Source organism: Malania oleifera, chromosome 2 (assembly GCF_029873635.1).
Source record: "Malania oleifera isolate guangnan ecotype guangnan chromosome 2, ASM2987363v1, whole genome shotgun sequence".
Classification (NCBI taxonomy): Eukaryota; Viridiplantae; Streptophyta; class Magnoliopsida; order Santalales; family Ximeniaceae; genus Malania; species Malania oleifera.
In genome coordinates, this window is record NC_080418.1 from 72488006 (window position 1) to 72632184 (window position 144179).

General features: G+C 36.6%; 1 non-coding gene across 1 annotated transcript; it reads right to left on the minus strand.

Moving 5' to 3' along the window:
* Positions 1-50353: 50353 nt before the first annotated feature.
* TRNAG-GCC (transfer RNA glycine (anticodon GCC)) lies at positions 50354-50424 on the minus strand. Its single transcript has one exon. It is a non-coding gene; the product is annotated as a tRNA-Gly (tRNA).
* Positions 50425-144179: the final 93755 nt, after the last annotated feature.

The following is a 144179-nucleotide window of genomic DNA, read 5'->3' on the forward strand; positions in this document are numbered from 1 at the left end:
GTCGACTAGGCCATTTTGAACTGGCTGGTTCAATTGACCAGACCGCTAGGATTTCTCCCGAGGACTCTCCAATCGACTAGGTAGTTGGAGAACAAAAGTGCTGGGTCGATGAGATGGTCAAAATGTTGACCAGGGAGGGTTTCGGTCGACCAAGTCTTTTTGAACTACCTGGTTCGGTCGACTAGGTGGTCAAACTTTTGACCCAGTGAGGTTTCGGTCGACTAGGCCAAAATGAACTGACTGTGCTGGTCGACTGAAAGTGCACTATGTGTGCATTTCGGTCCAATCTTGAAGCATACAAACCCTAATGAAGTGAACATATATGTAAATATGTGTGTCCTAGGGTCACTTGAGGTCCAATTTGAAGACACCAAAAAAGTCCGGTGTCAGTCAACCGAAAACCCTAAGGTCTTTCTAAGGTCATTTCTTATTCATGGTTCGTTTGAGCTTACGTATTATCATACATGTGATGTGTGTGAGCTTATTACAAACCAGATACCTACTTACTATTATAGACCAATTAAATATATTACAATGCTGAATTATAAATTGTTCTTCAGGCCTTGCTTGCTTTGTGCACATCTTGATCTTAACAGTCTTAGTTCTTGCACAAAAACTCAAACACTCATTGGATACAATGAGTATTTGTCATAATCAAAATCAGGCGTGACCAATAAGGCCAACACTCTAAGCTTGAAGTTTTCATATAAGTCTTTGCTTTGAATCCACTTTGACTTGAGCTTGAGTCATCTTTAGGCTTCCACATACTTTGATCATTTTGGTCCATTAGAGCTTTCTTTGGATTACTTTGAAGATGAGTGTGCTTTGTAGTACTTAGTGATCTTGAACTTGCATTTCTTTTGATCTTTTGAACTTTCGCATTCATGCTTTCTTGAAATATCATCACTTAAACACAAAATGTTAAATCAACCTTTATTTGTTATCATCAAAACGATATTCGAAAGCCATGTTCAGTCCAACACGAGGTTCACCTTATTTCCAGCCTACGTCCTCTCCTTAGGCAAGACCACCTAAGCATTCCACTAGAAAGTTCCTTTGCGAGCGAAAAAAACTGTTTACAATCCCTCCTTTAGGGTAGAGCCCCCTCTCCAAGAGATACCCCACGCTTGGTTACAATGATCCAATAAACAAATATAGCTCAGCTAATATACTTCAAAACAAATATCAAAGAGAAACTAAATTGAAGCTCAAGAATTATTTCACCGGAATTCTTCTCTTGATATGAATCAGTAACTTAGTGGTTTGATCTCAAATAAGATTAATTAAAGAGTCAATATATCTCAACAATTCTCAGTATGAATGTGTAAGCAAGAGAGCTTTGAGAGAGAAAGAACCATATGGTTTGAAAATAGAATTTCAATTCTTGGCACTGATTTGATTTGATAAATCATGTATTTATAGGCTCAAAAAGTGTTTAATTCGTGTTACCCAAGTTACTTGGAGTGTTTCCCAAGTTTATACGAACTTTAGGGCACAAGCAATATAAATTTGAATTTTTAAAAATTTTAAAAATTATAACCGTTAACAGTGATCAGGCGCCTAAGGCTTCAGGGTTAGTCACCTGAGCCTTCTAAACATAGTGTAATTTTTTAACTTGAAACAGGGTCAAGCGCCTAAGGTTGCAAGGGTCAGTCACCTGGACCTACACTACTTGTTCAGAATTTGTTCAGGAAAATATTCAAGCGCCTTAGGTCAAAAGTTCAATCTCCTAAACAATTATAAAATCTATTTTTTTTAGTTTAGTTTCAAAATCTCTTAGCCATCTTGCTTTGTAACTTTAGAAAGCTTTTTCCGAAGTTTTCAAAATAAGGTTTCTAAGTCCATATCAACCCCTAATGAACTTCAAAGTATTTCAAAATGATATTTATAATAAAGTACTTACATAAGTCATCGTAAAGACTTAAAACACTCTAAGTTTGAAGTTTTCATATATATATATATATCTTTGCTTTGAATCCTCTTAGACTTGAGCTTGAATTTTCTTTAAGCTTCCACATGTTTTGAACATCTTGGTCCTCTTGGGCTTTCTTTTGATCACTATGTTGGTGGAGTTGGCTTTATGGTCCTTGTGATCTTGAACTTTCATTTCTTTGGATCCTTTTGAACTTTGTCATACAAGGTTTCTTGAAATATCATCACTTAAACAACAACTTTGTTAAATTAACCTTTATTTGTTATCATGAAAGCAAGATTCGAAAGCCATGTTAGGCCAACAGTCTTCCCCTTTTTGATGATGACAAATGAGGAGCAAGGATGAGAGAACCTTGATAAGGTTCCCCCTTACAATAAGCATGCTTTTTAACAAATATGAAAAATAATGATTTCAAATAAAAGAAAATTCAAAACTCAATAAGTCACAATCAAGTTTATTGCATTATAGCTCATGTCAACATATATGCTTATGATCTCATTCTTTCTTATTATGCTTATTTTTGCTTTTACTCCCCCATGCTATGTCTTATGCCAAGATTATGTGTTTTACATATTTGTCATGTTCTCATTTTTCATGGTTGCTCTCTAAGATACTCTTTTCTCATGTTTGCTCTCCAAAATATCTCTCACCCTTTGACATCAATCAAAAAGAAATGAGGAGCATTGTCACAAAGAGTCTTAGGATAGCACATAAAAAGCATAATCTTATAGTCATTACACAAAGTCATAAGGAAGGGAGTTACAAGCCAAAGTCAAAGAAAAGAACAAGAAAACAAAAACAACAGAAAGACTAAGCTAATACGTAGATAAGACTTTCATATAACACCAAATAAATCAAGCATTAGCGGCATCATCATCATCATCATCAACTTTAGCTTCTTCATCACCCTCCTCATTTCCTTCCTCAGATTCTTCATCAAATGAAGCATCACTTCGAGGGGCAGAACTAGTATCCATGGGGTCAACACTACGAGATGAGCTAGCCCTATACTACTCTATACGAGTTAGGTGTTGATCAAGTGACGATTAAGTAGTGTGGAGTGAGGATACATTCTCTTGAAGGGATTGAAGATCTAATCGCATTTCTCTGCTAGAAGTAGACAATTCATTATGGAAGGGGATAAAGCAACAAGGAGTATCAGCTAGATGTCCTTGGTCCTGATATTGAGGTGGAGGAGGTACAGCTGCTCGCCTTTGAGGTTGTCCTCCTTTCAAAAACCAACCCTGATCACGCTTCTCATATCCCATTTGCTTGAGGATTTTGGAATTGAAAAGGTTATACCTAGTACACTTGATGAACAATTCAAGAGGAGTAGTAATGTTGAGTTGAGCAAAGATAAGGTTTAGAACTCCACCATAAGGAAGAGTGACTCGAGTAGCTTCCAATTTAGCCCACATCCATTTCAAAATTAGGCTAGAGAGATCAATTTTCTTCCCTTTTAGTAGACACCATAACACAAAGCAATCTACATAAGAGGTGATCACATGAACCGGCCTTTAGTAGAATGTTGTTTGTGATGATTTTTTGAAGTATTTGAGCTCGAAGATTCACCTATATATACATAGGAGGATGGCCAAAGTAAACGGGTTCCTCTATCATAATCAATGGAAAAAATTCTTTGGGTATGAAACCTTACTCTAGAATCCATGTTTGAGCAAAAGTTAAATTCAACCGGAGTAATATGCAAAATAGGAGCTAAGGTTTGTAGAGTTAATATGATCTTCTTTCCTCTAACCTCGGTGGTTAGGACATTTTCTCCATGGATCGTATTTACATAAAAAAATTTTATTAAGTTGGGATACAATCCTTTGGATTGATAAGCTACAAAATTCTTCCAACCGATATTCCTAAACATAGGTAGGATTTTCAGAAATTATGAATCAAAGAAGGTGGTATCTATGACCTTACCAAAAATTGGTTCTATAGAACGAAGATGAGATTGATATCGAAGCTTTGATTGAGGAGTGACAAGCCATTGTTTGATATTATTATCATCTCTCCTAGAAGAAGATCCTTAATTTGCTGTATTTTTTGTGCGAGGCATCTTTGATGTTTGGAGGATGAAACAAATTAGCTAAGTGAAACCCTATAATTCATGGGAAAAGGAGTAGGAGAGTGATTGGGAGGCTTTTATTTGAAAGATTTGGAGCTAGGAATCAAGGGAGACCAAGAGTTGGAGCTTTGGGTGAGTGATCGAGCAAGGTCCAGTAGTCTAGAGTCTGAAAAGTTAGGGTATTCGTGCTTAAAAATATATAGAACCCGCGAGTTCAGGCGCCTAAAGATTTGGCTTAGTCACTTGATGATTTATAGAAATTAAATTTCAGTAGGCAGTAGCGCCTCAGTCGCCTGAGGTTTGATGGTTCAGGTGCCTGAGCCTCCAAAATACACTACTCGGTCGCCTAAGCTTCCAAGCTCAGTCACCTGACCCCCTTAATTTTTTAAATTTCTCTTTTTACTTAACATGAAATATTCCTAAATCACTTCCCTACTATGTAACAACCCAAGTTCTCTTCTAATTGATATAAATCTTTCTTCGGGAATAAGTTTTATGAAAATATTTGCCCATTGGTCATTTATATTTATAAATTCAAGTAATATGTCTTCTTTTGATTTATCATATCATCAGGCTCCAAATATCTTTTCAATCTAGCTTTTGAGTCATATGGTTTCCTTGATCTTTGAAAATAAGTACAATCCAAGCTTTCTTGATTAGGCCAACAATACCATTTTTGTATTTGTTTTAATGTTATAGTCTGTCAATAAGCTCATGATCTCTTCTTTAAGTTTTATTCATTTAAACTAGTTCAATATTCTTGTATCAAATTGGATTAAGTGATTTTCGTATTTTCTAAAAAGTGAATAACTAATCCTAATATCTTCGGAGTCCTTTTTATCTAGGTACTCATACTTTCTTGGTCCATATGATTTACCAAGAGATATTTCTTTTATTCTCCCAACACTTCTTGTTTTCACACCCGTTCTCTTTAATGGACATTCAAACTTAATGTGTCCTTTATTCTTACATAGAAAACATGTGGTATGTGTGTATGTGTTTGAAGAGGTGCTAGCATAATCTTTGGAGGCTTTTGTAAAGTACCCCATGTAGAGGCTCTTTTTCCTTGTATTCTCAACTCCATTAAATCCTATGCCTTCTTTATTCAAGGACATTCTTTGTGCGTCAATCATTTTATCAAAGTTCTCCTTTCCTTTAGTAAAATTATAGATGATTTTGGCTTGGAAATCAATTTTACTTTTAAGATCACAGATTTCTAAGTCTTGTGTGTTTTTACTATTTTCTAGTAGCTTTACTTGGTCTTGAGACATCTTACTGATTTTGTTCTCTAGTTTAGAAATATATTGATCTTTCTCATTATCAATGGAAGTTTGGGATCTTAGATCTTCTAATTCTTTTATCACCTTTTCATTCTTACTTTCTAATCTCTTAATTTTTAAATATTTTTTCTCTTTCATTACAACTTCATTCTTATTTTTCAATGATGTGTATCTTTTAGTCATTTTAACTAGAATCTTATAAACCTTGAATAGTTCACTTTGTAATTCTTCATAAGATAGCATACTCTCATCATTTCATTCATTAGATGAATCATCATTATAATCTTTTGAACCTTGATTAGTTCACTTTGTAGTTCTTCATAAGGTGGCACTTGAATTTACTTGCATCATTTTATAGTCATTATCAGTCAAGTCTCGTTCTTCTTTAGGAACTTCTTTACCATCTACTTTAGTCGGAACATAGTCACCATGTGTGACAACTTTCCATGCTTTCCAAACCATAGTTTGAATATATATTCTCATTCTTTGTTTCCAAAACGTATAGTTTAAACCACATAAACTAGGCGGTCTTGTTGAGGATTGAGCTTCAACAAAAGTGGATACACCTAGGTGTGCCATTTAGACCTTTATATAGCTTCTAATTAAGATTTTCTATAACCCGCTCTAATACCAATTGAAAACTAAGGTGTACTCCCAAGAAGGGGGTGAACTGGGTTTTAAAATTTTCTTTTAACTCCTTTTATGGATTCACAACTTATTGCAAGTTAAGCACTCAAATAAGGATGATTTGAATTACAAACTCAACTAAAAATAATATTCACTCTTAAAACTTTAAGAATGAGTAAATTGATCTTGTAGTAATGTCAATTAACACTGAACCAAAGACTTTGATTCAAACGACACAAACCAATGATTCAAAATGTAATACTCTCAGCTTTTGAATAATTCAATCAATCAATCAAAACACAAGATTCTTAACTGATTGTAAGAGTTGCAACACTTCTTTATTTCAGCGTTTGTAAAAACTCAGTTTAGAGTTTAAATAAAGCCCTATATAAATGAATATTTGTGCAGTTCTTTTAACCAAGACTTCTGCAAATGTTTAATCAACGTACTCCCTTTAAGGTTTCAGCAAAAGATTAATCAATGAACTTTCTTAAATTAAAATTTTTCTCAGTCTCAATTTTCAACTACCTGCACTTAGAAACACAATTTATATATACTAAAAATTTAAAGAGTAACGGTTAAGAGTGAGACCAAGTTTTTTACGAGATTTGACTTATACCTAGCCTACATCCTCGACTTAGGCAAGACCACCTAAGGATTCCACTAGAACATTCCCTTTTGGGTGAAACAAACCAATTACAAAGCCTTCTTTAGGGTAAAGCCCCCTCTTCAAGCGACACCCCACACTCAATTACAACGATCCAATAAACCTAAACTGTCAAAGAAAATAAGAAAGATTTCTTTTGTACAGGAGATGCTCTCAAATAGAGCTGGTTAGTAAAAATATAGCTCAGCTAATATACTTCAAAACAAATATCAAAGAGAAACTGAATTGAAGCTCAAGAATTATTTCACCGGAATTCTTCTCTTAATATGAATCAGTAATTCAGCAGTTTGAGCTCAGAGAAGATTAATCAGAGACTCAGTATATCTCAGCAATTCTCAATATGAATGTGTAAGCAAGAGAGCTTTGAGAGAGAAAGAGCAATATGGCTTGAAAAAAAATTTTCAATTCTTGGTTCTGATTTGATTTGATAAATCATGTATTTATAAGCTCAAAAAGTGTTTAATTCATGTTGCCCAAGTTACTTGGAGTGTTTCCCAAGTTTATACAAAGTTTAGGGCACAAGCAATATAAATTTGAATTTTTAAAAATTTTAAAAATTAAAGTCGATAACAGTGGTCAAGCGCCTAAGGCTTCGGGGTCAGTCGCCTAAGCCTTTTGAACATGATGTAATTTTTTAACATGAAACAGGGTCACGCGCCTAAGGTTACAAGGGTCAATCGCCTGAATAGTTATAAAATCTTTTTTTATTTTTAATTTAGTTTCAAACACTCTTAGTCATCTAGGTTTGTTACTTTAAAAATATTTTTTTGTGGTTTTCAAAATAAGGTCTCTAAGTCCATATCAACCCCTAATGAGTTTCAAAGCATTTCAAAATGATATTTATAATAAAATACTTACATAAGTCATCCTAAAGACTTAAACACTCTAAGCTTGAAGTCTTAATATATGTATTTGCTTTGAATCCTCTTACACTTGAGCTTGAGTCTTCTTTAAGCTTCCACATGTTTTGAACATCTTGGTCCTCTTGAGCTTTCTTTTGATCACTATGTTGATGGAGTTAGCTTTATGGTCCTTGTGATCTTTAACTTTCCTTTCTTTTGATCCTTTTGAACGTTGTCATACAAGGTTTCCTAAAATATCATCACTTAAACAACAACTTTTTAAAATTAACCTTTATTTGTTATCATCAAAACAAGATTCGAAAGCCATGTTAGGCCAACAATCCTGCACCAAAAAATGTAACCGTGTGCAACAAGTAGCCATTTCATTAATTGTTGACTTGTTTGATCTATTAAGCCATGCCAAATATTTCACCAAACTTGGCTTGCAATTAGGCTACCATTAGGTGAAGATAGTAGATGGTGATGAGTCAAAAACTATTTTCATGACACTATATAGGATGTATAAAATTTTGGTGAAGCCCTTTCGGTTGATAAATGTGTTTGTGACCTTTTGCACACTCATGAATCAAGTCTTATGATATTTCAAGTTCGTCGACAAACCAGCCTCCTCGTTGACGAAGTATCTTCATAGGTTCGTTGACGAATCACTTAAACTCGTCGACGAATGCCAACCTATAAATAGTGGAAACCCTCATTTCAACATCATTCTCTCTCTCTCTCTCTCTCTCTCTCTCTCTCTCTCTCTCTCTCTCTCTCTCTCTCTCTCTCTCTCTCTCTCTCTCTCTCTTCGATTCCGGCTTCATTATAGCCCGAATTGACAATCGAGAACCGCCATGAGTTTCCTGGAAAGATTCTATGCAACTTAGGTAGAGCAGATTTTTAGTTTGGAGTTCTTGGGCACCATCCCAAAACCAGGGTAAGGGGGCTATTTTAGAGTTTTAAATTTAATTTGGAGTATATAGAGCTTAGCGAGTATTAAATGTAAATATTGTGAAGGTTGCGTTAAATAACTTGGAGGAAAATGTGATTTTTAAAATTTTGAGCTATGGATGTCAAGGAGCATATGTTTTAGGGTGTTAGTAGACCTCTTAGTAAGCCAGGTAAGGGAATAAATTATAGTAGTCTTTTCTGAAAATTATTGGTTGGGAAATATAAGAAATGGAATATGATATTTTACCTGAAATTTATTATGATATGATTATTAGATGAAAATTGTGTGGCATATGACGTATACCAAAATGTATTTTAAATTGAGTGGAATGTTTTATATTGAAAATATGAGATTATGAAATGTGAATTGAGATATGAGATTTGAAATGTAGAAAATGATAAAAAGTGATTTGTATTGTAAAGTATCTTACGAGAAATGAAGAAATATGAAATGTGAAAATGTTTTATAACGTGAAATGAGATATGTATATGTTATTATGAGATGAAATGAGTATTGATTTGATGAAATATCATTAAAATGATGAAATGAATTGAGAATGCTGAGAATGAAATATTGCAATGTTAATGTTGCTGTACGAATGATGAAATATGAATACTGATATGAGAATGTGAATATTGCAATGTGATTACTACAATATGGGTATTGAAATGTGAATATTGCAACGTGAATAGTTCAATATGAATGTGAATTGGGAATACTAGAAATGTGAAAATTTGCATTGTGAAATACTCAATTGTGAAATATCGAAATGTGGAAATGAAACCCTAATGGATGGATGTGTTATTGAATTGAGCACAGTACCATTGCTAGTGGTGATTAGTGCAACCACACAGGCTCGTGGAACGTATGGCGTGATAGTTCGAATGAGTCAGTGTGAAGGGTTGTTTTGCCCCCTAAGTCTGGATCAGGGTATATGGCAGGCCATTCGTACTGCAGACGAGTATATGGTATGTTTATTTCAATCTAACCAAGTAGGCCAACCGCGGTTAGGTCCAGCCTTCGAACCGCACAACCTCGACCATGGGGGGAAGCATGGCGTGGAGTATGGAGAGTGACCTCGACCATGGGGTGAAGCATGGCATAGAAAATATACTCAGGGCAGCCATAAGTTACAGATGCAGATGTATTGGTTACCGAGGACACTCATGAGCTAGATATGAAATAGAAATGAAATTGGAATGGATGTGAAAATAAAAATGGAAATGAGAATGGAAAAGAGAAATGAAATAGCATGAGTTAATAATATAAATAATGAAAGTGAAGTAAAACACTCCGCCAGAGTGCTTACCGAGTAAGGTGAGTGCCCTAATAAGTATCAGTTGTAGCCGAACCTAAGTTAATCGGGCAAGGATACAAACGATGTCAGCGCAGAGGGGAGCCACGTATATGGGTGGTAATTCTCTCCTATTCTCGGGAACTTCATTGGTAAATATGGGTTATGTGTGTAACGCCTCAACCTGGGTCTGCCAGGGAGTACTGCGTCTCTCCTCTTCCACCTAGACTAGACAATAGTGGGGCCTTATTGGATTAATGACTGACCCCACAAACCAGCACGTGTCCTTTTCAGTGTGTTTTTGTCCTCACTCACACACTTCCTGAGAAGACTTCCCAGGTGGTCACCCATCCCAAGATTGCTCCAAGCCAAGCACGCTTAACCATGGAGTTCTTATAGAAAAGCTACCAAAAAGAAAGGTACACCTTGTTGATATGGGTAGTAACATCTAATCTTTAAGTCTTTCATCCATGAGGTATCACATTCTCCCTCACTTATAGAACGCAACGTCCTCGTTGCGAACCCACATTTCCAAACCCAAGCGATGCGAATCTCATCACACTTCCGACTGGGTGTTGACTCTGATACCATTTGTAACGCCCCAACCTGGGTCTGCTAGGGAGCACTACGTCTCTCCTCCTCCATCTGGCCCAGACAACAGTGGGGCGGGCCTTATCAGATTAATGACTAACCCCACAAACCAACACGTGTTTTTTTCAGTGTGTTTTTGTCCTCACTCACACATTCCTGAGAAGACTTCCCAGGTGGTCACCCATCCCAAGATTGCTCCAAGCCAAGCACACTTAACTATGGAGTTCTTATGGGAAAGCTCTCGAAAAGAAAGGTGCACTTTGTTGATATGGGTAGTAACATCTAATCTTTAAGTCTTAGTAAATATTTAAGTTTTATGTCTTTATGTTTTGAGGCTATTGAATAAGGAATGATTGTGAAAATACTGAATTATTTTGGGAGTTATATAGATTTATGGAAATGCAGGTGATTGATAATTTATTATGGATTATAGTTAGAATTAGTAAACTCTGGTATGATGTTATATGGAGATTATGATTATATTTTCCGCTGCTTATGTTATGGAATATGATTTATGAGGATATGATCAGGTATAACGCATCGGACCCGGGTTTAAGGGTTCGGGGCGTTACAGTGTGTGTATGGATTTGGAAATGAAATTAAAAGCTTATGAAAGCTTGTATTTTATATCTATATGATTATGAATGTGAAATGGTATATTTTCTCAAAAGATATTATCAATGAATATATGTTATCATAAAATGAAACTCATACTACCACACACTGTAGATAATTTATTCCGTCTTGCTAAGATGTGTCTCACCCAATCATTTAAATATTTCAGGAAATCGAGATAGACCAGGTGATAGAGCTCCGAGATAGAGGGGAGCTGATACCGTTAGAAGACAAAGTGCGTATAAAGATCCAAAAATTATAATAATTAAATAATAGAGAGGAAGGAAAATTTAAAAGGGGATTAAAGCAAGGTTCATCGACGAATGCCCTGGTTTTTTCGACGAACTCCCATGTAGTGTTCTTAGACGAGTTTCAGTGTTCGTCGATGAAGAGATACTGATAAGGCTATTTCAGGCCCCTCGGTTCGTCGACGAGCTCTTTACCTTCGTCAACGAACTCCCTTCTTTGGTTCATTAACAAGTACACATGGCTCATCGACGAGGCCACGTGTCAAGTCACCTATAAATATGCCAAAATCAAGTTTCAGCAAGGAAATCAAATCCTCTTTCCTTTCTCTCTCTAGAAAAACATCAGCTCTAACTTCTTTCTAGATTTTCGGCTCTATTTCTCTCGATTCAACAATTTGAAGTTACCGCGATGATCCTAGGGAGATTCTTACAACTTAGTCGGAGAAGAATTTCGATTTGAGAAGTTTGAGAACCATCCCAAAATTAGGGTAAGTGCGTTATTTAAACTTTATTTGGTTAGTAGACTTTTCTGAGCCCAAATTCTGTATTAAACATTGTTATACTCATGTTTAGGATGATTAAAATAGGGTGTTACGATTTCAGTGTTTGGGGTTCCAAACAGTTCAGGCATGGATTGAGAAGCCCCGTGGGTATCATCTTAGGAACCCAAGTAAGTGATAAGTAGTTCATAGTTTAGAAATGTGGGTATGATAATTATTCTAGATAATCAGTTGATTGACAGGGACATATGTATGTGTGTGTGTATATATATATATATATATATATATATATATATATATATATATAATTACGAGCGTCGTATGCATGAGATAGAGAAATAATAAATAGAACTCAGATATTCAGGTAAGGGGAAATATGTCATGCCAGATAATTTAGAGATTTTATCATAATAGCACAACATTTGAATATGAGGTACTGAGTATGGTTTTTAAACTAAATAAAGTATGGAAATTATACAATACTACAGTTTATATTTATAGAGTTTTATTTAACTATGTGGCGTGAGAAAAATACTGGAATATTTACAGAATTTTATACATATTTTATAGACTTATGATCATATAGTTTTTGTAGAGTTATGAAATACAGTTTTATTTATAGAACTACGACTATACAAAGTTTTATAGAATTACAGTTTACATGGATATACAGAATTGCAATGTAAAGTATTTCATAGAACCATGTTTATACAGCATTATACATAACCATGTAATATAGTATTTTATAGAAACATGTTTATACAAAATTTTTTACAGTACCATGATTATACAGAATGTTTTACAGTACCATGATTATACAAAATTCCTTATAGAACCATGATATACAGAGCATAGAACCATGATTGTACAGAAATATAGATTATACAAAAATACAGATTATACAGAATTATAGAAATTTACAACGTCATGGTTAATACAGATGATATAAAATCATGGTAAAATAGAGATCTTATATAGAAACAGTATTATATAGTATCAGACCCTGATGGAACAGAGCAATTTACAGAGCATGGTACCGTAGCTGTATAGTATAAACAGTGCAACCATACGTCTCAGATTGAGTATGGTACGGCCAACTGTGTCGCAGTCAGAGTAGAGGACTCCCTGGCATCCGGACCAGGTGGAGTGGGGCCTTTCATGCTAGAGGCATATACAAATGCATATAGTTAGGATGACATTGGAGGGCCAATCAATGTCTAGCCTCACCTACGAGCTGCACAACCCAGTCTTGAGGGGTTAAATCATGACATACAGCCATCGAGGGGAGGTTTTCAAAGTTATGTATGTATTATAGCATTCATTGAAAACAAAGATTACTTATTATAAATATAACTATGATTGAATAGATAACTCAAAAAATAATGAAACAGATGTGGATTGTTATACTGATACTTTTTACATGATATCCTATTTACAGTTTTAATTAAAGAGTATAATTTATGTACAGACTCATATGCCACACACTGGTAATAACATGTTTTCTCCTTACTGAGAGGTGTCTCACCTCAGCATTATAATTATTTGAGGTATCCTAGAGAGGCGGGCAGGGCCGGCTCAGAGGTAGAGGAGGTGGCTGAGTCCGCATAGTTTTGGGGTAAGTCTTGGGCTAGATAGTAGAGCCCATAATATTTTGGGATTTTTGGAAATGATGTATACCTGTGTATGTATATACAGGTGGGTCTGTAGAACTCTAGTATTGTGTATTTTGGGTTATGTATTGGATGTTATGTTTTTCCATTGCATAAGTAAAATATAGGGATTGCACAGGTTACCATGGCGCCTACTCTAGGCCTTGAAGATGACAGATGTTTGTTTACAGGGTATCAGAGATTATGTTATATAAATTAACAGATAAAAAAAATATATGGATAGAAATTTTGGGTCATTACAATTTGGTATCAAAGCCTAGGTTGCAAGGTTCTATAGACTTTGGTTTGCAGCAGAAAACAATACCAGAGTATAAGAATAGATCAGGAATTTGGTGAGTCAAAGTTGGGGAAAGATGATGAGTATTTATGATTTTGTTCCATGATCGAGAAGCAGAATTTCTATAGTGGTTTTTGTGTCTTTCCTGGGGTGACAATTTTAGGAAAGTCATAGTAAACTATTATTGGGTTGTATTTCTTAATTACTAAACTAGATCTTAAAATGAGAATAAGGACGATAGATTAATTAATAGTATAATATTTCAATTAGATAAATATGTTAGTTATATTATATAGATAGGGTCCTTAGAATATGTTTATTTTCCTTTTCAGGACGGACCCTGGAGGTAGTAGCGCCCATGCCAGTGTGGATGATGGGGCAAGCCCCTCTAGTGCAGGTGGTGGGGATTTAGAAGCAGCCTTGCATAGTGTGGTTTAGCAGGTTATGGCTAAGATTGGACGAAGTTCTAGAAAGCATGGAGGCCCATCGACAGACTAGGGCTATACCATTGAGAAGTTTATTAAAATGAATCCTCCGGCATTCTCAGGAGGAGCAGATCCTATAGTGGCCAAAAACTAGATGTAGAAGATCGAGAAAATTCTGATGGTACTCCACTGTACAGATGAGCAAAGGGTTCTCTATGCTACCTATAAACTGATAAGGGAGGCCGAGAGGTAGTGCACGGCCATGAGATTATTGGAGGAACAGAGACCCATACCAGTGCTTATGACCTAGAGTCGATTTAGGGAGGTATTCTTCGACACATACTTTCCTGCTACCGTCATAGAGGCTAAGGTGGTAGCTGAATTTGACTCAAGGAAATCTCACAGTTCAACAGTGTGAGGCGAAGTTTGTTAAGCTATCACATTTTTCCCTCTACATCATCCCAAATGAGGTGAAAAAAATGAAGATGTTTGAGAGGGGCTTGAGGCAATAAATTCATAAATAGGTGGCAATTTTAAAGCTACAAGACTTCTTTGAACTTGTTGATAGGGCCACGATAGCGGAAGAGAATGAGCAAAAAGATGTGGGAGCACCAAGCCAGAAGAAGAGGCCTAGGCCTCCAGGTTTCTAGGCAGGGTCCAGCTGGAGTCCATGGAGAGGAAATACACATGGTAGGGCTCAGAGACAGGGGATAGGAGATCATGGGCAACAGGCCCAGTAGGCATACACTCTTTTCCCTATATGCAGTAGGAGACATACGAGAGTATGCCTGTTGGGGAACAATGTTTTCTATAGATGTGGTAGACCGAGACACATAGCACAGGAGCGTCATTGGCCACTGAATAGAGCACCAGCCTCTAGAGAGATTCAAAGATATAATAAGGCACAGAGAGGTGGCGGCCAGCAAAGTAACACAGCTCCAGCGAGGGTGTATGCGTTGACGTCGAGAGATGCTAACGCTTTTGGAGACGTGATTATAGGTACACTTACTACTTTACCATATAAAGCCATTGTTTTGTTTGATACAGGTGTCACTCATTCTTTTGTATCGTGAGGATGTGCTAAGTTATCTGGGGTCGACGCACAACTGTTAGATGTTGAGTTATCAGGTGCCACACCGACTGGGTCAACAGTGGGGTGTAGGAGGGTACTTAAAAACTTCCCAATGGGCATTCAGAAGAAAGTGTTACAAGCTGATCTTGTGGCATTAGATCTACAAGGGTTCGGCATGATATTAGGTATGGACTAGCTGGTAGCTAATTACGCCGGCATTGATTGTCATGAGAAAGAAGTGATTTTCAAACCCCCGGGTGAGCAAGAATTGAAATTCATGGGATCACGTGTACGCGCCCCGCCACAGTTAGTTTCAGCTATTCAGGTGAGGAAGCTACTTCAGGGTGGTTGTCAGGAGTATGTAGCTTATGTAAAGGAGGCGCTAGAGGGAGAATTAAAGCTTGCTGATATTCTGGTAGTCAGAGAGTTTCCAAATATGTTTCCAAAAGAATTACCTAGTTTACCACAAGATCGAGATATAGAATTTACAGTAGATTTACTACTAGGGTCAGCACGAATATCTAAAGTACCCTAGATAATGGCCCTATCTGAATTGAAAGAATTGAAAGACCAGTTGTAGGAGTTAATGGATAAAGGATTTATCAGGCCTAGGGTGTTGCCTTGGGGAGCACCGGTCCTTTTTGTAAAGAAGAACGATGGGACTATGAGAATGTGCATAGATTATAGAGAGGTAAACTAATTGACATTCAAGAATAAATATCCTCTTCCCAGAGTAGATGATTTATTTGATCAGCTCCAGGGGACCCAAGTCTATTCCAAATTGACCTTCTGTCGGGTTACCACTAGGTGAAAGTTAGAGCAGAGGACATTTCGAAGATAGCATTCCAAACCAAATATGGGCATTACGAGTTCCTATTAATGTCGTTTGGATTGACTAATGCACCAGTAGTGTTTATGGATTTAATGACTTGGGTATTCCATCAGTATTTGGACCAGTTTGTTATAGTATTTATTGATGATATACTGGTATACTCAAAAAAATTTTAGGAGCACAAGGTTCATCCGAGGCTGGTATTGCAAGTATTTAGGGAAAAGAATTTTTTTGCTAAATTCAAGAAATGTGAATTTTGGTTAAGGCAGATCACTTTCCTCAAGCATGTGATCTCTAGGGATGGCATATCAATTGACCTAAGCAAGATAGAAGTAGTGGCGACTTGGGTGAGACCGGGGAATGTTCAAGAGGTTAGAAGCTTCCTGGGTCTAGCAGGGTATTACCGATGTTTTGTAGAAGGTTTTTCTAGATTGTCAAGTCCACTGACATGACTTACAAGGAAAATGTGAGGTTTGAATGGACCGATGATTGTAAGCGGAGCTTCAAGGAGTTAAAGCGGCAGTTGGTCACAGCACCAATATTAGTTATACCATCAAGAGACGATGGGTTTGTTATATACAATGATGCATCCCAGAAATGACTTGGGGTGCGTGTTGATACAGCATGGAAAGGTTATTGCCTATGCATCTTGGTAGTTTAAAGAATAAGAAAAGAACTACCCAGTACATGATTTAAAGTTAGCTACAGTAGTGTACGCTCTAAAGATCTGGAGGCACAATCTTTATGGGGGAAGATCTGAGATCTTCACTAATCATAGAAGCTTGAAATATTTCTTCACCCGAAAAGAATTGAATATGATACATAGAAGGTGGCTAGAGCTTATTAAAGATTATGATTGCACTATCAGCTACCACCCAAGGAAAGAAAATGTGGTAGCCGATGCTTTAAGTCGAAAATCAGTGGGTGCAACATTGTTAGCAGAGGAAATTCAATATCTGATTATGATGGACTTAGAGAGGCTAGGTATGGAGTTGATAGAAGGTGATCATCAGGCATTCATTTCCAATCTAATGTTATAGCCTATTTTGCAAGAAAGAATTAAAGCTTCCCAGAAGAATGAAGTAGAATTGGTAGAGCTGATAGAGAAAGTGCAGGACAAATAGGGGGAGGAGTTCAGTATTTCATAGAATGGAGCCCTGAGGGTCTGTACCAGACTGTGCGTGCCTACAGATGCAAAGATTAGGAGAGCTATTTCAAAGGAGGCGCACGGATCCCTATGCACAATTCATCTTGGTAGTACTAAAATGTACCGAGATCTCCAGGAATCATTCTAATGGAGCAACATGGAGAGAGAAATAGTTGAATTCGTGGAGCAGTGTTTGACGTGCCAGCAGGTAAAGGCTAAGCATCAGAAGCCAGCGAGACAGTTGTAGCCACTTCACATCCCTGAGTGAAAGTGAGACCACATATCTATGGACTTCGTTTCAGGGTTACCGCCGGCGCTACACAGACAGAATGCCATTTGGGTGATTGTAGACCGGCTGACGAAGACGGCCCACTTTCTCTCTATTAAAGTTATCTACCCTATGAATAGACTAGTAGGGATATACATTTAGGAGATAGTTCGACCACATGGAGTGTTAGTGTCTATAGTTTCATACCAAGACCCACGTTTCACATCACGATTTTGGAGGAGCTTACAGGAGGCTCTCGGTTCTTACTTATCATTTAGCATGGCATTCTATCATCAGACCGATGGGCAGATAGAGAGGACGATCCAGAAACTTGAGGATATGCTACGAGCATGTATGCTGGATTCCAAGGGTAGTTGGACCCAGTATATGCTACTGGTTGAGTTTGCATATAATAATAGTTATCAGGCCAGCATCGGCATGGCACCTTATGAGGCATTATATGGTAGGAGATGTCGATCTCCAATATACTGGGATGAAATGGGCGAGGGGCGAGTTTTGGGACCAGAGTTGGTGCAACAAGCGTACGATAAAGTTTAACTTATTAAAGACAAAATCAAGGCAGCTTAGAGTTGGCAGAAAAGCTACGCAGATAGTCACCGCCAAAAGTTGGAGTTCAATATGGAAGATTGGGTGTCTTTTAAAGTAGCGCCGCTGAGAGGGGCTATAAGATTTGGGAAGAAGGGTAAGCTGTGCCATAGGTTTATGGGCTCATTCGAGATACTTGAGAGAGTGGGTCCAGTTGCCTACCGGCTAGCTCTACCACTAGCTTTATCTAGAATACACAACTTATTTCATGTTTCCATGTTAAGGAAATACGTCTCAAATCCCTCTCACATGATCAACTACGAGGAGATAGAGCTCAAAGACACACTAGCATATGAGGAGATGCTAGTACAGATCTTAGATAGAAAAGAACAAGATTTGCATACTAAAAGAATACCATTAGTAAAAGTTCTATGGAGAAATCATGTGGTAGAGGAAGCATTGTGGGAGCTTGAGGAAGAAATACGACAGAAATACTAACATTTGTTCAATGAGGATTAGCAATAGATAGAGAGGAGCAGTAATAATTCAGGTAAAGTAGATAGAGTTTGGTTTTATTTTATACAAAGCAGGAAGATGTATGTATAAGTGGTATTTTAGGTTATACGATAGATAGATAGTGTTTTTGGTTTTCAGAGAATTTTCCTTTTATAAGTATACTTGTAATCTTCCAGAACCCTAAATGTAATCACGGTATTCCTCTTCCATAATTGAGGATAATTAATAAAATAAGTAGCAAGTTTTCTTCAGAAGGTGGTGTATAGCACAGATAGCAAATTTTGACGATGAAATTTTATAAGGAGGGGAGAATGTAAAACTTGAAAATTATAATAATTAAATAATATAGATGAAGGAAAATTTAAAAGGGGATTAAAGCAGGGTTCGTCGACGAATGCCCTGGTTTCGTCGGCGAACTCCCATGTAGTGTTCGTGGACGAGTTTCAACGTTCGTCGATGAAAAGATACCGAGGGAGGTATTTCAGACCCATCAGTTCATCGATGAGCTCTTCGCCATCGTTGACAAACTCACTTCTTTGGTTCATCGACGAGTACACGTGTCAAGTCACCTATAAATATGCAAAAATCGAGTTTTAGTGAGGAAATAAAATCCTCTTTCCTTTCTCCCCTTAAAAAAACGTCTGCTCTAACTTCTCTCTATTTTTTCAGCTTCGTTTCTCCCCAGTTCAATGATCAAAAGTTACCATGATGATCCTACGGAGATTCTCTACAACTTAGCAGAAGCAAAATTTCAATTTGAAAAGTTTGGAAACCATCCCAAAATCAGGGTAAGTGAGTAATTTAAACTTTATTTGGTTAGTAGGCTTTTTTGAGCCCAAATTCTATATTAAGTATTATTATACTGGTGTTTGGGATGATTAAACTAGGGTCTTACAATTTCAAGGTTTAGGGTTCTAATCACTTCAGGCATGGATTGTGAAGCCCCGTGGGTATCATTTTAGGAACCTAGGTAAATGATAAATAGTTTATAGTTTAGAAATGTGGGTATGATAATTATTCTAGATATTCAGTTGATTGACAGGGAGATATATATATATATATATATATATATATATATATATATATATATAATTTTAGGATTTGGAATTACGAGCACCGTAGGCGTGAGATAGAGATATAATAAATAGAACTCAGATATTTAAGTAAGGGGAAATATGTTATGCCAGATAATTTAGAGATTTTATCAGTATAGCACAGCATTTGAATATGAGGTACAAAGTATGGTTTTTAAACTAAATAAAAAATGGAAATTATATAGTACTAAAGTTTATATTTATAGAGTTTTATTTAATTGTATGGCATGAGAAAAATACTGGAATATTTACAGAATTTTATACATATTTTACAGATTTGTGATTATATAGTTTTTGCAAAGTTATGAAATACAATTTTATTTACAGTACTACAGCTATACAGAGTTTTATAGAATTACATTTTACATGGTTATACAGAATTGCAATATACAGTATTTTATATAACCATGTTTATACAACATTATACAAAACCATGTAATATAGTATTTTATAGAAACATGTTTATATAGAATGTTTTACAGTACCATGATTATACAGAATGTTTTACAATACCATGATTATACAGAATGCTTTATAGAACCATGATATACATAACATAGAACCATGACATACAGAAATACAGATTATACAGAATTACAAAGATTTACAGCATTATGGTTAATACAGATGATACAGAATCATGGTAAAATAGTTAGATCTTATATAGAAACAATATTATATAGTATCCCTTATGAAACAGAGCAATTTACAGGGCACGGTACCGTAGCTGAACAGTATAGACAGTGCAACCATATGTCTCAGATAGAGTATGGTACAGCCGATTGTGTCACAAGTAGAATAGAAGACTCCCTAGCATCCGGACCAGGTGGAGTGGGGTCTTTCGTGCTAGTGGCATATACAGATGCATATAGTTAGGTTGACATTGGATGGCCAACTAGTGTCTAGCCCCGCCTACGGGCCACACAACCCAGTCTTGAAGGGTTAAATCATGATATACAACCATCGAGGGGAGGTTTTTAGAGTTATGTATGTATAATAGCATTCACAGAAAACAGAGATTACTTATTATAGATAGAACTACGATTGAATAGATAACTCATAAAATAATGTATTTTAAATGACACAAATGTGGATTGTTATACCGATACTTTTTACATGATATCCTATTTATAGTTTTAATTAAAGAGTATAATTTATGTACAGTCTCATATGCCACACATTGGTAAAAATGTGTCTTCTCAGGGATTGCATAGGTTACCACAATGCCTACTCTGGGCCGTGAAGATGGAATATGTTTGTTTACAAGGTATCAGATATTACGTTATATAGTTTAATAGATAAATAAAAAATGGATAGAAATTTTGGGTCGTTACAATGAGTGTTTTGAGCTAGGGATGGAGGATTCCCCTAGGGTATTTTGTGTTTCTTTTTGGTAATGTATTAGACATGTATTTATGGATGGATTAGTATTTTGGTATTTGTATTCACTGTGGTATATATAATGACTTCCGCTGTTAGGTTTGTGTATGTGAGAATGATTGTGTATATGGTACCCACTTCGGGTCGGGTTATGTATAAATGGTATCAGAGGTGTTGATGTGGTCGATATGTGACTATATGTTTATTATTTATATAAGAAAAAAAAATGGTATGAAAAATGGGGGTGTCACAGTTTGGTATTAGAGCCTAAGTTGCTAAGTTCTACATACTTTAGTAAACAGAGGAATACAATACCAGAGTATAGGAATTGATATAGGCAAGATATAAGTTAGTTATTGTTAGAGGACTAAATTGGAATTTAGGGTTCTGTCTTGTGAGGTGGAGGCAAAAGTTATGTGGTTGTTTCTATGTTTTTTTCTGGGGTGAAGATTTCTGGAAAACTATGGATACTATCGCCGATTGTTGTTTCTAAGTGGTAGGATTTAATCTTAAATGGGAATTGAGAATGTTAAGAGAAATGTTTGTAGCATAATATCTTGTTGGTTTTAGTATATCGGGTGTATTAATGAGTTATGATGATAGAGTTCTAAAATAGTTTTATTCCATTTGTAGGATGGATCCAGGGACTAGTAATGCATATGTTGGGGGTGATGATGCAGGGCCTTCCAGTATGGGTGGTGGAGATCCTAATGTTATACTACGTAACATCGCCCAACAGGTGATGACAAAGATGGCTAGAGGTTTAGGGGAGCATAGTTGCACGATTGAACAGTTCATGCGTATGAGACCCCCATCATTCTCTGGAGGAGCTGATCCATTTGTGGCTGAGAACTGAGTCCAAGATATAAAGGAAACACTGGAAGTTCTCCCGTGTATAGATGAGCAGAAAGTATTGTTTGCGGCATTTAAGTTGATAGGGTAGGCAAAGCACTAGTGGAGATCAGCGTGATTGTTAGAGGAGCAGAGGCCTGAACCTGTAGCGGTGTAATGGAGCCACTTCAGGGAGATATTTTTTGAGACATACTTCCCCACTATAGTCAAGAGTGCAAAGGCAATAGAGTTTCTGCACTTGACGCAAGGACCAATGACAATACAGCAGTATGCAACTAGATTCATTGAGCTGTCTCGGTTTGCTCCGTATTTAGTACTGGGTGAGGAAAGGAAAGCAAGGAAGTTTAAGGAGGGCTTGAGATAGAGTCTATTTAAGCAGGTTATAGGCTTCCAAGCTCAGACATTTGCAGAGGTCATGGATAGAGTTGCAGTGATTGAGAGTGGTCTCTAGAGAGGCACTGCAACACAAAGCTAGAGAAAGAGGCTCGTGCCTTTAGATTTTCAGGCAGGGTCCAACCAAGGGCCTTGGAGGAGGCAGGATAGCAGAGGAGGATGGAGACGAGGAGTGGAAGATCGGGCAATATTGGGTAGGTAGATGCCCTCTTCTTGTCCCATATGCTACAGGAAACACCCGGGAGAGTGCCAAGTCAGGGAAGTGATATGTTATCAGTGCCATCAGCCTGGGCATATGGCGAGAGAGACTATCGAGCACCGCTAGTTATTGTGCCTGTTCCTAGACCATTCAGAGGAGTTCAATAGGCACCTTGAGGTGGACAGCAAAGGAATACCGCCCCAGCACAGGTTTATGTGCTGACGTCGGGGGATGCTGAGGCGGAAGGAGATGTTGTGACAGGTACAGTTTCAAGTCTATCATTTATAGCTACTGCTTTGTTTGATTCAAAAGGACTCATTCTTTTATCACCCAAGAGTTTGTTAAATTTTATGGGTTTGAAACACAGCAATTGGGTGTCAATTTGTCAATGGCTACGCCGACAAAAGCTATGGCGATATGTGAGAAGGTACTCGAGAACTATCTAGTATGCATTCAAAGGAGGTCTTTATTAGCTAATCTAGTGGTCTTGGATATGCATGGGTTTAAGGTGATGTTGGGGATGGACTGGCTAGTTGCCCACTATGCTAGTATTGACTGTAATCAGAGAGAGGTAGTGTTCAAACCTCCAGGGAGACAGGAGTATAGATTTGTAGGGTCTTGTGTGCGCACCACACCACAGTTGTTATTCGCCATTCAGGAAAAGTGATTTTTATTAGAGGGTTGTTATGGATTTATGGCCTATGTGAAAGAGATATCGGAAAGAGAGTTGAGGTTAGAGGACATCCCGATAGTAAGGGATTTTCTCGATATATTTTCCAAGGATTTTTCAGGACAACCTCCTAATTGTGAGGTAGAATTTGTTATTGATCTAGTACCGGGAATAGCGCCGATTTCGAAAGCACCGTACATAATGGCACTAGAAAAATTAAAAAAATTGAAGGATCAGTTGCAGGAACTGTTAGATAAGGGATTTATTCAGCCCAGTGTTGCCTTGAGGAGCGCCGGTATTGTTTGTGAAAAAGAAAGATGGGTCGATAAGAATGTGCATCGACTGCCGAGAAATTAATAAAGTGACTATCAAGAATAAATACCCGCTTCCCCACAATGATTTATTCGATCAGTAAGAGGGGACACAGATTTTCTTGAAGATAGATCTAGGGACTGGGTACCATCAGGTGAAAGTCAGAGCAGTGGATGTTTTAAAGACAGCATTCAGGACTCGGTATGGCCACTATGAATTCTTGGTTATGCCATTTGGACTGGCCAATGCTCCTACAGTATTTATGGATTTGATGAACAAGGCCTTTCAGTAGTATCTAGACCAGTTTGTGGTTGTATTCATTAATGATATACTTGTGTATTCAAAGAGTACAGAGGAGCATGAAAAACATCTGAGGATAGTACTACAGGTGTTGAGAGAAAGAAGATTGTATGTGAAACTTAATAAATGTGAGTTTTGGCTAAAGCCAGTTACTTTCCTTAGATATGTGATATCCAGGGGTGGTACTTCAGTAGATCCGAGCAAGATTGCGGTAGTAGTAGATTGGGTATAACCTAAGAATGTGTAGGAAATCAAAAGTTTTCTGGGATTGGTTGGGTACTACCGCAGGTTTGTTGATAGATTTTCTAAATTGTATGGTCCATTGACGAGAATGACCAAGAAAGGGGTGAAATTTGAGTGGACCGATGAATATGAGTAGAGCTTCCAGTAGTTGAAGTTGTGGCTCATCACTGCACTGGTGTTGATGATCCCTTCAAGTGAAGAGGGTTTCGTGATCTACAGTGATGCGTCGCATAAAGGACTCGACTATGTTTTGATGTAGCAGAAGAGAATCATAGCATATGTCTCCCGACAATTGAAAGAATATGAGAAGAATTACCCTACCCATGATCTGGAGTTGGCAGCGATGGTATTGTTGGCCTTACAAGGCTTAAAATCTTGTTTTGATGATAACAAACAAGAGGAACTTAACATATTTGGTGAAGTGATGATATTTCAGGACTTAAATATATGACTACAAGGTCAAAAGCTCACAAAGCTTATACTCCAAAGAAAGATGATCAAATAAAGCTTAAAAGGTATGGATTCAAAGATGATCCATTAAAGCTTGAAGATCATGAGAGCGTGAATGTTAAAGAGGACTTTTTGAAAGCTTAAAGTATGATGAAGCTTAAATATAAGACGGAGCTAAAGAAAGACAAGTATGAAGACTTAAGTGCTTAAAATGTCAAAAGTCCTAAGGAGTCTTTATGTAAGTATTTCATATTTAAATATCTTATGAAATATGTTGAAAGCTCTTCTAGAGGTAATTATGGACTTAGAGACCTCATTTCAAAACCCCGGAAAAATGTTTTATACGAAACCAAAGCAAAAGAGCAAAAAAATGTTTTTGAAAACTAAAAATGAAAATTGTAAATTTGGTTTGCCCAGACAACTGAGGTACACCCTCAGAAACCTGAAGATGTACTTCAAAAGACTAAAGATTTCATTCAGTCTACTGAAGAATTTCTTCAGAAGACTGAAGAATTAGTTCATTCTACTAAAGATTTTTTTGAAGGAATACAAAAGAAGCAGTACACCCTCAAAAGACTGAACACTTAGTTCAGTCGTCTGATCTGGGAGTTTAGAAGACTGAACCCTTAGTTCAGTAGTCTATATGTCCAGTTCAAATTTTTCAGTCTGTTAAGGAATATCAAAAGATTGAACCCGATACTTCAGTCGTCTGAACACTGTTAACAGTTATAAATTTTAAATGTTTTAAATTTCAAATAAAGGTTTCTTGTACCCCAAAATTTATGAAAACTTGGAAGATATTCCAAGTAATCTTGGACAACACAAATTACTTTTCTAAGCCTATGAATATATGGTTTTGTAAATCAAATTAATATAGAACAACCAAGAAAGAAAAAAATATATATGTTCATAAGCTGAAAGCACACTTGCTCTTTCAAAGCTCTCTCTTTCTCAACACTTTGCACAACTGAATTGCTGAGAAATTTTGAAGTGCTGATCATCCTACCTCTGAGTTCTGAGTTGCTAATTCTCATCTAGAAAGAACTTGGTGAATTCTTATTTGAGCTTCATTATATTTCACTTTCCTTCCTTACTCTCTTTAAATTCTAGCATATATTGACTGTGTGATTCAATTTAATTTTTGATTATACACACTGCGTGGATTGGATTTTAAATAAACTAAAGATTAATTTGATTTTGGGATTTGCGGAAACTAAAAGGAAGTACATTGGTTGATTAATACAAATTGCGAAAACCGTAAGGGAGTACGTTGATTGGTTAACACCCAAGACTAATTAACTGGAAGTTTATTTAAAAATCCAAGTTCTTGGAAGGAGTGTTGGATTTCATATTGAGCATTATATTGAGAAATCAAATCATTTAACCACAGGGTTTACATATATTCGCAGGGCTACAATCTTGACCAGAAAATTGCTAAAGTGCTACAGATTATATTTTGTGATTGATTACTTTAAGTCGTTGATTGGTTGGATGTTTGTTTAAGTTTTGGTTTACTTGTGTTGTGTTATGGTTGGTCTGTGGATTGATTAAAGTAATTAATTTCTTGCTATGTATTTGATAAATTAACAAGAGGTCAAACAATTCATAAAAATAATTAAAAAAATTTTAATAATCCAATTCACCCCTCCCCCCTCTTTGGGACTACACCTCAACTTTCAGGTATACGCACTAAAAATTTGGAGACATTATCTTTATCGGGGTAGGTGTGAAATATTTACTGATCATAAGAGTTTAAAATGTTTTTTCACACAAAAAGAATTAAACATGAGGCAAATGAGATGATTGGAGCTGATTAAAGATTACGACTGCACCATCAATTACCACCTGGGAAAGTCTAATGTGGTAGTTAATGCCTTGAGCCGGAAATCAGTAGGAGCATCAGTGTTTGCAATGGCAATTCAACATCTAGTCTAGATGGATTTGGAGAGGCTTGGGATAGAACTTGTAGAGGGTGATCAGTAGGAATTCATTGCCAATCTGGTGTTATAGTCAAATTTACAAGAAAGGATTAAAGTGGCCCAGAAGAGTGGTGTAGAGTTGGTAGAGCTTATAAATAAAGTATAGGATGGTCTAGAGGAAAATTTTAGCATCTCAGATGATAGAGCCTTGAGGTTCCGTTCCAGGCTGTGTGTACCTTCTGACCCTAAGATTAAGAAAGTGATTCTGGAAGAAGTGCATCGATTCCTATATACGTTACATTTTGGTAGCACAAAAATGTATAAGGATCTTTGAGAATCTTTTTGGTGGAGCGGTATGAAAAAAGGGATTGCCGAGTTTATAGCACAGTATTTGACATTCCAGCAAATGAAAGTTGAGCATCAGAGACCAACGGGGTCATTGCAGCCGTTGTATATTCCTAAATGGAAGTGGGAGCATATAGCAATGGATTTTGTCATGGGACTACCATCAGCACTACATGGACAGGACGCCATTTGGGTAGTCGTAGATCAACTGATGAAGAAGGCCCATTTCCTACCTATTAGAGTTAATTACTCCTTAAACAAACTAACAAAGTTATATATATAGAAGATAGTTAGAATGCACAGCGTGCTAAGGTCTATAGTTTCAGACCAAAACCCACGGTTCACATCTCGTTTCTGGAGGAGTATGCAAGGAGCCATGGGTTCTCAATTGTCGTTCAGTACAACGTTTCATTATCAAACAAATGGGCAAACAGAGAATATGATACTAATACTAGAGGATATGCTGCGTGCATGTGTACTGGACTTTGGAGGCAGTTGGATCAAGTTTTTTCCACTAGTTGAGTTTGCGTATAATAACAGTTATCAGGACAACATTGGGATGGCACCATTTGAGGCATTATATGGCAAGGAGGTGTCAATCTCCATTTTATTGGGATATAATTGGGGAAAGATAGATATTAGGGTCAAAGCTGATACAGCAGACTCAGGATAAAATCAGACTCATCAGGGACAGGATCAGTGCAGCACAGAATTGACAGAAAAGTTATGCAGATACTCGTCGATGAGAGTTAGAGTTTGACATAGGGGATCACGTGTTTCTAAGGGTGGCACCGTTGAAAGGAATTATGAGATTTTGGAGGAAGGGTAAACTGAAACCCTAACTATATTGGACCATTCTAGATTCTTGAAAGAGTAGGTCCAGTTGCCTACAAGTTGGCCTTACCGCCGGTTTTGACTAGGATTCATGACGTATTTCACGTTTCCATGTTAAGGAAATACATCTCAGATCCCTTCCATGTGATAAGATTTGAGACACTAGAACTTAGTGATGCCTTATCTTATGAACAAGTGTCAGTGCAATTTTTGGATCGAAAAGAGCAGGAGTTACGTACGAAAAGCATATCACTGGTAAAAGTTTTGTGACGCAACCATGCAGTAGAGGAAGCTTCCTAGGAATTAAAGGAATAGATGCGCCAGAAATAACCATACCTGTTCAGTGGGACTCAAGGTTGAGGTATGTATATTTATTTAAATAATGTAGTATAGGTTAGGTAGTGTTTGATTTGGTTTATGAATGGTTTTGGGAGAGTTTATTTGGGTTATTGTAATCTCTCAGGACTGTAATGTTACCACAATATTCGTCCGTCATAAGTGAGGGTAATTAATAAAATGGTGGTGTTTTTCTTTAAGAAAGGAAATATGATGAATGACAAATTTCGAGGACGAAATTTATAAGGAGGGGGAGACTGTAGAGACCCAGAAAATTAAATTAATAAAAGTAATAAAGAAAGAGAGAGAGAGAGAGAGAGAGAGAGAGAGAGAGAGAGAGAGAGAGAGAGAGAGAGAGGAAAAGAAAAGAAATGAAAGAGAAAGAAAAAGGGAAAGAGAGCATCAACAGGGGTTCGTCGATGAACTCTGAGTTTTCGTCAATGAATGTCTCTATAGTTCTTGTCGATGAAGTCCATGTGTCTCGTCTACAAGAAGATACCGAGAATTTGGGGAATTTCAGGAAATTTCAAATTCGTCAACAAACTAGCTTCCTTGTCGACGAAGTGCCTTCATGGGTTCGTTGATGAATCACTTAAACCCGTCGACAAACACCGACCTATAAATAGTAGAAACCCTCATTTCAGCATCGTTTTCTCTCTCCTCTCACTCTCTCTCTAAGCCTACGGTTCCCTCTCTCTCTCTCTAAACCCACGATTCCCTCTCTCTCTCTCTCTCTCTCTCTCTCTCTCTTCAATTCTGGTTTCGTTATCACCCGGATTGACGATTAGGAACCGCCACGAGATTCCTAGGAAGATTCTCTGCAACTTAAACGGAACAGATTTTCAGTTTGGGATTCTAAGACACCATCCCAAAATCAGGATAAGTGGGGTATTTTAGAATTTTAAAGTTAATTTAGAGTATATAGGAATATTAAATTCACTCAAATTTAAATCTATAATTCCGAATTCAATATTTATGATTTAATTGCAATAAAATGCTGGGAGTAAGCACCTGTTACTAAATTTAAGAACTAGAATCACGTTTTCCTACAGTTTCCATACCAGGCTGACGCATGTGCATAAAATGGTTTCTGCCAATAATGTACAGATTTTATTAGAGTAAACTATGCATACAAATTACAAACACAACCTGTGGAATACTCTGCACGGTGCAGACGACAAAAACAGGAAATTAAACGAGATATCCAGTTTTGGGGTAATAAAACATGGAGCCAAACATGGGAAATCTGATACAAGCACAGGGTTGGTCCAAGTCAGCGATGAGGTTATTTCCCACTAAAGCGACGTTGATTAATTTATATATGGGGAGGTGCGGGGGGCCTTCGCATCACCTACTCTTTAGTTGACATGGTCTCTTGGTGGATGCCTCCAAGTGCCGATTAAGCCGACCAAAATGATGTCATCTATCCGTTCATGTATCAAGTAGACATTGTCCATTTCAATTTATATGATATCCAATCAGTATGATGGATAAGATTGATAGAGCAAGTCTTTTGACTTCTTTATAAGATTTTTCTTTTTTTTTTTAAATTTAAAGGTTACATGTTAACTCAGATATTTTGATGTTGGTATCGACGTATTATTTTTGAATACTTGAATTTACAGATTCTAAATGTTCGATCATTTTGTATTTTAGTTTTTTTTCTATGCTTGAATTAAATTAATTTAAAAATTTTAGATGAATTGCAATATAAAGTTTTGAGATTTGATTTTTCTTTTCTTTTTTGAAGAAAGAATGAGTAATATATTAGATCAAAATCAGTACAATTCAGTAACCAATCAAAATATTTAGGCTAAGTTTCACAATCATACGTCATACGTGTATAAAAGGAAGACTTCAACCGTGTGAAACATTTTTATTGAACAAAATTATGAGACCCAACGGGTTAAAGCGGTCATTACCTAATCAGAGTTGGGTTAAAATCCTTTGTAAATACTTTTATTTGTGTGGATCCTATACAGGAATGTGGTATACTTTGACAAGGGCCTTTAAGGAGGGTTAAGGCTTCAATCTTGTAAGGAGTCTTTTCTAGGACAAAACCATGAAGCGGTAAAAGTACACAAAATATCTCATAGAAATTAGGTCGACACCATTACACTGGGCCTCCAATATTACTACACTTATTTTGACCAAAGTAGATGGCTTGATCGACCACATCTATGTTAAATGGGATTTGATTTATGGACCTCCAATAATGGTAAACAAAAGCTCCCCAAAAATAGCTTACATATGGTTCCAATAGAACTCTTTCCAGAAAAGGAAAGCCAAGAGTGGTCATCATCCAACAAGAAAAGGATCTTGCAATGTGTAAAGCAGCAATAGTTGATTGTAAACCTATTTTGTGGCCAGAAAATTGAAAGGAGAAGACAATTTATGTCTCTAGAAAATCCATTACATTGTTTGCATTTGACATCTGAGGTCTTCCCTAAGGAGTCAACTTTTGCATGTAGGTAGTCCGCTTAATATGCTTAACCAAGTGATGAAGGAACGTATATGAATGCATCTTTCGAACTAATTGAATTTTGCCCAACTTACTTTTAGGCTTATACATCTTATGTTCTCCCAAACATATTTTATAAAGAACCATTTTGAAGAGGTTAGATTCCAAATAAGAGTCTTAACTACTGGATTAGGAATGAGATCCAAGTTGTCCTTAATAGGAAGAATAATGGTGCGGACATTCCGCACATGGCCTAATTTTGACGCTAAATCATATCTACGACCATTGTAGAATAATACTCAACAAGTAAGTGATTCCCAAAGTGAATGTCCAATGGACTTTGAGTGTGCCAATTGTCAATCAAGAAAGTAGATCTACCATCGATAATTGAGGCTTTAAAACAAGGGTAAACTTTTACCCAAGCTTTTAAGATACTTTTCCAAACAGTTTGTAAGTGTGAAAGTATGTAACCCACAAAATGATTTTTGAAGAGCAAATATGCCAAAGAAGCTCGACAATTATTGTTTCATTCCATCCATCAAGTAGTTTCTAGTCAAGTATAACTGCATTCAGTGGTTTGCAAGCATCTTTCCAATTTACTCTATAGTTAGTAGTGCTCTAGTCATTACCTTTCTAGAGGAATGCTTGAAATTTTCTTTTTAGGCTCCTCATGACAAATTTAGTGAGAAAGAGTGACCAGCTCCAATATCCTTGTATGCTAGTAAGAATGAACTTGATTAGTTGCATCTCCCATAGAATGATAGGTATTCATGATTCCAAACATGAATACATGCCAAAATCTTCTTTAGGAGTATCTCACAATTATTTTTGTTAATTCTCTTGGATACTAGAGGAATAGCCTAATATTAGACTGGTAGTCTCCTTATTCCAGTATTTTAAAAGTTACTGAATCTGAATAAGAGCATCTTTAGGAATTCCAAAGCAAAATGGTTTTGCTTTTGATGGATTTGACTTCAAGTCTAAGAGAATATAAAAGAATTGGAGAGTATGCTTAAATATTGGCTATTGAATTTATGTCCTCAAGGAAAAAATTGACTAATTCAACAACAAAACAAAGGTTTGTCACCCCAATTCACTACATGTACTAAGATAAAATAATCTCCCATTTTTTTGGCTATTTTATGAAGAATTTTTGTGAGGACCTCCATCACCATAACAAATAAAGAGAGAGATTGGATCTCCTTTTCCTTACACATGCTTGTTCATTAAAGAAGCCCTCAAAAAACCATTAATGACAAAAGAGAAAGAATGGGCAGTTAAGCACTCTTTGAGCTAATTAATAAAATAATACGTGCACCAATAAACTTGAATATCTCCAAAATAAACTCCCAACTTACTATGTCAAAAGCCTTTTAAATATCAACTTTTAGGGCTAGTTAGATACCTAACTTTATATGATATTAGTGAAGCAATTCTTGGGCTAGTAAATATTGTCTTGAATGCACCTACCTTTTATAAATATTATTTGGTTGGAACTCAAAAAATAAGAAAGAACTTGTTGTAGCTTGGTACCCAAGATCTTTGTGACACACATGTATATATATGTTAACTTTATGAGTCTGATCCTGTTTTGATGCCGAAAAAACACATGTTTTCTTATGTGTGTATTTAGTGATTGAACAAGTTATAATTCAACACACGCATAAGGAGACTGACAATGGAAGCCTTGAAGGACGTAAAGACTATACACTCAGGTGCATTCCATGATGTCAGAAGACCGAAGAAGAAGAAGAAGAAATATTTGATTTAATTTGTATATGCATTTAGGTTTTTATATTTTTGGTCTATAATAAATGCATACATCCTTCATGATATGACTTAATTCTCAAAAGGTCATAGACTGACTTTAGGTCCACATAAACACTTCATAGAAAATTCCCTATAACTTAAAAGTATACCATTATTAACAGGGGTGAACTCTAATAAAAATTATGACCTAAATTGAGCTTTGAAAAGGCTTTGGCTAACCGAACATAGGGCGTTAAAAATGTCTCGGTCGATCGAACTGGTAAAAAGTTAATACTCTGACTTAGCTCGGGCGACCGGCCCATATTTGAACTAAAATTCCACGGTTGACCAAACCTTGAATACTGACACTTTTTGCCAGCCCCGACTGCCCAAACCTCTAGTTCAAAATGATCCTGAGTAACCGAAAAGCTAGAACCGGCAACCCAAACCAAGCACCGGACACCCGAACGTATGAAGGTTGCGAAATCGCCTTGGCTTCAGCCGACCGGTCGTTGCCCACGGTCAATCGAAACCAAAAAATCACTTTTACTCTTTGTGAGTATTCGGGCAACCGACCCTAGGCGCTGGGTGACCGAACCTCTCGAGTTGGGTTTATTTCCAGCACCTAAACAAGCTTAATTTTAATTAAACATTTTTAAAAATACCGAGTGTGTCACTAACGGTCATAATTTTTAGAAAAACTATATGTTAGCTTTGGTGCAATCCCAAGAGGGGGGGTGAATTGGTATTTTAAAATTTATTGCCTTAGGTCAAACTACTAACAACAGTATTACACAAGCTTAAGGTCAATCTAGTGCATGTAAAATAAATCAATGTAAATATACAATGGAATTTAAACTGCAATAAACGTTTAACCAGGCATGCACAATAAAGCAATAAAAGAGACAACACCAAGAAATGTTATCGAGGTTCGGCCAAATTGCCTACGTCCCCGCCTTGGCCAACAAGCACAAGGATTACCACTATAGGCTCACTTAACGGGTGGAGCGACACCTAAACAACCAGGTCAATTAGCATAGGGCTGACCTCAACCTTTACAATCAGGTCAATTAGCGGGGCTAACCTCAACCTACACGCCTTAACAGGACGATGCACCTAGCTTTCCTAACCGGGTCTAAGCCAATCCAGGACTATTCCAAGGCTAGTCTCCCTCTTCAGGCCCGTGCCTAGAAATACAACAGATTTGAAATACAACAAATGGTACAGTGATTGTGCTTTCGTGTAAAGCAGATATGTACCCAGTTACGCACAGTATAATCAATACACTACCAAAAGATAGGATTTGATAAGCTCGATGTAGTCTAAGTGTCTACTCTCAAATATTTATGCAAATATAGCAATCAGTGCATGAGAGTGTAAATGATTGGATCTTTGTGTCAAAATAATATTTTAGTCACAATGCACTAACAAAGATCACAAGCACACTTCAAATATCTCAACAAATAATATTTCTCAATATAAACCACAAGAGATATTTAAAAATGATTTGTAAAAATTTATTTGATCTTTGTTTCAAGATAAAAAGATATAGCAACAAAGATCTTCAATATGCTAACAAATATCTCAAAACATTTTTCTCAAGATAAATCACAAGAGATATTTGAAATTTGTTTGTAAAATATTTGATCTTTGTGTCAAGATAATATTATCAATCAAAAGGTGCAATAACAAAGATCTTCACAAGAAAAATATCCTAAAAGTATTTTTCTCAAAAATAAGCACATAGGATATTTGAGAATGGTTCGTAAAAATTTATTTCACAAAAAAGAAGCAATACAAACTCTTGAGTATTGCAATGATTATGCAAAACTCACAAGTTCTACGAAGTTTTCCTACAGAAGACTTATTAATGAAGTCTCCTAGAAAAACTTCAAGCTTACTCTCAGATAAAAATATATATCAAAGATTCTAAAACTAGCGAGAGTGTAAGCTTTACTAGATACTCACAATAGCACTCTTACGTAGCAAGATTTGCAATGAGGATGAGTAAGAATGAAGAAATAAGGCTTGGATGTAAGAAATAGAGCTTTTGAGAATCAGAGAATTTTTGCTAATTGTTTTTCTAATCTTCTTGCTAATTTTTGCAAATGAAGCCCTACATATAGAGATAGGAAAAATTATAGTCGTTAGGACATGTATGGTATTATTAATATAGTTTTAAATCAATTTAACCCTAATTAACCCTGTTTTAAAAAGTTAACTACGGTAAAAAATATGGGGCAACCCGCGAGGTCTGGTCGACCAGAACAACTTCGGTCGACCAGGTCTCATATGGTTCGGTCGACCAGGGGACTTTTGAACTGAGGTCTTGGTCGACCAGGAGAAGAAGATTTCTCAATTTTCCGAGGTTCGGTCGACCAGGCCATTTTGAACTGACTGATTCAGTCGACCAGACTGCTGGGAGTTCTCCCGAGGACCCTTCGGTCGACCAGGTAGTTGGAGTACAAAAAGGGTCGGTCGACCAGATGGTCAAACTTTTGACCCCAGGGGGTTTTGGTCGACCAGGGCCTTATGAACTACCTGGTTCGGTCAACCAGATGGTCAAATGTTGACCAAGAAGGGTTTTGGTCGACTAGAGATCTGTGAACAAACTGGTTCGGTAGACCAAATGGTCAAACTTTGACCCAGGGAGGTTTCAGTCAACCGGGGATTTTGAACTATAACGGTTCGGTCAACCGTACAGTGGTTAAACGGTTGACCAGGTCCGGGTTCATTCAACCGGGAGTATTTGTACTGTGAAGTACGGTTGACCGAAAGTACCTATTTAGAGCATTTTGGTCCCATTTAATCATGCAAACACCCTATTTAAATGACCATTCAAATATATGCATGAGTGAGTGTCCTAGGGTCATTTCTAGGCCTTTTTCAAGACACCGAAAAAATTCGGTGTCGGTCGACCCTTCCCTAAAGTCCATCTATGGTCTTGAGCTTATCGGTCCTTCCATGTAGGTAAGGCATTAATTATTACAGACCATGTTCTCCTAATTACTATTACAGACCCAAATGAATGATTAAATTACAATACAACATAAATAGGGTCTTTAGGTCTTCACTTCATGTGTCGTGTGCGTGCACCATATTATACGTTTGATCAGTCCTGCACACAAACTCATCAAACCATTAAATACTGTATTTGTCATAATCAAAACAGGGTATGACCCATAAGGTCAACACTATAAATACCCCTTCGTTACTCCATATTAGCAACTTTGATTAGCCTAAATTTTCTCTCAAAGCCTTTGTTAATCAAAGTTCCCCCAAATCATTTTTATTACTGAAATTATTCTTTTGGAGCAAAATCTTTTAAGAAAAACTCTCTTTCACTCTTAAAGTTCAAAATTATTCTTAAAGAGAGTATATTTATTTTGTGCATTTATTTTTATATTCACATGCACTTACTCTCACTTAGGTTTTATCTTGAAAATCATTTTTAAGGGTAGCCTTAAGATTTCTTCTGGTTTTTTTTTCTTGATAAACATATTTTGGAAGAAATCCTTTATTGCACAAATATTTTTCTTGAGCCTAAACTCCAAATTCTCCAAATATTTTTATTAGAAAAAACCTTTGGTGGAGAACATAATAATCATTTTGATATTTTCATATGTTTTATTTGTGCAACATGCATTGAACTTTATTGTGTACATCTCTGCTTGTATTAAGAAGCATGTTTATATGTACGAAAAATGTTTTTCATGTATTGGTTGGGTTCAACCCGATAATTGAACTAGAAAGTCTCAGTCCCGTAAGTGAGACCGGTTTGGTTCAGCCCAAAAATTGAACTGGAGAGTCTCTGCCCCATAAGGGAGACCGGTTGGACTCAGCCTGGCAATTGAGATGGGGTATGCCCAAGGCGGGGACATAGACTAGTTTGGCCAAATCTTGATAATAAATATTTTGTGTCTCTCTCCCTTTATCTTAGTTTATTAGTGTGCGTCCAGTCCCAAATTGTCTCTGTGAGTAGTTCCAAAGCTAGTATAAGATCCTCTTAGCTCTCTCTCTTTGACACCTGGGTTTTGAGGATGAGCTCTCTAACATGGTATCAGAGTTGGGCCTTGGGCTGCTTGGCTCCTCCGTGGGTTGGACTTCTCCTCGCCTCATTTCCCCCCATGGCCTCTTCTCGCCTCATTTCCCCCATTGGCTCGAGGAGAAGTATTAGTGTGCATCTAGTCCCACATCATCTTCGTGAGCAGTACCAAAGTCAGTATAAGATCATCTTAACTCTCTCTCTTTGACACCTAGGTTTTGAGGATGAACTCTCTAACATATTTAAATTCATGTACTCTAATTTCAGCATGTGTATGAATGTTTATTTAATGTCATAATTATTTGCATACACACATTTGATTTAAATAAGATATACTGCACACGTGTATGTTTGTGTTGACTTACAAGGCTTAAAATCTTGTTTTGATGATAAAAAATGATGAACTTAACATATTTGGTTAAGTGATGATATTTCAAGACTCAAGTATGTGAATACAAAGTCAAATGCTCAAAAGGATCATTCAAAGCTTATACTTCAAAGAAAGATTATCAAGTGAAGCTTAAAGAGACAAAGCATGGATTTAAAGATGAACTAATAAAGCTTGAAGATTATGAGAACATGGATGTTAAAGAGGACTTGCTAAAAAGCATACAATATGTTAAAGCTTGAAGACAAGATGGAGCCAAAGGAATATAAAGCAAGAGAGCTAAAAGAAAGACAAGCATGAAGACTTAAGAACTTAGAATGTCAAAAGTCATAAGAAGTCTTTATATAAATACTTCGTATTTAAGTATCTCTTGAAATATTTTTGAAGCTCTTCTAGGGTTAATTATGGACTTAGAGACCTTATTTCAAAACAATGGAAAATGTTTTATAATAAATCAAAGCAAGAGAGCAAAAAGGATTTTTGAAAACAAAAATGAAAATTCTGAAGTCGGTATGCCCAAACGACAGAGGTGTACCCTCAGAAGTTTGAAGATGCACCCTTAGATGACTGACATTTTACTTCAGACGTCTGAAGAATTTCTCCAGAAGACTGAAAATTAGTTCAATCAATTGAAGATTTATTTATTGAAACGAAGAAGAGGCAGAACAGCCTCAGAAGACTGAACCCTCAGTTCAGTCGTCTGAGCTGGGACTTCAAAATTCTGAACCTACAGTTCAATCGTCTAACCCTGTGTCCAAACTATAATTTTCAGTGCTTTAAGGAACATCAGAAGACTGAACCCGATAGTTCAGTCATCTGAACACTTTTAATGGTCAGAAATTTTAAATGTTTTAAATTTCAAATAAAGGTTTCTTGTGCCCCAAAATTAATGAAAACTTGGGAGATACTCCAAGTAACCTTGGGCAATACGAAATCACTTTTAGAAGCCTATAAATACATGGTTTTGAAAATCAAATTATGCACCAACCAAGAACAAAAGAATTGAAAAATCTATTTGCAAGCTGAAAGCTATCTTGCTGCTCTCTCTCGCTCAAATCTTTACTCATTTGAAGTGCTGAATTTCTGAGTTGCTGATCCATCCTACTTCTAAGTTCTAAGTTGCTAATTCTCATCTACAAGGAACTCAACGATAAATTCTCTTGAGCTTCATTGTATTTCATATTGATATTTAATTATTGAAGTACATAGTGATTGAATTTGTACTAATTTACTCTTTGTGAGAGTGTTATTGTACGTAGCTATTTCTTCTTGTTTCTTGACGATTCCAAGTTGTTGGATCGTTGACCGAGTGTGAGGTATCTCTTGGAGAGGTCTTGCTCTAAACTATTGAAAGAGTAACCATGCGTGGGGTATCATTTAGAGAGGCATTGCTCTAGCCTATTTGAGCGTGGGGAATCGCTTGTAAAAGGCTTTTTCCACCTGGAAAGGAATGACATAGTAGAAGCCTTTGGTGGTATTGGCCAAAGGCGAGAACGTAGGCTGGGGATAAGCCAAACCTCATAAAAGACGTGGTGTCACTCTCTTTCCCTATTATTTTCAATTTCCAGTATATATCAATTGCATAGATGATTTAAATTTCTTAATCATGAAAACTACATGGATTGGATTTTAAATAAACTAAAGCTTAATTTGTTTTTGGGAATTTTCAGAAACCAGAAGGAAGTACATTGGTTGATCAATATTAATTACGAAAATTATAAGGGAATACGTTGATTGGTCAACACCCAAAACCTATTAGCTGAAGGTTTATTTGAAATCTGAATTTTGAGAATAGTGTAGATGTTATATTTCTTATCATCTTGAAAGACCAATTTCATTCTCTACAGGGCTTGAATCAAATTCATATATATAGGGCTACAAAAGCTGAAACTTGTATAAGAGCTGGATTTCATATCTTGATTGAATTTTTTTTTGATTGATTACTTTAAGTTATTAAAGTGATGAATCTTGAAAGCATTGCTAGAATAAATCTAACTTGTGTATCTTGTTTCGATAATTTTGGTTGAATTGAATTGTTGGAAGAATATCTGAAAATCTACAAAGTATTCAAGTTACCATACTTACACTTATTTATAAAGTTTATAACTTAATTAATTTTCCACTGAACTTGTGATTATAAACCAATTTCGTTTGTGTTGTGTTGAAGTATTGGTTTGTGGATTGATTGTCCAAATAAGGTTTGGTTGTGTGATTACTAGATTAACAAGAGGTTAAGAATTCATGGAAGGAATTAAAAGAAATTTTGATAATCCAATTCACCCCACTCTTAGGACAACTCCTTAACTTTCAATTGGTATTAGAGAGGGGTTGTAGCAAATCCTAACTAGTGGCTATATAAAGATCTAGATGTCACAAATAGGAGTAGCTCCCTTTGGAGAGGGTCAATCCTCAACTAGGTCTCCCATCTTTTGTGGTTTAAATTACACATTTTGGAAACAATGTATGAGAATCTATCTTCAAACAATGGATTGGAAGGCTTGGAAGGTTGTCACATATGGTGACTTAATTCCTACAAAACTTGTAGATGGAAAAGAATTACCCAAAGAAGAAAAAACATGACCGACAATGACCATAAGATGTTACAAGTAAACTCAAGTGCTATGAATGCATTATATTGTGCTCTTGATATAAATGAGTCTAATAGGGTCATGGCATGTAAATTAGCAAAAGAAATATGGGACAAACTAGAAGTTACTTATGAAGGCACCATTGATGTTAGAGATAGTAGAATATACATGCTCACAAGCGAGTGTGAGGCTTTCAAGATGAACCAGGATGAAACCATCACTAATATGTACACTAGGTTCACACACATAATAAACTCCCTAAACGCATTAGGAAAAACATACTCCACTTATGAGATGATTCGTAAAATCCTTAGAGGACTTCCTCCTATATGGGAACCTAAAGCTACAGCAATTACGGAAGGACGAAATCTCAAAAATACATCCCTAGATGAACACATAAGATCCCTTCTCACATATGAGATGTCTATGAATGAAAGAAGTGGAAAATCTAAAGCCCAAGAATCAATTGCTTTTAAAGCTTCAAACAAAAACTCTAGTGATGAAGATGAAAATGAAATGGATGAAAATGAGATAGCCTTCATGTCCAAGAAACTTGTAAGAATACTAGGAAGGAAGAATAAATTCAAAAGAAAAATCCAAAACTCAAGTTCAGATGAGGAAGAAACTAAGAAGAAAGAAACAAAGAAAGAACTACCTACATGCTATAATTGCAAGAAAGTTGGACACCTAAAATCAAATTGTCCAAAACTTAAGAAAGATTCTAAAAAGAAAAAAATAAAAAGGCAATGAATGCCACTACATGGGATAATTTAAGTTCTAATAGTTCAGAAAGTGAATCAAGTGACTAAGAGGTTGCTTTCTATATGGCATAGGATGATGAGGAAAGCTCCTCGTCCAAATCAATTAATGATTCCTACAGTGAGTCATCTAATGAATCCAATGATGAAAGTATGCCTTCTTATGAAAAACTTCAAAATGAATTATTCAAGGTTCATAAGATCTTAGTTAATGTGACTAAACGATACACATCATTGAAAAACAAGAATGAAGGTGTTATGAAAGAGTTAGAATCTCTAAAACTTGCTGAAAGTGAAAAAGAGTTAAAAATCCATAGATTAAAAAGCAATAATGAAAAGGTGACAAAAGAACTAGAAGTTCTAAAGTCCAAAACTTCCATGGATAATGAAAAAGACTTATATATTTCTGAACTAGAAAATGAAATTACCAAGATGTCTCAAAACCAAGAAAAGCTACAAGAGAAGGGCAAAAATATACAAAATTCAGAAATCTGTGATCTTAAATGAAAAATTGAGGATCAAGCCAAAAAAATTTACAATTTCACAAAATGAAAAGCAAACTTTGATAGAAGATAAGTGCACAAAGAATGTCTTTAAATAAAGAAGGCATAGGGTTCAATGGAATTGAAAATATAAAGAACCTCAATATGGGGTACTTTACGAAAGCATCCAAAAACTATGCTAGCACCTCTTCTAATGCCTATACTCACACTATATGCTACCTATGTAAAAAGAATGGCCAGTTTGAATGTCCATTAAAGAGGAAAGATGTGAAAGTTAAACCAGTATGGAAAGTAAAAAAAAAAAACATCTCTTGTTATACCATGCAAACCCAAGAAAGTATAGGTACCTAGATGAAAGACTAGGTCATAAACAAATGACTCCATAGATTAAAATATTTCCCTTTAAAAATTAAGAAAGTCACTTAATTCATTTTTCAAAAAATGAACTATTTGAAATGGAAAATCTTAAAGATGAGTTGAAGAGCTTATTGATAACTATAACAATTATAACAAACAAAAAAATGGCATTGTTGGCCAAAATCATAAGATGATTTGTACAAGGCTTAACTTTCTAAGGTTTGGAAAGCAATATGAAATGAAATCAAAATAAAGAAAATATGAAGCAAAATTGAGCTTATTGCATGAGAACTTTGATTACGAAAAGATATTTGAGCAAAATGAGAGGTAGAATGAAAAATAATTAAGAAAACATGAGAAACAATTTAAGCACAATGCACAAATAATTATAATATGCTCCATGCTTATATATGCTGATATGCATATGTGATGAGATACTAATATGAACTATATGCTGATATGCTATGCTAAAATGCTAGTATCTATGATTTTTATATTGCCAAAGACATGATATTGACTTGACTCATATTGAGAATTTATGGCTCACTGTACATTGCAAATTTGAGCATGAAATTATTGAGCATGGTTATAAAGCATGAATCTTGACATGATAAGATATTAGTATTGGTATCTATGAAATATATTGGTATCTATGAGTATGATAATTGATACTTGAGCATGACAGCATATTTGTATCAAAGAGCATGTGATGATATTGATATGATATTGATATATGAGTATGAGATTAATTCTTGATCGTCTCAGTTTACATGCTAAATGTGAATCACTTTACATATCTCTCGCACGATTGAGTAATGGATAAACATAAGCATGTTATGACATAGATGATATTGAAATAATATTGGTACTATTCTTGATATTGGTATCCATGAGCACTTAACATGAAAATAAATTTTTTTTGGAGTATGTCATGATAAATTTAAAAACATAATTGGTATCTTTATGAATACATAGTTTTCAATTAGTATTACAAATGAAATTTTGAATTTATTGAATATGAGATACATTTCATTTAGGGTGAGTTAGACTTGTTAAATAATGTTATTATGATGGCAATCATTCAAAATTATGATGTACAATCTGTTGTATTTTCTCACGCTACTTTGGATCTTGTTGTCTATCCTTTCATGCATGATGAATGCAAACTTTTGATTACGATTGCTCAATGTCTTAATATTTATATTTTTCTTGATATCTTACTCTTTTTGATTGATGTCAAAAAGGGGAGAAATTTTGGGCAAAAATTGAGCATGATATTGCATATTTATGATGATAAATTGGTATCTTGATCTTGAATGATATGATTATTGATATACAAGCATGATATTAAAATTAATATTGAACTTGAACTTGTTATTACAAATTTTGTTAAGATGATGTTTATTGTAAGGGGAAGCCTTTTTAAGGCTTGCTCAATTTTTTCCTCCTTATTTGTCATCATCAAAAAGGGGGAGATTGTTAGCCTTACAAGACTTAAAATCTTATTTTGATGATAACAAATAAGATGAACTTAACATATTTGGTTAAGTGATGATATTTTAGGACTCAAGTAAGTGAATACAAATTCAAATGCTCATAAGGATCATTCAAAGCTTATACTTCAAAAAAAAGTGATCAAATGAAGCTTGAAGAATCAAAGCATGGATTTAAAGATGATCGAATAAAGCTTGAAGACTATGAGAACATGGATGTTAAAGAGGACTTTCTAAAAAACTTAAAGTATGTTAAAGCTTGAAAACAAGATGGAGTCAAAGGAAGACAAAGCAAGAGAGCTCAAAGAAAGACAAACATGAAGACTTAAGAGCTTAGAATGTCAAAATTCATAAGAAGTCTTTATGTAAGTACTTCGTATTTAAATATCTCTTGAAATATTTTTGAAGCTCTTTTAGGGTTAATGGTGGACTTAGAGACCTTATTTCAAAACCCTAGAAAATATTTTATAACAAATCAAAGCAAGAGAGCAAAATAGATTTTTGAAAACAAGAATGAAAATTCTGAAGTTGGTCTGCCCAGACGACTGAGGTGTACCCTTAGAAATCTAAATATGCACCCTCAGACGATTGAAGTTTTACTTCAAACGTTTGAAGAATTAGTTCAGAATACTGAAGAATTAGTTCAGTCAACTGAAGATTTATTTGTTGAAACATAGAACAGGAAAAACACCTTTAGAAGACTGAACCCTCAATTCAGTCGTCTGAACTGGGACTTCAAAAGTCTGAACCTACAGTTCAGTCGTCTGACCCTGTGTCCAAACTATAATTTTCAGTGCTTTAAGGAACATCAGAAGATTGAACCTGATTGTTCAGTCGTCTGAATACTGTTAACGGTTAGAAATTTTAAATGTTTTAAATTTCAAATAAAGGTTTCTTGTGCCCCAAAATAAATGAAAACTTGGGAGATACTCCAAGTAACCTTGTGCAATACGAAATCACTTTTAGAAACCTATAAATACATGGTTTATCAAATCAAATTATACACCAACCAAGAACAAAAGAATTGAAAAATCTGTTTGTAAGATGAAAGCTATCTTGCTGCTCTCTCTCGCTTAAATCTTTGCTCAACTGAAGTGCTGAATTTCTAAGTTGCTGATCCATCCTACTTCTGAGTTATGAGTTACTAATGCTCATCTACAAGGAACTCGGTGATAAATTCTCTTGAACTTCATTGTATTTCATATTGATATTTAATTATTGAATTTGTACTAATCTGCTCTTTGTGAGAGTGTTATTGTACGTAGCTATTTCTTCTTGTTTCTTGACGACTCCAGGTTGTTGGATCGTTGACCGAGTGTGGGGTATTGCTTGGAGAGGTCTTGCTCTAGCCTATTGAAAGAGTGACCAAGTGTAGGGTATCACTTGGAGAGGCGTTGCTCTAGCCTACTTAAAGAGTATTTGAGCGTGGGGTATCACTTGTAAAAGATTTGTTCTGCCCATAAATGAACAGCATAGTAGAATCCTTTGGTGGTATTGGCCAAAGGTGAGGACGTAGCCTGAGGATAAGCCGAACCTCGTAAAAAAACGTGATGTCACACTCTTTCCCTATTCTTTTTATTTTCTAGTATATATCAACTGCGTGGATGATTTAAATTTTCTAATCATAAAAATTACGTGGATTGGATTTTAAATAAACTAAAACTTAATTTGTTTTTGGGAATTTTCAGAAATCGAAAGGAAGTACGTTGGTTGATCAATATTAATTGCGCAAAACATAAGGGAATGCGTTGATTGGTCAACACCCAAAATCTATTAACTGAAGGTTTATTTGAAATTTGAATTTTTGGAAGAGTGTGGATGTTATATTGCTTATGATCTTGAAATACCAATTTCATTCTCTACCGGGCTTGAATTAAATTCATATATACAGGGCTACAAAAGCTTAAACTTGTATAAGAGCTAGATTTCATATCTTGATTGAATATTTTGTGATTGATTACTTTGAGTTATTAAAGTGCTGAATCTTGAAAGCGTTGCTGGAATAAATCTAACTTGTGTATCTTGTTTTGATAATTTTGGTTGAATTGAATTGTTGGAAGAATATCGGAAAATCTACAAAGTATTCAAGTTACCAAACTTACACTTATTTATAAAGGTTTATAACTTAATTAATTTTCCACTGAACTTGTGATTATAAACCAATTTCGTTTGTGTTGTGTTGAAGTATTGGTTTGTGGATTGATTGTCCAAATAAGGTTTGGTTATGTGATTGCTAGATTAACAAGAGGTTCAGAATTCACGAAAGGAATTAAAAGAAATTTTAATAATCCAATTCACCCCCCCTCTTGGGACAACTCTTTAACTTTCAATTTGCTTTCATTGTTAAAATTATTTTACATACACGCGTGTATATTGAATGATATATGAATTGTGGTGAATCGGCAAATATTTAAATTTAACCAAAATGTTTTAAAACCCAATTCACCCCCCCCCTCCCTCTTGGGATCAAACCAATTCCAACAATATAACATTTTAATAGGAGATGAATCTAAAATCACTTGATTTGCTCAGACATTTAATCTTTGGCATAAAGAATAGAAAGGTTGAGTTAACTTACTTCATTAGTCTTGAATACCTAAAGAAGGAGAGGATGGCATTGGATACATCATCACCCCACAAATCACCCAACAAGTTTTAAAGAACTTTGTATTAAATCTATCTAGGCCAAAAGCTATGTCGTTAGAGAAAGAGAAGAGAGAATGGCTACCTTAATCTCATTCTAGTCAACTTCTTTTCTTAGTACTTGTTTAGATTGATCATTCCAAGAGAAATTTAGAATTTTCTCCAAAAAAGTAGACTTACAAGTAACTGTCTTTATTATAGTATGTGACTCATATCGAGTGGAACACATGCACAGAGAAAGCAAGCTAAAGAAAACAAGGAAGTTGGTCTGGAGATATACTTTCGACGATTTGATGGTTACATCGACGGTTTTAGGCAGAAGCCAAATTAGGAAGAAAACCATCGACAGTTTGCATACGATTTCAAGCAGAAGCTAATTAAAAAGAAAATCGTCGACGGTTTCATCAAACCATGAATGGTTTTATTTGGCGTTGTTTTTGAAATTTGAACTAGAAGGATCAATAGGTTGGGGATATGGAGGTAAATCCTCCGTCGATTGATACAATAGTATTTGAGGGATTCTCTAATACCTCTATACGTCTACAGGTTAGTATAATTACAATGTTGTAACCCTGGTTTTGATTAATTGTGAATTTCAACCGCTACTTGCTCCCGTGGACATAGGCATTCTACCAAACCGTGTTAAATCCTTGTATTGTTTATTACTTTCATTATATGTGTATGTTTCCGTATTTTTCATCGTAATTGCTACACTGTAAGATCATTCATTCCGCGTGTTTTATTATTGCACAATAGTCTCCTTACTTTTTTTTTCTCCCAATTCAAAGTGGTTAAGAAAAACTTAAGGAATTTCCTTAAAACTTTCCCTAAAATCACTAGTTGGGTTTTGCATGGACTTGATTTGGAATTTTGACCTTCTACCCTCAACGTAATTGAAGAAACTTGTTAATTATTCTAATCTTTCAATTTAGGTCAATCAGCTTTTGACTTTTGTTTCAAAATTTCTTCCTCGATAATTAACAACTTCACAAGTTAAGATTATTTTTCATTAATAACAGCTATAGCTTCCTCAAAAGCACTGGGAGAATGCAGTTGAAGTTGAGCTTTTGCAAGCTAGTCCCTTATAGCAGCTATAATGCTATTATTAAAGGAGATATGTTGTTTATGAAAAATTTTCAAGAATGCTTTAAGATCCTAGTTTCTTATATGAAACGAGCATAGGTGTACCATTAATAGACATGCTCCATGCTTCTTTAACAGTATCCACGAACTGGGAATGTTTGATCAAATAGTTCAAAATTTTAATAATTGAAATTTTGTACCTCCCTCTTCAATTTATTTGAATTCTTGATCATATCAAGGATTGACTAGAAATTCTTGAAGGAAACAAACCGAGAGTGGATTTTAAAAGAAGAGGGCCAAAAGAAGAAAAAGAAAACTTTATATAGTTTCCTAGCGGTGAATCCATCCATTCTTTTACTTTTTTTTTTTTTTTTTTAAATATGGTGGCACCTCCTATCTTTATTCGAAAACCCCTCACTTATGACGGAAGAATACCGTGGTTCCAATCTTAAGACTTTGAGAAAATAAAATCAAACCCCAAGAATCTAAAACTGACTTAACCAACTTATTCAAAACCAATAAACCGATGACCAATAATCAAATAAATAAATAAGAATTAAATCAACACCTTCAAGGTGAAAATCAAATGGAATTTCTTAAAATCCATCATCCTACATAATACACACTCAATAAGAGACTACTACTTTCAAAGAGATCTTTTATTATGTTAAATATCTAGCTAATATATAAGGATCAAGTAAAATATTTGGGCAAGGTCCAAGAGATTTTCCAGATTAAAATCTCCTTTCTTGTTCACTATTTGAGGTACGTACAGGAATAATCCAAAAATTCCTTTTTAAAACTTTAAGGGAGGTGTGTAGTGGCTTTCCGATTATGTAGGTTATATAGAGGAGCTATGGTTGTATCCAATTAGAATTCAACCAATGAGGCAACACCTATCATAGTTATGGGTGAAGATGCAATGATTCTAAAAAAAATTTTGTGACCAAACTGTAATTTGTAACTTTGACTTTGATTATATATACCAATCATTTGAAAGGAATGGGTTTTAATAAAATTATGAACCTTATTATGCGAAACTTAGGATTGGACACCTTGATAAGGATAGCGATCCACGGTGATATTTGGTCTTCATTTGTTTTCTTAGATTGTATGAAATAACCACAAACTTTTGTTTGTCCTAAGTGCGGTTAGGTTGCCTAACTACTACCATTTTAAAGAAATCCTAGGCTTTTAGGTCCAGTTTATAAAAAGCAAGTCTCCAATTCATTTGCAAGTTAGAGTCGAATTTAGGGATACGATTATGAGGGGAAGACACCAATGTCTCCAACACATACCTATTCCATGAACAATACTTAGCCATGCATAATTACCAAATTAAATCAATTGTTCCTTAAATTAGACTTCAATGGCCATCCTTTAAAATTTTATATTTTTTCTTATTTATTTTATATTTTTTTGGGTTTTTTTAATTGAAAATAAATTTTAAAAATTAATTAATTTTAAAATTTTTAAAATGAAAAAAAAAAAAAACTAGATCTACCCATCTAAACCAAGCCAACCTAACCTAGTGGCTAAGTAAGCACACAAGGGAGGCTAGTTTGCAAGTGCCCCTCCTTCTTCTACTACTACTACAATAGGACCACTCCACCTTTTGTAGTTGTTGAAGAAGAACAAGAAACAATGGGAGGCTAGTTCGCAAGTGCCCCTCCTCCTCCTTCTACAACTACTACAATAGGGCCACTCCACCTTTTGTAGTTGGCGGAGAAGAATAAGAAATAATAGGGTTTCTTATTTTTTTTCTTCTTCAACTACTACTACTACAATAGGGCCACTCCACCTTTTGTAGTTGTCGAAGAAGAACAAGAAACAATGGGATGCTAGTTTGTAAGTTGCCCCTCCTTCTCACACACAATCACTTCTACTGCTCTCGTGGGTTTGCGGTTTGCTAGTGGCCATTATTCAACTAGAACACAATCACGACTAATAAGGCTACAACCTCTCTCTCTCTCTCTCTCTCTCTCTCTCTCTCTCTTCAATTTTCCATCTATCTCACTCTTGATTCCTACTCAAGTGAGTATAAGAGTATAGAACTTGGTCAAAATAGATTAGAATAGATAAAAAAAAAATTCTAATTAATTAACTTAATTTTAGTTTTGTCAATTATTTGTTCAATTGAATAGCCTCAAATTTGATTAAATTAACTCTAAACAAAATAGGGTGTTCATAAATTTAGTTGCTTTGTCTCCTCTAAAAGATAAGGCAATAACTTTTTTGCTTTCATCGATATGCTTGAGTAAGTGAAAAGGTGGAGAATAAAAGGAAATCAATATGTTGTTTTTTGTTTTACCAATATTTTTGTGAATGAGGTTGAGCATCTTTCGAATTAGGATTTTTATATGTTAACATCCACCAAATTGAACATGATTTAATTCTTCTATTAATATTTTTTTAACATGGGAACGTTATTCAAATGAAAGAGAAAAAAGAAAAAACTCACCAGACTTTTATCAAATTACAAATTAAGGGGTTAATGCAACCATCTTTGGAAAGGGAAAATATTTCGTGAAAAGCCCCACTTTTATATACATATTATAAATATGTAAAATAAATAAATATATTTTACTCCATAAGTCCAAAACTAAACTAAATGCAAATGCTTAGTTTTTTCCTTTACGCTAGTAAAATTCTTAAACATTTTCTTCTATTGCCATTATCAATAATTTTACTTTGTATATGCAATCAAATATCAAAAATATTCCTCCACCAAAAGTGAAGACATATCAATAAAGTTTACATTTAAAAAAAAAATCAAAAACATCGAAAAGCATCCAATGAGTGATAGAGGGGCATCGAACAAAGAAACACAACTATAAGATATATCCTAAAAGCATAGACACACTTGCGTAAAATTAGGTATGTGTCCAAACAATTTTTAAAGTTGGCAGACATAACAAAATACTAATCACAATTAAACCTCATACAATAATTCATTTATAGACAAATTTTCAGTTACTTTTTTTTACAACTTAAATATTTATTTTCAATTATTAGCTGCTCTTTAACTTGATAGGTAAGAGGCAATAATATAGTCTTCTATAGAATAGAGTTACTTATTTTTATTAAAAGAATTAAAGTTGATATCACTTTTTAAAAAATAATTATTTTTTTTCCTTATCTTAGTTTTTGAAGTCTTACCAAAGATAGATCCAGTATCTTCCACATTTTGAAAAGAACAGCGCAAGTCTCAATATGCAATGATGAAACAGGGATGTGCGTTGAGGGTCTACTCTGACATTGCATTACTAACAATGAGTGCTTAAGTTTTGTCAAAACACATACAAAGCAATCATTAAACAATATTAGTGTTACGATATCACAAACTCCTAAATTTAAGACTTTTTAAAAAGTTCCTGCGTATATTGTACATGTAACTTTAAGAGGGAGCATCAAAGTAACATCTTTAATTTAACTTTTAAAGGTCTTTGGAGAGTTCCGCTGGGCCAACTTCTTCAATTTCTGCAACTTGAAGCAACATCTAATTCAAATTGGTGGTAGAACTTTTGAGGTCACATCCTCAAATTATAGGCAAAGCATAACCTAGTGAGGGAATGCTTGAATTTTGTATTTTGATTTAGATTTGTGTGAACTTGAATAACCAGCGTTACAAATTGAATTGACTTTTATACAAAACTATACAAATCTTAATCCAAGGCTCAAAACCCATATTCCAAATACAGCATTGCTTTTGTCTGCCCATAAAGCCACTGAATTCTATAACATTCTTTCAACAAGACCATTGGAAACAAAATGAAGACTGAAAATTGGAGTTCCATGGCTCAAGATCGCAGTTACCTTGTAGTAAAATACACATTATGCGATGCAGGGTTTGGTATTCCCAGGCATGTTATTCTCCCATCAGGTGCCCTTTTCATCCATCAATATCACACCTACACACAAAAAGAAAAAAAAAACCGCAGAAATCATGCTGTTTGTTTTCATAGAGTTTATACTTTTCAAGACAGTAATCAAGGCCGTCCTCTGCTAATCCATCATATGCATAAATGCCCGAAACACATTGCTTACATTCGGTATTGGAACGAATATATCAACCTAAAAAGAAATGATAGGAAAATAAAAGGACAAATTAAATGCACATAACTACACAATAAAGGAAAATACTGGTTTAGGGTTATAAAACCAATGCCATTAACCCAAGAGTAAACCACTATCATCTTCTTCTCCGCTTTAGCAGCCACTAGTAAAAGGTCTTGTAAGCAAAACAACAAAACTTTATATTTTGTTTGTATTAAACCATACAACCCACAATTAAAAATACAAGGTCTAAAAAAATAAAAAAGCATAAGCAAATAGCTAAACCTAAATGAAATTTATTATATTATTATACCATCCAAACTACAATTAAATAAAATTACATAAAACTTGTCTCTGCTCACTGAACTTGCAACAACAATAAATGTGTGCCCGCACAGTTTTCTTCTTTCCCTTGATGCCTCTAAACTTTGAAGATCAGATGAGTAGATCTTTCTGCATAGAACCACTACATTATCAGTCAATTATAACGAATCCTTAATCATATTAAACACATTACTTCATCTTAGGCGGATAGCGGGAATCGAACCCGCATCTTCTCCTTGGCAAAGAGAAATTTTACCATTCGACCATATCCGCACTTTTTTTTTTTTGTCTGATTTAAATCAAAAACAAATAAATTATTCTATTTTTATAAATTGTAAATGTAAAAAAGCAATAAAAATAAGTGCAGTCGGTTCAAAGTATGAGTTCAATGAGATAAGATCGAGCCAAACACAAATAGTTCCAATTTGCTATCTCACAGTTATTTTACCCCATTGATACATGCCCAAGATCCTTCAGCAGTAAGCTCAGCTGGAAAGAGCAAGAATAATGGGCTTTTGTATAACAAATGTCCCATCTACAGGTTGGAAAATTGGGTTTAATGTCTCCAGTGAAAGAAGATGGTCAAGTGCAAATGCAATACCTCATTGACGTCAGAAAGACATGCAGCCAACAATTATCAGCAACCAGCATCAGAATCAGAATTAGCAATTAGCATCATCAGCAATCATACAATAAAAGAGTCCAAGCCCATGAGCATCACAAGCATTCAGCATCAGAATTAAGCATATCATCTCACAATTACAAACTAGTGGGAAAGTGAGAAAGGATTAATAGCTCTTAAGTTAGTTGAGGAAAATGTCTTGATCATGTAAATTGGCAGAAAAGGATTCCTATAGCCGACTGCACTTAGCGGGACATAAGGCTTCTTGCTGTTCTCGTTGTTGCATCACATGACGACGCACTACTAAAATCAACGAGATCATATGTTAATGTTTCAAGCAAGACCACTTACAGACGAAAAGTGGAGACATGCCGACATGCACACACAAGTGCAGTGCAGTTGTTGCTGGTCCAGAAACAGTTTACAAGCCAGGCACTGTAATTGATGAATCCAGCGGCACTGATATGATAGCTTATTTATCTTCATTAGACATGGCAAATTGCCGATCATTCACCAGACTGAACCACAGAGCCTGAGAACTCACAAGGGTTCATAAATCCACCTTCCGAACATGGTAAAACATTCTTCAGACTTGTAGTCTTGGTGCTGGGATGAGGAAGGTGTTTGAAGCAAAAAGAGAAAATTCTGGTGTGACATGGGCAAAGTTTTTAAGGAGAGGTTTTGAAAGAGAACTTAGTATAGTGGAGGACTGTTACAAGGAGGTGTGGTGTAGCAATGGGAAAGAAAAGAAAAGGAGGTAAAGGAATGGGGGGATTTTTCAGATTTAGAAAGTGAAACAATATGGGTACATTTCTAATTCTTTCTAAGTAGCAGATTCATCTTATGATCATCCTCCCCCATTGGAAGGCCTGGAGGGAGTGTCTACTTTTTTGATAATGATGGTTTGGTCAACAATTTATGGCTTAGGGATGGAATGTTGCCTTTTCCGGTGGAGGAAATTCCCAAGAAAGACTTAGAAGCTCAAGATCTTTCAGATAAAATGGATTTGAAGTTAAGGGATATTGGAGGAAATGAAGTACGCTTGGATGGTGGCAAGGATGAAAGGGAATTAGCCAATTTAAAGAGCTTAGTAAATTATGATAGGAAGGATTTGAAAGGAGGTTTCCTTGGGAAAAAATTTGTATAGTTTCATGTTGCAAGCTTCTGTTTCTTCTTTTTTCTTTTTTCTTGTTTCTGTTTTTTGGGTGGACTCCATGTCCCCACACGTTGTACCTTCTTTTTTCCCCATCTAATATACTTTTTTTATTATCAAAAAAAGGATAAGAGAAATTAGAAGAGAGTGAAGAGAGGAAAGACAGGGAAGAAGAAGGAAAACGAGGGGGTAGGAGACACAAGTAAAGTGGGGGACGGGTAAGAAAGCCAGTAACACAAGAAATTACAAACACGCCCCTAGAATATACAATATTACAAACAAGCCTCCAAATGCACATAATCATATATTAATTAAACTAAACAAACAGTAAATTAACTAAAACCAACAATCCCTTGACCTAATTCTTATGAATGAGTCTTCAACAAGGGTCTGCCCATAGTCTGGCTTCCTATCCTACAACAGAAAGTGTTTGAATCTGCAAAGTACAAACTGGATAGCATTTTGATCTATAAAGCAAATTGACTGCAAAATTAGAGATGGAAAGCAAACTCAATATGTATGTAAAACTAAAGACAAGAAGCTAGGTAGCCCCAAATTTCTTTTTCATAACTAGAATACTGCAAGATTGATAGATCCCTATTAGAGAAAGATGAGAAAACAGCCAAAAAGTTTCTATGTAGTGAGCAAGAGGAGAGGGAATGGTGAAAATGATGAGCTAGTCTTAAATTTTCAATTTTTGCACCAATGTTTCAATGGTTAAAAACTGCTGGTAATTCTGACTTATACTGGCGAACCTGGAAACTGCAGATTAAACATTAAGCTGCCAGCTGTTTTGAAATTGCTGGTACAGGCTTTATGCTATACCAGCAGTTTAACAAACCACATGTAAAAAAATGCTGGTAGTGAGAAAATATTTTCATAATATATTAAAGAAAAATCACGCATGCACACGCACATACACCTTCAGGCATTCACATGAAGACAGAATGAGAGCATCAGTCACAGAAGCACTACCAAGAATTTCACCAGTAGATCCTCATTGGATCAAATTTCTTGCAGTGATCTATTTAATTTGGTAGCAAAAGAAACTCAGACACTCAAAGATAACCACGTGATAATTCGGCCAACAACATGATAATTCTATAAGTCAAACCAAAATTACCTGAAGATGACAGCTGATTTCAGCATGAAAGACATAGGTTGAGGTTGCACACATATTGGGACCACAGAATTAGTTGCTTAAACCTGTAGCTTAAAGTTACATAGAAAAGTTCTAACAGTTCACCATGATTCTTTCTCAGACAGTTCTACAAGCAGTTCATAACTTCACATGAAGACAACACAAAATCAAAATTGTAGCCTGTAATGACAGAGAAGATACAATCAATTTATTTAAAAGTAAAAGATTTCACTAGTTGATTCTAAAAGGTATCTTAAGAGTACATTCTTTCCAAATTCTTCAAAATATTTATGTATGATTTGAAGGAGAGCCCAAGATTAACATCAAATATTTTACTTTTAATATCTGCAACTAAACAAAAAATCAACTCTCAAATGCATAATTTTGAATCCGTTTTTGACATGCACAGGCCAAATCTCAACAAAAAAACCAAACAAACAATCCTATAACCCAATTATTTATGGTCAGCAAAGCACATAATCCAACTGATGATACTTAGCAGGATGAGGATAAAGAATTTTCTACTGTATTAAAATTATAGCAGCTTATTTGTCAAAAGAGTATCTTATAAGACAAATTCAGAAAAACAAAATTAAACCAAGAAAAGGTTATATTCCACTATCATCGATTCATTGTACCTACATTTTAGCTAGGGGCAAAAATAAGATTCGTTCTATCTGCTTCCAATGTTTGCGCTAAAGTTTCTAAATTCCACATCACTTTAGTCTAATTTTTATGGTTAAGAGTTTGTGCAACTTGAAATACAAAATTCAGAATGCATGTTAATATATTAAAAAAGTTGTTAAATATTAGAAATTCCAGTCGAATAAAAAATAAGTCTCCAGCAGATAAAAAATAACAGCACTTCAGGGGTACCTCATAAAATTATTGCTGCTTTAAGTTTCTTAAATTTATGTGACTCTAAAGTTGTTTGCTGGAGTATGTGCCAGTTCTCCATTAATAAGTGTTACATAGGTGTGGTGCCTGAATTTAGTATCTAACGGACACATGAAATGTGCATGAACAATTAATGGAGTTTAATCTATACAACAACTTGTATGCGTACAATAGACGTACAAATATCAGATCAAGAACGATTTACTTCAGTAATTTTCTTCATACAAGTCACACAGCATATTTTGAAAATTTTCTAATTTCAATTCTGCATTGTCACATTTGAAGCAGATTATGACAACCCTGAGGGATCCAACAGGCCCAAAAGGATATCAGAATGATAGTAGAAGCAGTGCAATCTGCATTGATCTTTACATTCACCAAAAGTTAGCAATATACTGGCATCATTAAGGGGGGCACAAAAAGACAAACAATTAGATTAGTCTAGGGATTAAAGTTACCAAAATTGTAAAGATCAAAGTATCTAATTCTTTCGAAATTAGACCATCATCCATACTTTGAAACACTTCATCTGAATGCCACAGTAGAACCTCATTTACAAAGTGCACAATTATACTCTCATTTAAGCAAGTTCTTTAAATTGAAATATCTGCAGAGAGAAAATGATCATTGATAAAGAAAACATAAAATGCATTCATTGAATGAAATCAATTGAGCAAAAAAATAATGTACTTTCATGACTATTCAAGACATGTACATGATCTTGAAGAAACTTCAGCCAATAACAAGTTAAAGAGCCTTGGCCAACTGTTGCATGGAAGATATAAAAAATACATCAGGAATTTACATGTCATATGCTATGGAACAATAAAAATATATGATTAAATGGAAAAAAATTTATTATAGATCCAATTTGCCTTAATTCCATACAAGAGACAAATTCATCTATATCATCAACAAAATCATCCAATTATCTACGCTTGGTATTGCCCAAGTGTCATGCCAACACATGATAAAAACTTTCCTTCCTTCAAAGGACGACAATCGAAGTAGAATCACTTTAAAAAGAATTCTGTTTTTCGCAATGTGTAGATTCGTTGATGTGACACCTTCACATTTCTTGCCACCATTAAGATCCTAAATCTACACGTTGTGACTGTTAGATGACTACACTAGGATCATTAGAGAATCGAACCAAAACTAACCATACATTTTCACCAACTAATTAAAGGGTTTTTTTCTCATAATTCAAAGTGTTCTATATATCTCCTTCTACATGGACCATTTATCATGAATGCTGGGTTAGGATCGCACATTTTCTCACCACACAAGTCTTCTACATGAACTATTTTTTTTTTTATAAGATTAGTTATGGGGCAAGGTAGTGTATCTTTTGTAAGACACTAGTCTCCACACAGGCACATCAAGCACCCTCGTTTACGATGAACCTTCTTTGTAACCTATAATGATCACCACTAACCTAAGTGTGAATGATAGTATAGACAATCTAGGAACTTTGGTGTTAGGATATAGAACCAAACTTAAAACCATAGCACCTTCCATATAAGATACAGCCTCCAATGTTGTGCAAACATAACATCCTACCAATGGTATGGGTCGTAGAGGCAACTTTTCAACTAGGCTTGCAATGTGATGTTTTATTTACATTTAAATACTGTAGAAAAATGTTTTTCTTCCATTTTCTGAGTTGCTTCAAAAACATTTTTTTCTCCTTTTACCCTATTTATAATTGTTAAATTATCACTTCACCTAAAAGATAACGCTGTTAGGTTGTGGGCCAAGAATGCATATCAAGCCTTAGCACCTCCAAACAATGAACAACACCTATATGGGGAGTAAGGTAATTCTTAACAAACACACAATAAATGCAAGCAAGGAGACTAAAACTCACGACCTCCTAGTAACCATGCTCTGATACCATGTATGATTCCCACTTTACCTAAAAGCTTAACTTGTTAGGTTGTGGGCCAACAATGTATGTGAGCCAACAATGCATATCAAGCCTTTACAATACCTTTTCCCTCCTAGCCATTCACCTTTTATGTGTTGTCGTCATGCATGGAGCCAACAGGAGTTTCAATGACAAAAGAAAAACAACACAACATTATGCTTCAAGATGGCCAAGTAACGTCATGGAGATTGCTCAACTATATCAATTCATCACCCTGAACAAAACAACGGCTCATCTTGACAAAAAAACAATTTGGAAGACTTGAGTATTATCTACAAAGGGTGGATTCAACCGCCGCTTTACCTTGAACATGGACAAAGCTCCAACAATTGAAGAGTCCATACTCTTGTCATCCCTATGGATGAAGACGTCATACACCACCTTCAAACAACGCCTTGGTGAAATTGTTTGGCAAGGCAATGAGGAGCATGGATGTATTGAGGACAGGGGAAATATACAAGCTGTAACATGGATTTCATAAAGAAACTATTTGAGGAGGATACCAATGAAGAAGTTTCTTAGACCACCATGGCCCCTGTGATTGAGACCGTTTCCAAAGGCCTTAAGGTATAATGACAAATATATTTTTGTGTTCCGAATGCAAAATTGAGCTAACCATGTTTCAACTGCTTTAGCAAACAATGTTAAAGTAATAGTCCATTTTGGCTAAAAAATCTAAGGGCCCATTTAGTTGTGGAAAATATTTTCCATTTTCATTTTTTAGATTTTCTTAAACCATTACAAAAATTGTAGCATACATTTTAGTTTTTCAAAATTCATATTAAAAAGGCAGAAAATAAAGAATTTGTTCAGATGTGCAAAGAATTTTTCCTATTTTATTTCTAAATACCAAAATAACTACAAAAAAAAAAAAAAAAAACAATTTGCTAAAAATTATACAACAAATAACAACAACAAGAAGCCTTAAATCCCACTAGGTGGGATTGGCTACAATTTTCCAAAAATTATTTAAGGTAATATTTGATATCATGGATTTTGGGGCTTGGATTTGAATTTGTGTGGACTTAGAAGAAACTCTATGCATAATCTACACAAATTAAAGTCCAAGATCTGAATGTCATGCTCCTACACAAAGTAAGAGTAAGAAATCTAGAAAAATAATAAAAAGATGTTTTTCAACTTTTCTATATAAATTTGGAAAATTGGAAAACAAGGCGGCATTCTTGTAATTATTTGAAAAACTAGAAATGGGAAGTAAAATTATTTCTACAAGCAAATAGTGCCAAACATGTTCATTGTTGTTCATTTATTTCATATAAATGTTGTAAAAATGAAAAATTAGCTAACTTTTTTGTAATTTTGTGGAAAACTTTCCAAAACTAAACGGGCCCTAACCCATTTTTATTTTCCCCAATAACCTTGTTTCCTAGCCTTTTTTCTCATTTCTTCATACATGTCATTTTCTACTTCGTTCTTTCTCTTGTTAAAAATTAATCTAAATTTGATTGAAACCATTAAAAATTGACAATAAATTTTGAGTTTGAAATGGAAAGGCAAAAATAGATCATTTTAAACATTTCTTGAGCTTCTTTAAAAATCTCTTAAAGAAATTTTGCGAAGAAAAATATTTTCACCCAATGCATTATTCTTTACAATTGCACGCATCATTGAAAATCACAATGAAAATAGAAAACACAATAGGCACAAAATCATATGAAAACAAACCAAAATATTTTAAAATTATTTCTCCATCTATAATCTTCAACTAACCAAAATTTATAAAAACAATCAAATTCAAATCAAGTTGTCAATGCAAGCCTCCCCCTTTACCCAGGCTTGGGACCACCTGCATAAAGGTAATTAAGGCACTTAGTGCTATACAGGTGAAGTATCTACCGAATGAAGAAAGATACAATCTAGTAAATAATGTTGTAGCCTTGTACTAGAAAGTAGACAAGAAGCTTATGCATATACTTCCATTTTCGAAAAACTCAGGTTATAAAATGAGTAGTGCTTAAACTGAGTAACATAGACTGTGCATGCTCTAAATTGGAAAAAAACATAAAGAAAGCTAGTTGTTCTTGAAAAATAAGATGTTAAAAATGCCTAATTTTCCTTAAAATTACAGAATGTAAAAGGATTGAGTGCAATAGTATTGTTTTCAAAATCTGGGATAGAAGAAAACCTAGTGCACCGAAATTACAATTTATACAATATTTGTGTGGTGTTTTGAGATTCAGGTGCATCTGATGGATGGATTGCTTCAATAAACTGAGCAATGATTTCAAAAACCAGATATGTGTAGTGCAGAGAATATTAACTGCACTTGCTGACTGCAAAAAGGTTGTATCAATGATTGAAAATAGAAGAGGATCACAGTGGCCTGAACTTAAAACAACTCCCTTGAGGCTGGCCTGAACTTAAAACTACTCCCTTGAGGCTTAGAGTATAGACAAGGTCTAAGAAGATTTTGGGGGCGCGGCCCCGGGGGGGGGGGGGGGGGGGGGGGGGGTTGTAGGGTCTCTCACTGGAGCAGCCCTACAGTGGCAGGGAGCAGCGTTTAGCCTTACGGTTATGCAAGTGGCTGAACAGGCTTTCAAGGATCTCAGAGTTTGGGGAGTACAGCTTTCCAGTTGAAATCATTTGGCTCAAACTCACCATTTGCATCTTCCAAGTCCAGGTCTGATCTGCTGAACTTTCCATGTTTGTCTCCAATCTGAGTTTAAGTCTTCAAATCCAAGTCAGAAAGGAGGCACTGCAAGTCCATCCATGTGAGGTGAGGCAAGGGCTGTTGGAGAGGATAGGAAGTGTTCATAGAGAGGAGTTCGAGCATGAAAACTAGAGAGAGCGAGACGTAAAAGAAAGAGAGACAAACGGAAGGGGGAGACGCTGAAGGGAAGAACAGCTTTGACCTTAGCTTCGTTGCCCGTAAAAGAAAAACGCAATTTCGGATGGAGCCTAACAGATTTGAGCAAGATGTCCTCCATCCCTCACATCTTCTCCTTCAACATTTTCCTTAACCAAATCTAGTGAAATGTTGTCCATCATCCTAGGATATGGACTGAATGCATATTTGTTTGATATACCAATAGATTTGGATATTAGACTGAATTCCCGTTTGGAGGAGTTGCTATTTTATCAAAGGACATTGTAGCCTTCTATGCCACTTGCAGTTGGATGATCATCTAGATATTCTGCAATGATGATTGAAGATGCAATGTAGATCATGCCTCCTCTTGGTTTGCCTACATGTTCGACTTTGTACCCACTTATGGAGTTGAAGATGCAACACCATTTCAGAACTTGAGGTCAAGTTCCTCTAACAAGGGGAGTTTGATGGCAAACCAACAATAGAGAACTTTAGATGTTTATATTGTAGCTAGGTTCATTAATTTTGGGAAAACTCTGGTTATTACAGAAGTTATGTTAATTTAGGTTTATTTTGTCTATTCAAGTACTTTGGGGTTATTTTGTAATTTCATGCTTTTATTTCCAAAAAAAAAAAAAAAAAAGCAAGCTATATTAGATAGAAAGAAGAGAAGGTACAACATGTGGGGACAAGGAGTCTGCCAAATAACAACAAAAGACCATCAAAGAAGAAACGAAAAAGAAAAAAGAAAGAAAGCAAAAAACTTAAGATCTCAAAATAAAACTAGACTAAATTAACCAAGAAAACCCCTTATCAAACCCTTTCCTTCAGAATTTATTGAGCTCTTCAAATTTGCTAACTCTCTTTGACCCTTCATCTCTTGACTTTTGCCACCATCCAGTTGCACTTCATTTCCTCTAAAATCGGTCAACTTTAAATCCATTTATCCAAAAGATAGAGATCTTCTACCTCCTTAGGAATCTCCTCCACAGGTGTAGGCAAAATTCCATCCCTACGCTGTAAATTATTAACCAGCCCATCAGTTTCAAAAATAGATACTCTCACTAAAGCCTCCAGCTGGGGAGGATGAACATAAGATAAATCCCCTAGCTCATCACAAAAATCAGAAACATAACCATATTGTTCTCAATCTCATCCAAAAACAATCCTCCACCACAGTTGAATTCACTAATATCATCACTCTTTGAATCTGAAAAATCCCCCCATTTCATTATCTCCTTTCTTTTTATTGCCCCATTGCTACCCCCAATTTCCTTCTTTGCATGAGAGTCTTCCACTATGCCAATTTCTCCTTTAGAATTTCTCCTAAATATTTTTGGCACTGACCAGATTTTTCTCTCTTATCATCAAAAACCTTCCTCATCTCTGCACCCACACAAGCTGCCTTTGGACAAGCATAAACCATGCTGCCCTCAAGTCTATTAGAATTTGGACAAAAAACATTAAAATCCCCCGCCCCCCCAAAAGAAAGCCTCTAATTTTTAACTCCTCTTTCCCCCACCTTTTAATCCCTCTTTGACACTAGTCTCATCTATAACATCACAATCTTGTTTCGAAACTAACATGCTACTATTCTCATTTTGTTCCAAAGCTTGATCATTTCAATTTGTATCTTGGAGAGCTGGAGCCTGTGAAAGAAGTCCATTATCAAAAGGTAAAAAGACCTCCTTCCCACTTAGCGACCCCTGAATACTAGGAATGGTATTTTGGGCCTGCCCATTATTGGGATCCAGCAAGGAAGTACCTGATCACCTTATTCCTTCAGCATGAACCCAAAAGATGTGGTCCTCCCTAAATCTCCATATTACTGCCCACATCAGACTTACTTAACATTGGGCCTGCTCAAATAATTTACCCAATTTAGACAAGAAAGACATGCCTCCTTTTTCAACTATTTGGGCCAGGTCCAACACAATAAAATAACCACCCAGCCCACTCCTCTTCACAATCTCCTCCCCGAAAACAACCCTAGCTGCCTCGGACAGACGCGCAACTCCCCCCAGAATTGTAGCTTCCTTCACATTCTGGTCAGTTGATTACAGTTAGGTAGCGCTGGAACCTGTCTTCAAAAATCCGTAATACTTCTTCCGTATTGTACCTCTACACCTACAGCACTGCTCTTCTCTTCTAACCTCCCTATCCTGATTTTCAGATCGATCTTGACTTCTGTGACCTTCACCTTCCCCTTTTTTACCTTCCCGCAGCACTTGACTTCAGGATCTGGGACAAGAACAATCTGCAGCTACACCTACAAAATCCTTCTGAAATTCCTTAGCCAATTGGCTCAAATTGCTCGCAAAGTGATGCCATAATTCACCCTTAGTGTCACCAGGAATAAATACTGAAAATATCTTACCTTTCCACCCCAACCTTAACTCCAAAAACTTCCCCCACCTTCATTCACCTAATAGACAGCCAACACTGTGTGATAGCCATGCGCATACATTGAAATCTGCTGTCCATCCAACTGAAAACCAACAATCCATCAGCAAACCAGGGTGCAGCCTCTCATAAAAACCTAACCCACCTATTTCGGACAACATTATTCTCAACCACGAGCAAAGACGAAACCGCCTGCCCTTGTCCAAGCGCAGATCAAAGGATTTTCCTTCTATCTCTAGCATTCGATTCAACATACCCTACAGCTGTAAGCATAGCAGCGTATGCAGATTATTTCGCAAGAGAGGAAGAGAGAGAACAAGAGAGAGAGTCCTGAAGATGACCTTCGAAGGAGAAGCTTTGACCTTGTTAGGGCTTTTGAGAATGAGTCTACGAACTTGAAGTCTTGCATGCAGTAGGTTTCCACTACCTTCTAAAGAGCTTAAAGCTGTACCAACTGGGAATTTCCAGAGCCAAAGGATCAAAGAAGAAGAAAAATCTTCCTTCAATGAGTCACTGCTTCTGCTCTATCTCTGCAGCAGCAACTCCTCTGGTTGTCAAAGCAGCACCAGCTACCTTCGAAACCCTAGGGAGATTCATGAGAGAGGGAGGGAAAGTTGTTTCGCGAGAGAGAGAGCCCAGGAGCACTGCTAGGTCAGCATCAGAACATCACCAAGCAAAGGATGCAGCGATGTAGGAGTAGGTAGAACCAGAATCAAATAAAAGCCGTGCCCAAGTGTTGAGTAAAAGAATCATACCTTCCACCACAGCATTATATGCCTCCTCATTTGGTTGCTCTCCATGATGTCCAAGTTTGGATGGTGCAATGATATAAATCTTCCTTGGACCTTTGTAATTTCTTTCTTTATTGGGGCTTTTAAATAATTATGTGTTTTAGTTAGTAGTGGGTATACCTGGTCTGTAAGTTATTTCAAATGTTTTGAATCAGATAGCAAGTGCAGTTTCCGTTTCTCTCTCTCTCTCTCTCTGATTCTTCCTACTGCTTCTTCTTCCTTACCTTCCTTTTTCTTCTTCCTCCATTCTGTATCTAATTCTTGTTCTGTCTCTCTCTGTTTCCTTCTCTTCTGTTCTGCTGTCCCTACATTCTATCAGCAGCATCTATTTCCCCCTCTTTTCTTCTTCTTCTTCTTTTATCTCTGTTCTCTTCTATAATTCTCTCAATTCTCCCTCATTTAAAAGTTCTGTTGCTTGTCCTACATCAGCAACACTGTGTTGTTCATCTCTTTTATAATGATTGCATATCTTCCTTTTTGTTCTGTAATGCTAATAGTTCCTCTAGAGATTTTCGTTTTCGTAGATCACTTCATGATAGGGAGGTGAAGGAGCTTTCTATTTTGTTGTTGTTTGAGGGTAGTCGTCCTTCTAATATGAGGATGATCATTCGTGGGATTTAGATTCTTCAGGGGTTTATTCTTCTAAATCTTTTCCTTTTTTTTTTTATCATCTGGTTAGACTTAGAGCTAACATGTCTCTTCTGTTCCTAGTATTTGAAGGCCAAAGTTCCCTCTAAAATTAAGGCTTTTACTTGGCTGGTGTTCTTAATAGAAATTAACACCAACAATCTATTGCAGGGTATGATGCCTTCGAAGGCATTATCTCCATATCTGTGCACTTTATGTTTTGACGGTTCAAAAACAGGTTCTCGTATTTTATTGCATTTTTCTTTTGCTTTGAGAATTTGGAATAAATTATTTGGTTTATTTGGGGAGAGCTGTGCTTGTCCAGAATAAGTGGAAAATCTGTTAGTTTTTTCCTACGTATTTAGTAAGGATGCCTTGGCATTATGGAGATGTGCAGTTCTGCAGTTCTGTAGAGACTTTGGTCATAGTTATGGGGAAAAAGCTAGCATGTTCTTTGGCATGAGATAAGATTCATTATTTGGCCTTGCTTTGGTCTTCTGCTGCTGGTTGCTTTAAATGAGTGTCAGGATTGGTAGGCATTGTTATTTTGACTGTTTTTTCCCCTTCGTTGTTGGAGGATCTCTGGTTCTCCCTTTTGTGCATTCTCCTTCTTTTTTAATGATATTCTCTTATTTAGTTATCAACAAAACAAAAAAAAAAAAGCTTGATATTTTTTATGAAAATTTAGAAACTACTAATAAACATAATATTGCAAGATCTAGAACTAAAATATTGCAAATTAGATACATTAATGACAAGTCTGTGATGCATAAGGTGCGATCATTTCAATATAATAACCATATTAAACAAATTCAGTTAATATGCATGAAATTAATTAAATGTTAGCTATAATGCAATTAATGCAAATACAACTAATTTAAGCATAAAGGTCAAACAAAATGTTATAGCCAATATCTAAGTTCAATTTTGCATAAAATTTCAAAATATAACAACAACAACAACAAAACCAAGCCTTAGTCCCACTAAGTGGGGTCAACTATATGAATCATTTTCCGCCAATTTATGCGATCATAGACCATTTCTTTTGATAGATTCAAAGACATTAAATCCTTACTCACTATCTCCTCCCAAGTTATTTTCCCCTACCCTTTCTACTGCCCCCCACAGTAATTAAGTCGCTCTTCCTCACAGGTGCACTATAAGGCCTACGTTGCAAGTGTCCATACCATCTGAGTCGTCCTTCCCTTATCTAATCTTCTATAGGAGCTACACCTAACTTACCACGAATATGTTCATTCCTTAATTTATCTTTTAATGTTATACCACTCATCCATCTAAGCATCCTCATCTCGGCAACTTTTACTTTTTGAATATTATGTTTCTTCGTCGCCCAACATTCTGATCCATATAGCATAGTGTCACGGACCCCCAAAATGGGACTCAAGTAAGGGCCGTGTGGCACTCGTTGAGAGCTCTCCCTCGACAAGTCAGCCAACTCTCACATGTTCAAGCCTGCAAGCACGAGCACCAGGTGAGTCTCAATACTCAAGGAAAACAAGGAACAATAGGATTTCACATGAGCAATATATTCTTATACACCGAATAAGACTATAACAATCAGAGACATCATAATCCAAGGCAACAGAACACCACAATGAAAAGAACTACTTGTATTATTCATCTACAAGAGAATCACCATACGAGCGATAACACAGATATTCATATATTCATTCTAAATCCCTCAAGAATACAATTATAGCAGTATCTCACTCCCCCTTTTCCCCATTACATTGTCACACCCTAACATCCTCCCCCACTCAATTTATCGACGTCCTCGTCGATGTGTTGTAGACGGTGTAGACGGCCTTCTCACTCTTCTAATGTTGATGTAGATGTCGTTGACTACGAATTTCTGAAATCTTCAATCTTCTGTATGGCATGCTGAAGGTTGTCTGCTGTTTCCCAACTATTCTCTTCTTCCCCCAGTCCTAACCATTGAACCAGAAATTGTTGTTGTTGACGACCTTCTAGATTGACGACTCTGTCTACAATGATCTCCTGGACTTCTTTGGTGACAGGATGCCTTCTGGAAATTGTTGATCTCCTTAATTTTTGTCGGTGCGGATCTGCTTCATCTGTGTGGAATGGCTTTAAATTGCTTACATGAAACACGGGATGGACTGGACGTCTGTGGCTTTTCATCCACTCAGGTTGCTCAAGCCGATAAGATGCATGTCCCACCTTTTCGATTACTTTGATTGGACCTTCGTAACGACGTAACAGCCTTTTATCCTTGCCACGAAGAAAGCGAAATGTCTCCGGCAGCACTTTTACAAGAACCAGATCTCCAGCTTCAAATTGTTGTGGTCGTCTCCCTTTGTCAGCCCATTTCTTCATGCGCTTTGATGCTTTTTCTAACTGAGCTCGGGTGACTTCGATGTTTTGCAACCAATTTTTCGTGAATTGGTAGGCTTTTGAGCAATTTCCTTTGTACGGACCATCCAGAGTGTGTGGGAGAGTCGGTTGTTGACCTGTCACAATCTCAAAAGGGCTTTTATTAGTTGCAGAAGATTTCATAGAGTTAAAACAAAATTGTGCCGTGTCCAATAAAGTAACCCAATTCTTCTGATTGGAGTGAACAAAATGTCGTAAGTATTCTTCCAGCATTCCATTAAAACGTTCAGTTTGACCATCTGTCTGTGGGAGATAGCTCGTGGAAAGATTAAGGTTTGAACCCATCAAGCGAAAGAGTTCACCCCAAAATCCCCCCGTGAATCTAACATCCCTATCACTAATTAAGCTTCTGGAACACCCCAATATTTCACCACATGCTTAAAGAATAACTGAGCTGTCTTCTCTGCTGAACATGGCTTCGAGATTGGTACGAAAGTTGCATACTTTGAGAACCGGTCAATCACCACCAAAATTGTGTCAAACTCCTCTACTTTTGACAACGAGGAAATGAAATCCAAAGAGACACTCTCCCATGGCCTAACAGGAACTAGCAATGGCTCCAATAAACCTGAGGTCTTCTTTCTTTCTACCTTGTCTTGTTGACAGATCAAGCACGTTTTAGTATAACTCATCACATCATCTTGCATATTCGGCCAATAGTACCCTTGTGTAATCAAAACATGAGTTCTTCGCCATCCCGGATGACCAGCCCACAACGTATCATGACACTCTTTCAGTAAGGTTTTCCTCAAGTTTTCCAGCTTTAGGCACATAGACTCTCCTACCTTTAGTCATTATCAGTCCATCTTCTACCCAGAATTGTCGTGTCTTCCCTTCTTCTATTAGTTTGCTTAGTGACTGTGCCTGCTGGTCTGTACTTAAATGTTCCTTGATAAGATTCTTCAAAGGTAGCGCCACCCTACTAGTTGATAGATGACTGATGATTTTCAATGCTGCCAATTCAGTTTTTCTACTTAAAGCGTCGGCCACTTCATTCGTCTTCCCCACTTTATATTCAAAAGCAAAATCAAATTCAGCTAGCTTCTCCTGCCAACGGGCTTGTTTTGACATTAGTCCAGGTTGTGACAAAAAATGAGTAACTGCTACATTATCGGTTTTTACCACAAATTTGGACCCCAAGAGATAGTGCCTCCACACCCGAAGACAGTGTACCACTGCGAGAAGCTCCTTCTCTTGTGCTGTATAGTTCCGTTCGGCACCCGACAATTTTCTACTTTCAAAAGCAACTGGATGCCCTTCCTGCAAGAGAACTCCCCCTAATGCAAAGTCTGAGGCATCTACTTGCACTTCAAACGGTTTTGTCACATCAGGAAAGATTAGCACAGGATCTCCTACAATCTTTTCCTTTAATTCAACAAATGCTGATTGGCACTCTTCTGACCACCCCCATGGTACCCCCTTCCTCAGTAAATTCGTTAACAATACAACTCTTCTAGAGTACCCCTCTATAAACTTTCGGTAGTAGTTGGCTAGACCCAAGAAAGATCGCAGTTCTCTAATGGATGTAGGTGCTCGCCACTCCTTGATAGTTTTTACTTTAGCTGAATCCATCCGAATCTGGCCCTCCTCAATGATATGCCCCAAGAATTTAATACGCTTTTGAGCGAAAGCACACTTCTCCCCTTTTACATATAACTGATTTTCTTTGAGTTTTTGAAAAACCTTTCAAAGATGATCTTTATGTTCTTCTAAGGATGCGCTGAAAACCAGTATGTCATCAAGGTAAACAACCACAAACTGATCAAGGTAGTCCCGAAAAACCTGATTCATTAGAGAACAAAAGGTAGCGGGTGCATTTGTTAGCCCAAAAGGCATGACAAGGAATTCAAATGCTCCATACCGTGTGACACAAGTGGTCTTCGGTTCATCTCCCTCAACAATGCGCACTTGATGATATCCCGACCTCAAGTCCAGTTTCGTGAAATATCTAGCTGTACTTAACTGGTCAAAAATATCAGGAATCAGTGGAATGGGATACTTGTTGCGCACGGTCACCTTATTAAGAGCCCGATAATCTATACACAAGCGCAAACTACCATCTTGTTTCTTCTGAAATAACACTAGGGCCCCAAAAGGTGCTTTTGAAGGCCGGATGAACCCTGCTGCAATAAGATCATTCAGTTGCCTTCTAAGTTCAGCTAACTCAGGCGGCGCCATTCAATAAGGGGCATGTGCTGGCGGCTTTACTCCTAGCAAAAGTTCAATTTCGTGGTCAATCTGTCGTCGAGGTGGTAAAACCCTCGGTAGCTGTTCCGGGATCACCTCCTTGAACTCTTCTAAAACTTCCTTAATCTCAAGTAGATATTTTCCTCCTTCTGCATCTTCTGAGACTATTGGTAGAACCACGAAAGAAGATTCTCCCCTTTTTACTCCCTTTTTGAATTGGAGGGCTGAAAGCAACTTCCTCTCATCGAAATTGTTGTAGGCTGCGGGGACCGCACAAGGTACACTTCCCATTATCACAAGACAATTCGCAGCTGGGATCGGCATTGAGCGTGTCACTTTAAGAAAATCCATCCCCAATACCACATCAAAGTCGTCAAGGGGTGCCACAGTGAAATCAACTGTTCCAGACCATGATCCCATTTGGCATGCCACTTTAGGTACCACCCCCATCGTGGTTAATGCTGGAGAATTCACTGCTTTTATCTTGCCCACATCTTTATCTACTTGCAATTCTAACCGTTGAGCTTCAGAATCAGCAATGAAATTATGGGTGGCCCCTGTATCAATCATGGCCCTGATTTTCTTTCCATTCAAAAGTAGATCCACATACATTAGTCCCTTCTCCTGAGACTCGTTGTTAATTACTTGACGCTCTAATGCCCCCAAAAATCTCAAGGCTCCCATCATATTCGGTTGTTCTTCTGGAATTGCTGTCGGGGTTTCGATTTCCCCTCGAAGGGCCTTTATAGCATTCAAAGCCTTACGATCGGGGCACTCCGCCACTCGATGTGGTCCCATGCAAAGAAAACAAGAGATCGGTCGACGCTCTCCACCCCCCGTTCGTCTGCCCCTCCACTCCCTATTCATGGGGGCTCTTTTATCTTTCCAAGAACTATTTGTCTCCCTATCCCTTCCCCCATTTGTGGGCTTATACACTTTGTTGGGACGGGAATCATTATTGGCGGATGTAGGGAAATTTCGCTTCCCAGAATTATCTGAAAAATCATCCAACCGTTCAGCAGCAGCGAGGGCAGAAGAGAGATCACCAGCACCTTGCCGACGTATTTCATTTCTTGGCCATGTCTTCAAACCCCGAAGAAAATGAATCAGTTTATCCGATTCAGTCATGTCTACAATGTCCAACATCAAGGCTTGGTATTCCCTTACATAACTCCTTAATGAGCCCGTCTGTTGCAATTCCATTATTTTGCACTTTGCTATATACTCCACATTTTTTGGATAGAATTGGGCCTTCAACGCCTGTTTCAACCCCTCCCATGTGTTAATGACACATCTATTGTGCTGAATATCATTCCATTTAGTTCTCCACCACAATTTTGCATCCCCAACTAGGTATACCGTTACCATATTGACCCGATCCACTTCTAAATCCACTCGAGAGCACGTGAAGTAGTGTTCCATATCAAAGAAGAAATTATCTAGCTACTTTGCATCTCGTGTACCCCCAAAACTTTTAGGTTCTGGTACCTTCCATCGAGAACTCTCATTTGGATGTGCAACTGGCCATCGGGCTAACTGTGCCACTGCATTCACTTTCCCAGTGATCTCTTGTAAATCCCTTTGGACTTGGACCACCGCACTTTGGACATTGCCCATCTCCTTCAAATCTTCCTTCAAAGCAGTAATGGACACTTTAACATCTTCTGTAAGAAAATCAAGATTATCCATTAGCTCCCGTAAGGAGGCCTCAAGCTCTATTGGCTCTCCCCGTTGGGACGAAAGAGATGGCAATATGCCCTCAATATGTTGTAGCCTGCTCTCAAAGGCTTCCAACTGCTCGATACTCTTCTGGAAGGCCTCAAGCTCTCTTGGCCGTTTCTCCAGGGATTTCACACTTGGAATGAATTTTTCAAGTTCCTCAAGTCTCTCTACGACTTTTGATACCCCATAGAGATTTTCTCTAGGGTTTTCTTCGGCGGCCTCAAGCTCTGTTGACACGCCTTTCTCTTTTATCAATGTTGCCACCAACCCTTGGAGGTCACCGCACGTTGTCTCCAGGGTTGCAAGTTTTGTCTCAAGCGCCTCAATGCGCTTCACTCTTCCTGACTTATTTCTCATAATCCCACGCAAGGTGCTCGCACACACTGTGCTCTGATACCAACTATCACGGACCCCCAAAATGGGACTCAAGTAAGGGCCATGTGGCACTCGTTGAGAGCTCTCCCTCGACAAGTCAGCCAACTCTCACACGTTCAAGCCTGCAAGCACGAGCACCAGGTGAGTCTCAATACTCAAGGAAAACAAGGAACAATAGGATTTCACATGAGCAATAAATTCTTATACACCGAATAAGACTATAACAATCAGAGACATCATAATCCAAGGCAACAGAACACCACAATGAAAAGAACTACTTGTATTATTCATCTACAAGAGAATCACCATACAAGCGATAACACAGATATTCATATATTCATTCTAAATCCCTCAAGAATACAATTATAGCAGTATCTCACTCCCCCTTTTTCCCATTACATTGTCACACCCTAACACATAGCTGGTCTTATAACTGTCCTATAAAACTTCCCTTTCAATTTTAAGGGTATTCTACGATCACATAGAACACTTGAAGAACTTCTCCATTTTACCCATCCTGCTTTAACTCTATGCATTACATCATCTTCAATTTCTCCTTCAGCTTGCATAATAGATCCAAGGTATCGAAATCTACAAATACTATTTATTTCTTCATCATCAAGTTTAACTTTGTCTCCAATATTCCTCCTATCATTACTAAAATTACATTTCATATATTCTGTTTTATTTCTACTTATCTTAAAGCCTCTAGATTCCAAAGCTTCTCTCCATAATTCTAACTCAGCCTCTGCTCCATCCCTAGTTTCGTCAATTAATACAATATCATCTGCAAACAACATACACCATGGAACCTCCTTTTGAATACTCTTAGTCAATTGGTCCATCACTAAAGCAAAAAGATAAGGACTCAAAGCAGGTCCTTGATGTACACCTATGGTAATTGGAAATTCTCTAGTTTCTCCATCTATAGTCTTTACACTAGTCATTACTCCATCGTACATATCCTTAATGACATCGGTATACCTACAACATACACCCTTTTTTTCTAAAACCCACCATAGAACTTCCCTAGGTATCCTATCATATGCTTTCTCAAGGTCAATAAATATCATATGCAAGTCCCTCTTCTTTTCCCTAAACTTTTCCATTAATCTTCTTGAAAGATAAATAGCTTCTGTGGTAGATCTCCTAGGCATAAATAAAATTTCAAATATTATTTACAACCCTCCAGTTATATTTTTTTTTTTTTAGAAGAAGATAAGATTCTATTAGCTCAAAAAAGGGAGGGGGAGAAAGAATGTATAGTGAAAATTATCAACACTCTACAGAGTGCATTTCCCATTGAGATTGAGATTAACATAAACGAATATAGAATTAACAATAGCATTTACATTGAAAGGGGAACTGTCAAAAATTAAGCATTCCAACCTCTCCAGATGTGATATATGATAGCATTCCATAGGAGCTTAGTGTCCTTTTTGCAGCTAAGGAGGAAATAAAATCAATTTCTGCAGTCCGATTTGAAAAGTTTGTAGGCATGATCATTGAAGCAAAGGCCTTTCAATAGACTTCTTTGGTGATATCACAGCTGAAAAACAAATGGTTACAGCCTTCCAAGGAGTTATGCAGAGAGGGGTAGCAGATTGGACTTTACCCCAGAATTCAAGTTTATCCAAGTGCTGAGCCTATTCAGAATTGCAACCCAGCTAATAAACAAGTGCTTTGGAATATTAGTGCTGAACCATATACTGCCTGAACAACTGACTTAAAGAGTTTTTCTCTCTTATATAGTCCCAAGCAGATTTGAGAGAGAATTTTCCATTAGCCATTTGAATCCTCCATTTAATGGTGTCATCCTCATCAGGATTTGAGGAGAAGTGGATGAGGCTCATGAAGCTTGCCACTCTGCTTGATGTTCTTCTTAGACATTTCCAGTAGCCATTGTTGATAATGTCACTGTCGCATTGGTAGGGAGCCCAAGGTCAATTGATATGAGGGCTCCAAAGCTTTGTATCGAAGACTTCTATCATGTCAGTTGTCATTAAGGAGATAGGTAGATTTTCCATTTCCAATTTCATGCTTCAAACAGGGATTCATTGCAGTTCTGACTTCCAAAATTGATTGCCAAGTTGAAGGGCATACTGGTAGGGGTTGATAGCCCAAATGCTTTTATTTCGCAGCCTGTAAGCAAAGTTCCAGGAGGTCCACAAGGAGTCTTTCCTGATAAGTATTCACCATAACATTTTCAGAGCATTAGCATCATTCCATTCAAAATAGCATGAATATTTAGACACCCTTCTGAAAAAGGCTTGCAAACTTTTGACCATTTAACTTTGCAGCTGGTATTTTTCCAATCATTAGCTTGCCAAAGAAAAGCTTTAAGCTTTTGGTTTAGTTCCTTAGGAACAGATTTAGGAAGGCAGAGAGTTGAACCCAAATAAGCTTGGATACTTAGAAGAACTGATTTGATGAGCTGTAGCCTTCCTGCATATGACAGGAATTTACAAGTCCAATTATTTATTCTGCCAGAGATTTTCTCAAGTAACAATTGACAGTCAAGCTTATTGACCCTTTTGGTTACCAAAGGGAGGCCAAGGCATTTAACCAGTAGATTTCCTTCTTGAACTCCAAGGGTTTGAAGGATTTTCTCCTTTTTCACATGGTTGATGGCTGAAGTAAACATCTCAAATTTTAAGTGATAAATCTGCAGGACAGAGAGTGAAATAGAGTGAGAGCATTCTTTATACAGACTGCAGACTTTTGGTTACCATAGGAGAAAATTATTAAGTCATCTGCAAAGCAAAGATTTGTAAGTCCAATTCTCTGACAGTTGCTGTGATATCTAAAGCCTCCATTTGTAGCAGCTTTTCGGAGATGAAAAGTAAGGTGTAGTCCCAAGAAGGGAGGTGAATTGAATTTATAAAAATTTCTTTGAATTCTTTTAATAAATTCTTTCCCAACTTATTTTATCCTTAGCAATCACACAAGGATGGTTTTGAATTTCAATTATAATATTCAGCTGAAAATCATATTCACTTTTAAATCTTAATTGGAAAGTGTATCAACTTGATCTTGCAGCAATTTAAACCAACACCCAATCAATCAATCAATAAATCAACACAATTCACAAGTTACTTAAATAATATATGAATTACAGCAGTACTTTGAAGATTCAATCTTTGTTGTCAATTAGGTTCCTTGATCAATGCACTTCCTTTAATCAAGGTTTCCGCAAACAATTAATCAACATATTCCTTTTAAGGTTTCCGCAAAAGATTAATCAACGTACTCCCTTTAATTAAATTTTCCTCAATCTCAATATCAATTTAGTTTCTTGTACTTAAATAAACAACCACGCAATTTATATATGCAGAAAATTAAAGAGTAAGGGAACAGAGTGAGACCGAGTTTTTACGAGGTTCGGCTATACCCGCCTACGTCCACACCTTAGGCACACCACCTAAGGATTCCACTATAACACTCCTTTTCGAGCGGAGCAAACCATCACAACACTCCTCCAATAGGTTGGAGCACTCCTCTCCAACTGATACCCCACGCTCGGTACAACGATTCAATAGCTTTGAACCATCAAGAATACAAGAAAACAAGAACAACTTCTTGCATACAAGAATTACTCTCAAACAGAGCAGATTAGTACGAGATATAGCACAGCTAATCAATCCTTCAATGTAAATATCAATGAAGAATAGAATTGAAGCTCAAAGAGTATATCACCGGGATCTTTCTTTGATTGATTCAAAACTCAGAAGTTGTGCTCAGAGATTGGTGAACAATAACTCAGAAAATCTCAGCAAGTAGATGTGCGCAAGAAGGCTTTGAGAGAGTATGAGCAATATAGGCTTGAAATCAATTTTTCAATTCTTGGTATTCAATTTGATTAGAGAAATCACGTATTTATAGAGCTAAAATGTCATATTTACGTGTTGCCCAAGTTACTTGGAGTGTTTCCCAAGTTTTGACAAAGTTTGGGGCACAAGCAACTCATTTTGGAAACATTTAAACGTTGTTTTAAACTAGCCGTTACGAAGGTCAGTCGCCTAAACTCATCGAGGTCAGTCTCTTGATCTTTAAATACAGCGTAATTTCAAGGACAGAACTGGGTTAGTCGCCTAATCTCACAGGGGTCAATCGCCTGAGCCTATATTGTCTTCCAAATTTAATTCAGCAAAATTGTCAGTCGCCTAACCAAACAAAGGTCAGTCACCTGAACAGTTAAAACACTGTTTTTAAACTTTGTTTCCAAAAACTTTTGCCAAGTTGTTTTAATACTTTAGAAAGATATTTTCAAGGGTTTTCAAAATAAGGTCTCTATGTCCATGAATAACCTTAATGAGCTTCAAAGCATTCATTTTGATATTTAAATGAAGTACTTACACAAGACTTCCTTAAGACTTTAAAACTTTCTAAACTTGAAGTCTTCTTGTATATCTTTGCTTTGAGTCCGTTTTGTCTTGAGCTTCGATGTCCTTTAATCTTTCATAAGGTTTGTCTGTCTTTGTGCCTTTAAGCTTCCCTTTGATCACTTGTTGTTTGGAGTATGAACATTTAATGATACTTGTGATCTTGAACTCATGATACTTGAACTTTTGAACTTCATATACTTGATTTCCTGAAACATCATCACTTAAACCACAACATGTTAAATTTACCTTTATTTGTTATCATCAAAATAATATTCGAAAGTCATGTTAGGCCAACAGGAGGATTCTAGAAAGTACCTCCCATAATCATAACAAATAGATAAGGAGAGAGAGGGTCTCCTTGTCTGATCCCTTTCTTTCCTTTGAAGAACCCTTTAATAGAGCTTGATACAGAGGGAAAAGTTGGTAGAGGAAATACATTCTCTGATCCAAGAAATAAAGTTTCTTGGAGTACCCACTGCTTGTAGGATTTAGAAAATGAAGCCCCATTCAAGAGAGTCAAAAGCTTTTCTAAAGTCCACTTTTAAAGCAAGCTTAGGAGCCCAGTGTTAGGATGGAAGTTGTGGAGCAAGTTTTGAGAACGAAGGGTGTTTTCTTGTATAGATTTTCCTTTAATGAAAGCAGCCCTATTGTAATTAAAAAAAGAAGGAAGGGAATTTTGAAGTCTGTTAGGAGAATAGAGTCATTGAAGAAAGACCAAATAGCAGCTACAAGATCATCACAAATGACATTCCAATAGGATCTTCAATAATTAGCATTAAAACCACCAGGGCCAGGGGCTTTGCCATTTGAAAATGAGTTAACAACTTTCTTAATGTCATCACTCTGCACCAAATCCCCACAAAGAGCCATTCGATCTTCAGACCATTTGAAATTAAGGATATTCTCAAAGACGTTGGGAGGGAGGAGAAAGCCATTTGGTCTGTGCATGTTTCCAACAAGTTTGAGTAGAACGTCAAAAAATTTTCCTTCAATGCCTTCAAAGGAGACGATCTTCTCCCCATTCTCCCCTATCAAGTGTCTAATCTGAGAGTGGGTGACTCATGCATTGACAGCTTTGAAGAAGAATTTCTTGTTATGATCTCGGAGATTAAGACAATCAACTCTAGATCTCTGCTTCAAAATAGTTTCCTTGGCCGTCATGAGATCTATATATTTTTTTTTAGCTTTCTTCACTTGGGAGACCTTCTGACCATATGGTTTATGCATTGAGTCAATAAAGAGCTTGTCCAAGTCATCTTTTGCCTGATTGATCTGTTATGGAGATAATTTAGGATAATTAAGCTGTAAATAATTTAGTTGAAATATTTTAGTTTATATTTAGATTGTATATAGCAGAAAATTAGGCGGGAAATAATGCTGAAAATTTAGAAGCATTTAAGCGCTGAAAATGTGCTGAAAATAACTCTTCTATATATAATGAAAGCAAACCCGATGGAAAGGGGATTGAGTGATGGGGATCGGCATGCGTTACCCCTTCCTTTTGTAGATGTTCTGACACGTGGACGACTTCCAAATGTCTACGTTCTTCTCCGACATGGTGACTACCTCTCGTTCGCTGACATGGTGACACATGGACGACCCCTGGATGTCCACAATGCTTACTAACAATTGCAAGAACTTATGGAGACATTTGAAGAACCTATGGAGACACTTGAAGACTTTTCAGAATAAAGAAGTCGAGTTGTGATTTGACAATTCTGAGACTCAAGACCCTTGTGGGCCCCACACGGATGCACCGGGTCCCACACGGCTACTCCAGGCCCCCATAGCTTGGGCCTCCCCTTTTGACTATATTTGCATTTGATTACCTACATTATGAGTTGTGAGAGGTGTTTAATTAAGTGATTAATCAATTTTAATTTTGAACATTAAGTAAGTCATTTCCCATGCCTGTATGGGGACGCTTAGGTCATTTACCATTTAGGTCTTCATTTTCTTCCTATCTGTATTACTATTGTAAACGCTAGAAAAACAAGTTTAGTTTTATCATTGAGTGAAAGAAAGGTTCTTCCTTTGAGAAAGCTTTGAGCTTTGTTCCGATCCTTGCGATTGAGTGGCGAGAGGCTACGACATTTTCCTCGGAGATCAATTGGTGTCAGACCAACAACCTATCTGTTGGCCTAACATGGCTTTCCAATCTCGTTTTGATGATAACAAATGAAGGTTGATTTAACATGTGTTGTTAAGTGATGATGTTTCAAGAATGCTTAAATGACAAAGTTCAAAATACCAAAGGAAATGCAAGTTCAAGATCACCAAGGACCATAAAGCCACACTTATTTTCAAAGTGATCCAAAGGAAGCTCAAGTGGACCAAAACGATTTGGAAACCTAAAGTTGACTCAAGCTCAAAGTCTTGGAGGACTCAAAGCAAAAACTAATATGAGGACTTCAAAGTTTAGAGTGTTTAAGGCTTTAGGATGAATCTACGTAAGTACTTCATATTGAATATCATGTAGAAATGGTTTGAAGCTCATTAGGGTTTGTCTTGGACTTAGAGACCTTGTATTAAAAGCCCTGGAAAATATTTTTAAAAAGTAACAAAGCAAGAGAGCTACGTGTTTTTGAAAACTGAACTGAAAAACAGAAATTTTGTCTGTTCAGGCGACTAAAGTGTAAGCTCAGGCACCTGAAGAATAAGTTCAGGCACCTGATGATTTTCCTGATGAATTTATGAAGAGGCAGTGTAACCTCAGGCGACTAACCCTTGTCACCTCAGGCACCTAACCCTGTTTTTTAGTTGAAAAATCTTAGTTTTAAAGAACTTCAGGCGACTGACCCCGACACTTCAAGTGCCTGAACACTGTTAACGGTTATATTTTTTTAATGTTTTAAAATTCAAAATTAAGTTTCTTGTGCCCCAAATTCTGTAAAAACTTGGAAAATACTCCAACTAAACCTGGGCAGCACGAATTAACCTTTTTTAGCCTATAAATACATGTTTTCACAAATCAAACGCACACCAAGCTATTGAAAATCTGCTCTCAAGCTTAAAGCTATCTTGATTCTCTCAAAGCACTCTCTTACTCACTCTTGCAATCTGAGAATTACTAAAATTCTGAGCTGCTGATCATTCTTCTCTAAGCGCTACAATCTGAATTACTGAATTAATAGGCTCTCTACTCACATATGAGATGACAATGAACGAAAGAAATTCAGAGAACAATAACGAAAACAAGAAATCAATAGCCCTTAAGGCAAGTAAAGAAAGTTCTAGTGAGGAGGATGAAGACAATGAATTGGATGATGAAGAACTAGCCTTTATCACTAAAAGACTTGGAAAATTTTTCAGGAAGAATAGAAAATTAAGAAACAAACACAAAACAAACTACGAACGATCCACCAACATGTTATAATTATAAGAAGGTTGGATACATTAAACCCGATTGTCCACAGCTGAAGAAGGACAAGAAGAAGAAAAAGAAGGCAATGAAAGTAACGTGGGACAACACAAGCTCAAACGAATCGGAGGATGACTCAAGTGAACAAGAAGTTGCCAACATGTGCTTTATGGCACACAATACTGAGGTAAACTCTTATTATAGTTCATCGGAAGAATCTAGTGGAGAGTCTAGTAATAATTCATGTGATAGTATGCCTTCACATAAGGAAATACAAGCTAAATTATTCAACTTACACAATAGGTTCATCAAAGTGTCTAAAAGAAACATAGCCTTAAAAGAACAAAATTAAAATCTTAAGTATCAACTAGAAAGTTCTAAATCAGCTGAAAAAGAAAAAGATTCTCATATTGATGATCTAATGAAGAAAGTTAACAATATGTCTCAAGAATTAGTAAAACTACAAGTAAATAATGAAAGCAAGAAAGATCTAGAAATAAGTGATCTTAAAAGCAAAATTGAAGACAAAGATAAAATCATTTACAATTTTACTAAAGGAAAAGAAAATTTTGAAAAGATGGTTGGTCAACAAAGGATGACAAGTAATAAAGAAGGAATAGGCTACAATGGAATAAAAAACAAAGAGAAGAAAAATTTATTTATGGGATATTTTGTAAAAGAAGCTAAATACTATGCAAGCACATCTTCTACAAATGTACATGAAAACACTACTTGCTACTTGTGTAGAAATAAGGGACACATAAAGTTCAATGTCCACTTAAAAAGAAATATGTCAAAATCAAGAATGAATGGAAAGTAAACACTAAAACTAGGTATGACTTAAAAAAAATTAAGAAGATTTGGGTTCCAAAAGTAACACCATGAATCCTTCCTTGTAGGTATGTTTTAGGACTACTCCATCAAAGGAAAAATAGTACTTGGACAGCAGGTGTTCAAGACATATGACGGGAGATAGAACAAAGTTCACGTCCCTAGTTCAAAAAGTTGGAGGCCATGTGACCTTCGGTGACAACGCCAAAGGTAAAATCGTCGGAATAGGTAAAATTGGTAAAGAACCCTCACTTACTATTGATGATGTTTTGTTAGCTGATGGATTAAAACATAACCTTTTAAGCATTAGTCAACTTAGTGACAAATGTCTTGACATAATCTTTAAGCAAGATAAGTGTATAGTTCAAAATCCTGGAAAACATGAAATTCTGTTCACAGCCTATAAAGTAAATGTATATTGCATAAACATTGAAAACTTAGTCTCTCAAGAACATGCTAGGCTGCCATGAATGAAGCTAGTTAGCTTTGGCATAGAAGACTAGGACACACAAGCATGGACCTATTATCAAACCTATCTAGAAAGAACATAGTTAAAGGTTTACCAAATATAAAGTTCATAAAAGATAAAATTTGTGATGCTTGCCAACTTGGAAAACAAATCAAAACAAGTTTTAAAAAGAAGAAACATATATCTACTAGTAGACCCTTAGAATTCATCCATTTAGATTTGTTTGGTCCTACTAGAACTCAAAGCATAGGAGGTGAGCAATATGCCTTTGATGATTACTCTTGGTTTACTTGGGTATTGTTTTTAACTTCCAAGGATGAAGCTTGTAATATGTTAATTAATCTATGCAAGAAACTTCAAAATGAAAAAGAATATAATGTTTCAAACATAAGAAGTGATCAGGGAAGAGAATTCAACAACAAAGAAGTTGATAAATTTTGCAATGAAAATGGGATTAATCATAAGTTTTCAGCACCTAGAACTCCACAACAAAATGGAGTCGTTGAAAGAAAGAATAGAACTCTTCAAGAAATGACAAGAACAATGTTAAATGAATATAATCTACATAAATACTTTTGGGCTGAAGTGATAAACACCGCATGCTATGTAATAAATAGAGTTTCAATAAGATCAAATCTAAATAAAACTCCCTATGAGCTTTGGAAGGGAAGAAGGCCTAACATCTCTTATTTCCATGTCTTTGGATGTAAATGCTACGCATTAAATGATAAAGATGATTTATGCAAATTTGATGCAAAAGATGATGAAAGGATATTCATTAAAAAGCAAAGTCTATAGAATATACAATAAAAGAACTCTTACAATCTTGGAATCAATTCATGTAACCTTTGATGAAGAAAGCTCATTCAATAAACCAATAAAAATTGAAGAAGTACAAATCACCCAAAAACAAAAAGACTTAAACATAGTAGAAGCAAAAGAAGAAGAAAATGAAGATAAATCAAATAATGATGCTGTTGAAAATACTGAACTACCAAAAGAAGGGAAATATGTAAGAAATCATCCAAAAGATCAAATAATTGGAAAATCATCAAGAGATATAATTACAAGATCCTCTTTGAAAAATCTATGCAATCACTATGCTTTCTTATCTCAAGATGAACCAAAGAATGTAGAAAAAGCTTTAAGTGATGACTCATGGATAATTGACATGCAAGAAGAGTTAAATCAAATTGAAAGAAGTAAAGTATGGAAATTAGTTCCCAAACTGGATAACCATTCAATCATAAGAACTAAATGGGTATTTAGAAATAAAAATGATGAAAATGGAATAGTGGTAAGAAATAAAGCTAGACTTGTAGCTAAAGGATATAACACCAAGAAGAAGGAACAGATTATGATGAAACATTTGCTCCCGTAGCTAGAATGGAAGCAATTAGTATGCTCTTAGCTTATGCATCTCATAAGGAATTTAAATTGTATCAAATGAACGTAAAGAGTGCATTTTCAAATGGTTATATTAATGAAGAAGTATATGTAGAACAACCACCGGACTTTGAAGACATACAAAAACCTGAATATGTGTACAAGCTAACTAAGTCCTTATATGGTTTGAAACAAGCCCCTAGGGCTTGGTATGAAAGACTTAGTGGATTCCTACTAGATAAAGGATTTTCTAGAGGTAAAGTTGATAGTACTTTATTTATCAAATCTAAGAAAGATGACATGCTCTTAATCCAAATTTATGTAGATGATATTATTTTTGGTGCAACTAATGATAATATATGTAAAGAATTTGCTAAATGTATGCAAGAAGAATTTGAATTAAGCATGATAGGAGAGTTGAACTACTTCCTAGGATTACAAATCAAACAAGCAAAGAATGGAACTTTTATAAGTCAATTCAAATACATAAAAGATATGCTTAAGAAATTCAATATGGAAAGTAGTAAACCCATAGGTACTCCCATGAGCACTTTCATAAGCCTCGATAAAGATGAAAAAGGAAAACTAGTAGATATGAAATACTATATAGGCATGATAAGAAGTTTGCTATACTTAACAGCTAGTAGGCTCGATATAATGTTTAGTGTATGCATGTGTGCACGATTTCAATCAGCACCTAAAGAATCACATCAAATAGTTGTAAAAAGAATCCTAAGGTATTTGATAGGCACAATCGATTTAGGACTCTGGTATCCCAAGGACACCGGATTCGAAATGATTAGCTATTCGGATGCCGATTATGCAGGGTCTAAGATAGATAGAAAGAGTACAAGTGGGACTTGTCATTTTCTAGGACGATCTCTAGTGTCTTGGTTTTCTAAGAAACAAAACTCCGTAACCTTATCCACAGCTGAAGCTGAGTATGTAGCAACTGGGAGTTGTTGTGCACAAACCTTGTACATGAAACAACAATTAAAGGACTACAATTTAGAATATTCCATCATACCAATTAAGTGTGATAACACAAGTGCTAAAAACATCTCTAAAAATCTTATATCACACTCAAGAACTAAACACATTGACATAAGACACCACTTTCTAAGAGATCATGTTCAAAAAGAAGACATCATACTTGAATTTATAAACACAAATGACCAATGGGCGGATATCTTCACAAAACCACTTCCCGAAGAAAGATTTATATCCATTAGAAGAGAATTTGGGTTGTTACATAGCAGGGAAGTGATTTAGGTAGGTTACATATTGAGCAAAATGAAAAAATTAAGAAATTAAGGACATCAGGCGACTGAGCTTGGAAGCTCAGGTGACTGAGCACTGTATATTGAAGGTTCAGACGCTTGAGCCAGCAGACCTCAGGCGACTAAGGTGCTATTGCCTATTGAGATTTCAAATCTGTAAATCTTCAGGCGACTAAACTTAATCTTCAGGCGCCTGAAGTCGCGGGATCTACATATTTAACACGCGAAAACCCTAACTTCAGGCTACTGACTCCTGCTCCATCACTCACCCGAAGCTCCAACCTTTGGTCTTCCTTGCTTCCTCACTCAAAAGCCCTCGAATCAAAGCTCCAAACTCTTTCTCCTACTCTCTGTCTCTCGGAATCTAGGATTCCATTTTTCAAAAACACAACAATGCCTCGCACTATGACCATAGCTAACCAAGGATCTTCTTCCAGAAGGGACGATAACAACATCGAGCAATGGTTAGTCACTCCCCAATCTAAGCTCTGATATCGTTCTACTCTCCGTTCTACGGACCCAATCTTTGGTAAGGAGATTGACACCACCTTCTTTGATTCTGAATTTCCTGAAATATTGCCTATGTTTAGGAATATAGGACGGAAAAATTTTGTCGTTTATCAAGCCAAAGGCATGTACCCCAACCTAGTCAAGATTTTTTATGCCAATATGATTCATGGCGAGAATGTTCTAACCACTGAGGTTAGAGGCAAGAAAATAGTGTTGACTCCTCAAATTCTAGCTCCCATTTTGCATATCACCCCGAGTGAATTCGAACGTCTCGCCTTTGCTCAATCTTGAATTCTAGAGCAAGGCTTCACATCCGAGGAGTTTTTGCCTCTAATTATGGTAAACGAACCCGTATACTTTGGTCATCCACCTATGCATAAGCAATTGAACCTCCAAGCCCAAATACTTCATAAAATCATCTCCAATAACATCCTACCTAAGGTCGGCTCTTATATCTTTCCTACATCGAATGCTTCGTTTTATGGTGTTTACTAAAGGGAAAGAAGCTTGATCTCTCCAGCCTCATTTTGAAATGGATGTGGGCCAAGTTGGAAACCACTCGTGTCACTCTTCCTTATGGAGGTGTGTTGAACCTTATTTTTGCTCAACTTGACATTACCACACCTTCTAAGTTGTTCATAAAACGTACCCGCTATGACCTTTTCACCTCCACAGCTTTCAAACAAAATGGGCTATGAAAAGCACGATCAGGGTTGGTTCTTGAAAGGAGGGAGACCTCAAAGAGCACCTGCAGTTGTACCTCCTCCTCCTCCTCCTCCTCCAGCTCAAGACCAAGGACCTCCTGCTGATATGCCTTCTTGGTTCATTCCCTTTCATCATGAATTCTACACCTTCAGCAGAGATATGAGATCGGAACTTCAATCCCTTCAGGAGAATGTATGACTACGCGTCAAAGTTGCATAATTAGACGTTTAAATTCATGCATTAAAAATTATAATTTTAATTAAATGCCTAATTATGTTCAATATTTTAACATTGCACCCAATTTATAATATTTGGAATTTTATTCAATAATTTATGAATTTTTGTATTTTATTATTGCAGGAAAAATTCTGGAAATTAAATCCGAGATTAGAATGTATGCAGGTCGTGAGCATGAAGAGGTGTCGTGTACGTGAGGCGGAGTCCAAATCAAGACCGTGAGCATCCGGGATTTTCATGGACATTTAAAGAATAATTTTCAGAAGCCGAGTCATGCACACAAGAGAGACCATTTTCAACACTACTTCGTAATCTATGCGTAACTCTCTTATCCGACCTCCGATTCAGATGATTCAAAATGCTGTAAAAAGCTAAGAGAACCCTCTACAACTTTCATGTTTTGCATTTTGAGAGATACTAGCTGCATCAAGGTTGAAATCAGACATGAAGTTACCATACGCTGTTTTTATAGACTATTTCGACATTACTCCGTAATGTGGGCGTAACTTTCTCATCCGAGCTCTGATCAAGATGATTCAAAATTCTGTGGAAAGCTGATGAAATTCTCTACAACTTTCTATGCGCTGTAGGAAAGTTAAAATCGGGCCTGAAAGTGCAGAACCGGCCATGTGTTAACAAAAGAAAATAAAAATAAAAATAAAAATGAATAAAGGTCCATTAAATGATGTGACCACGTGAGAGGGCTGCATGGCCAATGCGCTAGTCTTTGCTAGGGCGCCGAATTGGAGTTAAAGGGCTGGGGAGTTCTTTTTTATTTGGGTGGATTTTGAAAAGTCAAAGGGTAGTAGCTTAGATAGGGTTTAAAGGAGGTTTCTTTCTTTTGGCTTTTGGGGGGAGGAAGCAGCAGCTGGGGCCGCACAAGACAAGGCTGGGGCTGGAGGACGCATGCACAGCAGCTCTCTCACGGCCAACTTCTCTATCTCTCTCTCTCTCTCTCTCTCTCTCTCTCTTTCTTCCTTTCTTTTTCCTTCTCCTCTTGTTCTCTAGTTTTTTTTTTTTCTTGCATTTAAATACTTGGTTGATCATTGTTAATTTTCAATTAAATTTTAATTAAAGTTTTGAACTTTTAAATTTCTGTTGGGTTCTTATTATTAGATTCAATTTTTTTTTTCTCTTCTTATTTAATATCATTATTAGAATTAATTTTGGTTGGGTTATTTTTCATTGTCAAAGTTCGGTTTGGTCTCTTAAAAAAGAAAAAAAAATTCTTCTTTAGGATTTAAATTTTGTTTGGTTTTATTTATTTTAAGTTCCGTTTAATTAAAGTCTGAGTTTTTATTGCGTTTTAGTTTATTAAGTTCAATAAGTTTTTTTAATCCGTCATTTAAGTTTAGGTTAATTTATTTTTGTTTGAATCTATTATAGGATTAAGTTTAATTTTGTTTACGTTAATTAATTGGGTTAAGTTCAATTGTTTAGTTGATCTTTAATTTTATGGTTGAATGTTTTAGTTAATTAATAAAGTTTTGATCTTTAAGCTTTTGTCCAGAATTTCATACGTAGGATTTATTTATTGTCTAAATAGGATTTAATTACCGTCATTCGTTTCTTGTTATTCTAAGCGTATTAGGTACTTACTTTATGTTTTAATTTTAAGTTCATAAATAAAAGTTCACGTTGTTTTAATTTCGTCACAAAATCTCAAACATCCCAGGAAACCGAATCTGAACTATGTTCGGTAAAACTTTCTTTTCTTTTTTCTTTTTTTTTTGGAATTACACTAAGTTTGGAATTAAACTACATTCCCTAAGGAGACAATCTGGCCCTTGGACTAATTATTACACGACTGAACTCCTATACTTGGGATAGCTTCCAAGCTGCTCATTTTTCGAGTGAGTCAATGTATCTTCACTTCACACTACCTATTGCTCACTCGATCGGCGCCTCACTCGTATTGAGAAGTATCGGGCTAGCTCATCCCGCAATGTTGATCCTATGGACACTAGTTCTACTCCTTGGAGTGATGATGAAAAATTAGAGGGAGGCAGTGAGGACGGTGATGAAGAGGAAGGTGATGAAGAGGAAGGAGATGAAGAAGAAGCTGAAGAAGAAGATGATGATGCTGATAACTGATTTAGTTTGTCCTTTTGTGGTGTATTAAGCACTCTCTATTTATTAGCTATGTCTTATGTTGCCTTATTTGTTTTTGTTTAAAATTTGGCTTGTAATTCCACTCCTTATGTTTTTGTGTAAAATGACTATGCTCTTAATGTGCTACAACTCTTTTTGCCTTTGCCCCTCAATTCTTTTTGAACGATGTCAAAGGGGGAGAAATTTTGAGCAAATATGAGAATACAAATACAATATGAGAATGAGCATATAGCAAATATGTAAAATATATAAATTTTGGCATATAGCAAGGGGGAGTAAAAGCACAAATACAAATAAGAACATAAGAAGAACAAGACTATAATGTAATATATGATGACAAGAGCTAGAATGTAATATATGATGACATGAGCTACAATGCAATTTACTTTTTGATTGTGACTTATAGTTGAACTTCCTCATACTTGAATTCATCATTTTTTTTTAGCTACAATGCAATTTACTTTTTGATTGTGACTTATAGTTGAACTTCCTCATACTTGAATTCATCATTTTTCATATTTAAAAAGGCATGCTTATTGTAAGGGGGAGCCTTTTCAAAAGGGTCTCTCATCTTTGCTCCTTATTTGTCATCATCAAAAAGGGAGAGATAGTTGGCCTATCACGGCTTTCGAATCTCGTTTTGATGATAACAAATGAAGGTTGATTTAACAAGTGTTGTTAAGTGATGATGTTTCAGGAATGCTTAAATGACAAAGTTCAAAATACCAAAGGAAATGCAAGTTCAAGATCACCAAGGACCATAAAGCCACAATTATCTTCAAAGTGATCCAAAGGAAGCTCAAGTGGACCAAAATGATTTGGAACCCTAAAGTTGACTCAAGCTCAAAGTCTTGGAGGACTCAAAGCAAAATTAATATGAAGACTTCAAAGTTTAGAGTGTTTAAGGCTTTAGGATGAATCTATGTAAGTACTTCATATTGAATATCATGTAGAAATGGTTTGAAGCTCATTAGGGTTTGTCTTGGACTTGGAGACCTTGTTTTAAAAACCCTGGAAAATATTTTTATAAAGTAACAAAGCAAGAGAGCTAGATGTTTTTGAAAACTGAACTGAAAAACAGAAATTTTGTCTGTTCAGGCGACTGAAATGTAAGCTCAGGCACCTGAAGAATAAGTTCAGGCACCTAAAGATTTTCCTAATGAATTTATGAAGAGGCAGTGTAACCTCAGGCGACTAACCCTTGTCACCTCAGGCACCTGACCCTGTTTTTTAGTTGAACAATCTTAGTTTTAAAGAACTTCAGGCGACTGACCCCGACACTTCAAGTGCCTGAACACTGCTAACGGTTATATTTTTTTAATGTTTTAAAATTAAGTTTCTTGTGCCCCAAATTCTGTAAAAACTTGGAAAATACTCCAACTAAACTTGGGCAGCACGAATTAACCTTTTTTAGCCTATAAATACATGTTTTCACAAATCAAACGCACACCAAGCTATTCAAAATCTGCTCTCAAGCTTAAAGCTATCTTGATTCTCTCAAAGCACTCTCTTACTCACTCTTGCAATCTGAGAATTACTAAAATTCTGAGCTGCTGATCATTCTTCTCTAAGCGCTACAATCTGAATTACTGGTTTCCATCAAGAGAAGCATTCCAGTGAAATTGTTCTTGAGCTTCAACTCTATTTCTTTTGATATTTGTTATTGAATTATATAGTGATTTCAATTGTACTAACCAGCTCTATCTGAGAGCATTCTTTATACAAAAGAAATGTGTTTCTTTTGTATAACCAAGCGTGGGGTATCGCTTCGAGACGGGGCTCCACCTTAAAGGAGGGTTGTAATCGGTTTGTTCCGCTCGGAAAGGAACGAGATAGTAGAATCCTTAGGTGGTCTTGCCTAAGACGAGGATGTAGGCTGGGAATAAGCCGAACTTCGTAAAAAATCTCGGTCTCACTCTCTACCCTTTTCTATTTAAATTTCAACATATACAAATTGTATTTCAAAGTACAGGTTTGCTGAAAAATTAAGATTGAGAAAACTTTTTAATTTAAGAAAGTACGTTTGGTTAATTTTTTTCGGAAATCTTAAAGGGAGTACATTGATTAACTGCTTGCGGAAATTTTGATTAAAAGAAGCGCCTAAAAATTCATTCATATAGGGCTACAAACTAAAAAATTGGCAAATGCTGAAATAAGAAAGTGCTGCAAGCTTTCACAATTTGGTTAAGTATTGTGTGATTGGGTAATTGTTTATTGTTTTGTTTGTGATTGGTAGTTGGCTTGTGTTTGGATTGTGATTGATTTAACATTAAGTCATTCTTGTGTGTTTGCTTAAGTTTTCAAAAGGTTGAAAATTCAGAAAATCACTTAAAAGAATTTTTTTTTAACCCAATTCACCCCCCCCTCTTGGGATAACACCTTGACTTTAACTATCCATCACAATCTATCCAACACCTATCCATCATCTATCCATCACATCATCCCATCTCTAATCCTCTCGCGCCATCCGCAAACAACAGCAGCAGCACGTGCACCGATTCACTACAATCGCAACGGATTTCTAGGTTTCATTCACGTTCGTGATCATTGGTAAGTTATTCAGAGGATCCACACGGTAAAACTCATCCCGACCCATTCATAACTTTGTTTAAGATCCCATAAGCCCCCGTTTCACAAAACCCCTAAAAATCCCATTTTTATCCCGAACCTTCGAAGCCCAGTCGACCGAACCTTAGAGTCCAGTCGCTTGACCCCTGTGTTGCTTTCGGTATTTGCCAGAATATTCAGTCAGTCGACTTACCTCTTGGCCTAGTCGACTAACCTTTGTTCCCTCTCAGTTTCTCACCCAGAATCTCAGTCAGTCGCCTGACCTTCCCACCCCAGTCACCTGAGGACCCCCAAAACTTGAAATTTCTCATTCTTTAGGCACATACTTGCTTGTCAACTATGGGATATGATTATGAATACATTGACTTATTTTCTTGAATGATTGAATGGCATTTTTATGGCATGTAACTTGCCTATCTTGTGAAAGAACCACTTGGGACTGAATTTGAATCTAATTAGATGTCATTTTAAAATCTTTGGACCGCATGATAAAGCATGATTCATTTTGTTTATGTTTGATTGATTGAATTCTCGTTTTAAAGTGTTTCTCATGAATGTAATTGAGGGTGAAACCCGTAGGACTTGGTCACCCATCCCCGTCCTACATCATCTTGGTATCAAAGCCTAGGTCGGATTAGGCGAACCTTCTAAGTCCCAACATCTTCATTGTCCGTCTTCCAAATTGATGTGCGATTTTCACTGCCAAAACCTTCCCATCTTCAAAAACCTTAAACACAAAAGGTCTGCGAAATTTTTCTTAGCTTTCTTTTGACACCAGGATTGCCTTATTTGGAGTTCTTGTAGCAAAAGTTATGCCCCCAAATACCGAAGGGTGTGTCCGCGGTTGAAAATCCATTAGCAGCTCTCAGGTTTCTAGAAAAACGGGTGACGGTTTTGCCCAGGACAGCCCACCTATATTCATAATTTTGGATATTTGGAACATAGTTTGGTTAGGTTTACACTTGACCCTACTTTGTGTGACCAAACACCATTCCAAGGGCTTCCCTAGTGTGTCCGAATCCTTGTCCAACCCCTAGGATGTCTACTCAAGTCAGGAATCCTTACCGAGGACATAGGATTAGTGATGAAAGAAGACCACCTATGCCTCCTAGAGAGAGACCTCCTCTCCTTCCACAACGGAGATTGAATTGTCAGGATGACTTTGCTAGGAGACCCCCACGTCATGAGACCTATGCCCAACATTGGGATGATGAGGACTATGACGTTGATGACCTTCATGTTAGGAGACCTTACCGCAGGGACCATCGTGATCCATACAAGGATGTAATGAGGATAGAAGCCCCCGCCTACGATGGACAAAAGGATCCTAAAGTCTTCCAAGATTGGTTAACTAGGATGGATGCTTATTTTGATTGGTGTAAGATAACTGACCCTCATCGGGTTATGTTTGCAAAAATGCGATTAACGGGGCAAGCCAAGCTCCATTGGATAAATGTCGAGAGGCAGGAAGCGAGGTTAAATCATCGACCCATTGAGCATTGGGATCTAATGAAGGACAGGTTAAGAGAGAAGTACGAACCCCTTAGTTATAGAAAGCACATTATAGATCAACTTTACAATTTGTGTCAAGTTAGCATGACTGTGTCAGAATACTACATGAGTCAATTTGATAAGTTGTCTATAAGATGTGGTTTCTATGTGACTGTTAGTCAGCAGATCTCTCGATTCCGCCTAGGATTAAAGCCTGAACTGAGGAGAAAACTATTTCCATATCACATGGAGTCCCTTGAACATGCCTATAGTTTAGCTTATAACTTTGAGCAAAGGACTAAAGAGCCCATGGGAAAACTGTTTGATACCTCTTCCAATGAGTCATACTCTCACCAGATTCAGAGTTATGAAAAGTCCCGACCAGCGCAATCAGGTCTAGTCACCTCCCGAGAAAGCAATTCCCCAGTCCAACAATCTATGGACAAAGGAAAAGACCCATGAACTTAGCGCTTGATAGGGAAGATGGTGAGAAAGATAAGAAGGAAAAGAAAGAAGCTAGTGGTGAATCCTTGAACACCATAAGTAAAAAGCTACGTGAGCATGAAAGTCGAGATACACAGGAAGTGAATGTGGATGTCCCTAAGGAAACTGAAACACCCCTTTCTCAACAAAAAACGCCCCTATAGTATCAACCCTACTTTCTAAGATTAAGGAGGTTATTTTTGAGCCATTAGCGAGTCATCTCCCATGAGAGACAATCAACACGTCACTGACCTTGTTCCTTTTTCATCTGTATCTCATTTATCACATCATAAGAGTGAACCCGATAGAAAATGAGGAGTTGAATTTACAAGTGAATAAATTAAAGGAACATGATTTTGTTCACAAGAACTTAAGAGTTGAAGTAGTGAAAAGGAAGCCTGTAGATCTTATTCCACTACCACTTAAGTCTAGAGTAAGTGAGCCGACTGATGCCTTTGCAAAACACATACATGAGCTACACTCTGAAATTAGAATGACGATCAATCTTAACAATGAACATTATAAATCTATTGCTGATATTCCTTGCAGGTTACAAGAGTTTTCAGAGGGTGATATGGTTATGATCCGTATTCATCCCGAACGGATTCTAGTAGGAAAGGTAAGAAAGTTATACGCTAAAAAGATGAGTCTTTTCAAAATTTTAAAGAGAATCAGTTCTAATGCTTATATGATTGATATTCCCATTGAATTTGACATTACTACTGGTTTAATATTCAGAACTTAACCTCATTTCTTGAAGCATCTACTTTCATGGAGCCTTCTATTTCTAACCCTGCAGGTAATCCCACTCTGTTCTCCATTCATCATGCACCCGAACAGTAGAAATTGCCTTTGCCACCATGGTATATCCAAGAACCGTGATGACATTGAGGAAATCCTGGATGACAAAACCATGATCACACGAGCTGGATCCTATCAGAAATTCTGGGTCAAGTGGAGAGATAAGCCAATTTTAAGCGCAACTGGATTTTGAAGGAAGATTTAATTCGTCTCAACCCGGAACGTTACTCCCAGCACTTCGTCTTTAATTCTTCGGAGAAGAATTCTTTTGGGCTCGGGAGAGATGATGGGGATCAGCATGTGTTACCCCTTTCTTTTGCAGATGTTCTGACACAGGGACGACCTCCAGATGTCTACGTTCTTCGCTGACATGGTGACACGTAGACGACCCTCGGATGTCCACAATGCTTACTAACCATTGCAAGAACTTATGGAGACACTTATAGACCCTATGGAGACACTTGAAGACTTTTCAGACTAAAGAAGCCGAGTTGTGATTTTACAATTCCGAGACTCAAGACCCTTGTGGGCCCCACACGGATCTACTAGGTCCCACACGGCTACTCTCTACCTCTCCTTTTGACTTTATATACATTTAATTACTTACATTATGAGTTGTGAGAGGTATTTAATTGAGTGATTAATAAGTTTTAATTTTGAACATTAAGTTATTTCCCATGCCTGTATGGGGATATTTAGGTCATTTACCGTTTAGGTCTTTATTTTTTTTCCTATATGTATTACTATTGTAAATACTAGAAAAACAAGTTTAGTTTTATCATTTAGTGAAAGAAAGGTTCTTCCTTTGAGAAAGCTTTGAGCTTTGTTCCAATCCTTGTGATTGAGTGGTAAGAGGCTACGACGTTCTCCTCGGAGATCAATTTGTGTGAGACCAACAACCTATCCATCACAATCTATCCAACACTTATCCATCATCTATCCATCACATCAATCTATCACATCATCCCATCTTTGATCATCTCGCGCCATCCGCAGAAACCAACAGCAGCACGTGCACCGATTCACTGCGATCGCGACGGATTTCTTGGTTTGATTCATGTTCGTGATCATTGGTAAGTTATTCAAAGGATCCACACGGTAAAACTCATCCCAACCCATCCATAACTTTGTTTAAGATCCCATAAGCCCCCATTTCGCAAAACCCCTAAAAATCCCATTTTTATCCCGAACCTTCGAAGCCCAGTCAACCGAACCTTAGAGTCCAGTCGCCTAACCCCTGCGTTGCTTTCGGTATTTGCCAGAATATTCAGTCAGTCGACTGACCCTCTTGGCCTAGTCGACTAACCTTTGTTCCCTCTCAGTTTCTCACCCAAAATCTCAGTCAGTCGCCTGACCTTACCACCCCAGTCGCCTGAGAACCCCCAAAACTTGAAATTTCTCATTCTTTAGGCACATACTTGCTTGTCAACTGTGGGATATGATTATGAATACATTGACTTATTTTCTTGAATGATTGAATGGCATTTTTTATGGCATGTAACTTGCCTATCTTGTGAAAGAACCACTTGGGACTGAATTTGAATCTGATTAGATGTCATTTTAAAATCCTTGGACCGCATGATAAAGCATGATTCATTTTGTTTATATTTGATTGATTGAATTCTCGTTTTAAAGTGTCTCTCATGTATGTGATTGAGGGTTGAAACTTGTAGGACTAGGTCACCCATGCCCGTTCTACATCATTGAGACCAAAATTAAAATGGTATCAGAGCCCCTCTTCTAATTCCATCGTTTGGTCTTAGTCACTGGGTGCGATTCTCATCGCAATTTAAAAAAAAAAAACAAAAAACTTCTCTCAGTTTTAGCAAGTTCTTTCTTGCTTTTTGTGGGCGTCAGCCTTCTCTGTGATGTCCACTTCGGTGGTTTTGAGTTTTTTTAGGAGCTGCCGGAATTTTTGTTTAGTTGCGCACACTATCCTTGGTTCCAGGCTACTCATCTCGGTTTTTTTCTCGTGGTGGTTGGGCATCTTTGTGGCTGTCAGCAGTTTTTGTGGTGGTCAGCAGCTTCAACTCCTCCTGATGTGATCGACGAAGGTGTTGTGGTTCTTCCTCTGCTGTGTCGTTTTTCACAAAGGGTGGGTATTTCAAGTTAGGCTTCCATGTTTGATTTGAGCTTTTTATTTCTGCCGGGCTTTTGTAATCTGGTTGTGTCTATGGACCTCTTATTATTTGGATTTGGACCTGATTTGAGTTAGGCTTGTTGTTTATTCAGTTGATTGCTTTGGATTTTTTTTTAGCACCTGCCATCAGGTCTATTGAAAAGACTATTGTTCAATTTACTGGAAAGAATTTCCCTACGTGGGAATTCCAATTTAAAATGTTCTTGAGAGGGAACGAATTATCAATTCATATTGACAGTTCTGTTAAAGTTCCCACTGATGAAAAGGAATTTGCACAATGACAAGTCAAGGATGCTAAGGTGATCTCTTGGGTGTTTGGGGACAATTGAGTCTCACATTGTGACCAAGCTTTGCTGTTTTACTACAACTCGGGCTATGTGGGATTATCTCCACCATATTTACCACCAAGATCACAGTTATAGTCAAGGTAATTTACCTATTGAACAATTTTATTCTGGTTTTATTAATCTTTGGAAACTCCGCCTGTGATGCACTTAATGTCCTAATTTTTCACACAGCTGATCCCAAGCCCGGGTAAAGGAGGGGGGTTGGATTAGGCAACTAACAACCAACGTGAAATTTGTCAGATCACTATGATATGAATCCTTACCGAATATTTGCTGGGGCGTCCCCTAGGAGCGATGTGTCATGGGCCGACTATTTTCACACCGTTGTGAAAGGGTCGTGCAACGTTAGCTAAAGCACTCTTATTTAACTAGCCAGTCTATCATTTACCAACATTCATCCACAAAACACTTTCATTAGCATTCAATCAAATGGCAGCGGAAGCAGTAAGCAATTATGAAAGCAGTGGCAAGCAAGCAGTAAACATTGAATCTATGCAATTAAATAACAACACCTCCGTTGACATCATGTGTTTAGCGAGGAACCCAAGTAGGCTAAACACGTTGACAATAGCTAGTGAGTTTTACAATGACTGATGAACACTCACCCTCTCCTTAAAAGCTTTCTAGGTCATTCCCACTCTAGCACTAGGAAACATCAAAGTGACCGAGGAGTCAAACTGCCTTATTTGGCATACAAAGACATTACTAGCAGAAAATAACCCTACACTAGTATTTACATGATGCAAACCTATCCCAAGCACACAAGACAAGCGGTCACAGGCAAGCATAATGCCCTGAACAAGCTTAGCTCATGATACAACGTGTTGCACTTGTACCACCCGAGTGTAGCGAAAAGTGGGCGAGGGTAGGCTAGGTCGTCGCCCCGAAGCAAAGCACCATGTCAGTGCCAAGGTACGGTATCAAATAGGCGAGGGTCCTACATCATTTTGGACATGGGCAGGTAAAGAAGTTAGTTCAGGGAACTATGATTAGATTAACAACTTGGAATATAGGGGCACTAATGGGAAAAAACAAGAAAATTGTGGACACAATGATTACAAGAAGAATTAATATAATTTTCCTTTAAGAAACTAAGTGAGTGGGGGAGAAGGCTAGAGAAATTGATAAATCAAGATTTAAACTTTGGTACACTGGAAAAGGAAAACATAAGAATGGAAAAGGAATTATTATAGACAAAAATATAAAAGATAGCATTGTTGATGTAAACAGAATAGGGGATAGAATTTTAAAAATCAAGATGGTATTAGGATAAGAGATAGTAAATATCATTAGTGTTTATGCTCCTCAAGTCGGCTTAGCAGAAAATATTAAGAAACAATTTTTGAAAGATATGGATAGCATTGTACAAGACATACCAGGGACTAAGAAAATATTTATAGGAGGGGATTTGAATAGACACGTTGGAAGGGATAATAAAATTTATGAGATGATACATAGAGGATATGGATTTGGAGACAAAAATGAACTTGGGGAGATGATCTTATACTTTGCTATGTCATATGATTTTAGTATAATGAATACTTGCTTTAAGAAGAGAGAAGAACACTTAATAACCTTTAAAAGTGGACAAAATAAAAGTCAAATAGATTTTTTTTTTTAACTTAGAGGGTAGATCATTTATCATGCAAGGATTGTAAAGTTATTCCAGGTTAAAGCATAACCACACAACATAGAGTCTTAATGTTAGATATATGCATTAAAAAATGAAAAAAAAAAAGGATAAAATAAACCAGTGTAAGAAAACTAGGCGGTGGAACCTAAAGAGAAAAAATATAATAAAATTTAAAGATAAAATGATCAAAGATGAGGATTGGACTATAGAGGATGGGATAAATACAAATACTCTTTGGAGTAGATTATCTAACTCTATTAAAAAGATAGCAAAAGAGATTTTAGATGAATCAAGAGAAAGATTCTCGAATAGCAAAAAAAGTTAGTGGTGGGATAAAGATGTCAAAAAAGCTATAAAGACAAAAAGAATTTGGTATAAAATGTGACAAAAATGTAGAAACAGGGATAACTTTGAAAAGTATAAGGAGGCGAGAAAAGATGTAAAAAAGGTCGTTAGTGAAGCTAAATACAAATCATTTAATAATTTGTATGATAGATTAGATACAAAAGAAGGGAAAAGAGATATATTTAAACTTGCTAAAGCTAGAGAAAGGAAGAGTAAGGATTTAGGAAATGTAAAATGTATAAAAATAAAGAAAGATGGCAAAGTTACTTTAGTAAGTTGTTTAATGAAAACCAAATAGAAGACTTAAACTTAGATTTGAAAAATTAGGAAAAGACTACAAATATGAGATTTATTCACAAAATTAGAAATAACGAAGTTAAGTTTGCACTAAAAAAGATGAAAAATGGGAAAATTATAGGACCGGATAACATCCCAATTGAAGTTTGAAAATGCTTAGGTGATAACGGAATTATATGGTTAACTAATTTATTTAATATAATTATAGAAACTAAGAAATGCCTGATGAATGGAGGAAAAGCACTTTAATACCTCTATAAAAAATAAAGGAGATATTCAAAATTGTAATAACTATTGTGGAATTAAACTTATAATTCATACGATGAAACTATGGGAAAGGGTAGTTGAACAAAGATTAAGGTTAGGAACGAAAGTCTCAGAAAATCAATTTGCTTTTATGACTAGAAGATCTACCACAGAAGCTATATATCTTTTAAGAAGCTTAATGGAAAAGTTTAGGGAAAAGAAGAGGGACTTTCATATGGTATTTATTGACTTAAAGAAAGCAAATGATAGGATACCTAGGGAAGTTTTACGGTGGGTTTTAGAGAAAAAAAAAAGTGTATGTAGTCGGTATACTAATGTCATTAAGGATATGTAAAATGGAGCAATGACTAGTGTAAGGACTATAGATGGAGAAACTAGAGAATTTCCAATCACCATAGGTGTACATCAAGGATCTGCCTTAAGCCCTTATCCTTTTGCTTTAGTGATAGACTAACTAAAAGTATTCAAAAGGAGGTTCCATGGTACATGTTGTTTGCAGATGATATTGCATTAATTGATGAAACTAGGGATAGAGTAGAGGTTGAGTTAGAATTATGGAGAGAAGTTTTGGAATCTAGAGGCTTTAGGATAAGTAGAAATAAGACAGAATATATGAAATGTAATTTCAATAATGGTAGGAGAAATATGGGAGACAAAGTCAAACTTGATGATGAAGAAATAAATAACACTTGTAGATTTCGATACCTTGGATCTATTATGTAGTCTGAAGAAGAAATTGAAGAAGATGTAATGCATAGAGTTAAAGTCGGTTGGGTAAAATGGAGAAGCACTTCAAGTGTGCTTTGTGGTCGTAAAATACCCTTAAAATTAAAACGGATGTTTTATAGGACAGCTATAAAACCAGCTATGCTATATGGATTAGAATGTTGGCGACAAAAATAGAATATCCAAAAAGTAAAAGTTGCTGAGATGAGAATGTTTAGATGGATGAGTGGTATAACACTGAAAGATAAATTAAGGAATGAACATATTCGCAGTAAGTTGGGTGTAGCTCCTATAGAAGATAAGATAAGGGAAGGATGACTCAAATGGACACTTGCAACGTAGGCCACACAATGCACCAGTGAGGAAAAGTGAGTTAGTTACTGTGTGGGGGGGGGGGCAGTAGAAAGGGTAGTGGTAGACCTAAATTAACTTAAAAGGAGATAGTGAGTAAGGATTTAATATCCCTGAATATATCAAAAAAATGGTCCATGGTCGCATAAATTGGCGGAAAAGGATCCACATAGCCAACCCCACCTAGTGGACTTAAGGCTTGGTTTTGTTGTTGTTGTTGTTGTTGTTGTTGTTTTATTAATCTTTGGAGCGAGTATTCAGCTATTGTTCATGCTAAGGTTCCCTCTACGGCACTCACGACTCTTCAAGTGGTTCATGCTGAAAGTCAACGCGATCAATTTTTTATGAAACTTCTACCTGAATTTGAGCATGTTTGAGCCAGTTTGTTGAATCGTAATCCGGTTCCTTCTTTGGATATTTGTTTGGGAGACTTATTGCGTGAAAAACAGCGGTTATCCACTCAGATAGGTATGACTTTTGAGAAGGTATTTTCTGAGGCTGTGAATGTAGCATACACAGTACAAAGGAGAGGGAGGAAAAAGTTGCAGTGTTTCAGTTGCAAGGAGTTTGGTCATATTGCTCGCAACCATCCTAAGAAAGTTTGTAACTACTGCAATAAAGAAGGCCATATCATCAAAGACTATCGAGTGCAGCCTCAAAATCACCAATATCCCAAGATTTTCAGGCTGCTGTTCAATACTCTTCTTTTTCTTCTGCACCACCCACTATAAGCTCTAATTCATCTGTTCTCACACCACCAATGGTCCAACAGATGATTGTGTCTACTTTTACGGCCTTAGGCCTGCAAGGTACAGCTACTAACTCAACTTCTTGGATTGTTGATTCAGGTGCTTTTAATCATATGACTGGTAATGTGATGGGTCTCCACAGTTTTCATAAGTATAGAGGCACACAAAATATTCAGATTGCTGATGGCAGCACTCTTCCAATTATTGTTGTTGGTAATTTGGGCTCTTCATTTCGAAATGTTTTTGTCTCTCTTGGATTGTCTACCAATTTGATTTCTATTGGACAATTGGTAGATAATGACTGTGATGTTCATTTTTCTCGTGGTGGTTGTCTTGTGTAGGATTAGGTGTCGGGGACGATGATTGCGAAGGGGCCTAAAGTGGGACGTTTATTTCCTTTACAGTTTTCTATTCCTAATGTTGTTTCTCTTGATTGTACGGCTAATGCCAATAATAATGAAGTCTGGCATAAGAAATTGGGTCATCCTAATTCTATTGTCTTGGCTCATCTTATGAAACATGGTTTTTTGGGCAATAAAGATTCCTTTTCTTCTTCTCCTGTATCTTTTGATTGTGCTACTTGTCATCTTGGTAAAAGTAAAACTTTACCTTTTCCTGTGCATGGTAGTCGTGCTTCTAATTGCTTTGAGATTGTGCATACTGATGTTTGGGGTGTGAGTCCTCTTATTTCACATGATCAGTATCATTATTTTGTGACATTTATTGATGATTATAGTCGATTCACTTGGATATATTTTCTCCGCTCTAAAGCTAACATGTTTTTTGTCTTTCAAAAATTTGTTGCGTTTGCCGAGACACGGTTCAATACTTGTATCAAAACTTAACGCTCCGACTAAGGGGTGAGTACATGTCTCATTCTTTTCAAACTTTTCTTCAGCAAAAGGGGATCATTTTCCAGCATTCTTGTCCTTATACCCCTCAACAAAATGGAGTCGTTGAGCGTAAGAATCGTCATCTCTTAGATGTCTTTCGTACTTTGTTGATTGATTCTTCTGTACCTTCTAAGTTCTAGGTAGAAGCTTTATCTACTACTGTCTATTTAATCAATCGTTTGCCTACTGCCACTCTAAATTATGATCCTGCTATTTTATATTATTTGACATATCTCATGAGTATCAATCATTTCAAACTTTTGGGTGTGTTTGTTGTGTTCATCTACCACCTATTGAGCATCACAAGCTTGCTGCCCAGTCTGTCACATGTGTCTTTGTGTGATATAGTCCTACTCAGAAAGGAATTGTTTGTTATGATGCTCATGCAAACAAATTTTGGATCTCTCGGAATGTGATTTTCTTCAAAAGTCAATATTTCTTTCAGTCTCAGGTTATTTCTAATACTCCTATTACTCTTCTTCCCGCTTTTGATGATGTGTCTTCTTCTATTGAGCAATTTAAACCACGTATGGTGTATCATCAACATCCTCCACCTACTTCAACGCCCCATCCAGACACTGATCCGTCATTTGATTCTGCAGTTCCTCGGCGCTCCACTCGGGTTACACATCCACCAAATAGGTATGGTTTTCCTCATACCTCGTTTACTGCCACTCTCGATACTATTTCTGTTCCTCACTCATATACCCATGTAGCCACCCACGCATGTTGGCAGCAGGCCATGCAAGAAGAAATCCAAGCTCTTCAAAATAATCACACTTGGGATCTTGGGACTTGTCCCTCTGGTGTCAAACCTATTGGTTGTAAAAGGGTGTACTCAGTCAAGTTTCGGTCTGATGCGTCACTGGACAGATATAAGGCCCGCTTCGTGGCTCTTGGGAACTAGCAGAAGTATGGTATTGATTATAAAGAGACCTTTGCACCTGTTGCCAAAATGACTACTGTGCTGACTATCTTGGCACTTGCCATTGCAGGGGTGGTCTTCCGGCAGATGGATGTGAATAATGCTTTTCTACATGGGGATTTGAAGGAAGAAATCTATGTCTCCACCTCCCGGCATGTTTGCTACACCTTCCTTAGAGGTTTGTCAGCTACGCCGATCCTTGTATGGACTGAAACAGGCTCCACGTGCATGGTTTGATAAATTTCGCTCTACCGTGCTTGCTTTTCATTCTACTCAGAGTTGGTTTGATTCCTATCTTTTTCTTCACAAGACTTTTGGAGGAATTGTATTGCTTCTAGTATATGTTGATGACATTGTGATTACTGGCTCTGACACTGAGTTAATTAAGCAATTACAACAGCATCTCAAGGCCTCTTTTCACATGAAAGATCTTGGTTCCCTGCAGTACTTTCTTGGCCTTGAGTTGCAGCTTACTCCAACTGGTATGTTGTTACACCAGCACAAATACAGGTAGGAAGTGATTTCATTGGCTGGTCTCCAATTGGGTAACTCTGTTCTTACTCCCTTGATGGTAAATCTTATGCTTCGTCAGGTGGAAGGCGAGCTTCTATCAAATCCATTTTTGTATCGGCAGCTTGTTGGGAGTTTGAACTACTTAACGATTACTCGTCCTGATATTTCTTTTGTTGTGCAGCAAGTCAGTCAATTTATGCAGGCTCCCCAACATCTTCATTTAGCCGCTTTCCACCGCATTATCCGATATCTGAAGGGCACCTGTACACGCTGGTTGTTCTTTCCTAAGTAATCTTCCTTACAATTTGTGGGGTATAGTGATGTTGATTGGGCCAGATGTGCAGACACTCATCGCTCTGTTACTGGCTGGTGCATGTTCTTAGGCAATGCACTCACTTCTTGGAAGAGTAAGAAGCAAGACAGAATTTCCAAGTCCTCCACTGAGTCTGCGTATTGTGCTATGTCTTCTGCATGCTCTAAGATCACATGGCTTCGTGGGTTATTGGATGAACTTGGTTTTTCTCAACTTCATTCCACTCCTCTTCATGTTGATAATACCAGTGTTACTCAAATTACCGCTAATCCTGTCTTCCATGAGTGTACGAAAGATATCGAAGTCGATTTCCATTACATACGTGAATCCTTTGACAAACAAGTGATTACTCTTCCTCACATTTCCACTTAACGGCAAACTGCAAACATAATCACTAAAGCTTGCTGAAAATATCTCTTCGATATATAATGAAAGCAAACCCGGTGGAAAGGGGATTGAGACCAAAATTAACATGATCCATTCAGCCATCATGGAGAAATTGGCTGTATAGAAGTTCTAAAGCATTCTCTAAACTGCCTTTAGCTTTTGACAGAAGATAAATGTAGGGCTTCCTACATGAGAGCAGGAATTCTAAGTGGATATAACAGCCTCCAAGAACTTAGGGTGATTGGAAATTTTTTGCCACAATCAGTGCAGCATTCATCAAACTTAATGATAGAAGGGCAGTGGTCTAATATACCTGGTGGGATAAGGTCAACCATTACCTTTGGAAAGGTTTGATTCAAGACTAAGGATGTGAGCACCCTGTCAAGCTTCCTAGAAATGAGACCCTCCTCTCTTTTATTTGACCAAGTCAATACAGGTCCATTGAATGGAAAGTCATCCAAGTCATTCAATTTGAATTTTGAATCTCAATTTTCAATTTCATGGAAATTTTGTTCCATTTCCTTTTGTTTTTGACGAAATTTCAAGATTTCAATAAATTATGTAAGACGAAAATTGAGTGCTCGAATTCAAGAGTGGTAGTAACTGAAAATTTTCCAGAGAAATTTAAACAGCTTCATGGAAATCTAAGGACATGGTGACAACCATTAGATATAGTTGTTTTTTAGCATTCTAATTGTAAAACCTCTAGCTCACCTAAAAAGTATGGATTCAAGACTGAGTAATTTGCTTCCACAATTGCATTAATGCAGTTAGCAAGACAATGCTTCAAAACTTGGGTGTATTATTTCACTTCTATTTAGCTCAACTCAAATAGTTGTGATGAAGGCTGATTTATCATTTTCATCCATAGTTGGAACATGATCATTGTTGTGAGTGATCCTTCTAAACCTCAACCAATTAAAACGATTATTGCTCAGTCTAACAAGAAATTTTGGCTTCCACCACTATCATTCTGCTCATAAGGTTGCATTGGTAAGTGCAGTTGTTGTGAGTGATCCTTCTAAAACTCAATCAATTAAAACGATTATTGCTCAGTCTAACATGAGATTTTGGCTTCCTCCTCTATCATTCTGCTCATAAGGCTGCATTGGTAAGTGCAGGAAAGCCTTTATCAGCAGCAAAAATACAGCACTACTGCTTTTGCACACAATTATTTCTCTTACTCCAGCTTTATTCTAAAACTGGTGCTAGATGATATCAATCGACTTCCCAATGCCTACTCGCATGGATAGCTTTGCCAGCAGTCTTATAATTCATACTATCTATAAGCCCAACATCACCTACACCTGCAACCAACGTCAGTCAAGTCACAGCCACTCCTCACTTAGTCAAATATTTTGTACATTTATGCATTGCCTCAATTGAATATACACTAGACAGCAAGATGATGAAGCTATTATCAGTGTTCTTCTATTAGTTTATTTTACTTAAAGAATTCTTCACACACGTTAAGTTCCAACCATAGACCCCACATCACTGCAAAATAAACGATGACTCTCCTTGCCATCTCCCTCCTACAAGCTCACAACCATGCCAGAACTGTAACGACCTAAAATTTCATACCATTTTTTTTCCCCTCGAAAATAAACTACAAAATAATATACTCTGATACTCCTGATAATATCTGCTATAACATCTCAGGCCTCAAGTGAACACTGAGGAAACCTGATTATATTACATACCTATGTAGTGGAAATACATAAAATTGTCCATCCATATAAACAATACCAGAATTCGGTGTTTCCAAACCATACATACATATTTACACATCACCCCAATATCATCTACTCAAAAATACAATTCCCTGAATACACTTACCCTATAAACAAGATAGTACAAAAGATCTCTCTATCTGCGAGCCTGAAATGCTCGTCTAACTGGATTACCTGAAAAATATTAAATCAATGGGATGAGACAACGCTCAGTAAAAGAAAATATACTATTACTAGTGTGTGGTGACTGAGTTTCGTAAATACTATACTGACATTATCTAAAACTGTAAAAACTGGTAAATCAATATACAATATAGCGTGCATCTATCATAGTTTAAAGTATAACTGTAATATCTGATTTTTCTACTTTTCTTACTTCTAGTATCATACTATATCTGCTGATATTCTGTGAATCTGTATACATATACATAACTAAGATGTTTACTCTGGAAAAATGTACGTCATGATTTAATCCCTCATGACATGGTTGTGCGACCCGTAAGTGGGACTTAATCCTGGTTGGCCTACCAAGTAAGTCAACTATACTCTACCAATCCTCAGTCCGGTCAAACTGCAACTTCTCCTAGGCTCAGAACTGGTAACTACCTCGTCAAACCGGCCACCTCAACCCAGTCTTCTGGGGAGTCTGCAATCCCTCTAGGCACGGTTGACGGAAACGATCCACACACTATCTAAGATGTGTGATTGCACTCTAATCTATACTAGCAACGGTACTGTGCTCTGCTAACTGAACATAACTTGATTCATCAGGATCTGATACTGTATATACTATTTTTATAGATATCCTACTATTTTCATCATGATTCAAAAATAACCATAACACTATAAATATGATCTGAAAATACTATAATATCTTACTAAAATAACTATAATATCTGACTGAAATAATCTGTAATGTCTAAGTGTAATATCTGACTGAAATAATTTGTAATGTCTGAGTGTTATATCTGACTGAAATAATCTATAATGTCTAGTGTTATGGTTTTTGGAAATCATGGCATTCTGTAAATACTATAAAATATTTATCTGTATAATATTTGTAAAATATCTGTCTGGTAAATATCGGTCTGTAAGATATATCTATCTATATATATACTGTAATTCATGATTCTATAAAATCTAGTAAAACATGTTTCTATGCAAAAACACTGTAAATCATGGTATTCTGAAAAATTATATAAACTTTGTACTAAACAAATATCTACTCAAGCCACACAATTAATAAAACTCATGTTCTAGAATTTGAAAAACTGTATAATTTATACCATGTACCTTAATAAACAAAGACTATAATTTACTGATAATATTTCTAAATTTACTAGCATAGCATATTTCCCTTACTAACTAGCTGGGAGGCTCGCCTCCAACTTTATCCTCACGCTCACGGCGTACTATCCCCAAAATCCTAAAATAATACATATATACATATTTCCAATAAATCAACTATATTTCTACGAACCTACATACTCGTAATTTTCTAAACTATAATTTACCTATGCTCCTAGAAATATTCACTGGGATCCTCAACCCATGTATGCAGGGTCCCAAAAACACCCTAGTCCTGAAATCATAACATCCTAATTTATTCCAAAAAACACCAGTATATTTCCATATAACACAAAATCTAAACTCAGGTAAGCCTGGTAATACTGAAGATACCCCAATAATCTACTTACACTAATTTTGGGATGGTGCCCGGGTTGGCCAAACCAACAATCTATTCCAGCAGACTTGTAGAGAATCTCCCCAAGATCAACGTGGCGGCTTCTGATCGTCGAAACGGGGAGAAACGGGGCGAGAATCATAGAGAGAAGGAGAGAGAACTGAGTTAGAGAGAGAAAGAAAAGAGAGATGAATTTCTCTCGCTGAAACCCGAATTTGGCTATATATATATAGAGTGCTCTCCACGTGGACTCATCGACGAGCCACGACACCTCGTCGACGAGACCAAGAAGGAGGTTCATCGACAAACTCATGACTCTCATTGACGAAATTCAGGTCCTGAAAGCAGCCCCTCGACAAATTCTCGTCGACGAATCACGCGTCCACGTCGACGAGCCCAAGAAGACTGTTCGTTGACGAACGCAGAGACGAGCCCAAGAAGACTGTTCGTCGACGAACACTCAGCATTCATCGACAAGACCCTTTTGAGTCCCCCTTAAAAATTTCCTTTTCTTCCCCCTTTCTTTATTATTTAATTTCTATAATTAGCCGAGTTACTACAAGAACCCTCTTGCAAGCTCATGACCCTAGATTCTGCTAGTAGATGCCTATCACATTGACGGCTCTCCTCGAAACTTGGCCTCTCACAATGACAACTCTGCCTCTCATAAAGGAAACCTTTTAGTGTTGTTCTCCTCTATCGTCATCTCCCTTCATGAATGCGAGCATGGCAGGACTCTCATTTTCCCATTCTCCTGAACCCTATTCCCTTCATCTTGATAACCTAATTCAGCAACCACACCAAAACACCTTCAAACCTAAAGCAAGAGAACCTTACTTTCAATCATTCACCCCCTATCATTCTCCTTTGACAACCTTATTCCAGAAAACCCTATCCTTCTCCATTATAGCTTCTCTTCAGTCACCTGCACCCCTTTCAGCAAATCCTCCTTGGCTATCATAATCTGATGAATCTTCTACAGTGTCGTGCCTTCCTTCTCTCGCATCTGAGGAGGTTTTCAAGTAATTATAGTTTCTCTGGTTTCCAAAATGCATCAGAGATAAATCAGCGAGAATCTCCGACACTTCAGTTGGTTTTGTTGACCATAAGCTATCTTCAGTTATGGTTTTTTTCTACCACTATTGATAGTAAAGTTTTCTCCTTTGTTTGGGTCTCCAACTCACATGCACTCAGAATAGGGTAAAATTTTGGAGCTAGTGTTCAGAATATTTAGATGCACTTTGTTGGCAGACGAAGTAAGTGGACTCAACAACAATTCAATGAATTCTTGACACAAAATTCTCATTATCCTTGGTTGAAAACAAACAGAAACCCAAAGGATCACTGAGCATGCACCTGATATCAAATAAATTTGGACACCTGATTGTCATAGAGAAATTCTTATATTCCGAGGGAAGATTCTCCTTGAGAATTTTAGAGGATAAGGAGGCTTCAGGTTGGTGGTCTTTTTGCAAAACATTGTTAGAAGGCGAAGGAAAAACAGATAAACAGCCACAACAGAATCAAGGCCTCTCTTGAAAAAATTGTGGATCAGGAGAATAAGTGAAGAACAAGGGTAGAAATCTTGAGTTTAATGGGTTCACTAGAGAATGCAGCTTTGCAGAGATGGTAAAGTATGGAGGTTCTGGTGGCTGGTGGTTGGTGGTTGGAGCTGGGAAACTTCTGGTGACACTAGTCAGAAAGCTCCACAAGGCAACCCGCTAGAAATGGAAAGACTTAATCTGGAAGAGAGTGATTCTTGACACTATTCAGACCTAAATCTAGTTAAAATTTTAAATCTTATTCTCTTAAAAAGGGGCTGAAAATCATTAATATAGAGAATAATTTTTACACTACACGGTTTGGGCCAAAAAGCCTATGTTTGAAACTAGTCTATCTGTTAGGCCCAAGGTGGGGTAAATGGGCTCGTCCAACTTGGGTTGAAAAGGTAAATCCCACGGTCATTAAATGCCTGGGCCCTGAAGGGGATTTTTCTTATGATGGGGGCCTAAATTTAAACGAAAATGGGTTTTCGAGAGCAGTAATAGGAAGGGAAATCAGAGAAGCAGTTGAAATTGAATAGGGAGGGCAATCAACTTTTTCCAATTATAGAAGATCCACAAGTTTTGCAAACACTGAAGAAGTCAGGGAAAGGTGTCCCACTTCAATCACCTAATCAATCGCCTAATCAGATCCGTTAGTGACCTATGAGTGTATTTGGGATACAACAGAATTGTCACAGAAATAGACATGTGAAGACTATACAAGGGTGGATGTGCAGAAAATATTATGGAAACTGAAGTAATAACCAGCAAGAATTGAGGGATATTGCTCTTTCAAATGCTAATTTTACTTGGTTTGCTGTTGGCTCTAGATTTGTAGCTACTAGGATTGATAGGTTCCTATTGACCATTATTGGGAAAAAGCTTTTCCTACTTTTACTCGAGAAGTAATCCCTAGAGTTGTTTCTGAACATTGCCGCTTGACTCTTGAATCTAATCTTGTTAAATGGGGCCCAACTCCGTTTCATTTTGAAAACATGTGGCTTACCCATACTGATTTTTGGATATTGATAAGGAGTTGGTGAGGGGAGTACACTGTGGAAGGGTGGGAAGGTTCTTGCTTTATGAAAAATTGAAGAATTTGAAAGAGAAACTGAAAACTTGGAATATTGAGACCTTCGGTGATGTTAGATCTAGAAAAAGAAATATTCTTGGGGAATTAGGGGTGGCTGATAGACTAACTGTGAAGGGTTTCATTTCTGAGGGCATTGCTAGAAGACATATCCAGTTGTCCAACGAGTTTGAGTAGATTGGTTTTAAGGGAAAAATGAGCTGGAGGCAAAAATCATTGGGTCAAGAATAGTGATTGTAATTCTAGACTTCCATAGGGTGGTTACTGAGGAGAAAGAAAAAATTTTATTAAAGAGCTTGAGGATTATAAAGGAGAGGTTATTAGGGATTCAGATCGTATTGTGCGACTGATTACTGATTTTTATAGGAATCTCTTTTCATAGGAGGATAAGGGGAGAGTTATGGACGAGGGCTGCATTGGTATCCTATATCAGGGCTAATAAAACAACTTGGCTAGAGAGACCCTTTGAAGAGGAAGAGATTAAAATTTCGGTTTTTGAAATGGAAAGTGAGAAGGCCCGTAGGCCAGATGGTTTTACCATGGCTTCCTTTCAAAATTATTGGGATATTTTTAAGGGAGATCCTTTCAAAGTTTTTCGTGAATTTTTTGATAATGGGGTAGTAGGAAGAAGTATAAATTCTACTTTTATTAAACTAGTGCCTAAAAGGGATTGTGCAATTAAAGTCAAAGATTTCAGACAAATTAGGTGGAATGACGGCCAATAGTGTGAACGACGGCCACAGTTGGTGAATGACGGCCAGCAGTGTGAATGACGGCCACGGTTGGTAAATGACAGCCACCTACCATGGTAGGTGAGCCACCGCCACCTACCATGGCGGGTGAGCCACCACCACCTACCATGAGATCTTGCCACAAGCCAGAGGCTATAAATTGAGACCCCTTACCGAAACTAAACTACACACATCTCAACTACAAGTTGTGCCCTCTTCTATTTTTCCATATTTTATTCTCTATATACATGTTAAATAGGGACCCGAGTATGTAAAGAATACACAATTGACTATACAATTGATTCATTCTCATTCTCTACATGGTATCAAAGCTCGGGTTACTCTAAAACCCTAAGCAATCCATGGCTGCCCAAAAAGGAGACAACCATGAGTCCAGCCAATCGTCAACCCACGAAGGAGAGTCAAAGATAACCTCCTCCATGGGCTTGGCCGGCATATTCGAGAATTCCCCACTCCATCTTACTGTTGAAAAATTCAATGGTAAGAATTATAGAGAATGGGCATAGTCAATCAAACTCATTATCGACGGTAAGGGAAAGGTCAGCTTTCTTACCGGCAAGACTCGGCGACCACCTCCTACAGATGCAATGGCATCCTAGAAATGGCGGTCTGAGAACTCCTTGATAACGTCATGCTTGATAAACTCTATGAAGCCAGCCATTGGCAAAACATACCTGTTTCTCTCGACAGCAAAGGACGTGTGAGATGAGGTGTGTGAGACATACTCTGATGCTGAAAATGCTTCCCAAATTTTCGATTGGAAGCCACAGCAAGGCAACAAAAATCGGGGCTACCAAGCCACAATTGATAATCAAGCCGAGAGACCTCAAGGGGAGAAAAGCAGTAATAGTTCCACTTCAAGTGGTGCATTTAACTCTCAGCAGTTGGAACAACTCTACAAGATGTTCTCTACCTTTCGGACTTCGGGTCAGTCTTCCACAAATATTTCTTCGAGTTCTTTAGCCCAAAGAGGTAATTTTTTGCAAGCCTTGAGTATAACCACTAGATCCAAAACTCGTTGGATTATTGATTCTAGTGCCTCTGACCACATGACCGATGCCTATCATCTTTTCTCATCATATTCACCCTATGCTGGAAATTTGAAAGTTAAAATTGCAAATGGATCACTCTCGTCTGTTGCAAGCAAAGGAAATATCCGACTCTCTAACTCCATCACACTGGAGTCCATTCTTCATGTTCCTAATTTATCCTGCAACTTACTATCAATTAGCCAGTTAACTAAGAATTCCAATTGTTCTGCTAAATTTCTTCCCTCTCATTGTGTTTTTCAAGACCTATCATTGGGGAAGACGATCGGCAGTGTTAAGGAGTGTGAGGGACTATACTACTTTGAGGAGGCTAATCTGAGTGAATAATGTCAAATTGCTATATGTGATTCTGCATTTGTTCCTAAGGATAGTGATATTTTGTTACGGCATTTTAGAATGGGTCATCCCAATTTCCAGTATATGAGATAGTTATTTCCTTCCATTTGTTCAAATAAAACATCATTTGATTTTCAATGTGAGATTTCTAAAATTGCAAAACACCAACGTACTTCTTTTCCAAAGTCCAAATACAAACCAACCTCACTGTTTACTATGATTCACGGTGATGTATGGAGCCGTCTAGTACTCTCAATCATACCCACACAAAATGGTTTGTTACTTTTATTGATGACCACACTTGCATATGTTGGGTATACTTGTTGAAAGACAAAACTGAAGTGTGTTCTGTGTTTATCAATTTTCATTCCATGATTCAAACACAATTTCATACAAAAATTCAAATTATGAGTATAGATAATAGCACAAAATATTTTAATCGTATTTTGGGAAATTATCTCCAAGAACATGGAATAATTCATCAAAGTTCCTGTGTCGACACCCCCCAACAAAATGGGTTTGCCGAACAAAAAAACAAACATATCCTTGAAGTAGCTCGTGCATTATTGTTTACTACCAATATGCCAAAAATGTTTTGGGGTGATGTCATCCTCACAGCTACATATCTCATTAATAGAATGCCTAGTCAAGTTCTCTCATTTGCCTCACCTCTTCAAAAATTCCAAGCATTTTTTCCAAACTCTCATCTCAGCTCAAATCTCTCTCTCAAAGTGTTTGGTTGTATAGCTTTTATCCATATACATCATCAACATAAACTAGATCCACGTGCCCTCAAGTGTGTCTTTCTTGGCTAGTCTCCTACCCAAAAAGGGTATTTGTTAGTCTTAATGTTACTTTCTTTGAAACTACTCCTTACTTCCAAAAGCCCTCACTTCAAGGGGAGACTTTGAGTAGTAAAGAAGCTCAAGTTTTGGACTTCAATACCTTTATTACTGAACTTGAGCACGTCCCAAACACTGAACCTATCCCAAACACTGAGCCTGTCTTAAAAAGTGCTTCTAATTTGCCAAATACAGAAGAAAACTTAAATTCGGGGGCAGATGCAGGAAAATAATATAAGGAGATACTTGTCTGCTCAAGAAAGCCAAAATTAAAGGACACAGAGAATCTCATACCTAGGGCACCAAAAGAGTCGGAACCGGTGATAGATCCAAGCATTTATGAGTCTTCATCCACTCCTAATCAAGTAATGTCTTCAGGTAATCTTGAGTCCTCCTTTGATAAACCTGAATAGGCTGATCTCAATTTACCCATTGCTCTCAGAAAACAAACTTGGCCATGTACTCTCCATCCCATTCCCAAATTCATGTCTTACAATATTTAGTCTACAGGATGTCGTACTTTTACCTCTAATCTTGACAGGATAAAACTTCCAAAGAATATTCAAGAAGCCCTTGAGATCCCTGAATGGAGAGAGGCAGTTATGGAGGAAATGCGGGCCTTGGAAAAAAATGGAACGTGGGATGTGATGAATCTACCGAGAGGGAAGAAACCAGTGGGCTGCAAATGGGTGTTCGCTGTGAAATACAAAACTGATGGGATAGTGGAACGGTACAAAGCCCGCCTTGTTGCAAAAGGGTTTACTCAAACCTATGGAGCTGACTACACAGAGACTTTTGCATCCACAGCAAAACTGAATACCATCCGAGTTCTCCTGGCCTTGGCAGCCAACCTAGATTGGCCACTCCAGCAGCTTGACATCAAGAATGCTTTTCTGAATGGCGAACTAGAAGAAGAAGTCTCCATGACGATAGCACCAGGCTTTTGTAAAAGGAGTTAAGAAAACAGAGTATGCAAACTCAAAAAGTCTCTGTATAGACTCAAACAGTCTCCAAGAGCCTAGTTCGATAGATTTACAAAGGTGATTAGGAGCCAAGGATATCAGCAAGGACAATCAAACTATACTATGTTCTTTCGGCAGTCTAAAGATGGGAAGAATACAATTCTAATTGTATATGTCGATGACATCATTGTAACTGAAGACAACATAGCAGAGATGGACAGGTTGAAGAAAGTCTTGGCCATTGAGTTTGAGGTAAAAGATTTGGGACAAATGCGGTATTTTTTGGGGATGGAAGTTGCTAGATCAAAGAAGGGAATCAATGTTTCTCAGAGGAAGTATGTCCTAGACCTCTTAACTGAACCGACATGCCTGGGTGCACACCAAGCGATACCCCCATTGAAGCAGGAAAAAGAACAGAAGACATCGGAAAACCTGTTGAACGAGAAAGGTATCAGAGATTAGTTGACAAACTAATTTACTTATCACACACTAGACCCAACATCACATTTGCAGTAAGTGTGGTGAGTCAACACGTGCATTAACCAAGAGAAAGTCACCTAGAAGCAGTGTACAGGATTCTTAGATATCTCAAGGGATCTCCAGGCAAAGGACTATTCTTCAAAAAATGTGAAAGCAAAGAAATAGAAGTCTTCACAGATGCTGATTAGGCAAGATCAGCAAAAGATAGAAGGTCCACTTCCGGGTACTACACCTTTGTATAAGGAAACTTGGTGACTTGGAGAAGCAAAAAATAGAACATTGTGGCTAGAAGTAGTGCTGAAGCAAAGTTTAGAGCAGTGGGGCAAGGGATATGTGAAGGACTATGGTTACAGAAACTCTTGGAGGAGTTGTATGTCACGGTAAACTTCCCTATCAAACTCTACTGTGATAACAAAGTAGCCATTAACATCACTTTCAATCCAGTCCAACATGACAGGACCAAACATGTAGAAGTGGACAGACACTTTATCAAGGAAAAGGTTGAAGAAGGAACCATTTGCATGAATTATGTTCCTACCAAAGAACAAATAGCCGACATCTTCACCAAAGGACTACCACGACAAAGTTTTGATGATTTCACATACAAGTTGGTTATGGTCAATATCTATGATCCAACTTGAGGGGGAGTGTGGAATGACGGCCAGCAGTGTGAGCGACGGCCACGATTGGTGAACGACGGCCACCTACTATGGTGGGTGAGCCACCGCCACCTGCCATGAGATTTTGCCACAAGCCAGAGGCTATAAATTGAGACCCCCCCACCGAAGCTAAACTACACACATCTCAACTACAAGTTGTGTCCTCTTCTGTTTTTCCATATTTTATTCTCTGTGTACATGTTAAATAAGGACCCGAGTATGTAAAGAATACACAATTGAATATACAATTGATTCATTCTCATTCTCTACAATGTTATCTAAGAGATTGCCTACTGTTCAGGAGGATACTATCTCTTAGCCAGAGCACTTTTATAGGTGATAGATCCTTGATACTGCATTGATAGCTAATGAGGTGGTTGAAGATGCTGTCCATAAGAAAAAGAGGGGTCTAGTGCTGAAACTTGATTTTTAAAAAGCCTATGATAGGGTGAGTTGGAGTTTCTTGGACAAGGTTATGGATAGAAAAGATTTTGTTCTGAGGTAGAGGAAATGGATTAGAGGGTGCTTATCTTCTGCAATCTTCTATGTTTTAGTTAACAGTGAGGCTAGGCCTTGGTTTCATGCATCCAGGGGTCTTAGATAGGGGAATCCCCTATCCCTTTTTCTCTTTACTATTGTTGTTGATGTTTTGAGCAGGATGATTGAGAGAGGACTTGATAGGGCTGGGTGGAAAGGATTAAGCTAGGAATTGAGGAGTGTGTCATTTTGCATCTCCAATTCACAAATGATACTATTCTCTTCCTCAGATAACATGGGTTGCTTCTCTAATTGCTAACTATCCTTCAGGTTTTTAAGAGATCTTCTAGTTTGAAGATCAACTATTCCAAGAGTGGTCCAGTGGGCCTTGGCATTAATATTGACCCTTTTGTTAGGTTTTTGGGTCGTGCAGTTTTGAATTGGCCAATTATCTATTTAGGTGTTCCCTTATATGGTAATCCTAATGCTGATTCTTTCTAGGATCCTGTTTTTTGAGAGAGTGGCTAGGAGATTGGATGGGTGAAAGCAGCGTTCTTCACCTTAGGTGGTTGGATTACTCTTATCCTTGCGTGTCTATCTTCCATTGCGTTGTATTATTCCCTTTTAATAATTCCTGTGGGAGTTGGGCTCAGGCTTGAGAAATTACGGAGGGATTTCTTGTGGTTGAGTGGGGGGAATGAGTCAAAGAGATCACCTTGTAGGTTGGGAGATTGCGTGTAGATCTAAAAGGGAGGGAGGCCTGGGTCTTGGTAATTTGGTGTCCCAAACCATTTCTTTGGAAGGGAAATGGTTATGGCACTTTCATTTAGAATCTAATTCTCTTTGGCATAAGGTAATTCGCAGTAAATTTGGTCTAGTACATAAAGGCTGGCATGCTAAAGTTGGGGTTAATATTGCTCATACAAGTCCTTGGAAGTTTATATCTCAGATTTATGATTATTTCTTTTTAGAGCCTCTATTCTTCACGATACCCATATTTCTGATTTTTTTTTTTTTCTTTTGCAAGGGCATAGTCTCTCTTGGAATTTCCATTTCAGCAGAAATCTCAACAATAGAGAGATTGATGAGCCGGATCTTTTAACCAATTTGCCTGATTGTTCTCACATTCATTTGGGAAATGATAAAAGGGTTTGGAGTTTAGATCCTTCTGGGGATTTCTCCTGTAAATATTTTTTCTATTTTTGACATGCAACCCTGGTAAGGATCCTTTTGGTTTGAACTCTTTGATTTGGAAAGGTAAAGCTCCCTAAAAAATTAAAGCTTTTATTTGACCTGGGGTACTTGATAGAATTAATACAAATGATGTGCTTCAGAAAAAAGAAGGCTTAAGAAAGCCCTATCACAGGATGTTTGTGTCCTTTGTTTGAGCAGTGGGGAGGCTTGCTCACACTTGTTTCTTCATTGCCCCTTTACCTGGGTTGTCTGGAATAAATTATTTGGTATATGTGGTGAAGATTGGATTTGTCCCTCTACTTTGAAGGTTTTTCTCTCTATGACATTTAGAGGTTTTGTAAAAGGGAAGGATAGGAAAGCCTTGTGGCAATGCACTATTATGGCTGTTATTTGGGAAACCCCAGAAGTTTCAAAGGGGTTGCCACAGCTAATAATTTGGTTTGGAGTAGAGTGGTTTATCTTGAGTCACTGTGGGTGTCCGCTAATGGCTGTTTTCGTCATGTTTCTCTGGAAGACCTGCAGTTGGACTGATCGGCTCTGCTTCATTGAGTTGGCTTTCAGATTATATTGATCTCCTAGTGTAATTCTTTGCTACTACTGCAAAGGAAGGATTTCTTATGCTCCCAGTTTTTTTTTTTGCTTTTCCACTTTTTTCTTTTGTTGTACGTTCTTATCTCTTCTAATAAATTTCTTTGTTTATCAAAAAAAAAAAATTAAAGACTTCTTCATTTTCAGAAAAGCAAGAAGAAAGATATTATATGCTGTTCTAGTGTCAAAAATAAGCACAATATCATCCCAATATCAAGTACTTTCACTTCACTGTCTTGTTTTTTTTGGAGGGATTGGATGTCACTCTTTCCGAACCAATTTCTCAACTATAACAACCAGTTTGCTTCAACTATTGAATCTCACCAAAAAAAGTGAAACAAATATGTTCAACCCATCACAAGAGGAAGTAGTTAGGATTAGGCTTTATTGAGTTATATTTTTCATTTGAAAATAGACATGTAATAGTTATAAGTTGAATTTATGTTTTCTTGACAAAGTGCACTAATCATTAGATTAAACTAAGAGCACAAGAAAAAATGGAGATCCTTTTAAGCATTCTAAAATGGCAGAGATATATAAAAAAGTGTGAGGGAGGAAAAAAGGAAGACTAAACCTGCTCATAGGAACAAGATGAAATGACTTTGAGAGATTTCCTCCAATTCATGTGCCTGCACATGTGAGGCTCAAAATGACTACAGCATCCTTAAGCAGCAACATAAAAAAAAAAAAGAATTAAGGCAAAAAATAAATAAATAAATATGCACATCATGACACATGGCTAAATTTATGGAGCAAAGAGAGAGGGACCAAAATTCAAGAATACCTTGTCATGATTAGGGAAGAGTCAGAATGTAAGGATTGTCTACTGCTTTGCTCTGCTACATCAAACCTGAGGCAAAGAACAAGTAAATGAGGCTCACTAATCATTACAAAGAATTACTTAACAAAAATTCATGGCAAACATAATGACAAGAGGATAAAATTGTTCTGTTCTAGGGTAAGCATAAGAAGTAGATTCCAACTCTAAATCAGCTTCCCCTTCCCAAGTAGTCTAGCTAGTAGTGTGTTGCAAGGCTGTTTCTTCCCTTTCTTTTTCATGTGGTCTTTGCTGGTTTGATTGTCCTTCCTAATCCATGAAAGGGAAAAAAAAATTTGTAGCTTGCAGTTGCTTGCTTTTCAGCAATTGCACAGTGTATGTATGTAGGAATGCGCAAATGCCTGCTAAACTGAACTACTATAAGAATAAATTCTGATATTAACACTGCTTGCATTTGTGCTAGTACCTATAAAGTTTTCTTGTCATAATAAAGCAGTCACCAATATAATTCATAACTCAATTATGCCTAATAAGACCAAGTCCTCAAGATAGATTGATGTTTCATCTAGAGGAAACACAAGTGAAATAACTTGCATTGCTTTTGCAAAAACTAGATTGCCACGTTGACAACCCAACTGAAGTACCTATTAATACAACATTTCAAGGTTGTTTGAGAAGGCAATTGTGATGCTGCTCCAATATAAGGGTATCCTGATGAGAATTTTATAAATCTAGGCGAAGCAAAGCAGATGGGGAAGGATGATGTGGTGTGGGCAGAGCCAGGCGCATAATTGTGACCAATATATATAACCCTGATATTCAACAAAAAAAATATAACAGTACATGTGTGCGTGCACATGCGCACACATTGGGAACTAGTGACAGAAAGGAATTCAAATTTCAATTTCATACAGATGATCGATAGGAACTACAGTTTGATTTATTACAGCTTATGGACTTTGCAGCTTTATTACAACTTACAAACTTTGCAGTTGGAATATGCCTAACTTTTATGTCTATACATAGAAACTACAAGACTGCAAAAAATAACTGACAATTTCTGGATTATTCAATATTATATTGCATTTGCTTGTTATTCTGTTGTGGAGGAATGCAAGATTCACATAAAGAAACTGGAAATCAAACAATTTTTTCAGGAGGAAGGTGACATTGTGAATTTAAAAGGAAAATCACCTAATATGAAAGGCTTTTGCAATTAAGACATACAAACTTGAATATTATGCATATTAAATTTTTTGATACAATAGCAATAACAAGCCTTAAGTCCAACTAGGTAGGGTCAACTACATGAATCCTTTTCCACCAATTCACCTAATCCAGAGCATTTTCCCCTATTAGATTAAGGGCTATTGAATCCTTCCTCACTATCTCATTCCAAGTTATTTTAGGTCTACTCCTACCCCTTTTCATACTAGAAACCATAACTAAATCACTCATCCTCATAGGTGCTCTACTAGGCCTATGTTTCAAATGCCCAAACCACCTAAGTCGCCCCTTCCTTATCTTATTTTCAACTAGTTCTATGCCAAAATTTTTGCGTATATGTTCATTTCTTACTTTATCTTTTAATATTAAACCACTCATCCACCTTAAAAAGCACATCTCAGCAACTTTCATTTTTTGTACATGTTGTTTCTTAGTTGCCCATCATTCTGAACCATAAAGCATAGCTGGCCTTATAGCCATCTTACAAAACTTCCCTTTTAATTTTAAAGGTATTCTACGATGAAACAACACACCTGATGCACTCCCCCATTTTACCCAACCTGTCTTAATTTTATGTACTACATCTTCTTCAATTTCCCCTTCACCTTGCATAATAGATCCAAGATATATAAATCTATCAATGTTATTAATCTCTAGATTATCCATTTTAATTTTCCCTCCGTTGCTACTCCTTACATTACTGAAATTACATTTCATATATTCTATCTTATTCCTACTATTCCTAAACCTTTTACACTCTAATGTGGCTCTCCAAAGTTCTAGCATAGATTCCATTCCGCTCCTACAATCATCAATCAACACGATATCATCTGCAAACAACATACACTAAGGGATCTCATTTTGGATATTCCTAGTAATTTCATCAATTGCTAGGAATAAAAAGATAAGGATTCAAAGTAGAACCTTGATGTACACCTATTGTGATTGAAAACTCTCTAGAATCTCCCCCTACAGTTTTAACGCTAGTCACTACTCTATCATACATATCCTTAATGACATCCGTACATCTATTGCAGACTTCCTTCTTTTCTAATACCCACCAAAGCACTTCCCTAGGTACTCTATCATAAGCTTTCTCTAGGTCAATAAAAACCATATGCAAGTCCTTCATCTTTTCCCTAAATTTTTCCATTAAATTTCCTAAAAGATAAATAGCTTCTATTGTTGATCTCCCAGGCATAAAACCAAATTGATTTTCTGAAATCTTCATTTCTAATCTTATTCTATGTTCAATTATACTTTCCTATCATCAGGTCACCAACTTCCTTGACCTTCCGGCACTGAGCAGGCGTCAACCCCCATATATGATCTTACGACTTTGCGATAATTTCATTGTATGACTCATAATCTTAATTCGACGATAGTTATTACAATTTTGAATATCTCCTTTGTTTTTATACAACGGTGCTAGCATACTTTTCCTCCATTCTTCTAGAATTTTCTTGGTTTTTATAATATTATTGAATAGATTAGTTAATCAAATAATTCCTTTATCCCCTAAACATTTTCAAACTTCAATTGGTATTTTATCTGGTCCTATAGATTTCCCACTTTCATCCTTTTTAATATCAGCTTAACTTCAAGGACTCTAATTTTGTGAATCAGTCTCCTATTCTTAATCTTCTTTTCATTTCTCACTTCTAAGTTCAATCTTTCCTTTTGGTTTTCATTAAACAACTTATCAAAATATCTCCGCCACCTCTCTTTTATGCCTTCATCTCTAATTAAGACATTATCATTCCTGTCCTTCATACATTTTGCATCACTTAAATCTTTGCATTTTCTTTCCCTAACTCTTGCAAGTCTATAAATGCCTTTTCCTCCTTCTTTTGTATCTAGTTTAGTATATAAAGTATCATAAGCTCTATGCTTAGCTTCATTGATAGTTTTTTTTGCATTTTTTCTTGCTTCTTTATATTTTTCAAGATTTTCTATATTTCTACAAATTTTTTCATATTTTATACCAATTTCTTTTTGTCTTAATGGCTTTTTGGACTTCTTCATCCCACCACCAACTTTCTTTACTACCCACGTATCTTCCTTTGGACTCACCTAAAACCTATTTTTCTATCCTTACGATAGAATTTGCCATTTTATTCCAGACAGTATTTGCATCAACCTTATCTTCTACTGTCCAATCACACTTGTTGGAATTGGTGTATTCCCAAGAGTGGGGTGAATTGGAAATTTAAACTTTTGCCTAGGTCAATTCAGATTCTTCAATCAGTATTGCACAAACCTAGGGTCTTTCTATCTAATCACAAACTCAATCAAATATTGAAACAATTAACCACAAACATTTACGTGCTAGAATTTAAAATGTGGAAATTAAAAGAAGGCACAAAAAATGTTATCGGGGATTGGCCAATACTGCCTACGTCCCCGCCTAAGCTCGCAAGCCCGAGGATTACCACTATTGCTCACTTAATGGGTGGAGCGGCACCGGTTACAACCAAGTCAAATTAAAGCAAGGCTGACCTCAACCTTTGCAAACTCTCCTTACGGGGCGGAGAAGGCCCTACCGATCCTTACGGGCTAGATCAACGCCACCTCAGGCCTCGCCTCGAATACAACAGATGATAAGAGTTTTTGCGTACAATTCAAATGCTTCTACACAAGCAGATATATACCATGATATGCTCAATACAATTACAAATTGCACTTCCGTATGATATGAAAGTATAAGCTCAGTGAAGTCTAAATGTGACTACTCTCAAGATAATGTCAACGTTATCAAGCAATATGTGAGAGTGATGTGAGTATATCTTTGTGTTAAAAATGTGCCTATCAATCACAAGCAATAACCACATAGAATTCAAGAATACACTCAAATATCTCTAGAGCAAATATTAAGTGTAAGGTATAGGAGATATTTGAAATTAAGCTTGTTTGAAAAAAAAATTCACAAAGCACAAGAACAAGCCTTTGAATACTTGCAACAATAATGCAAGATTCACAAGCTCTAGAGAGTATTCCCACTGAAGATTTATGAATTAAATCACAAGGGGACTCTCAAGCTCACTCTCAAAAAATCAACTTCAAACAAATACAATGAGTGTGAGCTAATATGAACAATCTCAATAATACTCTTACCAAAAAATTTTAGCAAGTAGGATGAGTAAGAGATTGATTTTTGGCTTGTATATGAAAAATAAGGGTTTTGAAATTCAGAGAGTTTCGGCTAATGATTTTTGCTAATCCCCCATTAATCTTTCCAAATAAACTAGTATATATAGACATTCATAAAAATATAACCGTTGGGGGACATAGATGGAATTTTAGAAAAGATTAATGAAAGTTAATTAAAATTAACCTCGTTTTATCGTAGTTAAAAAATTTCAACCCGAAAGTTTTGGTCGCCCGGACCATAGGTTCAGTCACCCGAATAAACACATACTAGAAAAGTTCATTTTTGGGTTCAAGTGCCCGATGAGAATTTCGGGTGACTGAACCAAAGCGATTTCCAAACTGCTCGAGGTTCGGTAGCCTGGTTCAAAGTTCGGTATACCGAACTTGAGGATTTTGTCGCCCGAGGTTAATTTGAACGTGAAGTTCGGGCGTTCGGGGAAGGTGGAAAAGTCAGGGTCAAGGTTCGGTCGACCGTGGACGTTTAGTTCAAATTAATTCAGTCACCCGAGTCATAGTCAACATATTGACTTTTCAATTGTTCAGTCAACCGAGGCGTTTTTAATGCATACAGTTCGGTCGCCCAAAGCCCTTTCAAACTTAAGATTTTGATCATGTTTGAGTCTAAATTTAAGTGCAGGAGCCTAGGGTCAAACTATGGCCAAGGCTTTTTAATTTAGCCTAAAAAACCTAGCGTCTTTCTATCGTCTTTTGAGCTTATACATCTTATCATGCATGCAATGCAATTATTACATTCCACAATATTACAAACCCAAAATATAAAACAAAATGCATTACAATACAACACAAAAATGTATTCATTCTTTTTGCCTCCTGTTAACCCATCATGAAGTATGATCTTTGTAGTCCTTATGGCTTCCTTGTGACCTTACCATCCGTGCGTGCAAAGAATTAACCCTGTTCATGAGCTCAGTGCACAGGTAAGATACTTATGCTTTGTCAACATCAAAATAGGGATTGAACTCAAAAAGTCAACAACATTCGTTATCCATTTTATCTTTGAATTTTACTATATTACCTCCCTTCAAGTTCCACCATCTAGTCCTCTTGTGTTGATTTATGCTACTCTTTCTCTTCAATTTTTTAATATGTACATCTAATACTAAGACCCTATTTTGTGCAGTCAAACTTTCACCTGGAATAACTTTACAATCCTTAAAAGATAGATGGTCTCCATTCTTAGTTAAGAAGAAATCTATTTGGCTTTCATTGTACCCACTCTTGAAAGTTATTAAGTGTTCTTCTCTTTTTATAAAGCAAGTATTCAATATAACCAAATCGTAAGACATGACGAAATCTAAAATTGTATCACCGGCCTCATTTTTATCTCCATATTCATGGCATCCATGTATCCTCTCATATCTCATATTATCCTTGCCAATGTGACCATTTAAATCAACTACTATGAATGTCTTTTCAGACATCGGTATCCCTTGTAAAATACTATCCATATCTTTCAAAAATTGTCTTCAGATTTTCTGCTAAGCCTATTTGAGGAGCATATGCACTAATGACATTCACCATCTTGAAGCCGAAAACTATCCTGATTTTAATGATCCTATCCTTATTCTTTTAAAATCTACTACATTATCTTTTAGGTCTCTATCTACAATAATACCCACCCTGTTTTTATGTTTTTCTTTACCAGTGTACCAAAGTTTAAATCCTAATTTTTCAATTTCTCTAGCTTTCTCTCCTACCCATTTTGTCTCTTGAAGGAAGATTAAATTAATTTTCTTTCTAAACATTATTTCCACAATTTCCACACTTTTTCCCATAAAATTCCCTATATTCCAAGTTTCTAATCTTATCTTAGTTTCTTGCGCTAACTTATTAACCCTCTCCCTTTTATACTGACCTAGTATATTCCCTTGATCTAGGTGAATTTGGTAAGAATTCATGATAATAAGATCTAGCAAAGTTTTACTTTGGCTGTCAGCTACCTAATGCAACCCTACTCCTTTTTCCGGGCTTGGAACCAGCTATGTATACAAAGAATTTGTGTTACACAGGCAAAGTACACATTTGATTTTTTTTTTTTTTTTTTTTTAGCAAATTTATTTCACATGGACAATTTTCTAAGTCACACTCTACAACTAGTAGAAACTACAAACACAATAAAATGCATTAAAAAAATTTAAAATATACAATTTTGGATGTGAATACAAGATAGACTAAAGTCCATGCAATAGTACTTTTTGAAAAACAAATTGTTATATTCCAAGACTCACAAATGAAAACACAAAAATGCAAATATTAAGCCTGCGAATCCTAAACACAAAATCACCACAGCTAACCAACCATTGAAAAAATTATTAATAATAGTAATAAGAAAAGAAATAACAAGAGAGGAGAAGATCTTATCGATTGCTGAAACTAAAAAGGTAAAGACAACTACCTGAAAAATGCCCTTTGATGCAGGAAAATTGATGCTGGTAATGAGAATCAATTGAAGAATATTCAAGCAATGAGGGATTGCAAGAATTCTTCAATCTTCCCAGATAGGAGTTGGGTCGGAAAATGAAAAGAGAGAGAGAGAGAGAGAGAGAGAGAGAGAATAATAGCAGAACAATAGCTAGAATTTGCAGCCAGTATGTGGTTGAAAATAAGGATAATGTGCTATCTTTTCTTCTTGGGTACTTGATTGGAAAATCGCATTGGCTTAAGAAACCGACGATTCAGATTTTTAAACAAGCATCATGGGGAAAAAATTGTAATCAAAAGAAAAAGGAAAGGAGAAAATCACAGAAATCTCAAGAGTAATATTTTAAAACAAGCATAACAGAAAGAATGTAATCTAAAGAGAAAAAGGAAAGAAGAAATCATGGAAACAAAAGAACATCTAACCAAACTTCTCTTCCCTGCTCAGTGCCGCCACCAACCAGATTTCCAAATTTCAAACTCTTCGTCAGTCCTATTCAGATTCCATAACTGGGCCGTGGTGGCTTCACAACCCAAGGAAATACTGGCCAGTCAAATTACCAGGAGGCTCTGAATCAGCCAAAACACCGAGGACGGACTGACTGAGATGATTGAAATCTGTGCTTGAGAAACCTCTGAGCCTCTGGTCGAGGCGGCTTCTCCTACTACATTACAACACCTTGCCACTCGTACAGGAACAGCTATGGCTGAATATTTTATGTACTGCAAATGACACACTCCAATCATTTATGATGATCTCTCCAAACAAGCGCAAGCTTATCGCCAAATGTCTCTTCAATTACAAAGACCACCCGGTCGCAAATCTTATCTAGGAGATATTTTTTATTTTCATCCATGCCTTTTGGAAAGAGCTACTAAATCAAGTTCTCGTTTAGGTGAAGGAAGCATGACTGCTTTACCAATAGTTGAGACTCCATCGGAAGATGTTTCAGCTTATATTCACACTAATGTAATTTCCATTACAGATGGGCAAATATTCTTATCTGCCGATCTCTTCAATGCTGGAATCAGACCTGTTATTAATGTGGGTATTTCTGTTTCCTGAGTAGGATATGCAGCTCAAATTAAAGCCATGAAACAAGTAGCTGGCAAATTCAAATTGGAACTGGCACAATTCACAGAATTAGAAGCCTTTGCACAATTTGCTCTTTTACTAAATTTTTTTACCTTCCAGCAAAAAGTAACGAAGTGACAGAGAGCTCAGTTACCCTTCCAATCATTCAAGTAGCTATCCAATTAAACCACCAATTGCTAAATTGAAAGTTATTTTTTTGGATAGATAAAATAAAATTATTGAGAAAAAGAAGTCCAAAAGCATGGGAAGTCCTCCACTCCAACAAAAGAAAATTTTACAACTGCTCTCCAACCCAGTTGCATGCCAGTCAGAAAATCACCCCCAACAGTCAGGAGAAAATTGACAGTTACCAATCGATTCAAAAGCTGCAATGAACTATATGACATGTTATTATCTATTGAATAAAAAATCAGCTGATGTTAAAGTCATGAACATTCTGATTTTGGTCGATTTCAAATAGAAAATAAAATTGAGAAAATGGAAAATTAAATGCTAAAGCTAGGTTTCAAACTTCGACTGATGCTTTTGAAACAAAATAGAACCTTCGAAGAATGAATTTGCATGACAGTAGTGCCAAGATGTATGGGAAATAGAAAAGCTCAAATCACAAAAGAATTACAGTATTCACCTTTGCCTCACATTTCTAAATGGGAAAAAATAACATACATATATTGGTTCAGTTCATCAGAAGCCAAATTAAGATAAAAGAGGAAATTTCTTCTAAAGATTGACAAGGAACTAAAGCACTACAAAACCACAGATTCAAGGGCATGAAGTGGACCAAGTGTTATCCCACTAAGGGCAGGTCAATATGGAGATTGTCTTGTCTCAGCTTGAGCTAATTACCAAAAGTGAGCACTGCATATATTCAGGATCACTTGAAAATTTACAGCCCCAAAGTTTCTCTCAAACAGGTTCATACTGGGGGTGAAACTGCACAATCCGGTCCAAACTCACATCCAGCTAGACTAACTTTTTGAAAAGGCCAACAATCAAAATTCAGAAGCAATAAAAAATTACAATTTTTTATTTGATTGGTCATATCTAGGATCTTAAACCAAACACAACCTGCTAGCTGTGAGTGAGAAAAAAATCCAACATCACAACATTACAAACTTCTAGAACAGGTTTGGGTACATTGATGGCTTTGTGATGCATTTTCTAGCTTCAGTAAAAACAAAATTACCAAAAAGTAGGGCAGGGTTGGGTTGGACAGTGACTTTGTATTGCATTTCTAACTTCAGTAAAACAAAATAATCTAAATATGGCTTGATGCATACAGTAGAAAATATCATAGAACACATAATGAGATGCATTTTGTATGGAAAAACATACATATCATCCATTGCTTTGCATTTTTTTATCTGGTAAAACAAATATGCTACACTGACACGAACTGAATGTCCAAATGTTGTATCGAAAAAGATACAAATCAACAATTGCAATATAAAAGGCATATCATCAATCGCAATATAGTATTTAAAGTATGTTTTATGCTTTCTGCTCCTTCTACCACCACTTCCCACCCCTGAAAAACTAAAAAGGAAAAAAGGGGGAAAAAAAAAACAATTCTCCGTGAATCTTTGAAAGCTTTTATAAATCAGGTACAAAACAAAAATATAATCAACTAATAGGAAATTTACTGTTAAAATTTCTCCACCCCCTCCCCAGTTTCTATTTTCATTCTTTTTTGTGCTCCTACTAAAAAGAATGTGTTGACTGTCAAAATTATGACATCATTGCAGGAATAACACCAGCACGCATACATGGGAGAGAGAGTGAAAGAGAAAGAGAATGTGCATGCTTATGGCTCCCAATGGCAATTATGATGGCAGATAAAGGCACAATAATTACTAGAAAACAATAATACGCCAGCAAACTGAGAATTGTCATGAACATTCTGAAAAATGGTATATTTTTATTCTAGACCAATGTCTAAATTCAAATTTTCCATATGGCACATTTTATTTGGAAAACTAGATCATTATTGCACTAATTTTTTTATAGACAAAGAAAAATATTATTAAAGAGAGGAAAAAAAAAACAAATAGAGGAGGACGAGTCCACCAAAAACTAAAATAAGAAGTAAATCAATCAAAATAAAAGCTTTCAAATTGTGCTAGACATGATGCCAAGGAACTCCAACAAAAGAACCTTCCATTAAAGACCCAAGCATAGAAAATCAATCCCTGCCAATGCCATAACACATGAAATGGTGGAAATCAACACTAAAGACCCCTATACTCCTTTCCAAACTTTCACGGGCTGAATGCTTCACACCTTATGAAGGGTCGTGTGGCACTAGTTGTAGCACTCTAGCTTAACTAGTCAGCCGAAAGTAAAATGCAGTTTTACCACATGAACACAACCATTGAATACAGAGTACGTGAAATTAGTAAAAATCTTGAAAGCAAACAAGAGTCATGTTGCAAACCATCAAGCAACGCCAATTCATTATTCACACTTCTGTAAGCAATAAGCATTTAGCGAGGGAAGTAGGCTAAAACATTTACAATAGCCAATAGTTTTACAATGATTGATGAACACTCACTTCCCTTAAATAGCCTCATATGCTATTCTCACTCTTGTCACTAGGAAACATCAAAGTAACTCCTCACTATTTTTTCACTAAAGCATTATCATACTCAAAATTTAAAACCTACAGTAGTATTTAGTATTTACATGATGGTTACCCATTCCATGTAAAAAAGACAAACAGTACGCATAATGCAAGCTTGGATCATGACATTCTATCCCACTTATGCAGTCAACGTCCTCTAGAAATTAACATTAAGTACTCTTCAACTTTGTTCACAATCAATTCCATGTCTTCTACTAACATCTAGTTGCTTTCTTCATCTTTGAGGCCCTTCCACTTCACTATGAACTCTTGACGCTTCTTCCTTCATGATCTAAGCTCCCTATCACCAATGATATCTTCAACTTCTCGTCTAGGGTTGCAAGGTCTTCAGTTGTGCTCTAGTTGATTGACTTCGGGTTGGATCTTCATTGTTAGCAATTTGAGATAGGTGACGTGAAACATAGGATGCACCTTCATCCAAGCCAGAAAATGAACATTGTAAATGACCTTTCCAACTTTGGTCAATTCACCCTATCTCGAAGTAGTGACTTCATCTATTCTGGATGGAGCTTAACAAGATCCAAGTCACCCACATTGAAGTGCAACAATCTTCTCCCTTCACTTCTTCATCCGCTTTGAAGCTTTCCTTGGGCAATGTCGGCATTTTGTCTCCATTCTTCAGTAAATATGTACGCTCTCATGCTCTTTTCTTTGTACGACTCATCCAAGCTCTTTTCTTTGTATGACTCATCCACTATATGAGGTAACAAGGATTGTTGACCTATCATAAGCTCAAAAGAACACTTGTTGATTGTTAAGCTCTTTTGGGCGTGAAACAAAGTTAAGCCATGTTAAGAAGTTGCACCCGATTCTTATTGCTGGTAGTCATGAAATAGTGCAAGTACTCTTCATCCTTATGCTTGGTCACTAATGATGTCTTGAGGAATGTCACAATACTTTGCAATATGCTTGACGAACAATTGTGTAGTCACCTAGGCCAAGCAATACTTTGGTGCTAGTATGGAGTACTGTACTTTAAAAAACCTATCTATAACCACAAGTATAGACCCTACATCCCCATGGAAGAGTAATTAAGACGTTAAGTGAAAGACACTCTCCCACTGTCTCATCAGTACTTGAAGAGGCTGCGACAACCTTGCAAGTCTTGCTAGCAAGTGTCAAGGCATACTCAATCACCGCATCACACATGTGTGGCACCTCATAACACGTGCGGTCAGTAGTATCTCTGCTTCAACAACGTCAAAGTCTAATGCCATCCTAGGTGGCCTACTAAGTTGGTGCCATGCAATCCTCACTCAAGCCACAAAGATTTAGTTACCATGTGTCAACAACAATCCATCTTCTAACTAGAATTGACACACTTTTTTCCCTTTCCCACCAACTTCATATGAGATTTTTGGGCAACTAGATCTTTTACAAGATCATTAATGTGCTCCCGCATTGATGTGGTAAGCTTGCTTCATGTCAAATGTGTTACTAGTTCTAAGGCCGCAAGCTCAGCCTTCCTACTTAATGCATCTACAACTTGATTCATCCACCTGCTTTCTACTCAAAAGATAAATCAAACTCCGCTGGGAATCTTGCCGAGCTTGCTTGGGGGATAACTTAGGCTATGAGAAGAAATAAATGCGATCTATCTATTTTCACCATGAACTTAGAACCAAGAAGGTAATGCCGCCACACACGTAGACAATGAATCACCGCTAGCATCTCCTTCTCTTGAGTTGTGTACTTTTGCTTAGCTTCACTAAGCTTATTGACTCTCGTATGCAATAAGATTCCCATCTTGTAACAAGACTCAATTAAGGGCATAGTTTGATTGTTTGTACCTCAAAAGGCTTCACAATGTCTGAAAGAGCAAGTGTCAAATCCCGTAACATAGCTTCTTTCAAGTTGTCAAAACCTCCCTAGCACTCATCCATCCAATCCACCTATGATCATTCTTCAGCAATGCAGTAGTCCTCCTTGAACACCCCTCCACAAACATGTGACTATAATTGGTGAGTCCAAGAAAGGAATGCGGCTCCTTGACTATTGTTGAGATCTTCCAATCTTGAATAGCTCTCACCTTATCCATATCCATCCAAACATGATTCTGTTCAACCACATGACCAAGGAATTTGATATTTCTTTAAGTGAAGGAACCCTTCGCTTCCTTCACATAAAGGTGTTTCTTCTTCAGCAATATTTTCTGTAGATGTTTTTCATCTCAACAAGGTATGCCGCAACAAACTTGTTGAAATAGTCATAAAACACCTAATCCATAAGTATCAAAATATTAGCTTGTGTATTCGGCATCACTGAGAATTTATACGCCTAGTATCATGTCATGAAAGTAGCATTGGCTCATCACCATCTGTTATCCTCACCTAATAGTAGCCTAAATGTAAGTCAAGTTTGATGAAGTACCCAACATGACTTAGCTAATCAAACAAATCAATAATCAATGAAATGAGATACTTGTTGCGCATATTTGTTGAGCGCACAGTAGTCCACACACGTTCACATGCTCCCATCATGTTTCCTTTGCAACAAAACTAAAGCTCCAACAGTGCCTTGGATGGACGTAGATAACTTGCTTCCAATCACTTATCAAGCTTCCTCTTTAATTCTATTGACTTTGGAGGTGCCATTCAGTATAGCTTTTAGCAAGAAGCTTCATCCCTAGTAACAACTTAATCTCATGATCCACACCTTGTCGCAAAGGCAAGTTGTTGTGCAATAGCTTATTCAGCATCACAACTTTGTACTCTTCCAACACATCTTGGACCACAATGGGCATACGCTCTATACTACATCTTCATCCACCACCAACGAGACAAGATATATTGGCTCAACTCTTCAATCCCTTCTTGAGTTGCATGCTTGAGAGGAACTTCTCATCATTCCATTTCTTCGCAACAACTTGCACCAAGCAAGAATGATGTCTCATCAAACAAAAGGTAGGAGAAACAACACTGCTACCGCCATAGTCTCCTTTGAGAATTCCATTCCAAGTATCACTTGGAAATCCATTGGAACAGCTATAAAATGCACATCCTGCCCACTAACCAAGCTTCACAATCACTTGCTCGGCCACTCCCAAAGTATGTTGGGCTATGAAGTTAACCGCTTTCATGTGTCGGATTCCTTTCTAATTTGAAGTTGAGTTTCTATGCTTCCCTTTGTGAGACAAAGTTGTCGGTAGCTTTAGTATCCACCATCTCATGGGTGCTCTTCCCATCAATCCAAAAATCCAAAAACATTAACCTTTTAGCTTGGATAACTTTCAGCTATTTTGTTTGCCTCCCCAATGTGTTAACTAATCAAATAACACCCATCGTTGGGCTTTCCTCCTCATCCTCATCGTATCCTTGTTCCACTTGGCAATGGAAGCCTGCAAGGCATTAAGTGATGACTTGTTAAGGTTATTAGCCTTGGTGGCTACATAATCATGTTTAATGTGAATTGATAATGTTAACCTATTTGTTGTTCCAAGTGTATTCCATCTTTGCAGATCATGTTTAGTTCAGGTACAAGTGATGAATACATGAAGGTACCGGATCAAAGGCAAAGATCGGACCAAGTAGACGTTCGAATAGGAAAGATCAAAAGGACACTTACTCGGAAGTACTCAAGCACATCCAAGGAAGCTAGTATAGAAATATATGTAATGGGGAGCGTTTGAGGTAGTGTTCATTGTAACTCTTGCGGTTTTGTTTCACGCACGATTTCTGAACAAGAGTTGAGCAAAATGCATATGCATACTAGAACACAAGAGTATATAGGATTTCACTAAGTCACAAACTCAACACTCATAGTTTTCAAAGATAAATCAAAGAGTTTGACAAAAGAATCCTATACTCAAAATATGTTTTCATAAGGGACAAGTTTTTAACATCCTAGTATTATAAACATTTACATACTTAGTCCCGATATTGACAAAACAAGTTTATGTCCTAAAGACTCAAGAAAAACAAGCATATTTCTATATATAGGACATACTAGCATATAAGATATCAAAATGAGTTTTCAAATGTGTTTTCATAAATAAAATATCTTATATTCAAAGGGAAACTCATAAGGACAAGTTTTAAATCATATTAGTGTTATAATCTTTTACAAACTTGTTCCTGGTTGGGTTTAAAACCTCAGTTATGCACCGATCAAATTTCCTGAACACCCTTCGGTATTTGGGGCATAACTTTGGCTAGAAAAGTCCAAAAAGGACGATCTTGGTATCTATAGAAAGCTAAGAAAAAATCCCACAACTTTCATATTTATGACTTTTTCTAGTTTGGGGTAATCGTCGACGATTTGGGGTAATTCGTCGACGATTTCAAGCAGAATGTTAATAAGCGACGAATTGGGGCAATTAGTCGACGAATGGGGGCAAATAGGTGACAAATTGGGTCAAATAGTCGACAATTAACATCAGGATTCAGTCCCCAACGGCTATAAACGGCTAGTTTTCAATTTAAACATATAATATATGATCCCAACGGCCATAAAACGGCTAGTAGCCCATTTTGCCTATAAATACAAGTCCATGGACTTGATTAAATATGGTTTTGGTGATTTTACAAGTTCTTAGTGAAAAATATTTTTGAATACAAAACCTAGGCACTTTGCATCTTAGTTTATCATCACAAGTGTTCAATTTCTCTCTTGCTCTCCAATCTTGTTTGATTCATTCTTTGAGAGAATTGTGTGAGGATTGTATTGTATTTGATATCAGCTCAATTAAAGGAGCATTGTTTTGTAATCCATCATCTTGTTGTACAAGGTTCTTTGTGAACAAAATTGGTGAAGGTTCTTGGTGAACCGATTTGCAAGGCTTCTTGGTGAACCTTGGGGCTCTTGGTGAGCGGTGGGATTTGTTCCTGTGTGAAAGCTCTTGGTGAGCGTTGAGAGATTTGTTCTCTCGTTGTAAGGTTTCGCCGCCGGTGAAGGAGTTTATAGTGGATTGTTGAATCCTTGAGAAGGTCTCAAGGCATGGACGTAGGCTTGGTGCCAAACCACGTTAAAATACCAGTGTTAAGCTTCTCTAGTCTTTACTCTTCATTTCATATCTTGTGCATGATTTACACTTCATATATTGTGATATAATTGTTTGCATCTTGCCAAGATTATTATTTTGTAGAGAAAATAGAAAATACGCAAAAGAATCCATTCACCCTCCCCCCCTCTTAACTCTACACCCGAGCCAACAAAGGCAATCAACAATTCTATGAGGGCCTTAATATAAGAAGCATGTCAACTTACACTTACCACTAGATGCGTCAACAAACCAATACTATAGAGCATCGACTCCCACACTTTTGGGTTTGTGTCACTTGAAAGACTTTTCTTTTGTTTCCACCTAACAAGCCACTCCCTTGGGTGTGGTGGAACTCTCTCCATTACAATTAGTTAAGCGTTTCACAGCAACCTGTGTGGTAGAAAAGTATTGTATTCTTTGCCAATAATGTTCAGCCCTTGCCCATATTTTCAATCCTCCAAGGAAAATAAAACATCTTATCTTGCATTAACATGTGTCGGATATCCAACATGAAAGCAGAGAATTATTTCACATACTCCTTTACTCTACCAATGTGCTTAAAATCTCATAGCTTGCACCAAGCATCTCTACATTCTTAGGAGAGAATTAGGTATTGAGCTTTCTCTTTTAAGTCTGCCAAAGTATCAATTACACAGCATCCATTATGAATGTCATCGTAATTGGTAAGTCACCACCCAAGTACATAGTCAAGATGGATACTTTCGACTCTTCCTAGTCGGTCTTCATTGCACGAAAGCATCGCTTTATGACAAATAAGAAGTTCTCTAACTCTTTAGCATCATGTTCGCTCCCATACACTCTAGGTTCTAACACCCTTGGTCTTCCATATTCTTCCCCAAAATTGGAATGCCCAAAGAACTATCAGGTTCATCTAGGCAATAAGCTCATTCATCTAGTGTTGTAGCACTTCTACCATAGCAAGGAAATCCTCCATTAACTCCTCAATGGAACCTTGTTGTTGTTTTTGGGATCCTAACAAAAAACCAACATGGCCATCCCTAAGCCACATTGTTAGCATGAAAATTGTGTCTATGTCAATCAAACATTTATGCCCCTCGCAAGGTTCAGCTGCCAAATGCCCTTCTCCCTTTTTATATTTAATTTTATTCATCAATTGGATAAGTTGGGCCCCAACTCGAGCACACATGGTGCCATCACCAAGCTTACATCCTCCTCCTTGACAAAATCACCACTTGTCGGCTACCAATACCACCAATTTTACCTTGGCTTGAAACATAGAGAAGTTCTGTAGGGCCTATCCTTCTCTATTGGAAACATCAGTCACTGTTTCCAAGAGTGGACATATGTTGCTCCCACCACCTACCACTTCCTTGGAAAGAACTTCCCTTTTCCATGCACTTCAACTACCTATTTTTTCATTAATGTGGTACCAATTAATTTATACAACGTAACTTTCCTACTCAAGATCCCTTCATCACCACAAGTGCACCTTTTGACATTTTGACACATCCACCTCAACCTGTAAACTTATGCCCTCTCAAATCTAATTTCAAGAGCGAAATCAAGTTTTCAAGAGTTATCACCAACATAACCAACTCCCACCACATTAGATTTTGGCTTGTTTTCTATTGTCTCAAAATTAACCTCACATATATCTTAAGACTAAAACTATGCTCTACGTGAGCAAATATCATGAGTTGCATCAGTATAAAGAATCCATTTTTATGCGTATTAGAAACCTTAGCAGTAGCTTACACTTCGCCATCACTATTAAGGAGGTACCAGACTCTTCTACTTTGACTTGCTTCACCTCCATATTTGTTGTCTAAATTACAAAATCCTTTTTTACATACCCTTCCTTTCCACAATTCTGGTAAACAAGTCTACTATTATGGGTGTTCGAATGGATTCTTGATCGTGTCCCATGTTCACTTGACCATCCCGTCCTTTTGTAATAAGAAATTCCAACTGAACCTGAAGCTCTCTATGGTTGTATTCCTCCAAAGTTCATCGATCAACAATGTGGTTATCACATCATCTGATTTGAGTTGGTTTACTTGGAGTAACCAAAGTTCATGAGACCCAACAACATACAGATCAAGGTCATCGCCTTGACTTCATCTTACAATATCATAGCAATGCTCTCCAATTGACCTAGTATGTCATGAAAAGCATTCAAGTGATTCAAGATTTTTCCACCTCCACTCATCTTCAAGGAATATAGCTTCCTTTTCGAGAGAATTTGATTAAAGAGATATTTAGCCTGATACAAGTTCTCCAATCTTTCCCACAAATTTGCAACCGTCTTATTAGCTTTTATATAGGTAAGATATCATCTAGGAACAGATTATAGAAACCACTCTCATGTCCATTTCTTCCCAATCATCATCAAACATGTTTTCCAACTTTTTATCCTTATCGAGCAATGCTTTGTGTTGCCCAAGTAGTACCACACATCATTGACCTTCAATTTCCATAGTTCAAAGTTCTTTTACCATCAAATTTCTCCACCTCAATTTTATTACTTGTAAAATACAATTGCCCTCTATTTTGCTTAATATACATTGTTAGCCCACAACCTAACAGCTTAAGCTCTTAGGTAAAGTGGTAATCTAACAATGTATCAGACCTATGGTTGCCAAGACTCAAAGCTCCTAGGTTCTAGTCTTATTGTCCGCGTTTATTATGTGGTGTTTCAAAATTATAAAATTCCCTAGAATGGGTGTAATCTATCTTTTGTTGGTGTTTAAAAATTATTATATTCCCGGTAATGGGTGTAATCTATCTTTTATTTATCTCTCCATGTGCTATCAGGTCACATGTGCAAGAAAGTTTTAAAGCTTGATATACATTGTTGGCCCACAACCTAATAGCTTAAGCATTAGGTAAAGTGGTAAGGTCAGTACACAAAGATTTACAGTCATTTCTTCAATTTGCTCTCCATTTCTAGGTTCATAACCTTCATGGTATCTAAAATCCCTGAAGCCAAAACATGACTTTGAAAAATAGTACTCTTGCACACTTAAGAAGAGCAGCCATACACATTATCCCACAAGGAGTCTTTACGGAAGAAATCACCAAGTTATAAAGGTCAACCATGCATGCTTTGGCAAGACATACTCCGACTAATGCATAAACAAACCGAATACTAATTAATTAGTTTTGAAAACAGGCTTGGCATAAAAATTTTGCCCCTCTTTAACCAACCATTTATGTCCCATGCAAAGTTCAACCTCCAAACATTCTTCTCCCACTTCATTTTCATTTTTTATTTTATTTATCATTTGAGTAAGTGGTGGGACCAACCCAACAAACAGGTTGGCATCAAGGTAAAACAAATATGGATCAAGGACAAGAAAAGCATATATTACTAGAGCGCACATAGAAATGAAAGGGAGGGGGGGAGGAACCTTGCTGCATACGTTGCTCAATTATTGGTAAAGCCACCATTATTTGCAGTGGAAAGACAATGGTGGATGTCAGGGAAAAATATATATGAATCAAGGAAAAGAAAAGCTTAGGATTTAGTAGGACACAGAAACCCAAGCAAGCCAAGTATTTGTTCAACTCCTGATAACGCCACCGCTATTTGAAGAGGAAACATAAACACAAAAAATTCCAAATTTTCTGGCAATGGACATGCTGAAAAGTGCTTCAGAATTCTTAAAGAAAATGGAAAGATAGATTGTTGGGTAACAAGAACAAAAGATTAATACAGTCTCCCAGTTGTTACGCTTGCATCACTTTATCATGCCATAACACTGATAAAATTGCTTGAAGCCCCTTACAGTCCTTGGCTTCATATGCCTCACTTGTACAATTAACCAGCAATCGTGGAAAAGTCACAGAGCTGTCGCCAAATGTCACTAAAATGGGTGTCAATTCAAGCTGGCAATATGCCAATCAGGGTTGAGCCTTCATTGTTTGTCTCTTGTTACTTAAATAAATCAAGTGTCTTGTGTAGAATGAGGCAAAACACACGGTTGAAATCAATTACAAATTCATTCAATAAAAACAATCAAGAGGAAGAAACGGAAACTTACTACTAGAAGGCTATAGAATAAACGTCGAAGGACCATCTACCAGTTCTTGCTTCAAAGTGCAAAAATAATCAAACAACTGTCGACCAGTCCTCCTAAAGACCAGAGCGGACTCCCCGACAAATAAGTGTTCGCGCAACTGCGCATTCGCCAAACACATTGTTTTTATACATCGGAACGAGTTGATTTGTGATCCATGAGTCAGAACATCTTAAAAATCAACAAAAAAAAATGAAAAATCAAAGTTTTCGAGATGATCAAGATGGTGAAGATGAAGAAGGACTTACAATGAATCAAAATTTTTTTCTTGCACTCTGCAAATGTCATCTGGTGTATGTCGCTGCGAATCTGCAATTCGGAGCTTGATTCATAGTCCACCTTCCTTTATTGCCTTCCCATAGAAAATTGACAATAACAAGGCATTAAATTTGGCAATTAAATTTCTCAAATTAAACCTTTGAATCTCAATTTAAGGTATGCTAGTTATGTTGTTGTTTATTGTTTTTTATTTTCATTTTTTTGTAAAAATAAAAAAGTTTGTTTGTTTATATTGTTAATTTTTTTGTTTTTATTTTTGATATAAAAACTAGATTTTATGATTTTCAGTTGTTTGTCAAAAAATTTAATATTGATCATTTTATACACTTCTACTATTTTTCAATTATCATGTCCAATATACTTTTTATTGTAAAACTAATTTTAAAAGTAGAAATTTAAGTAAAATTATTATAATAAATTTATTTTTATTATATTAATTTTTTAATGTGTATTATTTCTAATTTTATTAATCATATTTTTATAATTTATTTAATTTAAAGATGAAAATAAATATCTTTAATTAAGTTTTTAATTTGTATTAGTTTTATAAATGTCAACAAAATAAGTTGTTAGTTTCTAGTTTTTAGTTTTTGTTTCTGATTTTTACTTTTCGAGTCTTGTTTTCATTTCTCTAATTTTTTGACAGTGAAACCAAATAGTCCTAAATTTTTCAGGGGAAAAAATTGTGAAGGAGTGTCTAAACATTGGAATCCCACCAAAGATTTTAGTAGGTGCTCTCTGCTGACTTTACAAGTCCTATTTCATTTTGATTACAACAAAATCAAATTATTTCACTTGTACATCTAGTGTTTGAACAGATATTTCTCTTAGAAGGCACGTAAAGTTGAGGTATGATCAAAGTCATGAGGATCTTAAACCTCACACTACATGATGGCAATCAGGAGAGCAAAAAGAATGAAGATATTTTATGTTGTATTGTAATGCATTTAAGTATTGGTCTTTAATAATGCATGTCATGCACGATGGGAATGAAAGCTCAAACGCAAGACCATAGACTGATCTAACTTTTTCATGGAATACCCTCTAACTAAAATGCCATACTCATACACATAGGGTTGGAAAGTTTTTTGGTCAAAATCAAGGCAAAAGCTTAGGGTTTGACTGACCTTGGTTGATCAAACCCTTCACGCTTAAACTAGCTCAATCGACTGACCATGCCTTGAGGGCCAAATTGTAATTTTGTTCAAGCTCAACCAACCAGCTCCTTGCTCAACCGACTGAACTTAACAAAAATTTGAAATATACACAAGGGCTAGCCAAACAATGCTTCACCCAGCCGACCGACCCTCTCGAGAAGGTTAAGTTTTTCTTAAGGCCGGTCGACCAACGCATTGCTCAGCCGACCAAACCTCTCGGGTTGGCTAGATTTTTTAGCGCTAATCATCATTATTTTCTTAATTAAACTTTTCTAAAATGATGAGCATGTCCCAAAAGGTCATAATTCTTGGGAATTCTATATATAGCACATTCCAAAGCATAATTAGCACTTGATTAGCTTGAAATTCTCTCTAAAATTTTTGTGTCATTATTTCATATACTTTCACATACTCAAAGCATACATTCAATCTCTTTCTCATATTTACTTTTTTTTATCATTATAGAAAGAGAGCATTAAGTTCATCTACTTCATTTGCAAAGTCATTCCAACTTGAAGATAGATTGAATACTCATTATTGTGAGCATTATACATCTCATTGTTAAGCTTGTACTCTCTCTCATTCATTCATATTTGAATATCAATTTTTAGAGAGTGAGCTTGAGTTATTCTGACACTATTTAATTGATAAATATTGTAGGGAAAACTCTCTACAACTTGAAAATCTTTGCACATTCATTGTAAGATTCAAAAGCTAGTTTTTGTGCTTATTGGAAAATATTTTTTGTGAAGCTAATCATCTTTATCTCTATTGACCTTATGGGTCACACCCAATTTTGATTATGACAAATACTCATGATATCTAATGGGAATTTAAGATTATGTGCAGGAACCTAAATTTGTCAAGATCAAGATGCACGTAAAACAAGTGAAGATTGAAGATCATATCTCATTGTATTGTAATATATAATTCAATCATTTGATCTGTAATAGTAATTAGGGCTTTGATTGTAATAATTTCATGCATCACCTGCATGATGTAATGTGTAAGCTCAAAATGAAAATGACCTTAGAAAGACCTTAGGTACTACCCTTCAATCGACCGACACCGGATTTTTTCGGTGTCTACAAAAAGACCTAGAAAAGACCCTAGGACACTCACCTTTGCATTCATAAATGTTAGGCACATTGAATATGATGTTTGTGAATCAAAATGGGACCAAAATGCACGCTTTGTGCACTTTCGGTCGACCGGCCCATGCAGTTCATTCTGCCCCCGTCAACCGAATCCGGTTTAGGTCAACAATTTGACCTCAGCCCGGTCGACCGAATCATTGTAGTTCAAATACCTCCGGTCAACTGAAACCTCCTTAGGTCAACACTTTGACCACCTAGTCGACCGAGCCCAAATTGCCTTGCAACTGTCTAGTCAACCGAGGGTCCTCGGGAGAAATCTCAACTGTCTGGTCGACCGAATCACCCACATCAAAATAGTCTAGTCGATCGAATCTCAGTAAAACTGAAAAATCACCTCAGACATGCACTTCCGGTCGACCGAGTCCCTAGTTCAAAAATATCTCGGTCGATCGAAAGTGTTTTGGTCGACCGGGTCCCTCGGGTTGCCCTGAATTTTAATGTGGTTAATAATTTTAAAACAAGGTTAAAATGGTTAATACTTCATTAAACTTTTCTAATAATCCCAGTTATGTCCCCAATGGTTATATTTCATAGGGTGTCTATAAATACCCCTTCATTTGGGAAAATTAGTAAGAGATTAGCATATTTGATTAGGAAAAATTTTATAAAAATCGAAAAACCTATAATACTCATTTTCATACTAAAACAACTCATACTTGTCTTCTCCTATTGCTTATACACTTTGTAAGTTGATTAAGTATTTATCTTCGGAGGTTTGCTCTCCCGTTTGTATTTGATTGATTCGATTTTAACGAGAGCTAAACCGGAGTATTCTTAAGGGGCTTTGTTCATAAGTCTATCCTAAGAAGACTTGACTAAGTTTCTGAGTATTGCATTTGTGTTGCAATATCTTAGGAAGCTTGTATTTGTTTTTGGGTTGCAAAATGTTTTCAAAACCTACTCAAATATCTTGTGTGATTTATATTGATATATCTTTGAGAAGATATTTGTGTTTGTAATACAAATCTTTGTTGCAATATATATTTGCATATCATTTGCTGAATACAAAGACTATACATCTTTTGCAAACCAAGCATATACGTCATCTACTATTTACGTGATTGATATATCCCTCAAACTGATACATTTGAAACTTGCTTGACATCTTTGTGTGAATCTGTTGATTGAATATCTTGTGATACAAAGATTGCTTATTGATACTCTCACGCACTCATTACACTGATAGAAAATACATTTGAGAGTTGAAATATTAGACCACATGGAGCTTACATATTAAATCATTTGTGGTGTATGTGACTGGGCGCATTTGGGTACATATCTGCTTTACAAGAAAGCACAATCACTGCATCGATATTATTTGATTGCAAATCTATTTTATTTCTAGGCACGGGCTTGAAGAGGGAGACTAGCCCTTTGAAATAGTCCCGGATTTGCATAGACCCGATTAGGAAAGCTAGGTGCACCATCCTATTAAGGTGTGTAGGTTGAGGTCAGCCCCGCTAATTGACATGGTTGTAAAGGTTGAGGTCAGTCCTGTGCTAATTGACCTGGTTTGTATCGGTGCCGCTCCACCCTTAAGTGAGCCTTTAGTGAAATCCTCGGGCTTGCGAGCTAGAGGCGGAGACGTAAACACAGTTGGCCGAACCCCGATAACATATGGTGTGTTTGTTTATATTTCGACACTCTATATTTACCACACATGTACGTTATGGTGTGAATGATGCGTAAGATTGAAATTTTCATATATTATATCTACTTGCGCATTTTAAATTGTATAGAAAGTCCCTAGGTAGCTAAATCATATTGATTTCTGATTTAACTTACGAGAAAATTTTAAAATTCCAATTCACCCCCCCTCTTAGGAATACACCAATTCTAACAATCTCCTACACTTTATTATTGAAAAATATTTCTAGAGATATTACTTGAGTGTTTAAAGATCTTTGTTATACACTTAGAAAATACTATATATTTGAAACAAAGATCATATTTGTCATAATCTCTCACAACATTTCATAAATACATTTTTGAGAGATATCCTATAATCTCTATTGAGCCTAAACTCTCATCATACTAGAGCGCATATAGGCCTAAATTTGTACATCATTTGCTTATTGTAGAAGCACTTCATTTGTACACACAATTTTTATTATCTTTGTATTCCTGGCGTGTGGTACCCTTGGAAGAGGAGGTCACCATCCTGTAAGGTGTACCAGTTTGACTTAGCCTAGGTAATTGAGTTAGGTAGGCACCGACTAGTAAGGTTTTAAGGTTTGGTTCCACCTAGTAAGTGAACCAGGGAGTCTCCGCCCTGTAAGGAGAGGTTGTAAACGGTGTCGCTCCACCCGGTTATGTGAGCATTTAGTGAATCCTCAAGTGGGTTGGCTTGAGGTGGGGACATAGGCGGTATTTGTCGAACCTCGATAAAAACCTGTGTCATTCTTTCCCTATACTCTTTACATTCCTGCATTTGCATGCTTATATTTATCTGTTGATATTACTGCTTATGCATTTTAAATATTAATTTGTGTTTAATTGGGAAATACTGCAACTGTGATACTTGTATAAACTATTCATATATATGCTAGATTAATATTGGATTAGACAAACCCTAGGTTGTTCTGTTAGCTTTACCGTGATTCCAAGAGGGGGGGGGGTGAATTGGTATTTTAAAATCTATCCCCTAGGTATTCCTCTTAACAGTAGTATGTTCACAATCTTATGGTCAATTTAGTGCAAGTAATATTAGAAATTAAATAAAGCAGTTTAATCAATTACACAAGCACCAAAAAGCAGTAAAGATAAGGATGACACACAGATTTGTTATCGAGGTTCGGCCAACTGCCTACGTCCCCGCCTTGGCTAACCAGCACAAGGATTATCACAATAACTTGCTCACTTAAACGGGTGGAGCGGCACCTATACAAATTAGGTCAAATTATCATAGGGCAGACCTCAACCTTAACTAGGTCAATTAGCACAGGGCTGACCTCAACCTTTACACCAATCCTTACCGGGCTGGATTACCACCCCCTTAGGCCACGCCTGGAATCTCTCAGATATACAAACAAAAGGTACAATATAAGGGTGCTTTCATGTAAAGCAGATTTGTACCACAAATGCACACAATCACAAACACCACAGATGATTTAATAATGTAAGCTCAGTGTGGTCTAAGTAGTTCAACTCTCAAATATATTTTCTATCAATGTTATATGTACGTGAGAGTGTCAACCAGCAATCTTTGTATTTCTAGATGTTCTCAATCAAGAAGCTCAAACAAAGATATCATGCAATGTTCAAATATCTCAAATAGCAGGATATGTCAATCACGTGAATAGTGTGTATGCTTGGTTTGCAAGATATATGTAATCTTTGTATTTTAGCAAATGATGTAGAGTTGAATGGATATTGCCACAAAGATTAATATAACACACACAAATATCTTTTCACAAATATATCGATATGAATACCACAAGATATTTGAGTACGTTTGAAAATATTTTTGCAAGCCAAAAAACAAATACAAACTTCCTAAGATATTGCAATGAGAATGTAACACTTAAAAGTTCAACAAAGTGTTCTTAGGATAGGCTTATGAGAAAAGCCCCCTAAGAATACTTAGGTAATGCTCTCAAGAAAATCGATTCAAACAATCAAAGAATGAGAGAGCAAAACCTCAAACCAATAACACTTAAATACACTTACAAATGATACTGAGATGAAGTAGGTAAGTTTGAGTGAATTTGGAGATAGTATAAGCAATAAGAAGTATTTAGCTTGAGAGAGAAATTTGTTTTTTGGTTTTTGCTAATGAATGCTTAATTCTCCCAAATGAAGGAGTATATATATACATATTGAAAATTTTGACCGTTGGGGACCTATTAGGGATTGTTGAAAAAGTTTAATGACATTTTAACCAATTTAACCCTATTTAAAAAATATTAACTGCGCTAAAAAATCAGGGCAACCCGAAAGGTCCGGTCGACCAGAAATATTTTGGTCGACTAAGTTTCATATGGTTCGATCGACCAGCGGAGTTTTGAACTAAAGGCTCGGTCGACCAGGAGAGGGTGATTTTCCAATTTTCCGAAGTTCGGTCGACCAAGCCATTTTGAACTGGTTGGTTCGGTCGACCAAACCGCTGGGAATTCTCCCGAGGACCCTCCAGTCGACCAAGTAGTTGGAGAACAAAAGTGCTCGATTGACCAGATGATCAAATGTTGACCAAGGAGGGTTTCGGTCGACCAGGTCTCTTTGAACAACCTGGTTCGGTCTACCAGGTGGTCAAACTTTTGACCCAGTGAGGTTTCGGTCGACCAGGGCTTTTTGAACTACCTGGTTCGGTCGACCAAATGGTCAAACTTTGACCCAGGGAGGTTTTGGTCGACCAGGCCAAAATGAACTGACTTAACTGGTCGACCGAAAGTGCACCATGTATGCATTTCGGTCCCATTTCCAAACATACAAGTCCTATTCAAGTGCCTAACAAACATATGTGTAAATGTGTGTGTCCTAGGGTCACTTGAGGTCCAATTTGAAGACACCAAAAAAGTCCGGTGTCGGTCGACCAAATACCCTAAGGTCTTTCTATGGTCATTTTTGGTTTGTATTTTGTTTGAGCTTACAAAATAAACCATGCATGTGATGTGTGTGCTTATTACAAACCAAATACCTTAATTAATATTACAGACAAATTTTATTACAAAAATATTACAATCAAGAGTATGAATTTGTCTTCAAGTTTTGAGCTTTCACATGCCATTAATGATATGCTAATATGAACCTGCACATAAACTAGATATTTATTAAATACAGGAGTATTTGTCATTATCAAAACCGGACGTAACCTATAAGGTCAACATGTTCTATATTGATTGTGGATATAAAAATAAAAACACTTGACCTAGTAATTTTTAAAAATATCCAATTCACCCCCCTCTTTGGATTACACCAAAAATCACACTCTTATTAAACTATTTACTAAAATTAATAAGCTCGCTAATTTTTTTCACAAATTTTACTCATCTATAAAATGTTTCAATCTCCATTTTTCCATTCACTTAAAGATATACTCCATTACATATGCTACATGGAAGGTGTTATCCTATCAAATGAGGAGGAGATTGGTGGACCCACCAACACAACCAAGGTCCTTATGATTTGATAGTGTCATTATCATCATCTTTGTAGCGCGACAAAAATCATTCTTGGGTTTCGAAACAATATTGGGACAACTATTTCATTAAAAACTTTATACATCCACAGAAGATGGTGTCTAAGATAATAGATCCATATTAGATTCTTGCTCATCACCATCTAATGGTGAACAACAATTGGTAAATTCTCATCTTCTTTTTCCATTAAACAAAATAGTTGGAGGTCCAAGTAGTGGAGAATGAAGATGAAATGGGTGCGCCATTTCATCTCCAACAGAAAAACTAATAATACATCGGCTTTCTACCGACATGTAGAAAAGACTGCCAAAATAACAAGACACTACTACTAGAATGGTTCCATCGATGCCTTGGATGACGATGCTTTTTTCAGGATGATGTTCCTTGATGGCTGCTTCATTCTCTAGTTCATTCAATGCTAATTGGCATAAAAAGACTTGAAAATGAAGGTCCACAACATGGGTTTCATGACCCGAGACCTATTCTTGTTGGAAAACCAAATCCCTTTCAAAGTTCTTTAAGGTTTTTATGATCTTAAGGTATAAAAATTAACCCAAAGGAATGCACGTCTTGTAGGCGTACGTTAGATACGGTTTTGAGTTGAATTTGTCGGCCTGGGAGTAGAGTCAATAGTGGGGGTGAATGGACTCTTTTGTGTATTTTTGACTTTCTCTACAAAATAAAATTCTCAGCAAGATACAAGCAATTATACCACAATATATGAAATATAACTCATGCACAAGATGTAAAATAAAGAGTGGAGTAGAGAAGCTTAACACTGGTATTTTAACGTGGTTCGACACCAAGCCTACGTCTATGCCTTGAGACCAACTCAAGGATTTCACAATCCACTATGAAACTCCTTCACTGGAGGAGAAGCCTTTACAATCGAAAACAAATTCATTTTGCTCACCAAGAGCTACAAGGTTCACCAAGAATCCTTGCACTTCGGTTCACCAAGAACCTTCAACCACGGTTCACCAAGAATCCTTTGCGATCCGATTCGCCAAGAACCTTTTACAACTTGAAGATGGAATACAAAACAAATGCTCCTTGAATGAGTTGATAATTAATACAACTAAAACCTCACACAACTCTCTCAAAGTAATGATTCACAACAAAGTTAAGGAGTAAAAGAGAAGTTGAGCACTTGAAATATGAACTAAAATGTGGTGTGCTTGGGAATGATATATGAATTACTAAATCAATGTATAAAAACAAGTCTTTGGACTTGCATTTATAGGCAAAATGGGTTACTAGTCGTTTTATGGACGTTGAGGTGATATATTATATGTTTTAAATAAAAACTAGTCATTTATAGTCATTGGGAACCAAATCACGACACCAATCATCGACTATTTGCCCCATTCGTCGACTAATTGCCCCTATTCGTCGACTACTAACATTCTGCCTGAAATCATCGACAAATTACCTCAAATCGTCAACGAATCCCCTAAATCACAAAAAGTCATCAACATGAAAGTTGTGGGGGTTTTTTCTTAACTTTTCATAGATACCAAGATCGTCCTTTTTGGACCTTTCTAGAAAAAGTTATGCCCCAAATATCGAAAGGTGTTTAGGAAATTTGATAGGTGCATAACTGATGTTTTAAACCCAACTAGGACCAAGTTTGTAAAAGATTCTAATACTAATATGATTTAAAACTTGTCCTTATGAAAATATACTTGATTTAATTGAATCTTTAGGTACATAAAAATAGTTTTAACTCAATAGGGACCAAGTATATTAAAGTTCACAATACTAGTACCACTTACCACTTGTCCCATTTTAATCAAAGTTGAGTATATGATATTTTCATATAAGTCATGATTTTGCCTTTGAAAAATCTTAATTATGAAACAATGAAAAACTTATTTTTCATTTAAGTGATATCCTATGTACTCATGTGTCATAGTATGCATATGCATTTTGCTCAACTCTTGCTCAGAAATCGTGCGTGAAACAAAACCGCAAGAGTTACAAAAACATACTATCTTAAACACTCCCCATTACATATAATTCTACATTAGCTTCCTTGGATGCTTGAGTTCTTTTGAGTGAGTGTCCTTTTGGTCTTTCCTTCTTGACATCTACTCGGTTCGATCTTTGCCTTTTGACCAATACCTTCAATATTCGTCATTTGAACATGTACTTAACATGATTTGCAAAGATGGAAACACTAAGAACCACAAATAGGTTAATATCATCAAATCATATTAAACATGATTATGTAGCCTCTAAGGCTAATAATCTCCCCCTTTTTTATGATGTCTAACCTATTAAGATTTTACTTAATCTTTTCATTTGTGTTTGTACTTACCATAGCTTAATATGCAAAGATAGTTCACCTAGAACCACTAATGGATTGTTATCATCAAAACATGACAATAAAGAACATGTAGCCACCAAGGCTAACAATCTCCCCCTTTTTGATGATGGCAAACCATTGGTGTTCTCTATAAGATATAAATCAAAGCTCCCCCTCAATTTATGCATATTGTTAAATAAGACTAACATTTGCCCTCTCTTACTATATGCATATAAGTCATAATAAAAACATTTCATATCCATTGGAGCTATATCACAATTGTACATTAATAGAAAGTTAATGTAGGATAAAACAATAAGAAAACTGAGCTTTCATAACACCACATGCGGATCAAACAATAAGAAAACTGAACATTCATAACACCACATGCATTTCTCCCCCAAGATTTTGTAATGAATCACTTTAATAATTGTGATATATCTTGTAATGAATAATGTGCCGAATTAACAAATGAAGAGCATCCCTTCCTTCAAAGAACTAGAAAAGATTTTGTTTAAAATGCACAAGTTTCTAGTTCGGGTGTCTAAGTAGGAAAAATTGTTTAAGAACAAAAATAAGAAGCTCACAATGCAGTTCGAAAAGTTGAAAGAACATCATGCTATTCTAA